General features: G+C 42.4%; 4 protein-coding genes and 1 long non-coding RNA gene across 9 annotated transcripts in view; 4 read left to right on the top strand and 1 right to left on the bottom strand.

Moving 5' to 3' along the window:
• The window catches only part of ALG14 (ALG14 UDP-N-acetylglucosaminyltransferase subunit), a 23,714-nt gene extending 15,065 nt beyond the window's left edge, over positions 1–8,649 (bottom strand). Inside the window, exons 1-3 of one of the 2 annotated variants that reach the window (XM_076337786.1) lie at positions 8,471–8,649; positions 5,825–5,976; positions 828–950 (exon numbers count right to left, since the gene is read on the bottom strand). In XM_076337786.1, coding sequence (XP_076193901.1) covers positions 828–950; positions 5,825–5,976; positions 8,471–8,600 — 405 coding nt within the window. In that variant the 5' untranslated portion in view covers positions 8,601–8,649. Of the gene's footprint in view, positions 1–823; positions 951–5,824; positions 5,977–8,470 lie in introns of both variants that reach the window. The other variant, XM_076337787.1, reaches the window with a different exon arrangement.
• Positions 8,650–26,047: 17,398 nt separating this feature from the next.
• Positions 26,048–55,881, top strand: TLCD4 (TLC domain containing 4). Of its 3 annotated transcripts, XM_076337791.1 has the most exons (8): positions 26,048–26,167; positions 26,984–27,047; positions 31,104–31,269; positions 35,978–36,067; positions 41,522–41,580; positions 43,449–43,543; positions 45,732–45,805; positions 49,257–55,881. In XM_076337791.1, the coding sequence occupies exons 3-8, from the start codon at positions 31,115–31,117 to the stop codon at positions 49,570–49,572; spliced, it is 789 nt and encodes a 262-aa protein (XP_076193906.1). In that variant the 5' UTR covers positions 26,048–26,167; positions 26,984–27,047; positions 31,104–31,114; the 3' UTR covers positions 49,573–55,881. The 3 variants fall into 3 exon arrangements, with proteins under 3 accessions (XP_076193906.1, XP_076193903.1, XP_076193904.1); XM_076337788.1 differs by lacking the exon at positions 26,984–27,047 and having other exon boundaries at positions 26,049–26,167; XM_076337789.1 differs by lacking the exon at positions 26,048–26,167 and having other exon boundaries at positions 27,028–27,089.
• A 3,561-nt stretch (positions 55,882–59,442) lies between these two features.
• On the top strand, positions 59,443–67,155 carry HCCS (holocytochrome c synthase). Of its 2 annotated transcripts, none has more exons than XM_076337793.1 (7): positions 59,443–59,505; positions 60,124–60,273; positions 61,017–61,165; positions 62,098–62,246; positions 63,398–63,517; positions 64,358–64,444; positions 64,700–67,155. In XM_076337793.1, exons 2-7 carry the CDS (start codon positions 60,159–60,161, stop codon positions 64,896–64,898), a joined length of 819 nt encoding a protein of 272 aa, XP_076193908.1. In that variant the 5' UTR covers positions 59,443–59,505; positions 60,124–60,158; the 3' UTR covers positions 64,899–67,155. The 2 variants fall into 2 exon arrangements, with proteins under 2 accessions (XP_076193908.1, XP_076193907.1); XM_076337792.1 differs by lacking the exon at positions 59,443–59,505 and adding an exon at positions 59,634–59,710.
• Positions 67,156–73,146: 5,991 nt separating this feature from the next.
• On the top strand, positions 73,147–81,499 carry RWDD3 (RWD domain containing 3). The gene is made up of 4 exons (XM_076337794.1): positions 73,147–73,254; positions 79,184–79,668; positions 80,386–80,501; positions 80,600–81,499. Exons 1-4 carry the CDS (start codon positions 73,170–73,172, stop codon positions 80,712–80,714), a joined length of 801 nt encoding a protein of 266 aa, XP_076193909.1. The 5' UTR covers positions 73,147–73,169; the 3' UTR covers positions 80,715–81,499.
• A 30,015-nt stretch (positions 81,500–111,514) lies between these two features.
• Positions 111,515–115,552, top strand: LOC143160531 (uncharacterized). Its single transcript, XR_012995395.1, has 2 exons — positions 111,515–111,601; positions 114,231–115,552. It is a non-coding gene; the product is annotated as an uncharacterized LOC143160531 (long non-coding RNA).
• Positions 115,553–143,094: the final 27,542 nt, after the last annotated feature.

Below are 143,094 nucleotides of genomic sequence, written 5' to 3' on the forward strand. Positions count from 1 at the left end.
CTAGCAAAACGCCAGCTTTAACCAAAATTTCTCTTAAAGAATTGGAGGACTTAAACCTGGGAGTCCCGTGCACTACCTTTGAGTCTTGCATTAACACAAAACTTTATTGATCGGATATCTCTATTTTAGTTCTATAATCTGACAACCCTGAATGCTTCTAACTTGATTAAGTGTGTGGAATATTTTTAAGTAAATGTTGTAATCAGCATGAGAGTGCAGTTTTGTGAACAGCTTGAAGAAGTTACTAAAGTGCCCAGGAGTTGCCACTTCAGCAGTGATGTTTTTTGTCATTAGATGAGATAATTAACGTCAGTCAGCCAAAGACTAAATAAATATGCATGTAACTGAAAAGCCCATGTAAGCACAAGAACTGAATCTGTATATATTTCTGCTGGTCTGAACCTGCCTGTTCCAGACTGGTCAAACCATTTCGGGAACAAGACCAGCCAAGAGGATAACCAGGCTTTCAGGCACAGTTCGTGCTTTGCAATCCTGAAGAGATATTATCAAGAACCTGCAACCTTGTTTGTGCTAGCTCTACCAGCGTTAACAAGGGAGTGACACACTCTATGATCTTCCCTGCAAGCTTTGAGAGGGAAAACTGGTATTTGCTACTCTAGTTCACCAGCAGTGCAACCCGTTCTCTCTTTCTTGGTGTTTTGCTGCTACAACTCTTTCAGCTTTAATTTTACATTCAAAAGTACTTTTCCTGTGAACCGTAAATCTAAGCATATGTATGAGATACAGTCTGCAATGTCTTGATATTCCAAATGCTTTTATGATGCAGATTAGCAAGTTCTCAATAAATTAAAATTTACTTTACCTACCAAATCTGGTTTCAGTTTGTAGGTCAAAGGAAGGGAGTAAAGTATGGAGTACAGGGTTGTTACCACAGAGGAGGTCCAAGATTGTCTAACCTCACGGCTTCTGGGAATGCGATCAAGGGTGAACTGGAAGAGAGCACGATAAGCTGAATTGTTATTTTTCTAAGAATGTTGTTGCTCCTTCTATAGCGTTATTAGATCTGTCAGTGCCAACTTTTTTTTTTTTTTTTTAATCTCGTTTGGAAACGTTTGGGTATGAAACCTTTTCTTAAACGCTTTATTCAGTGTCGTGCTTAGCGCTCCTGGCAGTAAAGTAAAAACGAAATACTAGAACTATATATCTATTTTTTAATCTCTTCTAATTTTAGTTTAAAACATTCCTAACTTAATAGCAGCCTCAACCACAGTATGTTAACGTAGTGCCCCACCTCGTGGTCACCGAGACACAAGTCTAGGTCTGATGAGATAGAATGCAAACACGATGACTCTTCTGTCTCTTGCCTGTTTAAATTCTTCGTGGATTTACACTGCAGAAAATGTGACAACTTTTCTCAGTTAATGTCCAGTGCATGCTATTAAAAATGTAACAGCAAATATCACTATCCTTTAAATGAGTACTCAATGAGTATTCAAAAGATATGCAAGATGCATATTCAAAATGCAAAATATTTGTATAAAGAAACAGAAAAGAACATCTTATCATTAAATAAAAAATAAGCTTAAGAAATAATTTTCTTTGTTCTTTCCCTAGGAAAAAGTAGGGGTTATTCACTGTGTGTAAAAGGTATCAAATTAATAAAACACGGATGTTTTCTGTTTGTCTCGGAACACTGCAAGCAGTTAACAGTAGTTAGGCTTCCTGCACTCATTGCAGATGGCTTTTACCTTGACGCAGAGGAACTACTCCTAAGAACTACGGCTACGTCAGAAGGCAGTCCTGATGCCAATGAAATTTTTGACCGTTTAAATGAAAGACAAACGTAATGGCCGCAGTGCGCTGTTCATTGGCGTTGACGTTGTTTAGATCTGGACAATGGTCACTATCTCGCTTCATATGGGACACCAGACCACTACCACACCGGCAGAACTCATACTGGGAGTGAGAGACTCTAAATATCGTTACAAATACTGAAAATTGCCCAGTTACTTCAGATATACCATTGCTAATTGGCATAGCTTAGCCCTGGTGATCTGTGACCAGGAAAGATTATGTTGCCAATAGCTGTACAGTAACTACAAACCAGTCTTGAATAGCAATAACTGGGGCTTTTTTAATATATAAGGTGGAAAGAATAAAAAACCCACCCCACTTATAAATGCAGAATATTAAGTTAATTTTCTTGACTGAAATTATCCTGTTTCATTGTGATAAGGTTCTTCACTTGCGGTGATGCTGGCAGGCATTAACAGACGTTACGAACTGGTTGTTTTATGTTTTATTTGCAGGTGTTGAAACTCCGATTGCATTAGTCTGACAACAGAATATGGAAAAATAAACATGCCCCCTGCTCCCCATTCAACAGGATTCTGGTTATCGCTACCTCTCTATTTCTTAAAGCTTTGGAAGAGATCAGGTGATAAAAAGAAATGCCATTAAGTGGAGTTTAGACCCTTGCACAGTATTCAGTCCTGCAAGAAATACGTGTACGATAAGGTTGTTTTAGGCAGATCAGGTTTCAGTGGAACTATTCGGGATTCTCCCTTCACTGTAAGAATGCTGTTAAACAATATCTGGCAAAAAAAAGTATGTGATTTTCTTCATCATAAAAACCTGATTTCAGCAAAACTTGGCAGGGACCCCAAACGGTATCAAAGTAGAAATTTACTTGTAGAATTCAAGTAAAGATCAAACTGATTTTATCTGTGCTCTTCAAAAAACAGGCTTGAAACTTTGCACATCAATGTCTATGTCATATGTTAGGACTTCAGCCCACATATCAGTCAACACTTAAATATTAAGCTGAGAAAGAAAACCGGATTTTTTTTGTTTGTTTGTTTAAAAGCCGCTGCCAGATGCTTCTGCAATCCCAGCCTCTCATCTGATGGAGTACTGTTCGTATTCCAGACAAAGGTACCTCCTGCATCTTTTGCTGGAAAACTGCACAGTATGTCTGACACCAGAAACAGACAAGTTGCTCCCCTATCTTCTACGGTGTCATATTGTTGCATTTATTTTCCCTTACGTCTTTAGTGGAGTCAGAAACCTTTTTGTTATTTGAAGATAAATGTTCCAAACTGGCAATTCTATAATGGTTGACTGGGTATTGTGATTTCAAAACCAGTGATGTAGTCCTTTACCTAGTTAATATTGTTGTTTTGCAAGCATGCAAGGAAAAGTAGGTGGAAAATTGCCACTCTTGTGTATTATTATAGTATGCTCAACTGAATATACTGCAATGCTTGCAAAGAAACTGGGTTTACGTAGTTCTTTTTCCTGCTGAGGAACAAGATTTCTTAGCATGATATCTCTCATGAAACATAAAATGGAAAAGAACGTGAGGTCAGATGAGTATTATCTAAAGGTTAATTAATCTGGTTGCGCATCTCGGACGTGACAAATGAGGGTATAAGATCCAGTGAAGAATTCATGTTCTTCAGTCAACAAATCTAAGCTGTCTTTCTCCCGCTTCAGTAGGTCAGCAGGAGCTGAAGCAGGTTCTCTGTGCTGAGCGCAGAAGGTTCCATGAGTAACAGCTCTGGGGGCATCCATGTAGAATAGTTGTGGTTACAGGCTGGGACCAGCAGAGAACAAAGAGGCAGGTGATAGCAGGACCAGAGACTTTTCATAGGAGGCATTTCGGATTTTTTTTTTTTTTTTTTCAGGAGACTTAGTGGGTAGAGGTGCAGCATTTTGCTTCTTGTAAGCAAGATGCTCGTTCTGGCTTCCTTTCCTTCTCCCCAAATACTATAGCTTTTAGAACTGGGCTAGACCACAGATCAAAAAGAGAAATTGGTTATATTTGTGGTTTTTTTACACTGGAATTTGTTAAATGTGTACACTGATTTTCTCTTAGGTCATTATTTTAATCTGTCTTCTGTCCAGTCCTTAGTTCTGGAAAAATTTACTTCCTTGACAAGATGAGGAAGGGAATGACCATGGGTTGAAGCATTCAGACTCTTCCCTTTAATTTATTCAGAGCTGCAAGAACCTACTAACACATGATTTTTAAATGCTTGATGATCTCCAGCATCCCCAGTGCCAAAACACGTACTACTTGAAAGCACACTCTGAAAGCTAGCAAATGTTATAGGCCCGTGACCTTTACTTTCCAAAATTTATCTTCCATTTTCACTCTAAATATTTTTGCTCAGTGGAAAAAGAATGGCCAAAGGAAAATGAGCATCTGTTATCCAGACAGCAAACTCGGATGCAGCCAAAAACGCTCCTCTGGCTTTCAATGTTGAAGGAAAATATAACTACATGATCTGTTAGCAGTTGGAGGGGGTATGAAAGGGAAGCTGCTAAGCAAAACTAAGTGAACTAGTGGAAAACTGCATAATCCTTTAATACTCAAAATATGTATTTTTAAGAAATTTAATAATTTAGGGTTGGACATTTTTTCAGATAAGTGAGTATGACTGCGCGAATGACTAATTACCAAACGATTTCTCTGAACAGGCAATACCTCCGGTCACCTTACTAAACTTCCATCCTTGGTGCACAATGAGAGAAGAGACTGCCACGCTCAATTTTAAACTAAGTCATCCCCACTTGATTCAGCAGCTTGTGGTAGGCAAGGAACCTTCGTCTGCCAAGGTGAAAGTGGGCTAAACAATCTTAAAAATGCCATTCCTAAGTGAGCCTGTCGCTCACCTTAGCAGCAGTTGCTTTACATTAAAAGGGTTTATTCTGAAAATCATTGGTACCGAGTTCTACAATCTTTTGTCCCAGTAGCACTGCTGAAGACAACAGAAATATCAGGAGTGCACCATATGAAATCAATAACACGTAAATAATTAATTTACTGTGTGTTGTACTACTCCCTCAAAAGGACTAAGATTTTTTGTAGTCAGAACATTCATTCTCATTGTACTTACTCCAATTTCTAAATAAAAATATAATCTTTCTACTAATTTCACCAGACATCAGATCATACTTTAAGTCACCAGAAAGTCATACTGCTGTCTGTTAATCATACAGCAAACTAGCTCAAAGCAAGCAAACATTTGATAAAAAGATAAACAGAATATTTTCATGATTTTTAAGAGTTCAGCATTTGCTCAGGTCATCAACCAGAAAACTATCTGACATTAAGAGGTATTGCATACTTTTAAAACGTGTTTAAATTTTAAAATCCCACCAACGCTTAATTTTAAAATCCCACCAAAACACTGTCTAGAAACACACAAAAATAATACAATATCAATTAAGGTTTTCTTAGGTAAAACATTTTTAGATATAACTTCTTTCAAAAAAATACATTATGTCACTGAGGGAAATGCCGAACTAAAAAATAAAAGAAAAAAACCCACCATATTTCTGCCCCAGTATTTTTATAGCTACAAATAACACTTCGATGGCTAGCTGGTTTACAAAATTAAGAGAGATTTATTTTCAGCATGCTTTTCTTGAGCAAGAGATAGACGCCTTTGTACGGTCACTTTCACTACAATTATGTTCCCTTATTGCTTTAAATGTATTAATATGTTAACAGGAGGTAAAGACCATTTTAAGCGAAAGTAAGGAAGGTGGTAGCAAAAACTGGTAGCAAGGATGGCATTTGCTATTTTTAGGTATATTTACTTTGTATTTTCAGTGTCTCTCTAGTCCAGCATTAATTAATAGTGTTTATTTAGTTCACTTTTAGAAATGTAAAAACCAGCATGTACAGAATGGCACCTTTAGCTGAACTTTAATGCAAGTGATTGTCAATACCTAGAAAATCAAAAGCACCTGCTGATCTTAAAAATATCCCTCTAAAGAATCACTTCCAAATTGCCTTGAAATAAATGTCATGTTAAGATCATTTTATCTTGCAAGAGCATATTTAACAAGTTACCTGTGAATTGGAGAATGTTTCAGACCTTTTTTGTTCAAAAGAACGTATTTTAGCTTCACTCATCTTATCTGAGTCTGCAAAAATATAATGTCTAGGAGAGTATGACTCTGACAAACAGCTAAGTAACCTCAGGATTTCTGTGGTGTGCCCACCTGTGAAAACAAAATAAACTGCAGTTAATATATGAAAAATTTTGTAACTTTCAATTTCTTGAGCTGAATCAGTCACTTTTCCTTTTAAAACTTATTAGTACTAATATTATCGGTGACACTCTTCTGAGAGTAGAGGATTCAATTAAAGGATGGTCGAGGCTGTTTAAGTAGAATCATAGAATCATTAAGGTTGGAAGAGACCTCTAAGATCATCGAGTCCAACCGTCGACCCAACACCACCAGGCCCACTAAACCATGTCCCTCAGCGCCTCATCTACACGTCTTTTAAATACTTCCAGGGATGGTGACTCAACCATAACACATAACCACCAGTATTTTGTTACCATACAAAACCATAACACTCAACCACCAGTAACATGAAGACAATTCAGCTCCCAGCGAAGCTGTATTGATGGAAGTTTTTCAGTTAAATGGGGTTGAACCAGGATCACACAGAAGTACGACATTTGTGTTTAGTGTCCCGTACACGATGCAAAAACAAGCGGGCAAACAGTTATACTGTAGTCCCTACTCAAAAGCCATACCGTGGTGCAACGGTCAGAACGAAGCTGGACGGCATCTGGCTCAGAGCCGCGCCATGGAAGCGTACCTCCCAGGGACCCTACCCAGTGTTCAGTCCTACGACCCGCAAGAGCAGCAGGGGCTGCACTCCCCCAGCTCGTAATACCGAAATCAAGCAGGCAGCAATTTCACTCTGCAGCTACGCCAGCGTAAAAGCTGAGCGCTTACAGAAGAAACAGTCCGGCTCCAGCCAAGCGCTTTAACCGCTGCCCTTGAACGGGTGTTGACGACCTTCTAACTGCAAGGTCGCTTTGTTCAGGTAGCTAAATTGGCACTAAACTGGAGAGAAGGGGAGGGTGTACTTATTGTGTTTTTTGACAGCAGGGTTAATTTTTTTTTTTTTTGTCAGTTGAGTTTCCTGAACCAGAGTTACAGGAATACCTGTAACAGTGGGAGAGGGAAGACTGTGTGCGTAGGTAAAGTGGAGCTGGCTCACTTTTTATCGGTTGGGCTGGATCGGCTTAACATCAAACTGCACCCGTAAGTACGTGCATAAGCATTTACTGGATGTGTTACTCTTCACTCTGCAGGAAGCTGCAGACCAAAATAGTAAACTAAATGTATTCCTACTACCTCCCGCTGCCCAGTGTCATCAGCCTCCTAAGAGATCTTTGCTGTAAAAGTCAAGCACTCTTAGCTGGCAAACAGCTGACAAGCAGCGAGAGCTATGCTGCTGCATTAGACACGAGAGTTTGCCGCCTCTCCATAGAATTTCATGCAGTATTTTTCAAACGCGTTTGGAGGGGTTTTCTCGTGAGCGATGGTTTGTTGAAGCTTTCACAAATTCTAATGCAATCATCTGAGTATTCACAGAAGAGCAGGAGATTCCTACTTCAAAAAAGTCTCGAAGAATAGGCTTTAACATTATATGAACCTTAACTGACTTACGAATTATGTCACCTGGTAAGCTTATGTATAGTGAATGTATTTTTTTAATATATACAAACTAGATTCCGAAGGACCGAAGGAAAACAAGCACATTTCCAGCCCTGGTGGAAGCAAAAATGACTTGAAAAATTATAAAACTGCCAGTCAAACTCAGATTGCAGAAAGATCATGGGATTATTACTCAATTAGTCGGTGCGCAAAACCCACAGGGATACTGAGGTGATGAAATCAAAGCTGGCCTGGATTTGTCAACTGCAAATTTTCAAGGCAGACTAATTTTTTTTGGCACACTAATTGCCCTGCAACTTTGGGGAGGTCACAAGGAGTAGCAGATGTGTGTGCGTCCCCTTGGTGTGGGGTGACATGCTTGGACAACAGTACTGCCTCTGACAGACCCACGTGAGGCTCTCGTAAGTAAACCACAGAAACGTGGTTTGGGTAAAATTAGTACAAAATGCATGTACGTAAGGGGCGTACCGATCTTTGGAAAGCTTTGTCCTGAATCGCCATCAATAATTTTCTGTGAGAAGACCAAGCAGCCGCACAGGTCTGTCCTGCATCAGTTTTAGTCGATATATTCGTTAACGGCTTCGATGAAACGCACGTGCCGTCTGAAGGAAAGGTTCAGAAACCGAACTGCCAGACATCGATACGGGCGAAAATGCCCCAAATAAAGACGAAGCTTAACAATTACCCAAATCAAGAAGTAAAAAACCCGAAGACAGGCGGCGGCCTCGAGGGCGCCCGACGCGGACCGGGTGGGGTCCGGGAACAGCCGTGGCGGGCACCCCGGCAGCGGCTCCTGACACACGGCCGCCGGCGGGCGGGCGGCCGGGCCTCCCCTCAGCGCGCTACCCTCGCGCCCGCTACCGCGACTACAACTCCCGGCGTGCACCAGGACACACCGGCGAACGCCGCGTCGGCCCCCCCGCTCCGCGCTGCATGCCGGGAGCTGTAGTTCCCGGTGCCCGCCGCGGGCGCTCTGCGGCGCGACCCGCTCCCGCTGGCGGCAACCCCTACTCACCGGAGCCCGCCACCACCAGGAGCCTGAGGGGAGGTGTCCGCCGCCCGCGGCGCCTCCTCGCCAGGAGCGCCAAGGGGACGAGCAGTAAGGGGAGGAGGAGGAGGAGGGCGGCAGGCAGCGGGAGCTCCATGGCGCGGCCGGAGCTGTCCCGCCGCCTTGCCTAGAAGCGGGCGGTAGCACCTCCCGGCGTACGGCAGCCGGCGTGGCTCAAACCTCCCCGCGTCTCTAGCCGGTGCCCAAGAGCTGTGGTGGCGCCCGGCGAGGGGCCCGCGGTGTAGCGGCTCGGGCCGGGCCAGCGGTGCGAGCGGCGGGCGCTGAGGGGCCGGCGGCGGCTGGGCCATGCCGGGGCAGCGGCGCTGGGTCCGGGGCTGGGCTGGGGCGGGGAGGCGGGGGGGGAACGCTGTCGCCTGTTCTCGGCGCGGGTGGGCGCAGGCCGCCGCCTGAGCGGGGCCGCGCGGTTGCCCTCGGGTGTGCGATGCCTGTTGGCGGTAATAAAGTGTGGGACGCTTCCTACGTGTAAAAAGGCTGGGTGTGCGCTCCCGGACGCCTTTGAGGAGGGCTGCCGCGCCTCCGTGGGAACGGCAGAAACCGGCCTCCAGCGCCCCAGCTACTCCTCGGCCCAGTCCCCGCGGCTCCGAAATACTCCCGCCTCGGAGCTTGACCGGAGGGTGAACAAGGACCGAAGCTTTCACAGCGCTGCGTGCTGAGCCAGTCCTCCGTGCCCCTAGCCTGCCTTTTCTGCAGGGCTTGCCGTCAGCTGACAGGGGATCTAACTGCTTTAATTAATTTGTAAATGGAGAAATACCCGCTGAAGAAGTAGCCGTGTGGCTCCACTGACACGTACAGATTCCTGCAGGGATGTGCAAGCATGCGCAGGCATAATCTTTGTCCAGGTGTGTATGCATATGTGGAACTATACTTTTACATAGCTACAATAACGCAGAAAATGTAGAATATTAATATTTCACTGCCTGTCACGACTCTTGTTTTTACTCATTCTGATACTTTAGCTTTTTATTCCAGTAAGAAGTGTGGAGCAACAGATCAGCACTCTTTTCATCGCTGTCAGCATCCGCTCTTTGTTGCGGAGATTGTGATGATTTAGCCATTGGACTAATCTCAGACGAGATGTGCATTTGCTACAAAGAGTGAGATATTACATTTTATGATTAGGAAACAGTAGAGTTTCTTCACCATTGTCCTTAAATTGTCTGCCAGGGAGCAAGGCCCTCCTCTTGGCCTACGAATGGGGATCAATGAACTCTAGAACTTTTTGGAGTGGGTTTGACACCGTTGCTTTATGGGGTGACTTGTCAAGCGTATGAAACATGACAGCTGCGCACTTGTACCTCAAGTGCACAAACACAATAGATCAAACACGCTGCAACTCTGCATCTGTCTGCCGTGGTTTCTCTGGCTGGTTTTTTCCCTCTTGTTCATTCTGAACAAATTGGACTTTCTATGTCCCTACCAGCCTTGGAAGCTGAACGTCCCTTTCTCGTTTTTAACAAAATCTTGTGCCGGTCATGGATTCCAGTGGCTATTGCATAATTTACAAGTAGAAGATACACTTTCTAGCTACCACTTGCCATCTTCGGATCTGAAGTGAATCTTTCTGATTCGTGTCTCGCAGTTCTACAGACTATCTTTTGTTTTTCTTCACATCAGCGCAACACACAATATTGCAGTTGTTTTAAGCAGAGGCTATTAAAAACAGTGTTACCATGGTAAGGTCTTCCACCCAAATGAGTAACCTCACAAAAAGTATCTCAGTGCTTAATCATTGTTGACACTTGGAAACAACAAGGTTTTAATTAGTAGTTCTGTTGGTGATGCACGAATTTCAAAAATTCATTTTGCTTTCCACTTAATTAGCTACGTAAGACTAATAAGTAGGGACAATAGAGATGCAAGTCTCTAAATTACAGAAGAAAGGAAGAAAGCACCACAGTCCTTTTTTGGAAAATAAACTGCTATGTTAAAACAAGACAGTAACTTCTATAGGCAATTTAAATACTAATTTTATCTGTGGTCATCTTTCCCCTCTTGTGCCTTCTTCAGTGAAAATGATGTCATTGGTGTAGAATGTATCCCAGGTTGCCACAGGGGGTGTAGCTAGCAATCGTTTTATTTAAGGATTTTTTTTTTCCAAGGCTTTTTTATATCTTCCCTTTGCTTTTATTTTTCCTACCATAAGAAGTGTTAAAGAACTGCTTTTTATTAGGCATTTTATTCAGAGAAACAATCCTGGAATCTCAGCAGCAGGGGGTGATATAAAAAACCTCAACTTATTTTCTCCTTTTCATGTTATTTCTTCTGTATGTACGTACTTCCCCTTCTTATATAGAATTCTTCTGTAAGGCTATTTGGTGAAATGAGAAATTGACCTAAAACCAGTGAAGTCGGAAGGGTGTTTTTTTGCTAGGCAGGTCGTTTAAAAACAAGAGGAAAAATAAGAGCGATGCATACAGGGAAATACCTGTTCTTTGGACTGGAAAACTGAGAATCTGACGGTTCCTTGGACGCAAAGCAAAGATCCTGACTGTCAAGGAGTCTAAAAAGCTAACCAGTGAGTTTGCCTCAAAAACTCCTAGAACAAGCGCTGGAAGTCTTCTTACTCATTGGGAATTCTGCTTGAATAAGGAATATAGCTTTCAAGTAGTATCCGCAGCAGATTGCAAGGCTTGAGGGAAGAGTCAGAGTTTGGTGAGACTGGTTAAAATAACTATTTAAAGATTGAAGCAACAGTCTGCAACCTAGTTGCCATAAAGTTTTACAGATTTTTTTTTTTTTCCTTTGTGAAAATTGAGTAGAGCCCGTGAAGATCCCATTTGCAGTATAACACTGCTTACTACGCCTTTTCTCAGTAGGACACAGGTCTGTGTGTTTTTTCATCGTGGCAACTCCCTGCTCACTTGGTACAGACAATGTTCTGGACCAGGGAGACTTCAGTCCAAGAACTGTAAGAGTCATGGAGCAAGCAGGTTGCTCTCTACTCATCCAACTGCGCTGCGTGCTTGGTGATCGATTCCCATCTGTCAGGTGCCTTGAGAATTCTCCGCCTCAGCATCAGACATGCACGTGAAAGTTAATGTGAAAAAGCAGTAACTCCCCCGAAGTTTAGCACATCGTGGTCACGTTAGCTAAATAATGCGAGGCAGGCGAAGTATAGGACTTCTGCGAGGAAGGCAATGGCTAGTGCTGGATCCTGTTCTCCAGTTTGTAAAATTAATAATACTGCAAGTGAACGTGTAACCTGTTTGTCTGGGAGGAAGCAGTGCACTTGGCCTGAAAAGTCATTTGGCAGAAAGTGATGCAAGTGCAGTAATTGCAAGGGCTGTCTCTGGTACCTCTGCTACTGATGTGGGAAGTTAGCTTTGAACTTCTTTACTGAAGGAGAAGTAAACCACGCTCGTCCTAAATAATTGATCGCTGTCGTCCAAAAGAAAACTCTGAAACTCTTGAATAGGAAAAAATAGGTTTTTATAAAATGGTATAGTATTTTTTCCATTTACTGCTTGTGAGACAATGTTCTGAAGAAAAACCTGCTGCTATCCTTTTTATATGTGAATATTCTCTGCGGAAGCTTACTAGTGCATCTGATGCATGTCTCCTTTGGCAGTTACACTGGTGAGTACTAAATTGAATTGAGGAAAGTTCACTCTCTTTGTGTTTCAGTTTCTTTTGTCTCCAGTAGGAAAGGCTGCAGTTGGAATATAAACAAAAGTATTTTTTTCCCTGAAATGAAATGTAGGCAGCTTTGGCTATCTGATGGTCATTCACTTTCTGACATTCTACTTTTAAGTGAAATAACTTTAACTGTTAGAGAGTCTTTCCATGCAGCTGCAATACACCTTATATTCATGACTTCTTAACTGGCATTTTGAATAATTTTTTTTTCTTCTAATGATGAATTCTAAAAGTAGACCTATGAACAAGAGTGATTGTACTGTTGTTTTCTTAAATTAGGTCATTTTGCCTTGCTTAGGCTTAAGAGTGCAGCTCCACAAACGGTTGTAGCAGCACAACTGAGGGCTAAACTAGCAAAATAGTTGGAGGAGTTGGGTGAGGAAAAGTGCAGGAACCTCTTACTCAGGCTTTGCTGCTGGAAGAATTGTAATGTGGAACCATTTATCATGTTAAACCTCAGTCATGTATTAAATGTATCTACATATTCTTCTTAGTTTCTGCATGATAATTTCATAAGAGAAGTGATTTGAAAAACAAGATATGCTGTATAAGTAAACTTGATTTTCTGCAGAAAACAAATATTTATTTTTATGTGCTTCCAGTGTTTTTAGAAACGTAAAGAACAGTGATACTACATTCTTTGATTAGAGAAAAACCTGAAGAATTCTGACTGGGTTTCTAATGATTCTTCTTTAATATTAGAAATGCAAGCTGCATCTGGAAGACTCTAGAACAGTAACAACATCGTAAGTGTTGTAAAAAGTTCTGCTGTTGGGAAGGAAAGGGATTTTTAATGAAATCAGTGGACTAGACCATTGGGGATCAACTGGGGACAAGCTGAAGCAGGCAGCTGATAAATATATGTTACTTGCTGATCCCACTTGATGGCAGAACTAGGATGTTATCAGAGCCAGCCTGTGGCAAAATTTGTCCCTTTTAGCAGCAGTTACTTTCAATTACTTTGGGCTAAGTGCAGTTTTACTTTCTTGTGAGTCATTACAATTATAGGAATGTAATCTTAGAAGTCCTGATTTGTATCTGTAATCAATAACATCTGTAATATTTATGTTAACATTACAGTTAGTGCTGTGCTTCCTGGTATAACGGCGCTTCTCATATATATTTAAGATGACTCTCATTTGTTTAGATACAAAGATACAGCATTTGCAAACACTTAAACACTGCTTGTCCTAAATAGCCAAAAAGCTGGAACCAAATCCCCCAAATAATGAGATTTATTCGCTATTAAAATTGAATTATTTCTCCCATTCATGTTTGCCATTCTTTACACTTTCATTTCCAGTGGTGTGCTGTGGTGTCTAACCCTACCACCAGTGACAGACAACAACGTGGTTGTGAGTTTACACCAACTCGGTAAATAAGGTCCCTTCCAACCCAAACCATTCCACGATTCTATGAGTAAGGTATCCTTCCCTCCCACTATTTAAAGATTTCCCTCCTTCTGGCAATGACAAGTTCTCTGTATATAGTCTTTGGAAGTGGGGGAGGAGGGAGGAGGTTGTTTTTAGAAATTTGTCTGGGTCTAAATACCGTGTACGGATTTAGAATCAGAGCAGCAATTTGCAGGGAAAATGTTTTTCTCTAACAGGCATGAGCCACATCGCTGGCAGATGTTTCTTTCACCTACTGCATCTGACAGCGTGGCTAGCGAGCTGGTGCGTGTAGCCTTGATGACACAAGGTTTGGTAACCATTTGGACGCATTCTGAGCGTGATTTTATGAAGCAGGAACTTTTGTAGTAGATGACACCAAAACTACATATTGCAACTTGCTCTAATTACTGGGTAGCATGTTTAGGGAGCAGTCCCTGTAACATAATGTAAACTAATGTTCTTCTATCTATTCAAAAAGCCTGGAGAAAGAGACTACTGTTTCACGGCTTAAAAGTACTGAGCGTCCTGGAGGTCACTGGGTGCCTCTGGCCACTCAGCCTGTAAAAATAGGGTCTTTTTTAAAAATGCTCCTAAAAATAGATTTGGAGTCTGATATTACCTTCCTGGAAATACATCTTCAAATCTGTTTATAATGTAAAATGAAATTTGCAGGGTACGTGGGGGTTAGGATGTAGGCTTCTCTACATACTCACTGCTCCTTTTTGACTGGGGTTTTCCTGAGCTTTCCATGGATCTGTAAGGAGGATGAGGAGAAATGCACATTTGTTTAGCCTTTCCTGGATTCCTGCTGTCAGAAAACTGGCCATTGCTTGTGCAGGGAGATAGCCTGGTCTCATCTATCAGCTTGTATCAGTGCATACCTCTTCCCCTCTCCGGCTGAAAATCAGGTAGTTGGGGGGGTGCTGCTGCCATCACAGGTCATCTTCTAGATTTCGGTACTCAGCCCTCAGCATTCTTAGGCTTGAGAAAAAGGCGCCTCACCCTTCTACGCTCACTCCATCCTCTCCTTATGAGCATGCAAAACGCATCAGAACTGATACCCTCCACTGTAAAGACAGGTTCCTGAGCTGGAAGTGAGGACAGTTTTCTCAGCCGTTTAGGTTTCTAAAGGTCTACATTGAATTAATGACATGCTGGAGTTGGAAAGAACTGGCCATATTAAAAGAGAAGAGATGATGTGTTCTGGTTTTGCTCTACACTGTCTTTCATTTTCTTTTCCTCCCGTTTTCCTTGTGTCTTTTCTTTATGCGGTTGTATTTAAAAATATGTCATTTATTGACTGTTGTTTTGGGGATGCTGCCAGGTATGGCTGTAGGTTTGGGGATTTGTCCAAATCCTATTAAAGTCAATTGAATGTAATGACTCCACTAGCTCTCAATGGAGATAAATTGAATTCTTTGTGGAGTTTGCGAGGGCTGGCCAAGTTATCTCAGCATTTTAATTTCTGTACGTTTGTGTATAATTCTTGCAAGACAAAATATTAAAATTTTGAAACCTGAAATTCCTTCTATTGCTTCTGTTTCGTTAAAAATACGTAAAATGTCAAGCACAGCAAACCATGTTAACAAAAAGCTGTCAAAGTTAAAAGTCCGGCTGTAGCCAATATAACTCGCCTCCTGCACTGCATTTTAACAGTCTTTAATTATGTGATAACATAAAATTTAAAACCAGGTACCCCTCGCTTACATTTTTTTCATCAACCACAGGTGATGTGTAACACTGTTCTCTCTATGCTTGACAGTACAAGAAGAGAATGTCCTTGCCTATATTACAGATTAAATGAATGTTAGGAAATTATACACCGTTTGCATTAGTTATTGTGAATTTAATGCATTGTTAAGGTGTCAAGAGAGTTGGTCGATTCCTGTTGTTGTGAATTAAACAGTGATTAAGAGCCCTCAGCATAAGAAAGACGCGGACCTGTTGGAGCGGGTCCAGAGGAGGGCCACGAAAACGATCAGGGGGATGGAACACCTCTGCTGTGAAGAAAGGCTGAGAGAGTTGGGGTTGTTCAGCCTGGAGAGGAGAAGGCTCCGGGGAGACCTTATTGCAGCCTGGCAGTACTTAAAGGGGGCTTATAAAAAAGATGGTGGCAGACTTTTTAGCAGGGCCTGTTGCGACAGGACAAGGGGGAATGGCTTTCAACTAAAGGGGGGTAGATTTAGACCAGATATAAGGAAGAAAATTTTTTATGCTGAGGGTGGTGAAGCACTGGCCCAGGTTGCCCAGAGAGGTGGTGGATGCCCCATCCCTGGAAACATTCCAGGTCAGGCTGGACGGGGCTCTGAGCAACCTGATCCAGTTGAAGATGTCCCTGCCCACGGCAGGGTGGTTGGACTAGATGACCTTTAGAGGTCCCGTCCAACCCAAACTATTCTATGATTTTGTGATTCTATGATAATGAGACAATTGCTTAGAGTTAAATTATGGTATTAGTTATTGAGCTGACTGATGATTAATATATTACTGAAAAGACAAAAATGTTATGCATGTGGAAACACTCATGAGTTTTCATGGCAGCTTCTGATTCACTAACGTTGACCAAAGACAAATAAATAATAGAAATAATTTCCAAATAGGGATCTTACAAGTGATTTCATATTCTTTTTAGAATACTTTGAAGACGAACTATGTTGTCTTTTTGATTGTACCTTTGTGTTTGAGGACTGGTAGAATTGTAAATACAAGCAATTCTTAAGTAGATAATAGTCAAGCCAAGAGCTTGTATAAGCCTCAACTATTACTATTATTTTTTAAAAGATCTAATTGAGAAACTGTTTGTAGGGTAGACTGCATTAACCTTTAAAGAGTACTGTACACACAAAGAAAAAAAAGGTTTGTTCAAAGTGAGACTGAAGAGTTGCTGCCCCGGACTTGTTACCTTCTCCCTTTGTTGTGTATTTTTGTAGTTAAGAATTGGATCACAAGAAGCCTTGATTCCTGTAACTTCCACAGTGGTGATGGGGGGGGTGGAGAACTGTGTTCTTGTCCAGATTATTTTTTTTATTGTTAAACATGCAGGAATTCTTTGGGACAGGCACTATGCAAAAGTCAGATGAAAAGCCTGTTCCTGTTTTAAGGAGATTTATTGAAATATGTATTGTTTTAAAGAAAGATTAATTACACAAGGTGTAGAGCATTACCTGCTCCAGCACCTCGCTTCGTGTATTTTTCCCAAGGATAACTTGACATATAAGAGTTTGTTCAGTGCCCAGGTGGCCTGTATACATGAGCATCAAATTTGTTGAATTCTGAACATCGTGGACTTGCTGCACGGTGTGTCCGGCACATCCAGTGAGTCAGAGATGTCCAGTCGAACACTCGGTGCATACGCGTAGAGTGCGGTATGTCCAGAACACATCTGACTTGTGCACTGCAGGACATGGCATTGGACTAGAACGTCTTGGTCTGCATGTGTGTGGGTACTGTTGCCCAAGAGATCTTGAATCTGAAAGTCCCCACTTTCAGTGGGAAGATTCCTGTTTCCACTGGGGCATAATTTCCATGTAGAAAAAGAGGACGTCACCAGAGGAACTCCAGATGTGCAATACCCATTATTCAGCAAATCATGAACAGGTGCTGAAATGTTGGCTCTTTAAGCAGTCCCAGTAGAATTATTACAGCAAAATGTGTAGGTGTACAACAAAATAAAAGTAAATGTGCAACACTAGGAAAAAAAACAACAAATGAAGATGACATAATTAGTGTATATTACAATACAGTTTTCCTGCAATTTATTCAATTACACAATGTATTTGGTGCAATTCACAAAGTGACTTTTCAAAGCTGTTTATAATGTTTGCATGATACATTTTTATGGTGAAACTCTTCCACCTTAGCATTTCTTCATATATGTCATCACATAGAAGTAGGATTACTTTTGTATTTTTCTTTATTTTTAATTATCCTTGGGTTTTATAGTCATTTTTTTCCCGCACATTTGTAGATACTTGAGCACGTCAATCAGAGTGAGAGTTGCTCATCAGCAAAAATGTATAAGGTGTTGAATAGTGTTATTGGAAGTGGAAACCTGAAAAAATGCCTCACTTGATCTGAAAGGCAAGCTTTAGTTCTGTGTTTTAGCACTGATGTATTTAAATGTACTGTTTCTCCTCTTTTTATATCTTTCTTACCAGAACTGCTGTCTTAGATCTTAGGTTTGGAAGTTACAGTACAGAGCATGATCTCCTTCACGTGACCAGAATTGCACAGAGGCAGAGAGACCTGCCTGTGTGAAGTAACATGCAGATCAAGGCTTTAGAGAGGGGAGAAATCACTAGGCCTAGGTAAGAAGGTAGGTAGAAACTCTAGGTAAGAAGCTAGAATAGTGCCAATACAAAATTTGCAAATAATTACAATATTAACAAGTAGTACTGCAAGAAGCAGGGTCTTTGCTAAAAGACATTATTAGCAATAAAATAAAAATGAATAGTACATGCTGGGGCTCCTAAACTGACAAAATTAGGACATAAAGTAGATTTCCTTTTGAAACAATGCATTGCACCACTTTAATGTCTACCCCAAAATACGAAATTAAAAAGCCGTACTATTTAAGAGATATCAATTTAAAAATCATGTTGTTTTCTGAAAAATATGTAATTATTACAAGTATTATTGAGTACTCTATTTGAGAACTATGTGAAAAACAATTCTTTGTTTTCTTATTCGGGGTTTTTTTGATGGATTTCAACAGCATTCAGACATATATAATGTGAGTGTGCACCAGGTTTCATTGTTTCCTTGTGCCGCTAAATCATTTTCCTTCCTCGTTTCCTCAAGGCTTTCACAGATCAACAGAGGATGGAAAAATCACTAAAAGCGACAGACAAATTTTTGCAAAATCTTAAAAACTGAGACACTCAGAGGAAACTATATCGTCTGAAGAAACTACTTAACCTTTTCAGGTGAATATATCTGCCATTAAAATACCTTACTAAACCATTCTTTCCGCACTGTGGTGCGTGCTGAAAGAGGCATAGATAAATGCTGTGCAGCTGCTACGGCATGTGCCGAAGTTTAGACTGATCTAAGCGAGGCTTAGAAGCTATCGTTAGCATACAGATGGGTGATACTATCCCAGGCGTGCGCTCGGTCTTTTTACCTGATGTGCTGCTCCTGAAAACCTGATGCTATCATGTAAAACAAAACACCTAGTGTCAACAAGCACTGTTTTGTTCTCTACTTGGATTATGCTGATTTTAATTAACAGTCTGAATATTAAAAAAAAGCGTTGCTTTCCGACCCTTTGCACGTTGAATCGTTGGGAAATAATTTGTTTGGTTTTAGCACTGCTTGGCACCAATTTCATGCTTTTCAATTGTATGCCATTACAAAGTACATCTTCTTTCATTTTCTGCTGTTCTGACATCATCAAATTCTAGTCACTACCCCATTCTACAGAGCTCTTGTTGCTAAGAGCCTTGACTCGCACAAGGCAAAACGAAATATGTGCATGTGAAGAAAAGAATCTGGTATTATTTCAAGCTTCCTCCTGCTGTTTCTGGCGCGCTCCAGCTCGGAGATTAGGGAACCGAGAAGTCATGTTAATCTTGGAGCTCTCTGGTTTAAGCCTTTGGGAATGGAATGCTTTCTAGACCCTCAGTTTGCTGATCCCAAAGATGCACCCAGGTGCAGCTTTGTTTACTAAATGGCCAAGGACACCTTTAACAAAGCTGCAGTACTGCCTCTGTTACAGTCCTTTGTGTGGGCACATCGGAGGACAGAAAATGCACGGAGGAGTGTGAGGTGGACAATGAAGGAAGCCTGGGGAGGAAGAAAATAAAGTGACAGGAAAGGAAAAGGTGATAAGAAAATAGAGGATAGAGTGGGAGGGGGAAAAAGAGGAGACAGAATGACCGGGAAAAGAAAAAAAGAGGTGGCGTTCCTGCGAGTTCTGTGGATCATATTCAGCACATCTGTCTTAATGCGGCTTGATGTTTTGTCATAGTGCTGACACGGTGCATCGGTGTAGCGGTTTGTAATGCAGCATAATAAACGCACAAGGTGCTGTTTTACAGGTCCTCAACAGCTTCTGGATGGTTATAATCAGGACAATAATACCAACAGAGAGGGTAGTGCTGCAGGTGAGGTGTAACTAGATGAAAGAGACAGCGTATGATGAGAGACAAATGGAGAAGAGAGAAAAACTGGAAGAAAGCTGAAGAAGGGAGGCTGAGATACAGGAGGAGGTTAGTGGCCAGACAGCTTTCCAGAAACAAGCCTTTGTTCCATTACCGAGAGTAAGTACTACTGGCAGAAATGCTATTTCAAATGGGGAGGTGACAGGAGCTAGGAAAGCTAAACGAACCGACCCAAGATGAAAAAGAGAGCGTGTGTTTAGAGGATGTAAACTAAAGCAGGGGAAAATGAAGGTATTGTTTAGTACACTGCCACCTGAAAATGTGACAGGATACGTTACAGTGACCTATGCTGGAAAGGTAAGGCTCACATTCTGTAGCGCTCAATCTGAGTAGGTATAACCCAATATGCATTGACACACAAAACGTGCCTGCTGTTTGGAAAATGGAGATAACACTTTTCCTTCAGGGAAGCATATAGCTCAGCAACTGTTAACTGCGTACATGCAGGGTGTTTAAAAAAAACCCCAAGCACGCAGATTCAGTCTGGTTTTATTATGGAAATTTTTTTTGGGGGGGAGGGAGGATTTTTTATAAATGGAATCTTTTTTTTTTCCTTTTCCATTCACCTTTTTCCTGCTATTTTTCAGCTTTTTTGGCTAAAACCAAATTCAGTTCCTTTCTTTTCAGTCTCCTCTTTCCAGTCTTGGGCTTTCTGAATTAAACGCTGCAATATTAGCGGCGTACAGTTACTGTGATTGGACTCCATGGGTGGCCTGAGCAATTTTCAGACAATGGAGCTGGTTCTTTTCTCACTCACACCAGTGTAACTCGTTGGCTTCAGCGGACTTACTCTTGATTCACAGTGTTGTGAAAGGAGAATTGTGCTTGCTCTTTCATGTGTTCTTTCATCTCCGTGATATTTTTGCTTACATGTATAATTGATTTTCTGGGAATATCTCCTGCTGCTGACAGGTAGACCTAGGAACTGCCTAAGATGGAAATAAATTTAAGCATTTTTTAGGTCACTGAGTTCAATCCACTGCTGCTGCAACACCATGTTATATAATTTGTTTCATAGACTGATCAGGCTTTAAACATTCATTAAGACTCTATTCTTACTACATTTGGTAAATTCAGACAGAAAGGTTAGTTACGTCCTGTGTAAGTTCGAAACCACAACTGAAACAATTTTCAAATGCTCTGGAAGTATTTTCCTTTCTCACATATGCCTCACTTTTCAGTACAGCGACCATGATAAAGGCTTCATTCTTGGCAGAGGTAGGCTCAGCTCTGAGAAAGCACGGTTCTGAAATTACAGACGTACTTAGGAAAGGGTACCGTGTGGTTTTCTATAAAAGGTCACATCCCTCTCACAGATTTTAGTGGGAATTACAAGCAGTCATCTGACAATGATTTTTTTACCGTACCTGAAGTGCCACCCTGAAAGTCAATTACAGAAGGAGAAGGGTATGGAACAGGTGGGTACAACTTGGCTGAGGATGGATTACTGCAGACTTCAACTTCCTTATGTTGGGCTACCTTCTCTTTACCACCCTGTCTCAGCAGACGCCCTCCATTTCAGCAGAATTTGTTCCTCATTTATGGAATTTCTGGGCCTAATTGGCATGAAGCTGAAAATCATCAATATAACCAAGAAGTTTAATTGTAATTGAAGCATGAATGGTGAATAGATGAATAGCATGAATAGATGAAAGGCAGAGCCCAGTTTTTCTATTACATAGTGTAAATAAGATGATTCAGCTGAAGCCAACAGAATTACGCTGTTACCTGCGCATGCTGCTGTGATACCTACATGTCCTCCCTACCTTCCCTATGGTCTTTCAGCATGTGTGCCCTCTATCGACATGGAATGTAATTTTATTCTTCACCTTGTGTTCCTAAATCTCTGTTCTACACCTCACCTTAGCAAGCCCATTGCCCGTACTTCTCTTCCCTGCTGAAGCTTAGCTTCAGAAGTTGCATTTGTCACTGCGGAACTTCTCGACAGTTACCATTTAGCGGTGGCAACTTTGGTTTGCAGCTGCTGGAAAATTGTGGCTGCACATCACAAGGGAGTGAGGAAGAGGTGTGTTAGTCGTGAAAGCCAAACTGTGCTCACTGTATAGCAACCACTTGGTTGTGATACTACTCTGGTGACTGTTTATCCCACCCTTTGGCTACTGTATTTCTGATGCAGAAATAGGTGCACAAGTTGCATCATGCAAGTACAGTAAGCCTCATACTTTTAGGACTTAACTGGAAATGCTCAGAGCAATTGTGTGGCAAGTTCATGCAACACTTTGTAGGAGTGGTAGAGTACTCTCTTGGTTTTGCTGGAATTGCTTTGTACGTCCTGTACGGGCCTAGCGTGTTTGCTCTGAGGATCTCTTTGGGATCCGTGGACATGGGACATCCAAGGTGAGGCTGCTGCACATATGCGGTATCACGCAACCTGATGAGATTATTAGATACCAACAATCCCAGATATACAGGCAGTTCTCAAAATCTTACTGGAGAACATTTCTGGTTGGAAAAGAGGACAGACGACCAAACTAAAGCAACCTGGACTTATGGTAGCCGTATCTAACCACGTCTACAGGCCTCCCTTCTACTGTAACGCCTTCATACCCCCATAGAAAGTTCTCTTTTATCTGCAAATTCTCTTTATCAAAAAGCTGAGAGAGATCCTGCCGTATGGTTACATGGAAAGCAGTTGCCAGCCAGGAATCCTCAGTGCATCACCATTCTCAGCTTTACAGTCAGCAGCGCTCAACCCAGCACGTGTTGTTGGGCTGTTGAAAGATGGCGTTGCCTCTGGTCATGATCTGCTGCGTGCTCAACAACATGCTGATCATGGGCCAAGGTGAGAGCAGTGAGGCAGGTCAAACTAGTTTCTTTCACCCACGCAGCACACTGGGCCGAAGGAATTGCTTGGTCGGCTGTGTGCTACACGGGCCTGACACAGAGGTTTGGGGAGAGTCTGGTTTGTCTTCTCCTAGGTGCTTCCTAACCTGTAAGTGCATAATGGTGATGGGTTATTTTGAGGCTTAGAGCTCTGATAGGTGGTCTCTGGCAGAGTTATCTGTTCAGTTTAAGCCATTACCACTCTCAACTGTCTGCTTTACCCTCCTGCTAGGTATTACCACACTCTTACGGTGGAGATCCAGGTCACAGGCTGGCATATTAAAAAACTACCAACTTTCATTGTTGTGCTCGAGCAGAATGATCATGACCTCAGGCGGTTGGGAGAAATAACACCTTAAAACAAGGCAGCGAAATCTGCCAGAGCATGTTGTTCAGAGCCTTTGGTTCTTAATCAGGAGTGGAAAGAGTCCTTGCCCGCGCCTGCAGGCCTGAGGCCAACCATTCCTGCCTTCACTGCCACTGCAGGTCCTCTGTCACCCCACAAGTCCCGTGGTTGTCCATATGGACTGTCGTCGTAGTTGTTACAACTTCAGAGGGCAAGGAGTATGTATAAAGAAACTTCAAAGTCAGTGATACTGGGTTAAGCAAAAAGTGAGGACTGTTCATTGGAAGACGAATTATTGAAGAAAAACTTATCTTAGAACTTTTCGAGTATATGTAATCTTGAAAGTGGTTTATGATCCCACCAGGCAGTTCTTAGGCTTTAGAGGCTGTTCTGTTTCACTAAAAACTGTAGACATAATAGAAAATAGGTTGAAATCTTCCTTTATATGAGGAATAAAATGATATGACATGAGAGTAAAAGGTGAGGTTTTTATCCCAATTTCACTAAGAAATTGTGTCGATATGCTATTGCTGTCTTTATTTGTCCATCTGTTTGTTTCTGGAAGGGAAGTGGATTGGAAGCAGGAATGGGATCTCCTCCTTCACTCAGCTGAGAACGTCACATGGAATTTTGCTAGCAAAAATTCAGTTTAAAAGCCGGTCAACCATAAGACACAAGTCCATAGGAAGTCAAACTTCAGTAGTTCTGATGTTTACACAAACGCTTACCCGGCAGTTGATCTATGTTCAGCAACGGATTAAGCCGGGATGGCTCGAAACAGTTACAGATGCTGGCGGCGCGCCCTGCCCACCTCCTACGGGTTACCATTTCTACAGCAGGGATGGCTCAATGCCTCATTAATCGGTACCCGAGTTTCTGCATTTCGCAGATCGGCGTATCAAGGGAAGCCATCATCAGTTTCTGTTCAGGCTTAAGCCATAGCATTCCTGCCGTGGGAGACGTCTTGCAAGAGAGATTAGCATGCACGGTTGGGGTAGACGATTTATCAGCCGCAGCTTAATCTTGTGCGAGATATATAAATACCTTCAACATTATGTTGAGAGAGGAGCAATTTTAAATTATTGATCTGAAAGATTAGGAATCCTTAACGGAAATGGAAAGTTGAGGTGGTTTAGGATATGCGTATGGTAGTAGAAGCATGCCAAGAGGAACGGAGTCCTGACTGTCACGCTTTCTAGTTGGTAAAAAACAAGTCCGTTCATCATAATCATATTTAATTTTGTCAACATAATTTTGCTTCTCTTTGATTTTTAGATACAACAGTTCAAAAATGTAAAATGAAAAATAATTTGACAAAAATCACAGCCTTTAATTTCACAAATAGCAAGCATCAGCAATACCTGTTCTCCGTGTGACGGGTGCGTTTACCTATGACCCTGTGCTGTACAGTGCTATCAAGGAACGCGTAAATGGATTCCTAGGGCAGGAACAGGAACATCAGCATTGTTCCCGTGAGGTATTTTAGGCAAGGGGGCTACATACATGAAAGGCGTAGCGACTAAGACGTTGTGGGAAGGCGAGATGCTGTACCGAATTCGTTGTTCCGAATTGTACCGAATGTTCGTGTCCAGAGAAGGGCAACGAGGCTGGTGAGGGGTCTGGAGAACAAGTCTGATGAGGAGCGGCTGAGGGAACTGGGACTGTTCAGCCTGGAGAAAAGGAGGCTGAGGGGAGACCTCATCGCTCTCTACAACTACCTGAAAGGAGGTTGTAGCGAGGTGGTGTCGGTCTCTTCTCCCAAGTAACAAGCGATAGTACGAGAGGAAATGGCCTCAAGTTGCGCCAGGGGAGGTTTAGATTGGATGTAAGGAAAAATTTCTTTACTGAAAGAGTGGTTAAACATTGGAACAGGCTGCCCAGGGAAGTGGTGGAGTCCCCATCCCTGGAGGTATTTAAAAGACGTGTAGATGAGGTGCTCAGGGACATGGTTTAGTGGGCATGGTGGTGTTGGGTTGACGGTTGGACTTGATGATCTTAGAGGTCTTTTCCAACCTCAGTGATTCTATGATTCTATGAACGGGAGTTTTTCCTCCCCCAACACGTAAGCCGTTCTCAGCCGTGTGCATTTAGCGGAATTTGGGGACCTAGGAGTCCATCGCGGTGTACGTGCACCGGCTCTGGCAGCTCGCAGAGGCGGCGAGCGGGCTCCGAGGCTCGTGATGGCAGCCGCGGTACCGGGGTGGCCGGCGGGACGTTGGCCGGCCGCCGGTTCCCTCCCGGCGGCGCCGCGGCGCTGCCCGCGCAGGCGGTCGCTTCTTTGCGCTGTTACCGCGGCTGCGTTTCGAGCCGCGCTGACGACAGGTTCGAGGACGGTCCCGGATGATTTAGTTAGTTTAGCGAACGCCACCGCTGCGCGGCCGTTTGCCCAGCCCGCGCTTTGGGTGCCGCGCCGGCTGCTGCCGCCAGCCCGCCGCTTCAGAGCCCCGTGCCTGCGCGGCCGGGCGGCACGGCGCGGGGGAGCCGCGCCCCGGAGCCCGCTGCCGAGGCCCGCGGCGGTGAGGGGCAGGGGGAGCTGCTGTGGAGAGGGGGGCGGCGGCCGCCAGCGCGGGGCGGGCGGGCGGGCGGGAGGGGCCGGGGGAAGCCGCCTTCCCCTCAGAGGCGGCCATCCGAGCCCGGCGGCAGGTGGCGGCGGCGGCGGCGGCTCGGCCCCTTTAAGGCTACGCCTGCCGTAACCCGAGCCCGCCGCCGCGGCCCGAGCCCCCGCCGCCACCGGCGGAGCATCCTGCGCCTGGAAAGGGCTGTCCCGTCCCCGCCGCCGCGGGGAGGCATGGCGGAGCGGGCCGCGCGGCCCCGGTAGGCCCGCTCCCAGGTGCGGCCGGCGGGCGGGCGGGGAGGAAAAGAGGGAGGGGGCCGCGGGTCCGGCGGGCCGCTGAGGGGCCGGGGCTGGCGGGGCGGTGCAGCCCCTTCCCCACGCCCCCGCGGGGCTGCGCGGAGCGGCCCCTTCCCTCCTTCCCTCAGCGACGGGCCGCCCCCCCCCCCCCCCGCGCGGCGCCGCCCCCCTCCCGGGGCCGCGGGCCGCAGCCGGCGGCGCTCGCCGCTCTGACAGCGCAAAGTACAGCGGCCGTCCCCCTCCTCCCGCCGCCCCGGCAGCGGCAGCGGGTGGCCGCGGCCGGAGCGAGCGCGGCGGGTGTGTGCGCCGGCTGCCTGCCTGCCTGCCAGCCAGCCAGCCAGCCGTCCGGGGCTACTGCCGCGGGCGGGCACGGTGGAAACGGCGGGCGCCTCGGCTGACGGGGAAAGCTAGGTAATGCCCGGCTCGGGGGGAGCGGTCAGCGGCTTCTCGTCAGCGCTGCGCTGCTCGGGAGTTAGCCTGTTAGGGTCCCTCCGCGCCCCTGCGGCTCGGTACCTCCTCCGAGTTCGGGGGGTTTTCCCCTCCCTGTTGCTTTCCGACTGCAAACTTCTTGCAGGCTTTGAGGAAATGGATGTTGTAGGTTGATGGTATAGAAGCGCACAGCTCACCCTGTTTACCCTGTCCTTATAAAAAGTGTGCCTAATCTTCTAGTTGCTGTGGTGTTTTAAGAGCAGAAAGCAAAGTGGGAGTTTGGGGTGTGAGTAGCCTTAGATAGAAAAGGGAACGGCTTAAGCTGTGAGTAGCTTGAATTTTGTTGTGTGTCTCCTTAATGATTTTGTTGTGTGTCTCAATAATGCTTGCTGAGCTAAGTAAGATATCAAATGCAGTACATCTAATCTAATTGGAGCAATACAAAGTACTATTCAGAACCAACAGCACAGCAAAACTCAAGCACTGCAGATGTTTTATTGCTAGGCTTATTATAAAATGTGCAAACAGTCAGTAGTCCCACGTTGCTCTTTGCAAATCAGCGTGGCAAGTTTTATGACGATTGGATTTGGCTTTCAGTTCTAAACAGATCAGGAGAGCATAGGGCTGAATGGCATGTCCTGGTATCGCTAGCAGCTTTAGGGTGTAATCTTGTTTGGAAATTGATCCAACTCATCTTGAAATCCGGCCTTGAAGAAAGTAAGGGCTGCGGGCCTTATACCTTCCTCTGCACCTCCTTACTATGTCTTGTGGCTATACAGTTGCATTTCTTATTTTTAGGATGTGAAAAATTCATGTGGAAACAGGGAAATGAGGAGAACATAAATGCTAAATGCCATCGAAGGTACAACGCTTGGTAACTCTTCTGCTCCTTTATCCTCCTTCAGTAAGAGCTGACTTGTTTTTATCAGAAGTTCGTAATGGTTTCATATTGGGGCTGCATGAATGTTGAGTCTTAATATTGTTGGGTTTTTTCTTCTAAATTTCAAGTAGAAGCAGAATTGCAGGAAAACCACAGCATGTTAATAGCAGATGAAGAAAGTGTATTTTCAGCTCTTACTGAGTATGATTGAAAAGTTGTGTTATTAGCTTTTTCAAAATTACTGGGGTCAATAGAGCAATTTGATACTGTGCTAGACGTGTGTAAGCAACACCTTGCTGAAAATTGTTAGTTTCAAGTGTTTGCTGATACTTATTTACCTAAAAACTCCATTGAAAAGCTGCAAGAGTGAAGTTCTGATCATTTGTAATTACTGTCTAACTGAATGGTTAAGACAGTAATTTTGGGTAAGCCAGGAAGAGACCACTGCTAAAAAACTAGTGGTGAAGAACCAACCTGGATATAGTACTTTTTCTCCTGAATTACAAAGTAGTTACACTAAACCTTCCTCCCCACCTAGGCTTCCATTAGCTCAAAAACCGTATCAGCTGACTGAATGGTAATCAATGACTATGCAGTTTAGGCGATAAAGTGTCTGCTCGTATATAATCCATGAAGTTCTGTATCTTGATCAGACTTTGCTGGACAGCTATGAGAAGATACTGGGGCAGAAAAACACAGTGTAGTTGAAGCTGCCTTTGATTTACTAACTTTGGCCATTGTCCTCAGGGCAAAGAAGTCATATGGGATCAGAAGCTTATTATGTTTCTTTTAAGCGATAAGCTTTGGTTCAACAACATGAATGATGTTTCTTCTAAATAAAAAGAAAATCTGGTAAACAACAGTTATTTTTCATGTTGAACAGGGTATAGTTGAAAACAACTTAGAGATATGAGAAAACATGTATAGCTGAACTGTTCTTCCATCTCACATGAAACACTGTGTTTGCACCTGGTCCTTGAATTGCATGAAAATACAGCACTTTTAATTCGCCTAAGTAAAACATGAAATTATTCCTGGATTTGTTACTTAATGCACTTAAACAGCATCTTGATAAGCATGTATGAAATCACCTTCTGAAATCAGTCTTGCAAAACTCTGTGAGACCAACCACAGAGGCCGGGTGACTAGTTTCTTCTCTGCTACCATCGTACCTTTCTCCTTCGCGGGCATCACGGTTCTGTACTTGCTGCTAAAACTTCTGAGAGATAATAGGTACTTAATACTTCTGAAAGTCAGATCATGCACTTTCCATGGAAGTACTCTTTCTTAAAACGAATTCCCTGTACAGGCGCCTTAGGGGAAAGATTAGCTCTTCTAATGCATTTCTTGCAAGGGATGGTTGGGAGGTTTTTGTTTAATTCCATAATCTCCTGTACTAAAATGAACACCTGTCACACGCTGAAACATTACTTATCTAATAAAATCTTCTGGTGCTAAGGAAACAAAACATGGATTTCTTTTGTCCAAGAGATTATGTCAGTGTCTTTGAAACTCAGAGGTACTAGTATAGTCATTGCAGATGAGTAGAATTGGTAGCATCATGAGAATTGCTATATTTTAGTCAAAAGGATGAAGTAGGTGTGATTGATGTTCAGTGGGTTTGCTATTTTTCTGAAGAGAATTGTCTTCAATGTGCATTTTGGCTTCCTTCGCTTTAGGAATTAAACCAACTGATTTTTTTTTCCTTACGTGGTCCACTTGAGGACTTGCTTACTACAAATGAGATGATGTAATAACGAAGTTTTGGCCCCGGGAGTAGAATCTGGAATGGACGCTGTACAGTGCTTATCAGTGGGTTTAAACTGGAAGATATAAAATTGAATTGATTGTTTTATTCCTTCAAATGGAAAAGTTGTAGAAAATCAAGCTTAACACCCATTGTCTCTAGTACTTTAAACTGCGTAAAAAGTGCATAAAATTTGACTTGTGTTTTGTATCTTCTTGGTCAGCGGAGGCAAATGGAGAAGTATGTGGAGGACAGTGTAAAAAAAGTACTTGAGAGAACACTGAATGTTCAGGATAGTATTTGAAATTGGAAGTTTTAATAGACTAACGTTAAAAAGCATGCGAGACCAGTATGCTGCTGAACTAGAACAGGTCATCAGCTAAACGACTGGAATGAACCAGAGTTTGTTGCAATGCACTGCAGCGTGCGTACATTAAAATTTTAGTTCGGCGTAAAAATGCACTTATGAACTGAATCTTCTGATCACCCCTACTTACGGGCCGTTGGTTTGTGTTGCACAGCTGTCCCAGAGCATGCAAGCTGGATTCCTTTTGGGTTAAACTGAGCAGGAAGATAGGCCCGAAGAGCACATCAAATACGATCTAACAGCTGCGGAGTCCCTAGGACAGGATTTAAGCTGGTCTGAAGTAAACACTTGAAACCCATGTGATATGGATGCAGGTTTCACTCAGCAAGTCTGCTCTTATTTGTCCTGCATTCTGCTTATATCGCTGTAGCTTTTACTGTGGGTACTAGTCAGAGAAAGTTTTCAGATAATTCACTTTCTCTTTTTACTCTTCAATTCTGGGGGGAAAAAAAAAAGGCAAATAAAGTGGAGGAACGAAAAAAGTTTGAGATCATTGAACCTTCTGCTTCTAAATCTTTGAAGACAAAAGTATTTTTTTCCTGATCTATATGTAATACACATTTTGTTAAAGTTCTAAGTTTAAACGCAACCCGTGTTTCAATATAATCACCATTTATACCACCAAGTGAGAATATTGTACTTAATTTTTTTAAAAGTTGTTATTTTGACTGGTGGACTTTTCTTTCTATTTTTTTCCCCTGAAGTTCAAGTTTCTTTCCATCTGCAATGCAGATACAATTTCAAAAATCTAAGGCATGTTCCCTCGTTCTATAATGCATGTGAACTAAAGGCGGACATAAGTGTGTTATATAATTGTATCAGCTTTTGCTGACCATGAGGTTGTTGTAGTAACATCAAATTATGCTAGCCTCCAAGTCTTCATTTTATTTTTAGGTATTTTCTTCAGTAAAACTAAAATAAGTGACAGCAGTTACTTAAATGGCTATTAAAATAATTATTTAAATATTTTAAATGAAGCCATTTGGCTTTTTTCCCCCTTTCTGTTCAACTTAATACAAACTGACTTTTTATGAGTTTGTAACCTTTGCCAGTCTTGGAATATAAAACACTTCACGACACCATCAAACCGGAGATGTATGTCAGAAGTTTGTGGCTTCTGGGAAAATATCATCGTGTCTTGCAAAATACTGGCAACTCGGGAGAAATGACTGAAGCATTTAGAGACTGACACTTATGTTTGGAATTGTTTAGCTATTTATTTAGACCTCATGAAATAGCTAAACGTCCAGCATCTGAAAAGTGGATTAGCTCTGATGATAGGAAGCTTTTCGGTGTGCTCGGAAATGGTGCGAAGTTTAGACTTTCACGTGAAGAAGAAAAAAAGCTCAAATACGATAGCCTACGCGCTATCACAAAGAGAAGCCCTCAACTGTGAACAAAGTGCAAATTAAGAACTACTGTCTCTGTAAAGTATACAAACGTAAAACTGCAGTGAGGCTATTACTTCCCGAGGCTGACCTGAAAATCTCTCTACTACGCTTACCTGATTTCATTGTTGCTTTTTAAAATCCCGTCGGCAGCAGCCAGTCTGGTAAGAATGAGATGAGTTTTAACTTCGGAGCTTCTCGGGACAGGAGCGGAGACTTCTGAGCTGGCGGTTGCACTGGTCAGTGGTCCTCCCTGCCCTTTCTGCGTAGATAAAATACAGGCGACTTTAGGCAACGAAAGTGTATGGTATGCAAATGTTAAAAAAACCCAAAACCAAAAAGCAACTTTTAACATATAAAAGTTTGGGGATACTTTTATACTGTTAAGGCTTCAGTGGAAATGTTGAACGGGATGAATGAGCAATATAGTGAGTAATGTTTCTGTTGATAAGTTAGCTGTCAAAAACATTTTCTGTGGCTGCTTAAAATAGTTAAATGGAGAATGGACTAAAATTACCTTTTGCTTCTCTTCACAGGCTGAAGAACAATGGCTTCCTTCAGCAACCTGACTATTGGCATTGCTGTTGCCAGTTTTACTGTATTTCAGCTCCTGTTCCACGTTTTAAGTTCTTGGGTGTCAACACGAATAACACCCGGTTTTAACAATCTCAGCCAAAAAAGGAAGATCGAATGGAATTCAAGGTAGAGTGTTCAAAACAAACTACAGCTAATGACCTACCCGAAATCGTCAACATCTGAACCACCTGTGTGTGTATATCTAAAACTGCAGAAAACATCATTAGTTAAACATCTGTAAAGATTAGAGGGACGGCTCTAGGTGCTTGACAAATTCTGAATGTAAAATGCTGAGGCCCCTTCTTGAACACACAGCATTACAAACGCTTGTACGTTAAACGCTTTGTTAGACAGTGATGCCCAAGTGAAAGTCGGTAAAAAAAAAAGAAAACAGCGACTGGTGAGAGCTAATAAGCTGAGGTGGATTAATTTTAAATGGCTTCTCTGTGAGGCTTCTAGTAAAGAGAAGAGGTACAAAATTCCCTTCCCCCAAACATACATGAAAATCCAAACTTGCAATTTATTCCATGATCTAAATGCTAGTGTATCTCTGGTCATGCTTTTGGGTGCAAAGCAAATTGCTCTCTGTTTTCCCGCTGCTACTACGCTACAACCTGTTTTATATGTTATGGTTTTCCAAGAAATTCGATGAATCTTTGGTGTAGTATCGGAGCGAGGCAGGGTTGGACAGGTACATCTGTGTGTTGGTGGGGAAGGAGCCTGCAAGAAGAGGAGGGGGAAGCTGTGACAGATGCAGGGTACACATTCAGGAAGGAGTTGTGGAAACTCAATCTAAAAACCTTCCTCGTTCCCTTTGTGTTTCTGCAGTTCCGTCCCTGGGACGGATCCACCTGCGTTACACTTGTCTCCTCAGACAGAGCGCTGTTAGAAACTTGTTCAACCCTGTGAATCTTTCCTGGGTGCTTTCCTCTCTTTTAAGCCATAAAGAAAGTACAGGGTAGTAATTGCAAATGGGATGATCACTGAGGTTTTATTTGCAATATACTACTCTGAAAGGGTATATGTAGTACACAAGCTTCTCCGGTTGAAGTGAATTGATACAGTATAACTTTATGCTTCAGTAGCCTATCGTAACTTTAAAATATTTTTCAAGTGTTTCTCAAACTTGAAGCTCAAAAATGTGTACTGTATGGCTGTCACTGCACTCAAAATGCATTAGTCGTATCACTGTTCCTCCTCAGTGCTGTTTAAAGGCAATATCAGGTGGATACTTTCAAAGTTGTTTCCATTGTTCTAGGCAGCATTAGCAACTCAAATAGTCTTGCCCTTCCATTTGGCAAATGTCCACCTGCGGTGTTCTTAAAGGCACCATCTTTATTAGAGTTCGATCTTTGAATAATTACCTGTCTGCCAGAACAACTTTGTAGGACGCCAGTTCATGACATCAGTGCAACTTAGGTTTATCTCTGTTACCATCGACAATAGAGGCAGACAGGGAAAGTAAACTAAAGTGTTATCATGTTGGAGCTGAACATTTGTCTTTAAGCCACGTCAAGTGACCCTTGAGTTGCACAATAGGCTTTCTGAGAACTTACCCCATGCCTGGTAGCACTATGCTAAGTTGTAGTGCTTTGCATAATAACATATGAATTGTTTCACACATCACAAATGTGCTGGAAATAAGCTGCTTTGTAATCTCTGGACTACTTTGTAGTAAGGTGTTTAACTACTCAAGTTGATACAGCACTCCAGGCTGTGTCCTTTTTTACTTTTTTCCATGTTTTTTCTCAGGGCTGATAGCAGGATGTAGATGTTAGCACACACATGAATCATGGTCCGGTGCTACATTCAGTTCTGGAGTTAGAAGGCATGAAACTTTCTGTTCATGGTTCATCAACAGGTTGTTGATGGTATACCTGAGGAGGGCATGAAGTGAGAGAAAGGCTAACTGTGCTTGTGTTTCTACGAAAGATTGACTGTTAACTCTGCTGACCAAACACAGTGTTTTGTCAAACTGCCTCATCACTCCAGTGTTTCACCAAAATGAAGAAACACCCCAAGGGGTATCTTACACGATCAGAGAATGTAGATGGACATATATGTACTCTGCAGGTAGCTGTGCAGGTAGAGAAAGTTACTATCTTCCAGTAAAATGAGTTGGGTTAACTTAACTGATTTAAAAATGGATGTTTGTTATTTTGTCCTGTATTGAACTGGTGTAGGGGGTGCTCACACAAATGGTTCTGTTGGCAGTCCTGAAGGAAACTGGCACAGAGGATGGTTATGCATTTTTATCAGCTCAGCTGGGTCTGGAAAGGGGAATCTGCCTGAAATGAGCTGTAGCATTGAAAATTATATATAGTTTGGAGGGTTTTGTAATCAAGCATTTGAGCTGCAGCTCTGGACTGTTTTCCATACTGTCAATTTGTTCGTTCTGACCTTCCAAGACTTAAGAACCAATAAAGTAATTGCTTTTGGAATCTTAAGTACGCAGATGCTCAAATTGAGTTAAAAACTATACTTTGACACAGATGTAGCGTAACTCTTTTAATTTGTTGTGCATAAATTCCTGTCACCTCTTCTACAATACATTTGTACTGCTATTAAGCAGTTGTGACAAAAAAAATATATTCAATAATAAAGGAACAAGTACGCAACTTATCAGTGCAACTTTTTTCTTTGCAGTTTACTGAGGAGTTAAAGGATGCAAGCTTTGACAGTAATAATTTCAAGGAAATATACTGAGCTTGATAGCTTGACCTAGATTCCATATTAAAATGGAGTGTTGCACTATTTTCCTTCTTCTGTCCCCTCTTCTATGGAGAAAGTCCAAAGTTAAGGAGGAAATCAGCTTTTTTTTTCTTTCTGTTTTTTTTTTTCTCCCCCTTCAAGTGCTGTGCTTGTGTATCGCTTGTATTGTGAACACTAAGGTTTGGATAAAGAGCCACTCCTGAGACAAATGCAACTGTAAACTAATGAGCTGTATTCTAGGACAAATTTTACTTCTTTCAGCATTATCCTCTCCTAAAGTTAAAAAATCCCAGGTATTTCTCAAACACTAATCTTATATGCCATGCTTTGTCTTAAAAAGGAAGCAAAGTTCCTAGCTCTCTATTAATTCTGTGTTGCAAGAGTAGACATTTTAATTAAACCATTAATTATCATTAAAATTCTGATAACTAAATTTTCTTTCTTTGTTTTAAAAAAAAAAAAAGGGGGGGGGGAGCAGCCTGTGCTATAATGATTAGTAAATGTTCTCATCCAGCTTGTTACATTTGGCTATTTATATTATATTAATCTCCATTCATTTTTCGGAACACTATTGAAAAAGCTGCTGAAAATAGCATGATGAGACTCTTTAAACAAATTGTAAATAGAGACTACTTTTATGAAAAGTCACAGAATCTTTTAATGCCAATAGACAATAATGTAACTTCTGGAGACAGACTAGGGATTATAACCTACTCTTCCTGTGGAAGATTTTGCAAAGGAAGTAAGATGTTTTCTTCAAATCTTGCATGGTAGAGTTTAGATTCCCGAGAGTGACTTACGCGCATTTAAAATATTAATAACTTCCAAATGCAGGTATTCGATATGTACAAAGACAAGACTAATAGCTAACAGCATCTATATGTTTGTGTGCATGTTGTTCATGCTATGAATATGGTGCAAAGGTGTTTCTGATCACCTAAGATCTTAGGTGATCTTAGACCTAAGCATCTAACTTAGGGTTCTCATCTTTCAAATGCTATCCATGATTCAGTAGAGTTATTTTGGCACGCAATTTTTTTTCTTCCTAGTCGCACTTAAAAAGTGGGAAGGCAGGCGGTAGCTACACAGTATTAGGTGCAGTTTATAGTGGTGTTAAACCCATGGCTAGAGGAACAAGGTTACGCATTTTTGGACCCGTGCTCATTGCATTGTTCTACCTTCCAAGAATAGGTGTGAACTCAAAAGGGCAGGAATGGCGCTGGCCTGCGTGCTGGCAGAAACCCTGTCCGGGCCTCTGTAAATAAGTAATTCTTAAGCGCTTGTTAACATGCAGAGTTTATCTACAGTGTGCATGCAGCCGGTGTACTCGAGACTGGTGTCTTTGGGGGGGGGGGGGGGGGGGGGGGAAGTGTTTAGTACCCAAGTATGGACAAGGCAACTCTGATTATTGTGACTTTATATAGGACAAGAGGAGTATAAAATAAAGCAAAGCTGCGAGCTGCTAGTTCATATGAACTATGTTTTTTATATATATATATCTATATACACTATATATATAGTTATATAACTATATGTTATACCTCAGATACTCAGCTACGACCTTTTGTTACGCAAGTTTTCTCTTTGAAAACCAAAATCTACTACTTTCTGAAACTTTCCTTTATAGGATTTTTCATTTAATGCCCCTCTTTCCAAAACCTGAACCTGGCAGATTTATTATGGGTCTTCCATTAATTTGGTGCCTGAAAGGAGAAACCTGCTGCTGCAGGACTCATGGGCCAATCTGAGTAGGAAATGCATATAGCTTTTCCAGCAAGTGGGCCAATTCAGTAAGTATTTATTAGAGAACTGAATGTCGTATTGTCTTTAAAGATTCATTAACATATGGGATAATTGGAGGAAAATGTAGATCTCCGTTACTTTAAGACCCTACTTTCTATTTAAACCCCTCCCCGCCCCAATCTAAGAGATTCCTCCTTTTTGACTGTTTTTCCCACCTGTCATTGTCCAAGTGGTTGGATGTAGTGTAAAGAAGAGATGATCGTCTTCCGCAGAGGTATCTGGATGCAGTTGCGAATGTCTTTGGAAACATCCTACCTCAAGCGCAGTGTATAAAGTCGTGAATGGCGGTACCTCCTTGTGACTGTGATCTCTTTTTCAGGACAGTGTCCACATTCCACGCCTTGGTGGTTGGTGGGTTTTGCCTATATATTTTGTTGTATGATGACGCTGTTAATGCTGACCGTCTCTGGTAAGGCATGTTACATATATGTTGTGTTTATACCATAAAGTAACATAATTGAGAAGGAAAAAAATAATCCTGCAGTGTATTAATTACTGAAGTAGTTGTTTCATTTCCCATTAAAATATGCAGTCGCGATGTCTGTTTTTATGTCCGTATTATTAGATAATTCCAAATTATTCTGTCAGCATTAATGTCTTAGCGCATTGTGTCTCTGTGAAGTGGAATAGATAAAATACAAGCAATTGATTTGAAATAGCATATTAAATTACTAAAGCATAGAACCAAGAGTGTAACTGGAAGTCAGCATGACTGAAACTATGCTATTTAGTATAATCATTCTAAAGTGAAATTGAAATGCTGTTGCAGGTCTGGAGGGCGGGGTGGGGGGGAGGAAAAAAAAGCTGGAGGGGCCTATTATATCTATGAAATATATATGTCTAAATTTATAAATTAAGATGTTTACATTTCCGCCTCCCAAAAGGCTTCTATCAATCTTTGTTTTAAAAAAAGTATGAAAATTTCAAGTGCTGTCTTCACAAGCAATAGGAGTATTTAATAAATGGACTTTAATATTTTCTCTAGTTAACAAAATATTCTATATTAAGTTTTTCTTTTCTTGATTTCTAGTTATATTGTTTTGTTTCACACTTTTTTGAGGGAGGAGGAACAAGATGCCTTTTAGTCAAGTTAATTATAGATTGCTATTGGTGTTTTGCCATTTCACTCGTCATCCTCTGGAACTCCTTCCCTATAGAAGGAGGTGGCCATATTTTTCCTGAAGACTACCTAACTACTTTAAGTTTAATTTCATATTTCTGTCATAGACTGTTGTTTTTAACCTTGTCAAAGGACCACACTGTGAGTCAGTTTAAACTTAGACAAATTTAACATCTGATGCTTGTTCTGCTCTTTTGATACTGTAAATTAATGACAGTGCAGCATGGACTAGACAGGATTGGGTGCTTGAAGCGCTCTGCCACTGACTTGTTATGTGGCTTTAATAAATGTAACACTAATTCGTAACACAAATTTAGGCAACATTGGCCTCTTCTGTATGTAGTGATACATGATTAAATTGTTGGCTGTTTTGGATTTTTTTCATTGCATTCTGGTATCTTTAGAGAGACCAAATACAGTCTGAATATCTTAGGAGATCTGTTAACCATGTTGAAAAGCAGCACGTTATTACAACTCTCACAGTGTGTGTTGTGGTAAGCTTTATCAGATAGAAGCTTTTATCGTGGTTTGTTTGAGTAGACCTTGTTCTCAACAGTTCAAAAGAAGTCATGAATGGCAGAAATAATAGCCTCTTGGTGATGATAAATAAATCGAGTCTTCACAGTAACTAAATTTTCCTGGTATAATTCCAGGAAAAATTCAAATTAAGCAGAAATCGAACCACTTTTTTGTTCTTAGTAAGTTTGAGAAAAGTTACGTTAGATATTTTTGTATACTGCATTGAAAACTTAATCTTGCTTATGGAGCCTTAGCATCCTAGATTATGTAAAAACATTAAATCTTAAAAGACAAAATCCATCTGCCTTTGGGAGAATTTTTTTCTGTATTTCTACTTTTGCTTCTAAATAGTTCCTTCTGTTTGGATACGTTTACAATGATTGCTATCAGTGGTTTTATTTACATTTGGTAGAGAAAGGAAAACTTTATGTATATATTTAAAAATCTAGTGGAAGTATATCTAATCTGTGTTTTAAATCAAAGCTTCAGGTTCATTTCATGGCAGTATTTCTGTAAATTGTTTCTCGGTAAAAGTTATCTTAGTGGTTTCAGGAATTTGTCAATTAAAAGTGCACAGAACACACTCTAGATGTGGAAATCAGTATTTTTAGTTATTAAACTAATAATTTTAAAATGTGTGAAGTATCACTTGATGTATTTAAAGCAGTCACAATGATTTGAATTCATGTTCGTGCAAGTGATTAATTGCAAAGGAAGACTGAACATAATATTGCCTGTGGCTTTACAAGTACTTGTATGCAGCCTGCGAGGAAAATACAACTTTGTGTTAGGCTTTCTTCTGCCAGTGAAGCTGGAATCATCGGGTGGTTTCCTCAGAATTTGCAGATGTACATTTTTCTTCTAAGGCTGACGTTTACATTACTCTTAAAAATGCGATGGCTAGCATTAGTCTGTGCATTCCCCCATACGTCATATTGGTTCCCGGTACACAGTAATTAAAGCCTTAACTGGCCATGTAGCGCTTTAACCATTTTTTTTTTTTTCCAGTCTGTTTTATGGCTCAGCTGTACATTAAGTCTTAAGTTGCTTATCATTTTTACATTGATTCGTAGCTGAATCCACATAGTCTTGATTTTAACTGAATGAGACTGAAGAGGAAAAACTAAATTATACGGGGAATGCCAGATGGACTGTTGCAAGGCTGCTCAGTCTGGAAATCTAATGCCCTTTTGAAATGCAGGCATAAGAGTGGGACTTGGTCATTTATAGATACGAAGGATGCATAAGCCTTTCTGTAGGAGTCTCTTATTAACAATACAAGAAACATTTGTGAGTCTAGTTTCAGTAGTTTGTAAGTAAATGTGCAGGAATCCTTCACGCAGCTTTCTTGCACTCTTCTAGCCCAGGTAGTCTGAAAACATTAGACAGATGCTCCAATTTTAGAGTACTGGGAAGGTTTTGATACAGACGGTCTTTCCCTCTAGTTATTGCCACCATCTTTGTGTAGTCATTGACTGTATGACAGTATCCAATCAGTTCTTTTCGGTGGAATTTAAAGATATCTATATCTATAATGGAAACTCACAAGTTCTGAGCCTCTGTGTATGTCAGCCTAACTTCTGGGTCCACGTGAAGCTTAAATGCATGGTAATGATGGTACTCATATGTCCTGAAAGGGACCAGGACTCCTGCTAAGGGTTTGGGTTCAATGGAGAGAGGATGTGGTATTACTGTCAGGTAATGCCTGAAACTAGATACAATAGATCCTAACAAAGGATAATAAGGACTGGAGCATTGATAAGTTACAGGGAAGCATCAGCATTGTGTACATACACCTTTTTTGATGGTCTAGGACTTCTCATAACACTTTGCCTTTTTTTCTATATGTAATACAGACTAGCTAACATAGACGATGTAGAAATTGTTTTTGAGGTGGTGAGAATAACACGGTAGAAAATGTGGAGGTGGTAAAGATCAGATAAGGAGAGGGAGAAGATGTAAATAAGTGGATTAAATTGTAGCTTCACAGAAGAGCAGGCTTTTTCATATGACTGTCCACTTTACAGTCGTTACACTTTTTGAAGTCTGATGTTTGATTAGCATTTTATTTTTATCTAGTATGACTCTGTATCTGCAAAGAAGTTTGAAGAAAGTCGGTCATGTGGACTTTTGTTTGTTATATCTGCCTGTGCATGTTCGTGTGTAATTCATTTGCTGCACATACCTCCTTAGCAATCACAGAAGAGATAGCTCTTCCCTTTTGCTTATTCAAGTCACTCCCTGTTTGTCACTCCTGGCTCTTGCTTGCGTCAAAACTAGGCTGCAAACATCAGGGCTCACAAGCTCCATTGCACTTCCCCTTCAAGGAGACAGATCAGGAAATCTAGAAGATTTTAGACTAAATTCTAAGTTTTCCATTAATTGATATTAACTTGGGATTCTAACATGGACTCTTCTTGAAGGGAGGTGACAGATGGGCAGTGCAGCCATATATGTTGTTGAAGTGTTGGTTTAGAAAGTCTAGAGAAGGTTTGTTGCAAGGTGACCATTCTCATGGAAAGAATGAAGGGAAGTGAATCATTCCCTGTCTCATCCAGCTAAGCCATGTTTACCAATATCAAGGAACCAATATCAATTTCATATACTCAGTCCTTTGCGTCTTCTCTGGAGAAAAATACGAAGGTTCTTGAGCGCAGGCTCAATCTTGGTGATGATGTGCTGAAGTGTGTTGGGAGCACTTACAAGTTTGGTTATGATGTTGCCGCTGCTGCAGCTGGGAGCTCTAACAGGAGGGCTGTAACTATTTAAAGAGTTTCTGCTAAAGTTGTGAGAACACATCTGTCTATGCTCTGTGTCTACTGTGGCTTTCAGAAGAGCTACACGTAAAGAAGGGACTCGGCCCACAACCTATGTGGCTGATGAAAACAGGTTTTGAAGCCATGGAAAAATGTTCCTGTCTCAAATTGTAGTTAAGAGAGCCTCTATGGCCAATCTTAAGAGATGGAGTGAGCTCCAGGCTCTCCTGATAATGGAGGTTTTTCCTCACCTAATGGCAGAATTCTGGGTTTGTGAGTCCTATTTTCCTGTAAGCTACCCTCTCACTCAGGGAAGCAGTTAGTTTTAGAGGCTAAGAAAGCCTTAAAATTTAGTGAACAGATTGTAATAATACAGGAAATCTCTTCCACCGCTTCATTCCAATAGGATTAAAAAATAAGAGCTAAGTAATAGCATTTTACTGCTTTCTAGCTGAGGTAGACTTTGTATTGGAGATGGCTGTAAGCAGAGTTATGTTCTTCTTTTCTTGAGAGGTTTCCAACAAAGATTGCTTTCACAGCTTGTCTTGAGCCGTCCACATTTTATAAATCTGTAGACCTGTCACTTGAAGCTCAATTAATACTTGCACAAAACGTATCTAGATTAGATGCACAACTTAGTTAAAAAAAAAAAAGTCATGATCTTTATGCCGAGGAAAAGAGATTTGCTTACCAAACTCCTCAAAGTAGGAATGCACAGAGGACAGTGGAGGAAAGAACAAATGTTACTTGCTGTAATGTGGATGCTTCCCTTTCTTGAGCTGTATTCACAAGTTTGGGTTTGGTGAACAACCTAGAGGCGCTGAGTTGTGTGTGTGCTACTAAGAGCTTTGCCTGCTGAATGTTTGGCATCAAAAGGGAAGGGACAGAAGGTGTGAAACTACTCTGAAAAGCTTTCCTCCTCGAAGGTTCCTTGGCTTCAAAGAACTGGCAAATAGTTCCTTTCATGTCTCCTTCTACTCTGTTTATCCCTATAAGCATCCATTTCTTACGAATATGAAAAGCACTGGCTGAGCGAGATATTTTTGTCATCCTTAACAAAGTTTTAACGCTGGCAGAAGAACAAAAATGGAGACGCAGAGTGTCAGTTAAAGTGCTAAGAGACGCTGCCTGGGCTGTTCTCTTTTATCCTCCGTTTCCAGAGAAGCCAGCTCAGAGTACTTGCTGGGTTTCAGTTCTAGTCTCTGGCAAGGCTCTTGGGGCAGCCTCTACCCCAAGGCAGGGGGTAATCCTGATTAGGGTAGTTAGAAGATGTTTTATATCTGGATGGAAAAGGAACCCATTTTCACGACTAGGACCTTTCTTAACCAAATCTCGTAACCTTTTACTGATGGGCAAAGAATAAGGTGGCCTGATGGACTGATGGACACTATGTGTTTGATATGTGTATGTCTTTTGCAAATTACCTTGTTATAAAGGCTGTAACTGTGTATTTTTGGTATGTTTACAGGGGTGACCCTTCAATTGTGAAACTGAATATTGCTATTACCACAGGCTACCTCATTTCTGGTAATTATGCAACATGTATATAACACACACAACCTGTATATTTATATTAAGTCACTATGCCTATATATTTATACTGAACCACTATGCTGGAGATGTGATATGTGCATACAATACAGTTTCTACTGTGGCTTTTAAAATTGCTAATGGAGTTGTGGGTTGTGGTGCAATCACAGGATCTTGCCAGCGGATGTGAAAGACGGAATGATATCTCCTCAAGCACTGAGGAAATGCCACTGTGTGGCTTTATGATGGTTTGATACACAACCACCAATTCCAGCTCAGTTTTGTCCTTCAGGCAGTTGAGAAGGTGTTAAAGCAGTGCCCTTCGCTCCCTTCAGGGTGTCTACAACTTGTAGCTCTTTTGTCATATGTTTCTTCCTGTGACCTCAGAATGCTGGCAGAAGAATTTTAGTAACCCTCAATACAAGCTGGGGCAAATGATGCCATAGGATCCTGCCCGCCCACCTTTTAGTCTCACTTTAAGCCAAAATTTAGTCATGTATAAAACATGGAAATTTTAAATTACTTTCTTGGTATGGCATTTACCCCTACGTATATTTTGTGTTCTTAATTATTTACTGTCAACTAAAACTGGCATGGGAATTTTGCTACAAAATGCTTTGGAGCTTTCTTTTATGGTGTGTGGGGATAGCGCTGACTTATCAAAGCAAAAACTTATTGTGACTTGGACTATTTTCAGGGAAAACTTCTCGTGTTAGGATGGAGTATCTGGTCAGAGACTGGGCCATGGACTTGATTATCTCTCAGACTAGATTTCTCACCCCAATGGAATTGATAATCTGGTGATCAGCACACCCTGTTAAATGTGGGTTAATTTAAGTCTCCGTTTTTTCCATAAGAACTTCAGCTCCCATGTTTAAATTCATTGGTATCTATTTTTGAATAATTATGCATTAGACTTTCATTATGAATTAATGAATGCCTTTGAACAGAGACCTGAACCTGGCCACTCATTCTCTCTCACTTCCTTATATAGTTTTATGTTTAATTATTAATAGGAAGTGGAGCGGCTGTGTCAGATGATAGAGAGTCCTGCCTGAGGATAGCTAATATAAAAGAGATCAAGGCACTCACTGGAGATACGAAAGGCACAGGGGTAAAGTTTTTGATTTGGAACCTTGGTCACTAATATTCCAGTCCAAAGTGCTCATTTGGAGGAAGTAGGGGAAGAAATTGCTTGTTCCAGTATAGAAAAGAAAATCTTCTGAAATCTCAGACCGTCATGGGACAAGAAAGAACTTTTCTGTCAAAGCTTTCCTTATAACATTAATTCAGGTCCACTATATCACTTTTGCAGCAATTGGAAAATTGTGATTAAATAAGCAAAAGTGCTTCTCATTCCAAGTGCCCCTTGCAAAATATTTTTGGTAAATGGTTCCCTGTTTGCTAATATAACTACTTTTTGATTCAGAAGTTCCCCATAATAGATCCCTGCATTTATTGCATGTATTTGTATATTGGCTATGCCCCCTGTAGCCCCCCCCCCCCTTTTTTTTTTTTTGGTCACTTGTTCCAAATTTTGGAGTTCGTAAGTGTGAAGTCATGTTATGACATTCTGGATCCACTTTTTCCTTCTAAAATATTTCAGCTAAAGCTATTGCCTCTGTACTTCCATTGATGTGGAAAGTAATAATTTATGGCAACTGTTGGACGAATACTGTTGCTTAATGCTTTGACTACAGTAAAGTCTTTAGGATAAGATGTTCTCTTCAGAAATAATTAATTCAGAGAGTTTCTACTGATTGCATATGTTGGCATTTATACCTCTAAAACTTAGAGAAACACTATTCTGAGGTCAATGGTAGTATAATAAATTGTTCTTTATCATTATTTCTTTTCTCTTGTAGATTTGTTGCTTATTATTTACTACTGGAAGGCAATTGGTGACAAATTTTTTGTAATACATCACTTGGCAGCTCTGTACGCTTACTATTTTGTACTGGTGAGTGCTGTATTTTCCAGTTACATAACAAGCAGATGAGATTGAAGACAATGCTTTTATAGACCTCATTTGCTTAATGCTTAAAAAAATTCTTCACTGGTTGGTGTATTAGCTTTGTGAAAGGCATATTTATGTTTTCAATCATCATTACTTTCTAAATGGTTTTATCAGTCATTTGTGGTAAGTGCATGCCTTTTCAACGTTACAGTCCTTCAGCAAAAATGTGTAACTTACTTAGCTGCTGAAATTAAAACTCTTCTTGGTTTTTGCTGTAGAGAGACTTTGACAGAGGGGCTTTTCACGTGATTATAGAAGAGAGTTTCAAATAAAACCACAAGTCTGAATATTTAGTTCAAAAATCAGAAGGAAATGGTTTCAAGTGGTTATGTTCTGCTTGTGATTGTATTTGCAAGGCCGTAGGTCAGTGATCCCTAACTCTGGTGAATGTACTGCAGTCAGCTAGGTGTGTTTTTTCTGGGGGTGGTTTTGTTGTTTTTCTTTTTCCATTTTTATTTTTCTAAAAAAAAAATCTGTTATGACACAAGCTGATCTTGTTTAAGGTTACTTTGGTGGGGAAACAATGGATGATTAACTGTATATATCTATAAATATCTGTGGTGTACATACATTGAAGGGAAAAGGGGAAGAAAAGGATACTGTTCTAGGATAAAGACTAACTTAGTTACTCTTTGCTGCTGCTGGAATTTCTCAAAGATGCCCATGTGACTTGGTAGAAATCCCACTGACCTCCAGAATAATGCTCCTGAATTGCTTCTGAAAAGCTCATTCAGTAAATAAAGAAATCTTATAAAATACAATTTACTTCATTTACCACATTTCTTTCCTTGCCTACTGTGTGAATCCCAGGCTTACAATATTAAAAGTGTCGAGGTGCCAGATTACTGTCAGATTTCCCATGTAACGGTTTAAAGGGGATGAAGTACACTGACAAGTAAATACTCTGTTTTGGGTTGAAGATAATTAGATCTACTAATATTATCACGGATGAAAGTGAATTAGAGCTGGATGTTAGAGAAATGAAAATACCACTACCGAGGCTAATCCCTGATGCAGAAAATTAATGAGTTGTTTCTGGAGTAAATAGAAAGCGTAGCGTTAGTGCGAACTCCTTTTAAAGCAGTTCTTGTTATTTGGATCTAGCTCTGCCCTTGGCTGTCTGTGTGTTACTCTCATTCTCTTATCTTCAGAGAAAGTTACTCATAAGTATCTTATTTCAAAAATTGCTCTTGGAGATTGATTAAGAGAGAGAATTTGATTAAGAACACAGATTTTCTGTTTGGTGTAGTGCGAACTGACATGAAATGCCTGAAGTAGTGGGTATTAGCACGCTCGGTGGGGGAAAGAGGAATGATGACACACACTCCGTCGGTCGTTCAGGAGACCTACTGAAATTAAAAAAAAAAAATCTTTTTATCTCTACATCTGCAAACTGCTGCTTACCCAGCCATTGTGTAATGGGATACTATTTCCAGCACAACCAGATGATAAGGCAGAGAATATGCTGTACTTTGTCACGTGGAGGAAAGTGCTCAGTTACAACGTGTATCAGCGTAAAGGTACCACGCAGTTGTCTGGATACCGGCACGGAGAAGATGTGCTCTTCTTCCAACCCGCAGGGCACAGCAGGGACCGCGACAGTGCTGGTGGAAAGGGTTTCCCCTGCGGTGGGGAGGAGAGAAGGGGCTTTATGTGCCTTTGCTGCTGCCAAATAAGAGCTGGGAATTCATCTTCACTTTGGCAAATTATGTTCCTAAAACAATGCAGGGACATTTTTCTTTAGCTTACAGTGTTTCCCTTTGGGCTTGTTTAAACATTGAGAAATCATTTGTAATTCTTTTAGACAGTAATTATATCATTATAACATATGACTACTTGTGCCAGTCTTCTCTAGCTAGCTTTCCATCGCCACTTAACTCTAAGTGTTTTAGAGATTTATTTTAAATAAGAAACTACTGATTCGAGATACCTGAAGGACAATTGCAGCTTTTGTAGTAAAACCTCATTTTGAAATTGTAAGGAAGTTGGCCACAGCTGGCAAACTCGCCTAGGATCAGTTTTAATAAAGAAGTTGAGACATTGTATCATTCTGTGTATACTTGAAGACTTTAATCAAGTTTTCACATCTACATTGTTGATTTTTGTATGTCTGTTTTGTTTTGCTAACCAGAGCAAAGGTCTGTTGGCTTATTTTGGAAACTTCCGTCTGCTTGCAGAGTTCTCCACTCCTTTTGTCAATCAGCGGTAAGTAGTTAGGGAATTTTTGCATAGTTCTTTTAAATTTGAATCTGTATTATTATTTCTGTCACTTAAAAAGTGTTTTTTTTTTTTGTTGAATGTCTGCTGAAAGGGAATTTATATATATATTGAACTAAGGATTACTATGTGGAAATCTTTTTTGCTGTGAAAACTTTTTGCTGCTATAGCTGCAACAGTATAACTGATGTACGCACCCCTGAGTTCCTTTCTAGAGTAGACCAGCCTTCATATGAAATGCCAAATTTTTTTGACACTACTGAACAAAAAAAGTTCACAAATATAATATTGTTTATTAGCCTTTGTACGTTCATTTAATTGTTATAATAAAGCCATCATTTTCAATAGGGATTTTTTTTTTTCAGACCAGGAAAAGCAGCAAGATAGCATTTTCATCAGAATCTTAGAATGGAATTGCATTGCGCTAGATAATTTGAAGTTTATTTTGCAATACTGCATGTATATATAAAAATATTAATATATGCATATGAATACATAGAATAATACACATACATATTCTTTATTTACTTTCAAAGATATTCTGGAAATTATTTTGAGCACTTAAATTAGAAAAACAGTAAAGCACCTACATATATCTGGAATGGTTAATCTTCACCCTTGTGGTCAGAGAAGAAAGTGGCAGAAGGCGCTTTTGCAGAGCTCAGTGACAGTCGAAGCCTGCCGTGGCTTCTGGTTATAGTGTTGCTACTAGAATTGCTGCTGTGAGCATCGGAAAAGGAGCGTGATAATACCACGTACCGCAGGTAGGGGAAAGCAGTCAATGGAGTTTCCCAGTGCTCTGGGGAGGGTGGCCTCGCTCCTCACTCCGCAGCCACCATGACCCAGCTGGGGACAGGGATTTGCCCCAGGAATACTTCACCTCAGGAGAGGGGCTTTGGTATAGGGCCGTGCTGCAGTCCTCCCCTCCTCCTCCATTTTTTTGCAATGTAGGATCAGATCTTTCAGTGTACCGGATGCCTATTCCTCACCCATACTTTTTGGGGTGTATTTCTACTTTACTGATCCTACATGTGTGGCATCTGTTTCCTTTTCCAGGTGTCTGGTAGAGAAAGGATGAGGTTTGTAAGGGAAAGAGGAACTGTAATCCTCCCGCAAACAGGGTATCTGAGTATTACCCATTACTGCATTGTGACTGTAAACCCTGAAATATTTTATGAGACTGTAGCATTCCTCAGATCTCCAAGAATAAAAAAGATTGTGCTGAGATCCCTTTTGAACATGAGCTTGGCAAATTCAACTTACAGGAGGACAGGGTGGGATAACGGCGCTCTCCGGAGGTTGCTTTCATTTGCCCAAGCGCAGTTGAGTAGGAGATTATAGTCTAATGTAGCCTGTGCTCCATGCACACAGAGAAACTGAGTACATAAACACTTCTTTAAACTTATTTTAGTAATACAAAGAAGAGGAGAGTAAGAAAATGAAAAAAGGTGGTATTACATTCTAGGTTCCTATATTGAAATTCACGTCCTAGTGAATGGCCGTTCTCCCAACTGACTTCTACCAAGATAGGAATTCATCCTGGGTTTAAGTAGTACCTATACAGGTGTTTACCTTTCAGACTGGCGTTAGGAAGTATCGCGATACATCTGGCTACTAAAAGTAATATATGTTACACTTTTAAAATGCCTATGGTGAGATCATGTGTCTTTGAATACCCACATTTACTGCTTCCTCAGAAAAAACCTGAAATCTCTGTAGGAGATAAAGTCCCTTGCACTAAGGAATGTCATCTCATTAGTCCATGAATGTTTTGGGTTTTTTCTTCATTAAATTTGAAGAGAACCAGACCTTTAAGACAGTAAATAGTGGATAATGATAATGACTTACATTATGTTTCTTGTTTGCATTCTTAGTATTACCAAAAGAGCTATTATTAAAATATAAAATGATACTCTAATCTCAGAATTGCAGTATTTTCTCTGTATTTCCTGTCTGTGTTGTTAGGGATATCTAATTGGAGGTCGTCTTCATGCCAAGCATTTAGATCTTTTAATGTTAGTATCAGCATTTAGGTAATTAATTATGAACTGTGGTGCGTAAAATTGTAATGATAACTATGATTTACTGACTTCTATTTTTTTGAATTTGCTGGGAGAGGGAAGTTGCTAAGCAGACGTCTAGTTACCCTTTTTTCTAACAGTTACCTATATTGACACATCGCAGTATATTTTAAAACCTTCTTTTTATATTACTTTTGGACTCTGCATCGTACATGTCAGTGAAAGTACAGGCTCTGATTGTTAGTCTGACCAAATATATCAGGTCTCTCTCTTCATCATCCCAGTAAGTGTGAGGTACCCTACTGCCAGGCTGGACTGCCACCTGGGGTGCCTGGATTTTAATTGTCTCAGTTGCACTCTTAATGAATTCCTGGAGTATTTCTGTTAGAGCCGGCTGTCTGGCAAATCTTTTTAGTATATCTGTAATTACCTAGGTAGTAATCTGTAGGTAATTAAGTTAAAAATTACTTTTAAAACCAATTTCAGAACTGTTATTTTGTTAAATAGTTTTACCCTCATATCTTCTTGAAAATAAACATTATTCCACTTCCCTCCCCGTCCCCCATCATGAATACAGTGATTTAAGTAATTTTCCTCCAGTCCTGTCTTTATCCCGCCATTGTTGCACAAAATTTCCTTGCATTTATTCTGGGTTAAGTGTGAATGATAAAGAATTAGAGTTTGTTGTTCCTTTTTCTAGGAATTCAACCCGCAGGTTCTGTGTGCTAGGCACTAGATAAGTTATGCCTGTCAACTAAGGAATTAATATGCAAGAATTTTTTTTTAAAGACCGCTTATGACCCCATAGTAGTAGTAGTGGGAGAGGGGGGTTTTTAGTTTTATCTTTTTCATTGCATAACATACCTAGCTGTGACATGATCCAGTGCCATTTACAATGTCTGGTTCTGAAGTTCTGGTTTAGGGCTGAACAGAAGCAGTCAGAAAATCCCAAATCTGAGAAACTGGAAATTAGAGCTCTATCTAGATTACCATATCCAAATACAATGCTAGAATTGCTTCCAGGGAAAAAATAGAATTTTAGTTGCCCATTGGTGCAAACTATAGTAACAAGTAATAAATTTGTATTTGTCATTTTAAAAGAGAATTTGAATTACAGTGTATTACACAATAATCACTGAAATGCACGCTGGTTGTTAACTGGTTTCCAGTTCAAATCAGGATTTTCTACATGTTATTCTGCAAGGTACTGGATGTCACAGACTGCTTAAGTGGGGAAAAAAAATGCAGCCAAGCAGAAGAATTTGCAACTAAGCCAAGACACAGTGCAATAATTTAGAAATGAGAAGAGTAGAAGCAATTAATAAATTAAATGATTAATTAAAAAAAAGTGACATGAAATCCTCTTTTAATGAGATGGCTTCAAGTCTGCCTGGTATCTGTGAACACTTCTTTTGCAGGTGGTTTTTTGAAGTACTGGGATATCCCAAATCTTCAAAGGCCAACATCACCAATGGTGTGCTGATGACAGTTGTGTTCTTCGTGGTGAGGATTGCCGTCATGCCTATATATTACAGCCATGTAATTTCTTCGTTTGGAACAGAGGCTTTCCAGAGACTAGGATTTGCAGCCCAGAGTGCCTGGATTATCTCAAGTGTTGTCTTGGATGTTATGAACGTGATGTGGATGGTCAAAATTGCAAAAGGATGCTACAAAGTCATTTGTCTTGTCGGACAGGAGGAAGCGAAAACTCATAGAAATGGAAAATCTGACTAGAAATCACATGCATAAAATGAAATTTCTGCTAGGAAAATAATTTGGGTTCACTGAAGCAGTGCACATTTCTGCCATGGAATGCTCCTCTTAAGGAAACAAGGTATTACCTCTGTACTGACCTTACTCTTCCCCTAGCCACACTGCCTGCACACCCAGGGCCACGCTTCACGGATCCTGTCCGGTGAGGAATAAAAGGAAAAGCTCATACAAATGAGTTCCACGTGTCTGTTCTAAGCAGTTACAAGCTACTGAAATTAGAAAGGAGCAGACTGGTTACTTGCTTGTTGTCCACCAGTGTGTTTGAAGTGTTTCACTCAGGTTTCTCAGATTAATGTTTTATAAATCCAGTGAATACTGACATCTCTCTTTTTTTAGAAAACAAAAAACCTCCCCAAACTCCTGATATGGTGCAATTTTCCTGGCACGTTTCTATGTTTTCTTCTAGGAATAGCAATCAAGATTTCATTCTTGACAACTTTTTAATTTTTGCAAGAAAAGCTAAAAAATTAGCTTTGATTCTGTGAAGTCTTTTACTGCTTTTTGTTCTGCCTTATATGAATGCAAACCATTTTGGGAAATTTATGAAATAATTTTATCTAAAATGCTGTATTATAAGACTACAGAATATCTTAAAAATTGTTAAAATTCTCTGATTTTGATGGGAAGGATTCACTTTTGCTGTGTTAGATGACACGCAATAGTACATCTTCTAAATTGCCCGTGGAATTTTTTTCATAAGTGTGTGGAAACAGCATAATTCTTACTGGAGTGCTTTTTCCTTTGCTGCTACTACCTTTGAGAAGTGCTGCAACTCAGAGTTTTTTTTAACCATTGGCTATTTGGATGCGAAGTTTAATTGTAAAGAGAGAAAATTCTTCTGTATATGTGATGTGTAACTTACAGTGATACTCTTTTTTTCTTTTATCACAGAAATGACCCATTTGATATGAAGTGTTGAGCTTTGTCACGTTTTCCTTCTTAATCACATCAGAAATCTGAGTTGTTGACTAAAAACGTTCTTGAATTAACTGTGCCAAACTTCTGTAAAGCTGTACAGTAATTCTGTAGAATGACAGTTCACTTCTGTGGGCACAACATTTTATTTTTTTTTAAACCAGGTATTTGTCGATAGGTACTCTGTTCCTTCTTCTCCAAACTTAAAGGTTTGGAGGCCATCAGAGGGGAATCTTACCATCTAGGAATAGTCTAGAACCTAATTTATAATACAGTTTGAGGAAATTCTGGTTTTTGTTTTATTTTTAAATGATTTTGAGAGCTGTCTTTGTGTGTAGTTTGGTTTTGTTTTGCTTACTTTAAACCATATCTGAATTGGGACTGATTAAATTTTGTTGTTGTTTGTTTGTTTGTTTGTTTGACATTACTTGTTATTTGTTATACCTTCTGGCAAGGTGTGCTAAAAGTAGCCATTTTCACTCAGTACTTCAGTGCACGTCCCAATTATTGTAGCAGACTGTTTAAGCAATTTATTTTAAACAAAAAGATAAAATATTTACCCCGTGTAGGATAATTAGTTTTCCTCTTGTCCTGTTCCCTCTAGCGAAGCTGGGTGACATGAACTCTCCCCTCTGTAGTCGGGGGCGCGAGCGCCCCGATGCTGTGCTCTCGGGTGAGGGACGCAGCGTTCCCGCCTTCCAGCAGTCGGATGTCTGTAAGACCCCGAGAGGGCCGCGTAGGCTGCAATGCCTTACAACCCAAGGTGGCTGCGGTGACTTTCGTTCCCCAGTTAAAATGATGTCAGGGAATACTGTTTGGGCTAGCGGAATACGCACTTTTGTAAGCCTAGTTCTGCTGTTGAACTGGGCAGGCATTTTTCCAAAACCGTTTCCCAACCCTACCTTGTTATGGGAGGTATCAAGGCTTGTTAATACTTCTGAGGTTTGTTTTTTTTTTTTTAGATTCTGTGCTTTTTAATAATTCACAGGCCTGCAGACGAAAGATCTGTTTATGCCTTGGGAAAGTTAGCAATTAATCTGTTTAGCTGTATGATTTGAGTGAGTGCAGTACCTTATTTGGGTACCGGTAAATCCGTAGTCTTTGTGAGTTGATCCTGTGACCTGCTTTGCTGAAAGAAGCAGACTCCCTTTTATACCAATTTGCAGAACCTGGTATCTTTTAAAATAGTGGTTTCAGTGTATCTAATGCAAAATCCAGGCTACGTACAAAGGCTCCGTGTTTGTATCTCCTTTATGATGTAAAGGTGTAAATGAAATACTTTTTTCTTATGCTTAAGTCACTAGATCAGGGAGTCATTTTGTAATAGCTTGTTCCTTTCTAAAACAAATTTCAAATTTGTAAATTCAAACATTTTGGAGAATATGTTTGAAAGTAGAAGTCTGCTTTTGTTATTTGGGAAGCAGGATTAAAAAAAACTGATAAGGAACATGATTTGGTGCAACTCAAGGTGATAACTCATGAAAACTTTTTGAAATTCATCCCTTCTTAGCATTAATCTTTAATATGTCAGTATGTATTTTTTTTTTCTTTTCAATGGAGAACAATTAAAATGGTCCGTTTCCTTCACTTCTAGACTTCTAGATAGACTTGTGTCTGATGGGGGGGGAAAAAAAAAGTCAAGCTATAATAAAATTAAGTTAAAACTAGATGACCCCCTCCCGCATAATACACATTGGGCAACAATCCAGAATGGAAGGGCAGTGGGATAATTATTTTAAAACACGTAATATTTTGAATTGCTGTACAAAATTAGTGTAATTAAAACAATATTTTTTCAGTGCATTAGGTTTCAATTTTCTAATTTGTTAATGTGTTACAGTTGTGTCCTGATGCATCTACTGTGTGACAGAAGACAACTTTCTAATGAAAAAAATTATTAACACTTGCGTATTTGGCAAGGACTGTAGTAAACAGTCTGCAAAGTTGTGATGTATGGAATACATTAGTATAGGGCACTTTTTACCTGCCATTAAAAGCTTATAATACAGCAAATTAGATAGCTGCGGCACCCATTTTTCAATTGCACTTTATTAATTTAAAAACTGTGGTGAAATATTGATGAAATTTAATGTTGCAAGCTTGTGTCTTTGCTTTTTTATGCAAAAAAGTAAATGCATGATAAGTAGCATCGCAATAAATGCTACCTTTAGAATGTAATATTATCTTATTAGTGGCTTAAAACTTCTATTTTTAGTAGATGCATTGTCTAGTATAAAAGCAGACCCCTGGTATGTCACCAGGTGTCTTTGCCATGGACATATCAAATGGAAGGAGTTAATCTTGTAAAAAATGCTCAGAAATCTTGGTTTTCTTTTCTTTTACATTCTTCAGTACCAGGTAACATAAAATCAGCACGATGATCATGGGAGAGTCTATTTGTACCGGTAAGGCTGTATGTAGGAATGCAAGTTTCCCTTTTTTATGGCTTTACTTTTTCATCAAAAGATGAGTAAATACCACTTTCAGAACTACTACAGGGGAATGGTAGGTCAAGTTTTGCTTTTATAATTGATTTGTGGATACGGTACTCGCAGAGAGGAAATGTACTTCAGATGCTCATTTTCTCGGTGAGCGTTCCCGTGGATTTCAATGCAGTCGAGAGCCTTACACTACAGAGATGCTTTATGGGTTATCTGTGCGCGTTCTTCAGTGGTAAGAATTACATCTCTGAAGCCTACTCTACCTCTATAAATACATGCTATCTTGAGTGAGCTCAATAATTTAATAACTTAATTGCTTAAAAAGTAAAATCTATTGAATAATGAAAAAAATCCTATGCACAGGAAAATGAGGGGAGCTGACTTTATATATACATTTTTAACAATTCCAAAGTTGTATTAAAATTTATTAAAAATTAATTACAGTGTCTGGAAGAGAATTACTTCCATCTTGACTTAGAAAATTATGGGAGAAGATTACTCATAGTGCAGAACTAATGTTAACCTAAGAGTAAAAGCTTACACAAGTGAGCAAATGTGTTCAAGCAGGTTTAAAGAGGAGAGGTGGAGGAGACTTTGAGAACACAAGTATAGAGATCCAGATGTCTTCCTGCTGCTGTGGTTGGGACTACAGCAGTGTGATACGTAGCAGAAAGGTTTAGGTATTTCTCTGTCTCTGTTCACAGTGGAAAATGAAACTTTATTCTTTAAAATTTTCAAGCTGTATAAAATGGGTTATTGGTTGTTGATTGCTGTACAAAGAGGACTTTTTCTCATGGACTTGTGTATAATTATAAGTGCATACAAGCTTTCCGTAAAAGATCATTTAATAGAGAAGTTTGTAAAATTGTTTTGTGATGCTTCTGCTGAGCCATTCAGAGGAAGATTAAGGGCTGCTTCACAACTACCCCAGCTTAGGATCTGGTGCAGTGTTGGCTGCTGGTGAAAGCCATCAATAAAGCAAAGAGAAAGGGACTAGAATTTTCAGATGAAAAAAACGCAAGTGTAGAAGACTTTGAAAAGTATGGGCAGCCCTCTTTCATATTTTTAATAGCCTACTGTACAACATCATTATCTGGCTACGAGGAACTTCACGAGGAAGGATTTGTTCCTGGTGGAGTGCCTCTATCTATGGAATATATCCGACAGCTGGAAAAAGAACAGTACTTCATTGCTGAGATCCTGACAGCAGTCAAATGGAAATAGTGATCAATATTTATGAACTTTAATGTTCATCCAAACCCGGGTAAAATCTCTTTGTTGGACAGGTGAAGGTCTTAGGATTTTCTGAAAGCAACTTCAAAGTTCTTTTTATGGTAGGGAAGATGAAAGATGAGCTGCTTGGGATCTTTAGAGATCGGGGATTAAGCATCGAATCGTACTTTTAGGTGGTAACACTTGGTAAGGTTTCTCATCCATTAGAAATCTCTACTAGCTACCTCCTTTGACATTCTTGCTCTATTTATAATAACCAAGCACTTTATAGCTCAGTAAAGAATGGAAGGTAGCTGTGAAGAATAAATTGTCGTGTTTGGTATAAGAAATATTTTGGCAAAATTTCTTCTGAGATCAGTTTCATTGTGTGATGTCCCGCACTGAGAGGGCATCTGATTATAACGTTGTATATAAATTTTTAATCTAGTTGTAATGTAAAGGAAATGTCTTCAAGAGAGTGAATTATGAAGAGTTCAGCATGATTTGGTATCAACCATATAATGATTCAGTGTGCTATTTATAACTCCCTACTTACTGAAATTGAAAATACAAAAGCAAATAAAATATTCTGTAGTGTATCTTTATTTTTAATCTATGCGTGGGATGTCAAACATTGTACTTGTCTTGTGGACAGGACATGCTTTTATGAGCCTATAAATATTTAAGTATATGAGAATCTGCACCCAAGTGGAACATGTTGCATGTAAATCGTCTTCTAAGTTTTTAAATTTCGGTATTTTTAAAAATTTGCTAGGTTTGAAAGCAGCATTTAAATATTAATACTAAGCTGTAATGCCGAACATAACATTTGGAATGCAATGCGGGATACATGGGTTTTGTTTATTGTAACCCTATTCCAGTTTCACAAGAGAAATCCATCATATGGTAGGGGGAAAGGAGGAAAAGGGCTAATCGTGAGCTCGGCTATATAATTTGCACACTTAATATGCACACATCCAAATATCCTGGATTTGTTTCTAGCATGCGTATACCAAACAGTGTTTTCTTTAATATCTACAGATGCCTATATACGTAGAACAATTTAACACGTAAGCACAGCTAACCTGATACAAAACCAAATTACAAAGACTGTTGGGAACAAACGAGTTACAAGTTAGGCATAAGTAACGGGGCCTGTAATTCAAAAATGTTTGTATAATCTTCTGTCTAAAAAGAAACTTGATAGATATATCTAACTTATGTGCAGAGCAAGGACGAAAACTGTAAACTCTGCTAGACTGATTTCTGGTAAATCTTGACAATCTGGTTTGCAGTAAATACTAATGCTGTCACAAAATGTCAGGATCGCGTTATTAGATTCAAATAGTAATGTGGCCTGATGGTAGCAGCAATCCTTATCACGGCACAAGAACTTAAAAATGCAATATAACAATTCCGCAGATCGGTGATAAAAGTAATCAGTAGTAGTGAGGCCAGTGATTAAGTATTATGGGTTCAAATTTACTTTTTATTATTAAAAAAAAATCTGAATTATTTGTTTGCCTTTCAGTGATACTGTAAAGCATTTCTATATTTTGTTTGAACAGTTTAGGAGCTTGCATAAAATGATATTGGCTGATTATTTTTTTTCCCTTTGATATATGCAATAATGTCAATAAGCAATAAATTGCATGTTGTATGCAAGGTATCGGTACTTCATAATAAAGCAAAGGAACACAGTTTCTTACTTTGTGAATTTTTCTTTCTTAATATGGTAATAGGTTATGTACCTATAATGAGTGCATCGTGAAAGAACAATTTTCTTTGGGTTCAGTTCAGAAACAACTGGCTTATATGGGATCTTGCAATTTCGTGCTGTATCTTTTTTTTTTTTACTTAAAAAAAGGTGGGGAGGGAGTATGAGGTCTGAGCCACGCTGTTGTTCAAGTGCCTGGACTTTTAAAGGGAGAAACTCCTTGCAGGACATCACTGGGGCCAGGAATGTAACATAAACCATAAATTTTGTGGTGTATTGGGGAAAAACTTAGATAGTATAATTATATTGCACTGTATTGTAATACCACGTTTCAGGACATAAGCTGGACAGTTGTCTGAGGCTCTAGGCATAAAGAGCTACCGTTGTCAGCGTACTATAAATGTGATGCACTACACAGTCCCTTACTAAGATGGGCAATTACGTTCCTTGATACGGCAATTGCTGGATTCCATATGTGCGGTGAACGTATGCCTAGGAACCATGAATCGTGTGGTAAAACTCACAGGTTTCTCGGAGGAAATTGCTGCTGTTTGTATCTTAACCGTTGGCTTCCAAACACAGGAATTGCTTGCGTTTCTTTGAGTTTTCTTTCGTGTTATGCAATGGTTAAACTGCTAGAAGAAAACACAAAGCATTCCAGTGTTTTTTACTTTTTTCCTCTCGTCTTTTAAGGGAAATTTAGTTTCATTTGTAAATGATATTCTTAGGGTACCAATTTTACACCGTTAGTGTAGAGAAAACCACTCGTTAACTCGTCGGTCTGTTTGGAAGTGACTGGCAATGTCTGGAAACGTTATTTGGGGTCAGGTGCTATATAGGTCAGATCTCCAACTGCTTGAGGAAGGACAGCGGGGGCTTGGTGGGAGGCTTTCCTGTTGGCACTGGGCAGCTTTTAACACTGAATGGTGGAAAGGAAGGACTAAGGTTGGCTGGGAACAAGGGATGCCTTTCAGTGAGCCGTTCTTAACCCGACAAATTCAACAAATCTTGCTCTCTGTCCTCTCCCCAAGATGTAGGATATTGAAAGTATTTTGTAGATCCACTTCTTTGTCATGTTCTGGTGCAAAGTTGCTCTTCATTTTCTCCCAAATTTAATTTTTTTTTTTAATTACTCTTTGTGTTCTTGCTGAAAACTTTGTTTTCTGTACTTGTATTGGTGTGATAATTCTGCACTAAGTTTTTTTTTTATTTTTTATTTAACCTTCACAGTGGATATCTGTCATTTTTTAGGTGGTGGACTACCGCTGTGAGTATCTTTTTATTTTGCTCTGCTTTTCTGGAGCTCACAGTGTAATATACCTCAGGGTAGATTGTGTGCTTCGTTGAGATTGTGACCTTGGTGTTCCTTGCAATGCTTCACACTGAGGAAAAAGCCAAGTATTTGCTACTTGGCTTATCTTACAAAGGGTGAAAGCTATGAACTATACAATGACTAATAAGTAGTGCAGTTGTTGCTTCTGGTGGAGTGCGATGGTGGAAAGCAGGGAGACAGCATACTGACATCAACAACGTAATGTACTTTGAGAGGAGGGTGTAGCACCAATTCCCCATTGGAGAACATCAGAGACAGAAAATGTGTTTTACCTTAAGAGTCGTTCTGCCACCGACGTGAAATACGGGGAAGCAGAGATGTCAGTTGGTCTACAGGAGGCTCTTCTTATTAAACTGCGTTGTCAAGTGCAGCGAGTGAAGACTAAAATGATTGTATCTTGTTTAGTGCCGCTTACACAGCTGTTACTGGGAATGCGGTCTCAGAGATTCCAGCAAAGCCAAAAATGCCTAAAACTTGGGCAACGATGGAGGCAATCATAATGTTTTCTAAGGCATGTAGTAGGGACTCAATTACTGACATGGTGCCCCTTTCCTAACTGCAGGTTCTCAATATGCTGTGCCAATAATTCCTGCAGGCAGAAAGGGTAGGGAACGGTTTCCTCTTACATAATAAAGACTATAAAACGGCAAAAATGAGTGAAAGGATGCGTATTTGATGTTGCTTTATATGTGTATTTTTATTTCGTGTTCACATTGAATGGCAATGTCCTCGTTAATAAGCAAGATCCTATTTTGAAAGATGGTATGTGAACATGTTCTTAAAAGCACTCGTGAGAGGAATGTATAAAATAAGTCTTCTAATTCAGGTAGTTACATAATTTGAAATAGCGCTTGTTAGAACTGCTTCAGTGTGGTTTAGAATTTGTCTTTATTAATCTTTCCAATCTTTTTTGAAAGAAAGGGAGAGAATCCCTCATTTCTTTCTTTACACCAAAGTACATACAGAGGGTGCGAGAGACCCCTCTTCCAGATTGGAATTTGGATTTTCTTCATCCCAAGTTAATGTAATAACTGGGCCACTTGAAGTTTAAATTCCTTCCTACTTTATTTTTAATTGCTCCAATGAAATGGCACGTTTCAAAAAACTAATTTGTGTTTTTTCATCAGTTCTAATTGTTATGTATTTATATTGACTGTTCGTCTTGTGTCTCCCCACCTGCCTTTTGCACTTGACAGCCTGTCGAGAGCCCGCGTTGCGGGATGAACCTTGAAGTGGTCCTGCAGGGCTTGTACTCACAGCTGTTACTGCGTGGCTAGATCTTACCATCCCTTAGTCAAAAAGGGGTGGGATGAAAGTAGTCTTCCTTGCCCTGATGCAGAAGGAGCTGCCTTTTCTGAATCGCCGAGCTGCAGCGTCGCGCACGGTAGTCCGCGCGTATCCTTAAACTGCACCTTCTGGCAGTGAAATAGGGCGGTACTCTTAGTACACCTTCCAGGGCTGTGATGCTTTTCTTGACTAGTTGATGTTTAACAACCGCCTTAAGGAACCTTAGCATCTCCCTAAGTTTAGTGCTGGAAGGGGATACACCTTTACCAGACTGATTCACGCTGCTACTACCTTCAGTGGTTTTTCTATACTTTCTTTAAAAAAAAAAAAGAATTATTTGCCGTTGTAAGGGGCCATGACTTCACAAACAAAACCACAGCGTGACTTAAGATCACACGTAGCCCATGCTAACGTAGCTGTACGGGGATTAAACGTGGGCCTCGGTACATAAAATTCACTGTTGTTGGCAAATTTTGAGACAACTTTTGTACTCTTAAACGCGCCATAAACAAAAGCCAGCAGCCCCCATTCCCGGTTCTGGGGGTTCATCAGCCGCCTGCAGAAAAAGGGGCATCCCCCCTTCAGCCGCAGCCCGGCGGTGCCCCGCCCTTGGAGGGGGCGGCGAGGCGGCCCCAGCAGCCGTCCTTCGCCGCCGGGCCGGGCCGGGCCGGGCCGGGCCGGTGAACGCCGCCGCCCGCAGGCGGCTCCACGCCCTCCTGGCGGAACAGCGCCTGCCTGCGGCCTTCCGCCCGCCGGCCCCGCCGCCCCCTGCCCGCCCCGGACCCGAGGCGAGGCCCGGCGGGGCGGAGGCCGGGCTGCCGCAGCCCTGGGCCCGCCCCTCCCGGCGGCGGCGGCGGCGGCGGCGGGTGGTGCCCCGACAGCGGGCGCAGGCGCGGAGCGAGCCGGCGGCGCCGCGTTCTCGCGAGGCGGGGCGCGTGGCGTCGTCCTGGCGCTCGGGGGCCGGCCGCGGGGGCGCGGGCCGGGCTGAGGTGAGGGGAGGACGAGGAGGAGGCGGCGGCGGCGGCGGCGGCTCCTCTTGAGGACGCGGCGGCGGGAGGCGGGCGCTGAGGGAGGGCGCACGCACCGCTGGGCCGGGCCGAGCCGGGCCGGCTGGGCACAGGGGGCGGGCCTGACCTTGCCCGCCGGCGGCGGCTGCGGGGTCGGTCACGGTGTGTGTAACGGTGCGGCGGCACGGTGCGTTACGTGAGGCGCTTCCTGCGGTGGGGGTGGGTGGGTGGGTGTTGCTGCCCTGTGCGGGCCTGACGGGGCTGCGGCGGGTTTCGGGGTGCGGGCAGAGTTCCCCCTCGTCCCCTCCGCCCGGCCTTCCCCCGCCGGCAGCGGGCGTGAGGAGAGGGGCTGAGCGGGGGCGAGGCGGCTGTAAGCGTGGATGTTACCTGTAGGGAGCCCGCGCACCTCGTCCCACGCGAGCTCATTCGCGGTCACCCCTGGTAGACGCTGTGGATTTTTATTTGGGCTGGATGTTTATTCCTTAAACCGATCTTTTATTTATTTTTTCAATTTGTGATGCAGCAACATACCCGTGCTTGCATTCAAATAACCAGTGTGGTTTTGTATTACGGGTCTTTGCTTTTTTCTTTTCCCTTTAGAAACTTGATCCGAAAAGACCCGGTGCGCGGAAGCCATGGGTTTGTCTGCGTCCTCCCCGGCTGCTGCAGGTCAGTCGCCGAATGCATCCAGGCAACATCAGACGGCCTCTCCACCTTCAGAATGTCCTATGCATCAGGAAAAAACGAGCGGTAATTGTTCTTGAAACTTAAATGAAATAAACTCTTTACGTGGAAAACAGATGGAAAAATATTTGGGGAAAAAAAAGGAAAATGATTCTACAAATAAAAACTTGAGTTTTTCCTTTAGCAAAAATAGCTGTCAAGTAACTTTTCATGGAAAGGAGTCAGTTGTTCACCAGAACAGCGTGCAAGCTGTTTTGTCTGTAGAGACAGTAGGTGCTTGCTGTAGAACCTGTGGGTTGCTCCCGATTGTCGCGGTTCACAGGGGTCCTGCAGATCTGTTCCCGTTGAGCGGTACACCCACAAAGGGTCAGGGAGGTGCAGGGGCTCCTGCAGAGGCGGTAACTGGGGGCGGGTGGTTGTCGCTAGAGAACATGCATCCGGAAAAGGGCAGCAGAAGGGTGGAATAAGGTGAATGTCTGGAGAAAGAGGACTTCAACTCTTCCGTTGACACAATCAACACATGTTGGATTAACATTGCCGTGGAAATCTGAAGTACAGCAAAGCAGAGGGGCGAGCATGGGGTGGGGAATGAGCATTCAAGGACTACGTAAGAAGCTTAGATCTTACCAAGGTGCTGGGTCCTAAAATGCAGGAAAGAAAACAGTTAAAACTGTTGCAAAGCTCGGAAAAAAGCGCGAAATACCAGTTTGTATTAACATGAGCATTCAATGAACTGTTTTCCACTTCCTGTCATGTTTTAGAGTTTTCGTTTTGTAGCAAAACGTATACTGTTTTTTCCTGTATTTCAGGCTGTCCAGTGCACATGAAGACTCCTGATCATAAAACTGAGAACACAGACGATGTTCCTGCACATCAAAAAAGAGCGTATGAATTTGTAGCATGTCCAGTGAAGTCTGGTGCCTCTCAAGTGAAAGATGACATAGATCCTAGCAATATGGTAACTTTTGCTTATTTCAGATGTTTTCTTCAGTCTTGTTTCTTCTGAAATACTATCCCCAAAATGTAAATAGTGATACTGTCTAAGGTGGAAACTCTGGCAAATAATGTTATTTTTTAATTTTTAACAGTGCTTTTTCTCGCAAAGATTTGTATAAAAACAAATTGCATCTTATTTAATGTCCTTTTACATCTTTTTTGATAAAAGGTGGTTTTCCAGTTTGTAAATATCTTTTGCTGTCTGTTTCTATTTGTTTTGTAGCAAAACATATACTAAAAACTAATAAACTCTTTACATGGAAAACAGATGGAAAAATATTTGGGGAAAAAAAAGGAAAATGATTCTACAAATAAAAGCTTGAGTTTTTCCTTTAGCAAAAATAGCTCTCAAGTAACTTTTCATGGAAAGGAGTCAGTTGTTCACCAGAACAGCGTGCAAGCTGTTTTGTCTGTAGAGACAGTAGGTGCTTGCTGTAGAACCTGTGGGTCGCTCCCGATTGTCGCGGTTCACAGGGGTCCTGCAGATCTGCAGGACCATGCATGAAAACCATGCGTGGTTTTTTACGCTACATTAGTGGGTTTTAGGTTCTGTGTAATAGCAGTATGGGTAAGTTCTGATTCATGTCTCTCCAAGATTTCCTCTGATTTACAAAAAGCACTGCTCTTTTGAAAGTTGAAGTTTAGGCAAAAGGGTTCCTTTAGTCTTCAGATGACAAACTTGTGCAAAGAGTTCTACTGCAAAAGAGAGAGATAATTTTGGTGGACTTAAATAGAGGCTGAACTTCTTGATCTTTGTAGCAGCTGATTGATTATGCTTTGATTTTTCTCAAACACCGTAACATAAAAAAATGTTCATACTCTAGTTTGTTGTTGAGTCTCCTTGTTTTCTAGATGCCTCCTCCTAATCAGCAGGTGATTCTCCTTGTTTTCTAGATGCCTCCTCCTAATCAGCAGCCATCTCCAGATCAGCCATTTCCATTGTCAACTGTTAGAGAAGAATCTTCCATTCCTAGAGCACATTCTGACAAGAAATGGGTCTACCCTTCAGAGCAAATGTTCTGGAATGCTATGCTAAGAAAAGGGTAAATACACTGAATTATCAGATGGAGTCTGTGAGCCTGAAATTCATGAAGTAATATCATTAGTTATTGTTCATCGATATTATTTAAGGGTTTGTGGACTCTAAGCAGTTAATAATTAACTAGCTCTTTTAAAAATTACTATTTTTATGAACAGCTTTATTTTAAAGGGTGAGCTGGTCTCAAAAGCCATGTCTCCTCTAGTGATGAGCAAGATCGTAGGGAATGTCGGGCAACTGCCGCTAGCTGAGAAAATATTCTTAAAAGTCAGTGCATGGACATAGACAAACTTTGCAGGATTGCCAGCTTTCAAAACTAATCGGCTTCATGCTAATCCTATAAACTGATAGTAAAAGTTCTGTGATTGTGAGAACATCCAACTTGACTTTGCAGAATTGCTAAAAATGTGAAAAATTGTTTGACAAGTAGATGTTTTCAGTCTTTACAAAAATTCGGTGTAGGCAAGATCTAACTGAATGATAAATGTCTCCCGTGGCCTAAAAAGCCTTCTGTGCTGCTGTTTCCTCATTCTTTTGTAATTTTTTGTCATTCTCAAAGAGATCAATTGTAAAGGCGGTTACTATTAAAACAATAGCAATTCTTTGTTCTACGTATCAATATTGTTCTGAAGACAATATGTCATAAGCAGTCTATATTGAACACACAGGTTTTGATCCTGTAAACACTTAAATGTGTTCAGTGTTACGCCTGTTGGAAAGGAAGCGCGCGTGCAGTCACAGCGCAGGGACAGAGAGGTGAAAGGCATTTCTAAGTGTATGCAAAATCTATCGAATACGGGACTTCTGTGCGTTAGGAATGCAGATGGGGTTTTTCCTAAGCATTTTTACGAATACCGTGGATGTGCTGATGTTTGCACGCTCTGATAACTTTCTGATCCAGTTAAGCTGTTAATTTAGCTAACGAGAATTTGTGGATCTCTGTGATGATAACTTCGGTAACTACACTTTTTACACACAGAAAATGAAATGGTTCTCAAGATGCTTAAGCAGATGAGCCAGAAGTTTCCATACTTGCTTTGTGTCTTTGCATAAAACCTTAAATCTCTTGATTCAAAAGCCTATCAGATAAACTGAGGAAGCTGGAGGAATTATGCTGTAATGCTTGTGAACTGTTTTCAAATTCTTATTTTTTAGGTGGAGGTGGAAAGATGACGATATAACAGGTGAAGACATGACCAACATTATTAAGATTCACAACCAAAATAATGAGCAAGCTTGGAAGGAGATTTTGAAGTGGGAAGCTCTTCATGCTGTGTACGTACATACGAAATGAAAAGCAGATCCTTTGGTTTAGCTCTTGCTTTTGTAATTCTTTAAGAGTAGAATGTCTCTTCAGTTCTCGTAGGAATATTCTGGTGCTGATACGTCCCAAAAGTTACGGTCTTGTAGGAGCCAGCATTTTGATTAACGTGGAGGAAGATTACCCAGAAGAGCTTCATTAGAACTGAATAATTACTGTGTTGTTAAAACTGATGAGTATTTTGGTGGTGTGTGTATAATGTGGATTTGGAGAAGTTAACTTCTTATTGTATCTATTTGGGAGTTATTTTTGAAATCTTTATGTTACGAAAAAGATACGAGATACAAACTTAGATTAGAAGTGACTGGTATAAAACAAACTGTCATTTTTTAGGTCAGTATAGTCCCTGTTCCTAGAAGAGACAGACTAGTTAAGCGTTCTGTATGTAGAAATGGTTCTCTGAAATTCCATGATCTTTGTTACACAGTAGTTTGGATTACGGTTTTCTGTTCTTTAACGGTTTTCTGTTCTTTAATCTGTTAAATCTATGGATTAGATAATGCTGAGAACTGCTCTGTTGATAAGTTAGAACAATGGTGTGGAGCATATCAAAGGTACTTTATCATATCATACCAGCAGTAAGTGCTGTCAGAAACTGGGGGACTTTTCAAACCTTTTTTTAAAAAAAAAAAAAAAAAAAGCTGGTTTAGATCACTTGTAATTCATTTTTTACTGTTGCTTTTTCTCCTATTCGTTTTTTCTGTTACTAAAACAAATTACCATATGGTTTAAACACTTAAAATAAGACTGCTTTAAAAGGTAAAAACTATTTTCTTTTTCAATTCTGTGCACAGGGAATGTCCGTGTGGACCATCACTGATGCGGTTTGGAGGCAAAGCAAAGGAGTATTCACCAAGAGCCAGAATACGTTCATGGATGGGGTACGTGGGCCGGAAAGAAGGTCTTCCAGTGAGGTGGGAGGGTCGGGAGACGTGTCTGAAAACATGGTGCGGAATTAATTTTAAGACGTTTCAGAGCTGGAATTGCAAGTTATAATTACCAAAAGATAGAAGTACTAGTGGGGATCTTATGCCGGTATCTGGATAAATAAATCTTCTTAGATAGGGCTTCCGCTCCCTCTGCCAGGTTCATAATACCCATTAAAATATCTACGTGGTCTATTACTGTCTTTCCAGATACGAACTTCCCTTTGACAGACATGATTGGATTGTTGACCGATGTGGAAAAGAAGTGCGATACGTTATTGATTACTACGATGGTGGAGCAGTAGATAAGAACTACCAGTTCACTATCCTGGATGTTCGCCCTGCGTTTGACTCTCTCTCGGCTGTGTGGGACAGAATTAAGGTAGCTTGGTGGCGGTGGACTTCATAACTACTCCTGTGGTGTGTAGTCGAAAAGTGAACCACTTTCCTCCTAGGCGAAGGATAAGCGAATACTAGGACTTGAAATAGAAGTTCGCTGCAACTGTCGTTATTTTCATCATCACCACTGTTCTTTGGGGATGGGAAGGGAGGATGGGGAAATCCGTTGTTAAGTACACCAATGCTTTATGGTGTTGCGAATGAAATAATAAAGTTACAGTAGCAAAAACATGTATCTTAATTTTCCTAAGAGCTGGGAAATCTTTTCTTACTTTGTCACAGATTCTGCGTAAGCTTGCCGCCTTTTCATTTCGTGACTCCAGTGCTGCACCAAATACGTTAGGTTTCTGATTCTGGCTGGAGTTTTGAGTATTACTGAAGTAGTGAAAACTGGAAATTTCATAAACGATTTCACATAGTTACAATATTTGGGTACTTAGATGATGAATAAAGGGTAAAAGATCTGGACTGTTTCAAACGGCATGTTTTATTAACTATATAAACCCCTGTATTTGTTTTCACATGGGCACTTTACCTGTTCAAATACATGCTTCCTCAGAAAACTTTAGTCAAGTTTATTCTGTTAAAGGAAGTATAGCATAGTATGAATATTTTTAAAGTTATGTTAAGTTGAAAAGGAGAATATACTCGTGCCTTCATCTGCAATTTATCTTTGAACAGAAGAACATCTGTTAGAAGCAGGAAATGAGTGTCAGTTACTTTTAAAACAACCTTTCTAAAAGGAGAGAAAATTGATATTGAATGGCTATTTATTTGAGTATTTAAAAGGTTTGTTTTCTGATGTAAGAAAACTGTATTCTTCTAGTATTTTCATGTCTTTAATGTGTGTCTCCTGTAATGCATTCAGGACAGAATTAAGCCGTATTTAAAGAAACTGTCATGCAGTGCATCTGTATTTTGCATCTTGGCTTTATCAGCTGTAGCATAGCGTGGTTTTTGATATAATACAGAATCGCACAAGGGTGTATGACTACACAGTCATACACGTTTCTGCATAGTGATTATAGTGCGGTGTATTACAGATGTGTATATAACATGGCTAAAAGGGTATCAAAAGTGCCAAGAAATAAGGTTGATTTGAGCGTTTCCTAAGAGTGATGCATGTTCATGCTGTGTGGCTTAAAGATTTGATTAACGGTTGTGCTTAATAAGGAAAACTAACTTTTTTTTTTTTTTTTAAGTCTTCCACTGTAATAGCTTTAAATTTGCATGGCTTGGTAAATTTCAGGTGCCGCCTACCCCTAAATTTAAATTATTCCTCCCTTTCAGCGTATATTACTCTTGAGAATGAGTGTTCCATGCAAAACACTTGGGAATGGAAGGAGTAAGAGAGTATCACATTGTAGCTTCTCAAATGGGAGACGCTTCCTTCATGAAACTTCACAACCTCAACTAGGAACTAGCTGTACATTCATTTTCTGAACGTGGTTATTTTTAACTGACATGGGAAGCTTTTTTTTTGCCTTTTTTTTTTTTTTTTTTCCTTGAGGGGAAAGCCCCTCAATGTTTCAGGCAAGTAACTTCCCATTTAGGAAAAAATTACTCAGGGAAGCTTCCATACTTTAAGGTACTAATGGGGATGAACGGTTCCCACTTCAGAGGCAACTGTCCTGCATGGTAGGAATAAATATTACTCAGAAGTCCAGAATCGTAAGAGAAAACCACGCTCTTACCCCTATCCACTTCCCTCGTTCCTTTTTCACCCTTTCAATGATTCATATATATATATAAATGAAAAATAGTTTGGGGCAAAAAAGAAAAACCTCCATCTGAGTAGGCAATGTATATATGAGAAGTGTGTGAGTTGTATGAAGCATATCTGATAATGGAAGAGCTGCTCCTCTCTGTTCTAACAGTAAAGACTGAGGGTTACAGCTTTTTGGGGTGGGTTTTTTTTTTTGTTTGGTTGGTTTATGTATACATTTGGTAACTTATATACGCAGAATTCTGTATTTCTCACGACTAAATATGGAAAAGGTACAGCAACGTAGGGAGTGCTTCAGAAGCTTCAAAAGAACGCGTTTGCGTTGTTGATTTCGGAAGCGTGATGTTGAGTGCATTGCGGAAATTGTCGTTGCTGCTAAATCCGGTGAAAGGTGTCACATGCCACTTCATGCGTTTACCGTCTTCTGTTATGTTCCATCTCCCATAGATTCAAAATTGTTCTTTTCTGTGCTACTGTTAACAAAATGTACTACTTTGATTCTCCTTTTTGATGACAAATAAATATAGTTTTCTTAACTTTAGTATTTGGTGATCATATTTTTAGCTGTAAGAATTATTAAGATGAGCTCTTGCATGTGTCATATGAGATTATGGTCTGTTGCAACTAATCACATCTTTTAATATATACTACTCATTTATTTAGGTTAATACAGAACCAAAAACCAAGGACTAAATTCAAGTGTTTGCCAACCAGACCAGCAGCGCTCAGAATAAGAGCATATGACAACAAATATATTCATCCTGAGTCTGGCTAACTTCTGAAGAGATGAACGCAAGGAATTTTTTTTTTTTTTAAATAATCCTTGAAGTGTAAATAAAAATAATTCGTTTCTACAAGCAGTAAGACTTAAGGAAGTAAACATGGATTTTTCTCTTTTAGGTTTGGGTTACTTTATGCGTGATGTTGGCAGTTCACTATTTCTCAGAAGATGCGTGTCAGTAATTAGAATGCTAATGTACACTTGAAAAACAGTGATTTAAATTGATGATTTTTACCCTTCGGGAGGATGGTTTAACTGCAAAACTATTGTTTAGGCTGGCTTAAAGGTAATGTCTGTGTGTATATGCATAAAGAAATACATTTATATCCTTTCTTTGTAAGTGTAGAAAGGTATGGAGAGTTCATGAAGCTCAAAAACGTGAAGAAGTATCCTGATCAGGGCCTTTCAGGGAATTCTGCAGCAGCATCAGGTTCCTGGTCCCAGTCAGGCTGAAACAGAAGTTGGGAACTCAGCATCTCAAACCAGGTTAACCTTGTGCACATGCAAAAGGGAAAACGTGGACACTGTCACTAAAGCAGGGCCACTTTTTAAATCAGTTGTGTATTTAGGTATCTGTAAAGTTCACCTATGTTCTGCTTTACCGTGTCGAAGCCCTGCTTGACCTATTGTGTTTGACTCTTCCAGTTAAAACCAGTTAGGAGAGCTCTCCTGGTCTGCAGCTGAAGATGCGTCCTTCAAGGATACTGCAGTGCTCAGAAACTGCAGTCTCTGTGACTGACTGACGGAAAGGGACTCTGGCATAGCACTCCAACTGTGATCAGTTCTTGGGTCATACACAGGTAGTCAGGAGTGGTACTGATCTTTAGTACCTGGAGCAGGAGACCGTTCTGCATTCAAATACCTGGTTTTGGCCTCCTGCCGTTGCGTCGCTTCAGGCAGCCAGTGAGTACCCTGCAGTTGGGGTGCCTGGCACCATGCTGCCAGTCTAGAGGGGCACTGCATGTGTGGTTGCTGTGCCTACGACACCCTCCCTACTCGGTAATGTTGGCCCAGCTCTCCGCTCTTACCCAGTATGTCCTATTAGTATCTGGCCAACGTGAGTGCCCTGTAATTAGGGAGTAACTCACAGGCTTGTCCTTCCGGGATGCCTGGAGCTCCTGGCGGTGTTGAGTCATCCTGTGACATTTTGCCCTTGTGTTGTACTAGCAGGCAGTTTAGAAAGGGGAGCTGTAGCTCTTCTGTCACCCTTTATTTATTTATTTATTTATTTCCCTCTCCCCTAGAAACAACTTTGCTCCTCCCTTTCGTATTATGCCAGTGGTGCTCGCTTCAGTCTCTTTAAGAATTTTTCAGCTAAGCCCTAGAATTTCTGCCCTACTTTGCTGTAGAAGAAGGAGGCTGTGTTGCTGGTAAGAAGGTATTTGTGTCCGTTGTTGATTATTGCTATTTTTTACTGCCAAAGCAAAGTGTTCTGGATTACCATTTTTGAATTACGATGTGAAAGAGGTATGCTAGTTTAGTGTGAAATGGGACAACGATGCTGTCTAATGTTTACATAATGTATTTACTATCAGGACCTTAATGTGCTCTGCAAATAATTATTTAAAGTCTGAAATACGATGATGAATATTGTTCTGCCTCCGAAAGGTGTGAGAGTGGCAAAGGATCTCTCAGTGCTCTGAAAATGATCATAAATCGTCTGTCATCTTACGCGCTCCCATTTTGTTCATTCAACTTTTGTGTCAAAGTGTGGGGGAATAATAGCTAATGTGCCAGAGTTTGAAAGATGGAGGCACGGATACTAAGGTGGCTGTAATGCAGCAGCTAAAAATGAAGGGAACTGGTAAACTAAGGAGCGCTGCCTAATTTTTGGACTCTTACTAATGTTGTGTTTTTTATAGAGGGTAGAAACGCCCCTTTCAAAAACACCAGTCCTTCACTTTTTAAAGAGATCTGTCCCCAACATTTACTAAATTAAGTGACACTTTAATCCTTTGTCTCCCTTTGCTTAGACCCGGAGGAACATCTATGTAGTGAGGTTCCACAAGTAGATGTACTTGATGTGGAAGCTGAACTTATTTTGAGGATAGAATATACTACTCGTAATGCTAGCTGTGCTTATGTCTTCAGTATCACACCCTTCCCTACCCACAAGTATCTTTACATACGTTCTTTTTAAAAATACACAGCATTGGTAGTTTTCTACGAATTTTTAGTAGGCGACTTCATTTTTACTCTCACTGAAAGAAAATGTGTTCTATTCATTATTCTGTCTTACTTTATACAAGGTAAATTGCAGGCAAGGATCTACATGCAGTGAATTGAGTAAGTATGGATTCTCTCGGCAATGTTAGTAATTGTAGGAACCCATGGTCATACTAGGTATGTCATTTTGTAAAAAGCATCCTTTTAAGTTTGCATTAGCTGGTTAATCACTTTTATGTCCATCTTCAAGAAAAAATGGCTTGCCAAACTCCTAGAGAAAGAGTCTTAAATTCTTTTATGAATGTGACAGTTGTATCTCTTTGTAGTTGTATCTCTCTTGTACGTCAAATTGTAGAGAAACTTGTGGGCAGAGTACTAGTCTTGACTCCAAACCTAAACGTGTGGCTTTAAGCATGTCTGAAATGATGCGTTATTTACCAGCGAACCACTGATTCCAATGGCAGCTCCTCACAAGACATGTCTGCGTATTTGCAGCATGGGTACGTATTTTTATGACTGGAGTCTGAATCTGATTTTCAAAGGATAATGTAAATTTATTGGAAGTATTGGGATTGTTATTAGGCCTTATTTAGAAAAAAAATTAAAAGGATAGTTTCCTTTGACGTTCAGTTTGGACCACGGCCTCTCTTATAAAATAGAAACCATCACATTTGTTTTCAACATATTATGGCAAAAAAAACCCCATTAAAGACTAAGTCATGATTTTGGTTTTCCGATGTTTTGCCAATTTTGTGGTAACTACAGAAAGGTTGAGCTATTTTTCTAACATGCTGCTGCTCTTGCCTCCAGCTTCTGAAGACTATGACCCCATAAACCTCCTGTCTATAGAGATAGCTAATGCTTTAATTGATCATTAGTAGACTTTCAAAATGAGTTTCCATCTGCCAAAAGATTAAGTGTCTTAGGGAATTGACTTGGAGCAGTTTGATGCATGGAGGATAAATGCAAGTGCCTTTAAAAAGCACTGCTAGACCACAAATCCTTGAAAAACTTGCTTCTAAAATACTTAAAAGGAAAAGTAGTAGAAAAGATTTTTCCTGTTTTGTTTTTTCTCAAATTAGGCTTTTTTTACATATCAGTGAGAGTTCATTAGCTCATTTTCAAAATCAAAGAGCAAAACCTCATGAAAATGTTGAATTTAACCTTAGAACAAACCATGCAAATTTTGGCGGCTTTAATTTGCAATGTAAATGTTTTGTTAAATGAATTTATTCCAACTTTAAAATTTAAACACATGCTTTGGGCCAAAAAAATGATGCAAACTTTTCTACTAGCTGTACTTGAGAATACTGAGGAAAAACATCTCCATGTTTTACCAAAATTTTTCACAATTACAGGGTTTGCTTCTCCCTTTGAACTTGCCTTTTAGCTTGCTTGGGGTGATTTTTACAGGTTTTCATGTTGCTTTCTCTCTGCCATTTTTGTACAAGCCACTTTTGGGAAAACTTCTACCATTGCGATAACACTTACAGTTGTTACTACAGAAATAATGGCTTCTTTCTTAGGTATCTGAAAAATCAGTGCTATTTAACTCCCGTTAAAAACGGTTCTAGCTGGTAAGACTACTGTTCTGGCTGCATTGGGGCTGTCAACGTTGTTGTAGCAGAGAATACAGGAACGGCAGCTGTCCTACAGCAGTGCCGAAAGATGGGTGTGATTTGTGTTGCGTCAGTTAGCCATCACACTTAGCTGTAGTTACGGCTTCCTCGTTAGTGTTTGTCTTGTGACCCCAAAATGGGCAACTGCAGTGATTTTTAGACTCTCCTAGTCATCCTTTAATGCCTTCTAGAGTACCTGCTTTTAGGACCGCTTACAGTTGCAGTAGCCGGGACGGCATGGTGGCTGGCATGGAAATGGCGGTAAAAAGATGTAGATGGATGTTCCAAATTGACATTTTTTTTTTTCCAAATGCCTGTCTACTCCTCCTCTCTTATTCACCACTCAGGTTAGGGGAAAACGGGTCTAAACGCACAGTTTTATGTATAATCACTAGTGGTTGTAGGCTCAACACCTAATTGATGGGGGCGCTAATTATAGTGAGTGGAAAGCAAAGGATGCCACTTTTGCAAATAACACTGGGAAGATTAATCTTACCTGCGTATGAAAGGTTGCTTTCGGTTTGCCTTGTCAGGCAAAGTGGAAAATACCGGTATTGTCAGTGGCATATCGATTTATGACAGGATGCCGGACCTGGTTTAATATAGGCTGACTAAAAAGCAGGATTTTTTTTTTTTTTGAACTTTATTTGCCACATGTTCATGGGAGAGCATCCATTTAGAGAAATGAATATGCCTAATGTTATTCTATCAAACACTGCAATGTTTGAAGAAATCATTAAAAAAAAAAAGAGGGAAAATAAGATCTTGACTTCCAATTTAATAATAATGGAATATGAAGGCCAGATTGTAACTGTAGAAGTTCATTTCAAATTTAAATATTTAGCATTTTCAGTAGTCTGCGAATACAAGAAAATTTATTACATTAAGATGGAATTTAGATTTTTGACATGAAGCTGGTATTTTCATAGTGTGAAAAATATCAAGCTGACATTATACTGTCTCATTTGATGACTTCCAAATGTCAGAGTGCAGTAACTTATTCACGGGGACCTCAATGTCTTGTGATAGTGTCAATTTAAAAGACATTTACATCGACTTTTTTATTTAAACATGTAAAATGGAATATGCAAAGCGGGTGAGGAGACGGGGGGAAAGACCAGGGGCAAGAAAGTTCTTAGTAATAGAATGAGGCACTTAGAAGGCTTCGGTGGAAATTGGCCTTAAGACAGCTGCATGGACTACTACCTGGCGGTATGTGTGACAGCTCCCGTCTTCTTTCCCTTCACGTTATCTCCCTCATTCCCAGCTCGGCACTCTCACGTTTCTTGTTATTTCAACAGAATTTAGGGGATGGAAAAATAGCATGATATACTTTCCTGGAAAAGTAAACCACCCGTCCCTTGCTTTTAAAAGTGATTTTGTAATAACGGAAAATACGGAACATTTCTTTTGAGATGATTATACCTGGGAGTTGATGATACCATTGGCTGTGGAAGACCTCAGTCAGATGGCTGCTAACAGGACTATGGAGCCACAGTAGTTGAATACAAGAAGCATAAATTTATATTCTAGTAAAACTTTCTGTCTGAGTGTGTGTGCCTGCGCTTCAGTTGATTGTCTTACACCCTGAGAGCGGTCAGGTTGTTCCTTTCTGCGGGTCAGAGATGGTCAGGCGAAGTTGTACGCCCAGGAACAGGGAAGCGGGCAGAGCGGGCCGCGCCGGGTGCCGCCGCTGCAGAGGGCGGCCATTTTGTTCGGCGCCGGGGGGGAAGAGAGGCTTCCGCCACCGCCTCTGGTGCGGCTCGCTGCCTCGGAGGCTGCCGCGCTGCTCGTCACCGCGCCTGCCTGAACCGAGGGGCAGAGCCGGGCGAGGCCGTCGCAGGGCTGGGAGGGCCCCGCCAGCAGCCGCTGCCTCACTGAGGCGCGGGCCGGGGTGGCGGCGGCGCGCCCCTGCCGGCGGCGGGGCCCCGGCCCCGCCGCCGGCAGGGGGCGCCGCCGCCACCCCGGCCCGCGCCTTCAGCCGCCGCCATGTCGGAGCTGGCGCTGGAGGAGCTCTCGGCTCTCGCCGCCATCTACTGCGAGCCGGACGCCTGCGAGGTGCTGGCGGTCTCAGGTGAAGGCGGCCGCGCTCCTCTGCCCGAGAGCCGCGGGTCGCTCCGTTCGGCGGGGTCTCGCCGCGCCGCCCAAGCCAGACCCGGCGCGGCGGCGGCGCCGCCGCCGCTTCAGCCGGGCGTCCTTCCGCTGCCCCGTACCGGCGGCCGAGCCCTGCCCCGGCCGCGCTACCCTCGGCCCGGCCCCGAGAGGAGGCGCTCCGGGGCCGCTGACGGGGGGGGGGGTGGCTCTGCCCAGCGGGGCAGCACCGGGCGGCAGCGGCTTAATCGCTCGCTATTAGCGGCAGCGCCAAAGCTGGGTGCCTTCCCGCCTGTCCCTGGCCTGCCGTGTGTCTTTGCTGCCGGCCTCTTTGTAGGGGACAAATCCTAGCGGGTCCTACTCGTTTGTAATTAGCGACCTTCTTAATTCCAGCTGTTTGCAGCGCGCGCAGAAACTTCCAGTAGGCAAAGGGCGGCGGTGGGAATGGGCTGGCTGCTGTTTAGGTAAATAAGCAGTCGTGTCTCATACGTGTAACAAGACCAGGTATTTATCCTGTAATATTTAATAGAGGTGCAGCTGTTGCCATGCATGAGAAGCCTTGGGTCATCTCTCTTTTTCTGGGGGTAAGGTAATAATCTGGGCCTTATGATGTGCCGAATGTTCTCCAGATTCAGCAATACGTGTACAGCTGTAGGTGTTACAGGGTACTAAGGCTAATTTTCATGTTTGCTGTGGGTGGGAAGGTGAGAAGATTTGTAGTGCTTGCTCCCATCAGCTGCTGGACGCTGTAGGCTAGGAACGCAGTAACCGTAGACACCTTTACTCCACGTTTTCTGCACCAGCCATGGTGGCCGTTGATCAGAACATAATTTTAAGAGATGACTTTTATCAGTCTGTGCCGTCACAGTGCTGTGAAGATGCCCCTTCAGCAAGGGAGAATAAATCTCAGTAGTTCCAGTGTACAACAGCAGTTACTATCAGGCTTAAAGAAAGTGTCAGGTGGGATATGCAAGTGTTGCATGTCTGTTCAGATCCAGAGCATAAGTAAATTTTGCTTAGCGCCTACCACAGGTGTGACAATTCTCCTATACATTTGTTGGAGCTATGCATATACACACACACACACGCACAGACAATATGCATATATTCAGTATCGCTTACTGTTCCCTGGTGTCCTGGGAGCTATTGCAGCATGCTGCCCAGCTCCCCAGCAGAGCGACGGACAGCAAGCAGCTTTCTGCTGGTTGGACTGCCGTAAAGTCCCGGAGAATGCTGTTAAAAATGGATCCAGTGGCCTGCTGTCAGATTTTGTCTGTGTGTGTATTCAGCCCAAAAGAACTGGGATTGATAAGGAAACGCTTTTTTACTGTGAGGGTGGCCGAGCACTGGCACAGGTTGGTCAGAGAGGCTGTGGAGTCTCCATCCTTGGAGATACTCAGAAGCCATCTGGACGTTGCCCTGGGCAGCCTGCTGTGGGTGGCCCTGCTTGAGCGGGGAGGTTGGACAAAGTGACCTCCAGAGGTCCCCGCCACCCTCAACCATTCTGAGATTCTGTGAAAGTAACTTCATGCTGCATTGGTGTGAAATTAAATGTGGCTGCTCTTGAGTGACTTGCTTTAACTAAAAAGTTGCTAAGAAACTCATTGAATAAACCTCAAACTTTTATTTGAAAATAGTTGTTGAGATAGATTTGCACAGAACAGCAAGTGGTTATTTGAAAAGAGGACTTTGGGTGTAGACAGCCTCAGAGGGATGAAGGCATAGTGTCTGCATGGAGCACAATTAACTGGGCAGGTTAAAAATAAAAGCAGAATTGTTTTGTGTCTAGATCTGCATGACCCGCCTCTTGCTCCAGCATAGGCAGGTAATTCTGCCATTTTATTTGTTTGATTGGTATTTAGAGTTGTATTTTTAAAATACAATTCATGAAATGTTTTGACTGAGTTTTATTTTCTTGAAGTCAAAAAGTTCAGGAATGTTATTTCAGGCATAGTTTGAAAATGCAGTATCTAGGCTTAACAGATGTTTATTTTAAAAAATGTGAACGTATCTGAACATTGCATATGCACGTCTGTTCTTCCAAATCTGTTAGAGAAATATACGCACATCCTTCTCTGTGCTTCATATACAGAAAAATGATTTTGTGCTTATAAGTTACCGGGATGTAAAAGGCTCAGAAACCTTCCTGGAGCATAACGTGAAGTGCCGCAAGTGCGCAACGGGAAGAGGCTGTTATATTTATATTGATGTTATGTGACCTTGCAGGGCCTTTAGCCAGGCTGTGTTCGTGATATGTTAGGATCGTGCATATCTGGTTGATTTCCATCGTTTTCTGCTGGAATTGAAAAGATTATTTGCAGCAATGATTATTGGTGGTTTTCTTACTTTGGGAATTTACTTCTCTTTTACGTTGGAGCTACAGACTCCTTTAGTTTGTATACAATTAACTTTTGCTGTATTCATTAGCTTACGTTTGCTTTATCTCTTCAAACCATATAAATCTTCACCGTTGACAAACGGTGCACAGAAGTAACTTCCAGTAAGACACTTATGTTATGCTATCTCTAGTACATTAAGAGTAACTTGCGTGTAGGTCCACAGGATCAAAAAGGAGGCCATTGGGGATTTATGGTTTTGAGGAATGTAAGAAAATGCTTTTGCAGGTCTCTTGGTATGCTAAAAACTTTGGCTTTCTGGAATTTAACAATGAAGTATTCAGAATGTAAAATATGTTTTTATCAAACCCGATGTATTGATGAATTTAAATAAACTAATACAGCATATCTTTTTTACCTTACATATCTATCTACAAAGATTAGCGTTACAGATAGAAATCCATAATTTACTTGTTAATCTGTTCTCTTCTGGTTTGCTCACCAACCTTGCTATAAAAATATATTTATATATTCTAGGCTTGTACGTTAGTAGGTGCCATTTTCTGAATTTAAAAATAGACTGCATGTGTTGCATAAAATGCCTTTGGGCAGGAGAGGAGGGGGATATCTGTCTGGTTGACATGGAACGTAAGAAAAAATCTGAAGTATGCTAGAGCTAAATGTACTGATAAGCATGCAGCTATTGGGGAAAATGAGTTAAAATATATTGTTTAGTCTTATTAGCACACTAAATGCCAGCAGAACGGTCATACCCAACCTTTTGTTTCAGAAATAATCACCATTTTGCTGTGAAGACAACTCAGACCTTGTAGCGTGTGCAAACAAAGGAAATACTTCTTCAGAGCCTTGTTACGCAGGGCGACGGTGGTTTGCTCTTTGTTCTGCCAGCCGTCTGCAGCGCTGGTGCAGAAAATGGACGCTGGAATGTTTAAATAAACTTTAGATGCTGTAGCCCCATAAATGTTTTGAACCGATTCTTCTTTTTAAAAGTAAGTCTGAAGCAGATGTAAATGAGCACAGCTGGGCTTTTCGCCATGGCTCAGGGTGACACACCTTGGGATGCGAGGCTGTGCTGCTTCCTTCGGATTAGTTCATCATCACAGGGAAAGGTGTGAGATTGTTGCAGGCTTAAGAACATGATCACTGCAGCAGGAGGCCCTTGCCGAAGGAGCAAGGTTGGCCTGTCTGTTTATACCTCAGTTACTTCTGGGTTGGTGAGATCTGTTATGACAAGCTAGTGGAAAAATCCTAGGAGGATTATCAGAAAGGTAACATGTTTTTCTGTCAGTGTAATTAAGCTGGCAATAGAGTAGTATTCTTCAACTCACTTATAGGCTGTGCATTTTAAAATTTCTTGGGAACATCGTTTAAAATAAAGTGATTCACGGGCACAAATATAATAATGTTAATACCGTTCAGCCAAATGCAGCTTGCTTTCAGCTGGCCCCGTACCTGGCGGGGCTGCCCTGTGTAATGGGCGGCTGGAAGGAGGTGGGTCGGCAGGCGCTGTCTGTGTGCGGTGCGATGCTCAGGTGTGTGCGGAGACCCTCCATGGGGGCCAAGAGGGTGCTGGGGGGCCCAGGAGGTGCAGTGCAGGCTTTTCTTCTTGTGTGGGTGGTTGTGTGTACCGAGTCTAGCATAATGGCAGAGGAGCTGTCGTTGCTGGTGCCTGGTAAGAAACGTTTGTCAGGGCGGCAGAAGACAGAGATTGGAATGGGAAAGCTTGAGGTCCTCCTGCGTAGCTACTGCCTGTGAGTGAGGGCCACATGCTACCAGATGGACACTGTGGAGACTGGAGTCTCTTCCAAGGCTGGTGCGTTTCTGAGGAATAAACTTGCCTTAAAAATAGTCTGGAACCTTTCATAGGACCTTAGAAGACTGGAGACCAACTCTTGTTGGCAGGGAACGAGGCTTTGACACATAGTGCCTGTAGGTGTGGGCACGGTTGGGTGTAATTTCATTTAATTCACTGGATTTGCATCTGCTACTTTCAGCACCGGATTTGACTCTGTTTTGGTAGCGATGGTTTGTAGATGTTTGGAGACTTCTTTATAGTAATGCTGGAGTTTGATTATTGGGTTTGGAGGGTTTGCTTATTTTATTTTGGGACTGCTCTGACATAGAGAGTTTTTCCGTATGACCCAGGAAGGAGGTTTGGAAACAAGCCCTTGGCTAAACTCTAAAGTGCTTCTGTCTGTCCAAATCACTTTTAGGTTCTTTCACTTATTTAGTAGGGTTCAAATATAAAATCAGAGAGAGCACTGAGGTTGGTTAGCGGCGTCAGCAATACCAATCAACCATAATTCAACTGACTGTCATGTAAAGGAAGGTAAGATAAGGTAGGGGGAGAAGGCGGCAAGTCACTTCAAAAGAGCTCCTCTGAAACTCGGCTCCGCTCTAATATGCCTTTCAAATCTGGCTTCTCCTGTCCTCATAGACTGAATCAACCTGACATTTTAGCAATTTTTTAAAGAAAAGGGGTGAAGTGTTTAGAATGCATCAAAGAGGTGAAGCAGAGAACATCTGAAGAAGATCATCTTTTATCTGATACCCTCTTTCTTCATGGCAGAGGAGCAAAAGTAGGTTAGGTCTTTGTCCCCGCTTTTCACTTTATGAAGTTTTGTATTGTTTTTCTGTGAAACACGTTTTAGTCAAGAGGGTTTTATTGTAGGACTTACTGTACATAACTTTCATATTCAGCATCTTTGATTATGTGATTTATCAGGAGGATGTGGTCTTTTGTCCTTCCTGCTACATACTGTATGTATCCTTTTCACTCTGAAAAGAATTCTATTCTAAAGTAGACCAACAACAGGTTTTGAGTAGATAAGCAGATATATGCACATGCATTTATATAAGTATATGCATATATATATGTATGTATGTATGTAGTATCTAGGGTCAGATGTACAACAGAGATGTTTTCATTATGTCAATCCAACTGTTGTAAACGTAGAGAAGTTGGCAGAAAAGAATTAAGCATATTTTCTCTGAAAGTTGTAGGGGACAAAGAATCTGACTTTTTCTCTTTCCAAGTCTCTCTTTAATGTGGAACTGCTTTTGAATGGTTGTCTTAAAAAATACTCGGTACAAGTCTGTTTGCCTTGCGCTGGTATTGGTGTTAGAAGTCTTACAGATTTCTCTAGGAGCAAAGTTAGGGCAGTGCTGAGTCCATCCAGAAAAGTCTCTATTTTCGGTGGTCCTTGCTGCTGCTGTTGAGCTGTAGAAGCTGATTTACGTGTTTCTAAGAGAGACAATTCTTTATTACTGGCTTGTCTAGACTTTGAAAGAGCCAAAAGGTGTGAATGCTTTTTAGAATGTGTTAATAACTTTCCTTCTAGCATGGTATGAAGTGTTTCATTTCAGGATTCCCTGCAAGTGTAGCTTGAGCCATTGGTTGCAACCCCCCACCCTGCAAAAGAACCCACACCCCTTATTTTATATAGAATGGCAGTCATTTGAGTTGAACTGTTAAAGAAGATAACGTGAATTAATAATATATATGTATTTCAACTTCAAGCAAACTATTAACGTTTATTTTTTGATACTTTCCAGAGACGCATGGAATCACATTTAGAATTCAAATCAGTGTGAAAGAACTGCTGGATACAGATGTACTTTTAAAGCTGTTATTTCATTTACCAGTCAATTACCCATCAACTCTACCAGATATTTCTGTTAACTCAGACCAGCTTACAAGGGCCCAATGTATGGACGTGAAAGATAAATTACTTGAACAAGCAAAGAAGCATCTTTCTGAACCCATGGTACACGATCTGATTCTTTGGATACAGCAGCATCTTAAATATGTCATTAAGCAATCAGCAACAGTTTGCAATGAAAAAACTACTTTGTCAAAAGGAACAAGTGCAGAGGATGGTATCTGGATGCTCCTTTTGCATTTAGATCACATGAGAGCAAAGGCAAAATACGTCAAAACTGTGGAAAAATGGGCTTCGGATCTAAGGCTGACTGGAAGACTGATGTTCATGGGCAAGATAATATTGATTCTTCTTCAGGGTGACAGGAGCAACATTAAGGTGCAGGAACAATGAATGTTGACTAGTTCTATCGATTTACCACTGAAACCTATGTGTCTGAATATTTCGTGTGTGTTTTTCTAAGATTAACAATTTTGGAAGCAGATTGATCATTAGGAGAGTAGGAAGGCCCAACAGCTTTATTCTGTATTTAAGAAAACAAAGGTATTCTATGAGAAAGAAACCAGTGGTATGTGTAGACCTGTGGCCTGTATTACTTTGCTTCCCACTGTAATTATATCCCTGTATTCCCTGTGTTTCCTGACTGTGTAATACGCCTAGGTTCAGTCTCCTGTATTTCCCAAATGCCCCAGAAAACAGAAAATTTGTGATGAGAAGTTAGTAACAGACATATTTCTAGCTCATTGCTCACTGTCGCTTTCCTTGGCTTAGGCCACATGGTGCTCCTAGCGCCCGCCTGGGCTTTGAACTTCTTGTCTGTACTTGCGAACTCCCGCTGCATTAGGCAGGTTTTTGTGGTGATACTGGAGGAGAATGTTCTAGCTTTCCAAACTCACGTTCTCTAGATCACTTAAGACTCTGCTTAACTTCAAGCTGATTAATAGAAAGAGTCATGCATTTTTGGGGATGGGCACTTTCGAATTTTGATTGCTATGTTCTGAAAAAATTCTGTATGTTTCGTATAGATTTTTGCATTTTACTGAACTTCAGAGATACTAGATGACATTTAATATTTTGTTCTTTTTTGTCATTTAGGAGTACTTGATTCTTCAGAAAACTTCTAAGGTAGATGTGGACTCAAGCGGAAAGAAATGCAAAGAGAAAATGATTAGCGTACTGTGTGAGACAAAAGTACAGTCACAGCATAAAAGGTATAATTTAGTACTGTTGTGGATAGAAAAGTAACAGAATCGATAATTACATTCTGACAAATCCAGGCATATTCATGAGTTTCCCTTTTACAATGTAGGTTTCAGACGTTTGAAGTCAAAGAATATTCAACGCTGGATGAGCTACAAAAGGAATTTGAAACTGCAGGACTTATAACTCTTTTCTCTGAGTTTGTGCCTCCTCTCTTAAAGTAAGACTAAAAGAAAACACTGGACTCTTTGACCAAAGCGGTATTGACTGCAGATGCTGATGGAAGATAAAAGGACTAATTTGGCAAACAACGTTAAAGCTTTTCTGCAAAAAATGCCAGAAGTAGCTGTCCTCTTGCAAGAAAGAGAAGGCAATTCATAGATTAAGAATGGATAATTTTTTGACATTTATGTATTGATAACTTTTTCCAAGGAATGTGGAGTTAATTGTGGTAATTGCATGGCAAGCATGAGAGATTGGGAAGAAATCATGTTAAAATAATAGTCTTCTAGGTAGACTGTGTTTTGCAATCCCTGTTTTTCAATGTTTTGGGTTTTATCTCTCATGGTAGTGGTTTTTCATAATGGCCTGCTAGAAAGCATGATTAATTTTGCTTTGAAAGCTTATGTGAAGGTATTTGTGTAAAAAGCATAGCAAACACAGATTTGAATATGTGAGGACGGCATGTATTTAATATCCCTTAGGTGTTCATCTGCTAACTTTTCCTTCTCCATTTATTTGACTATAAATGCTAGACTGTTAATTTAAAGAAAAAGTTCACGTCACTTTGGGCCTGAAAAAACTTAGAAGTGTCCTTTTGAATGTTAGTTTTTACTCTAAAGTGTATAAAAACACCCAAGTGGAGAATGTAAATTGATTACAAAGCTAAGGTAGAGCCAGTTGTAATATTTTCTTTGATAGTTTACAGATTCCTTTTTGCACTTTATCTGGTTTTACTGTCTGTGCATCTTTGGATATCTTGATTCAATTAAACTGTCAGAGCACTACATATACAGACTTCAGTCTTCTGTCTCTCAAGACTTCTGTCAAGTCTTCTGTCATTTTAGAAGCTGGTAAGTTATAACTCCCTATTAAAATTTCCCTACCTTTAGCATTGCTTTTTTGAGTGGTCTGTGGCCTTGGCCAGCATTGCTTTTTTGAGTGGTCTGTGGCCTTGGCCAGCTTACTAACTTTTTTTGTCACTAGTCTGTGTTTTACTTCAGTATAATGTTACAAATTATATACATCATTTTTACAAATTCAGTTGTGCAAGTTCTGTTTGCCTAGGGAGAATTGGATACTTATTTCTTGTAATTATGAATGTCCTTTGGTTTCTATTTCACCTGATAACTATGCTCTAGCAAGACTAGATAAGTTGTCCAGTAGTAAAAATTCTGAAGTCATGAGTTTCTCGGTAACGAGCAATGCCATTTCAGTTGGTTTTAGCATGTAGCTAAACATGTGCTTTGCTGCCCTCTAAAACTCACTCCCAGCAGCCGAATGTCTCATGTATTCTTTGTTAACTGTGAATAGGTTTGATCAATTCAGTGTAAATTAAATTCTCTCCGTTGTACTGGGGGAAGACTGGTACAATTTGGTTAGTTCTCGTAGTGTGGTTTGGCAAATCATTACGTAAGACATTCTGATTTCCAGTGTCTTACTCAGACCATGAGATCATACCTCTTTCTTTATGTATACTAGAAAAGCAACTAAAGCAAACTACTAAGATTTTTAAATTTTACTATTTGAGATATCAAACGCACAGAGGATTGTAGACTATTTTGAGAGTTTCTGAAGTTTTGAAGGAGTTTGGTAATTTTCCTAATATGGAGTGTCCTCAAATACATATGTTGCATGTTATTTTATGCACCGAGGCTTATTTAACGAGACAGTAGCAAAAGCTCTTCTTAATGAGCCTTTCATGTGTAGCACATATAGTACTTCAGGCACAGTAGAAAACAGGCTGGGTTAAACAGGTTTTACAAACCTGTTCTGTATTATTTTGAAATGGCTTCCTGAGGGAAAGGAAATCTGATTTTCGACCATTTTAAGTGTATGCGGAGATGAATTTTTACTTTTGTAAAGAAGAATAAAACACAAGTATCTTTAAAATATTAAAATAACATGTATTTTAAATTACAGTTTTCAGAACTGAGCTATTCCCAGTTAAAATATCCGTGTTGAAAAATTGTCAGTGGAGTATAAAAAGATGCAGAGGCTCTCTCCTTATACTATGCGATAGATCTGACGAGTATCAAAACCAAGAAAAGGCCTGTGCATGTACAGCATAAGAAAACGTGATCAGTATCTCTCTGCAAATCTAAATGTTGTAAGGTTTTGCCATATGGATTTTATGTCCTCAGCCAGATCTTTACTTTAAAATGCTTCACTTTTCTGGAAAGAGAACAGTAAGGTACTTCAGCACAACCTGTATCACAATCTTAGCCGTTAGTGTGTAGCCGGGGCCTTATCCAACATGCATATAAATCAGTTATATATTCTTTCTGTTGATTTTGGGAATTGGGTTGAATAGCGTTCTTAATCACGTGATCTCAAATTGCATGTGACTGCAAAAATAATTGAGGCATACAGTCGTTGTGGTCATCTTCCGTGCAAGATTAGATACAGACTCTCCAACTTTTTCCTCCCTACTATAAAAGCTACTGTAATTAGCTGCATAAGAGAAGCCATTTGTAGGGCCAGTGGTTGCCAGTTGCGCTTGGATATAAACTCATGTATTTTCTTGAATGTTGTTGCCTGATGCCTTCTTGGTTAACTATTAGAGCCAGCATTCTGGAACAGCCAATTTTAAAAAGCAAAAAAGTTAAAGAACAAATGACAATTGGGTAAGTTGCAGCTCTCTTCTGATCTGCGCTAGTCTTCTTGCCAGATGAAGTTGTTGCAAGGAGCTAGATGATTTCTGTATTTCAGGAGTTGTAAAAAGCAGTTTATACGATGGATTTTTATCATAGTTGAATTTGTTACTCGCTAACTTACATTGGACAAATCAACAAGTGCGGTGTAGGAACGGACTCTGTTTTTTTTGCTTGGCTTGATGTGCTTCAGAAGAATTACAAATCGCATCAGCTTGATACTGTTCAGACAGCAGAGAACATGAAAACTGGTGTCAGTCTGATTCTGTCAAAGCGAATGCTTTTGCCTATCCATCAATCAGTCGCTTATTTTGAAGGGTAGGAGGATGTCTTGTGTTCAGACAAGTAAACAATATTTTTAGAGGTTGTTCTTTTGGAAGGATGTTGCAGCCGTCTGTTAACTGATGGCTTGTTTGCATTTATTGTAAAAAGAGATGGGCAAGCCTGTGAGCCCCTGGGGCACAAAAGTCATCGAAATGCATACTGTGGTGCATGTTCCGCCCTCCAAGGGAACTGAAGCAGACACAGAAGAGCAAAACGCAGGGAAACGAAGTCAAAACTCCTGAGAATCGTTACAGAATGCCTATCAGTGTCTAAAAAGCCAGTGAAGTGTATGTAGCTATCAGAGTCAGACAATTCAATTGCAAGGAAAAAGAAATCCACAAAGAAAAAAATGGTTTAACAAATAAGAAGCTAGCTTTCTTGTGGATATTGTATTATAAGTAGTTCTTCGAACAGCATGGTTAGTAAAGCCTCATTTCGTGTGGACTTTCTTGTTCTAAAAAAAATTGCACACATGAAGCCTTTCTTGCAGAAGAGACATTCATGATGGTGCCCTCCCAGGTGGGTTCCCCGATGCCCGATACTGATTGTGCTCTCTGCGTTAATCATTGAAGTATCAATAGCATTTTTCTCTGCTACCTGTTTGCATCAAAGTGGTAGGAACTTGGTTTCTCTCAGGCTGTTAACCTCTCATTTTAATTGAAATGAGTTGAATTTGAAAGTTCTGGAAGAATTGTGTAGTATAAATACACGCGCTTCCGTACGGACAGCCCAGTCGCATAACTGTAGTTTCCTTTGAAAATCAGGCTAAAATGAAAGCTGTTGCAATAGGAGCGACTACTTGAAGAAGCGAGTTTGTAGGACAAAACTGAGGTTTGATTGGTCTTTTTGAATCCCTTGGCTTATTAAGTGTGAAGAAAACAAAAAATGGATTAAGAAAGAAAGATACGTAGAAATAGGAGCAAAACCCCAAACCCAACATCAGCCCTGTTTGCACCGTTGTTTCCGCATGAATGCATCGCATCCAAAGCGCCCGTTCTCATCCTGAAGAGGCGTGCTCGGTCCGCAGAAGGGTGTGCGAAACCGCAGCTGAATGAATGCCTTGGGCGGGCACCCGCCACTCTCTGGAATCATAGAATCATAGAATCATTAAGGTTGGAAGAGACCTCTAAGATCATTGAGTCCAACCATCGACCCAACACCACCATGCCCACTAAACCATGTCACTAAGCGCCTCATCTACACGTCTTTTAAATACTTCCAGGGATGGTGACTCCACCACTTCCCTGGGCAGCCTGTTCCAATGTTTAACCACTCTTTCAGTAAAGACATTTTTCCTCCCATCCAATCTAAACCTCCCCTGGCGCAACTTGAGGCCATTTCCTCTCGTCCTATCGCTTGTTACTTGGGAGAAGAGACCGACCCCCACCTCGCTACAACCTCCTTTCAGGGAGTTGTAGAGAGCGATGAGGTCTCCCCTCAGCCTCCTTTTCTCCAGGCTGAACAACCCCAGTTCCCTCAGCCGCTCCTCATCAGACTTGTTCTCCAGACCCTTCACCAGCCTCGTTGCCCTTCTCTGGACACGCAGAGAGAAGAGGCGGCACTGGCTGTGTCGGGCAGGTTTGCTGGCGAACAGCACGCGTTCACTTTTTCTGCTCCTTTCATATGATTCACGAGTGTTGTATGTCTGCGTTTTCTGTGGTACGAGAAGAAGGCTGGTCTGGTTGTCTGAGGAGCACTTCTCTCTCGTTGCCCTTTGTGCAGCAAGCGTAAATTGAAGTAACCAAAAGGGCAACATGAGATCCAGATAATTTTTGCTATTACATGTAACATCAGGTCTTGCTATATAATTATGCTACTACTGTGGCAGAGTAGTGATGTCTGTGGAAACAAGGACATTAGAGCGCTAACAAGTTAAATTACTCAGTTCTGCAAGAAATCAATCTTTCTACAGTTTTGTTTTTTAGAATCGTTACTGACCGCCGTTGTGACCAAAGTCTGTAGAGAAAACCATCTCTGTCTCGGTAGAGGGAGGAATAAAACTCCCTTCTTCTCTGTATTAATCTTCCAAGGCATTATTTATAGCATTAATATGTACTATTTAAGGGTTTTTATTATCATCTCTTGGAAAGAAACCTTTGCGAGCAGCACATACTGTGAAGTAGCCTACCGTTCAGGAGAACAGCACGACTTCAGCGGAAGTAATGCGAAGTTCCGGAGGAGGGGAATACTTTTAATGGGGGACATCGTCAGTATTGGGAATTCATCGGCTTTTTTTACTTAGTCTTAAGGTTGTAATCCCTGCACCAGCCCCCCCCCCCTTTGTTATTTGCTGTTACAGGGAGGACGAGATACTGTGAGAACTCGGAGATGAAAAGCCTTGACATAATCGGTTAAAAAAACCATTGAAAGTAGTTTTGATTGTTTTGTGAATAAGGCTGATTTTTGTGTTTTTGTAGTTCTATCTCATTTTCCTGTAATAAGACTATTTGTCTCTTATTTCTGTGTGAATGACCCACAAAACCCACCGAGATCAGTGTGAATTATACGCAGAAGTGCTGTAATGAGCCCAAAGAAACTTCATAGTGGAAAAATATTTTGTTTACGTTGTTTCCTTTAAAAATAGTTTAATAAACCCCACATACGGATGATTTAAGACCTGGCATCCCTTGATTTGTTCAGCTTTATCTGTGAAAATACAAACATAATAATGTTATAGTTCATTTGAAATAAGATGATGAAATGTTGCACGCACTGTATTTCTGCCAGAGTTTGAAACTGAAATTGCTTATATTATGAAATAGTGCAATTGCTGGAATCAGCTTTCATATATCTTATAGTAGTATGAAGCATTATCATCCTTCTCTTTGTGCATAACACACGCAACACCGGCAGCCCTCTGTTCTGGTTTTGTATTCTATATGTATACTTAATTTTATGTTATCTTATGCCAGAGTTATGATTGTTTATATGCTTAATTATAGACATAAATGGAACTTGAAATGTAAATGCGCTAATAGCATTTTGCAGTTATTGTGCTGTGCTATTTTCATATAGTGGCTTTTATATCAATATTAGTTCGTGTTTTCTAACCTCCACGTATTAACCTGCAGTGAAGAGAACTCGTCAGTGACAGAAAAATTTGCCTAAAAGGCACATTAATTTAAGGAATTCTTTGGACTCTGAAAATTAATCCCTTAATATTTTCAGTTAATTATGCATTCAGGTGCTTTAATTTTATGCTAATAAGGTAACAACCATTACGCTTTTGGTTTTCTTTGTGTTTCTCAACGTAATACAAGTAATCCGTTGGCATCCTGCATTAGAACATAGCTGATCGTGGAATTGGGGTCAGTATTTTATTAGTATTTCCCATTATAAATATCTCTGATTCATTACGTGTATGCATTGTTACCTATTATAACTTGAATGCAAAGAGTCATTTTAGGATGAAACTTGATACAAAAGATCTCGGCATGAGAGCAGTAACTCTGCTTCGTGCTGCTTTTCCTATTGTCACCTTTTACATTCCCGTGAATAAGAAATGAAGGCTGATTTATATGGGAGGTAGTCAAACGATCACGGTTTTCTTAAGCTGAGCTTAGCAGGCCAACTCACCGTGTTACAGCAGAACTTGGTAACTGCTGGGTGGAGGCGGGGTACTCCCTGCGCCTTTATGGGACCACTTTTGGCAACAGCTCACGGCTCCACTGAAGGAATTAGCTGGATATTTCTTGAACTTATTGAGGGAGCTAATTTCACTTATGCAGAAAAGGAATGGTTGACTGCCGCTTGATCCGAGCTTTACATCAGGAGAGCAGCTTGGTCCTCCTTTTATGTCAGTGCCACGGGGGCTAATAACCTAAGGCTTACACTTGCGCTAGTCACAGAGGACGCTGCAGAGCAAAATCGGTGCCACGATTTTAAGACTGAAGGTGCTAAAATCAATGTACCTTTGCTGTTCTTGGGATGCACTTAGGAAAAAATCAACACAAAATGATTTTGTTGGTCTCTGATCGATCACTAAACTGTAGTAGGATGCAGAGGCAGGGTACCTTTTTATGGGAGTTGACGCTATGAGTACCTTTCAGTCAAGACAATATAAAAAGCAGTTCTTTTTTAAAGTAAAATAACCGAGTTACTTGTGAGAACACTGTCCACGTGAGATGCTGAACAGAAGCTGAGCTGTATGGATAGAGCCGTGCCAGAGGCTGATTTTTATTTGGTAGAAGTGGAGGTGTTAGAAAGGAACAGACGGCAATAAAAACACTGGTGATGTGGCTCTCAGAGAAGCCAAAAGAAAGTTTTTTTTGGATTGATTACTCTTTGGAAAGAGGTTTGGGAGTATGAGCACAGAAATTGCTACTGCATCCAAGCTTCAAGTAGAAATGCCTGAAATAAATATGCAGCTTCATTGTCATTTTCTCTTTTTAGCAGAAACGGCACGTAGAACTGAGAACAAGTAATGGAAGTTTTCACGGGTATAGAGATGACTAGCCTCACTCAATAGCTGTAGGCTGTCCGCAACGGAATTAGAGCGATTCTTTAGAAATTTTCCGCAAATGACCCAGGGATGACGGAGGCTTTGTTGAGGCAACAACCTCCCAAAGTCTCGTAAGACTGGGAAACCAGGCCATCGTACCTCTGGGTGGTTGGGAAGACTGATGGAAGAGGTGACCAGCAGCTTTCAGGAGCAGATTATCTGCAAAATAGGGTGTTCTGGAAAGCCAGGACTAAGAGGGTTGACAAATCACTTTTGGGGGAAAAAAAAAAAGTCCACTTATGTGTGGAATCAGAGAACACAGGTAAGTGTTTAATTTTTACGAGACCTTTTTCTGCGTTGATACTACAGAGACCTGGCTTGGAGATGTTAGATGGTCCTCGCTCAAATAGTGCGTAATGTCTTGGGAGGCTTATGTATTTCAGTTCCACTTCAATTACAAAGGTCGTTTTGGATGATAACGGTGGTCAGTGGCATTACAAGATTTCAGATTTAAGTGCTGCAAACCTGTTCTGGGTCAAGGATTTGCTATGGGACAAAGAGCCACCCTTTAAATACGGGTTAGAGAAGACAGATCTAATAAGAGCAAGAATGGGAGGGAAAGGAAATACTCCACTGGAATGGCTACAAGAGTTCCAGAAAATCGTGTTTCTGAGGTACCGGTATGGCAGAGGAGGACTTCAGGGTTACCTTTGCATTGACAAGGAGCCAAATGCTGGAAACTCCGCTGGGTGTGAGGGTGTCAGTCAGAGTTTCTGGGCTGTACGGTACCTGGCGAGTGCCTGGAGCTTGGCACAGAGCGTGTGTCTCTCCTGCCAGCCACGCACCAGATTTCTGTCTTGTCTTTTTTCTTTATTTATTTAAAGGCAGCTGCAGAAAGGGAGCTGGAAGCTGCTTGCTATGAATTCTGTCATTTACTTCCTACAATACTAATTATTAAAAGATGCTACAGGTTTCCCTCAGACTAATTTTGAAGAATCGGGGGAATGCTTTTTTAAACAAAGAAAGGAACCGTGATAACGCCTCAGGAGAAGCTGATCATTTACATATTGGTGCTGTGAAAAAAAATTATCATAACAAGACAGACAATCACAAAGCAGAGCAGGAATAAAGACATGTCCCCAAACCGGTCCAGAGTTGCCACCTCTCCGAGCTCCCGGCAGAAGCTGATGTTAGTGCTCAGCAGAGGAGGACAGGTACCCGTGCAGTAGCGCCTGTTGCTGGCACTAAAGAGCTCTTTTGGGGGTGGGGGGGAGCTGGGGACAGCTAAAGGCAAAGGCAAAGCTTGGAAGTACAGGCAGCACGCTGACGATTTTTAAGCTCTCAGCTTTTAAACAGCCGTGGAAGCTGGGCTATGTGATGCGTAACAGTGTTTGTAATACCCACGGGAGCACTGGTACCGGCTCAGAAATATTTATTTAAGTGATCAAATCTATCGGAAAAGGTAACTGAATTGAAACCCTGTCATCAGTTCCAAAGGAAGAGGGTCACTGTAGGAGGCGAAGCTGTTCGGTACTGGGGAGCGCTGGTTTTGAAAGCTGGGCAGTTGGAATGTTCTCGGTAGCTGGGACAACGAAAAGCTAATCACGGGGATTTTTTGCGTAGTTATTAGTAATAGCTACGTAAAAAAGGGAAATAATTGATTCTTACTCATGTCGTTTATGGATTTTTTCTATAAATTCATTGCTAAGTTGAAACAAATGAGTTGTGGATAATTGTTTAGCAGCAAGAAATGAGAAGTTTTCCTGCCTTTAGGTAGAATGTGAGATTGAAAGTCCTAAGAGAAATTTTAGCTGTTAGGTTTCCTGTGGATCCGAAGTAGGAATGGGTTACAGCTCACTGAAAATCTCTTATTAACAGCGAATCATTAAAAACGGAGCAACAAATGTTACGAAATTTCAGCTGCTGTGGAATAAACTACCACAGAGAAAGATGTGAGCGCACGTAATTCCCGTTACTCAGTATTTTGCAGGGACTCAGGAGTAGCGGCAAGGGGGTCTAAGATTTTTCTGGATAGAAATAAGGATTTTTTTTTTTTTTCTCTGAGCCAGCAGCAAGAGGTTCTATTTATGCCATTTTCCAATAGCAGAAAGGAAAGGGAGGTACTTCTGGAAGCATGCCATGAAGGGGTAACAGAACTTTTAACAAATCTGTAGGTCTCATTCATAACTTAAAAAAAAACAAAACAAAACACAAACAAAACCCAAAACACACACACGTGGAAATATTAAAGTCTTTCCAAAGGATTCTGGTTCTTTCTCCTGAACAAAAGATTTTTTTTCCTTGGGTAAGAGACTTATTTTTGTAGCGGCCAGTAGCAGGCAGGAGAGGAAGCAGAGGTCTGGGAAAAGATTATTTTCATGGCAAAACACAAGCTTGTGGCAATCTGAAGTGACAGGTTTTAGGTTGTGCACGGACGTATTTGAGAGACTACTGTCTGCACAGGTAAGGGGTGGGGTGTGGGTTTGTTCTGGTTTGGGTTTTTTTCCTATTAAAGCCAGAGGGGATGCCGGAACGTGCTAAAACCTTTGAACAAGAACTAGTATGTGAACAAATAACCTGCAGTAAACCTCAGGTCGGCACTCAAGGTCGAATACGGTGTGAGTTGTTCCAAAAGGTAGTCATTTCCCTTTGGATACGAAGTAAAAAGGGTGGACTTCTCAGTGAGGAGCAGAAAACTGAGGCTCCGCAGAAGTAGGAAGCTTTGGCAGTTCCGGAAAATCATTGCACAGTGTGGTAAAGATCAGAAATGCACGGTGGTTCGCAGACTGCTCTTCGTTTGGTCCGTTTCGTTTCACGACCCCTTTTGTACCGAACCTAGAGAGGAGGGCAACTAAAAGGGCTTGTGGGGTGATTGGCTTATGACGGCAGCATCCTAAGGTTTTCAGCGACCGGGTGTCGTTTCCCTGGAAAACGATAGCTGGCGGTGGTAAAGCCACGGCTTCCTACGGAGGATGCTTGTGGTCAAGACGGACCGGGCGTCACTTCAAGATGCTGCATTTGCCAATACTGACCTGAAGAGGAGAGCAAAGGTTTGCTTGTTCGAGGAACGGGTTTGTGCTGGAAGCAGTGGCCTTCCTCGCTTTCTCTTACGCTTTGCGTTAAGTGCCTCTGAGGACACCTGACTGTCACCCCACGTACATTATATGCCGCATTATCCCATTAACTCTCCACGTTGTTACACGGGTTGGTTTTATATATGGGCAGTTCTAGCCCTGACACTAGGGATCGTCTTGCCGTCGTGAGGATGGGAAGACCTTAATTCCAGCGCTTCTGTGCTACAAAACACCATCCTGTCGTGTTTTTAGCCTGAAATGTCTTCCCATTTGTGAAGTGTAAGAAAATGACCAAACAGTGAAAGTCAACTACCGACAGCATGGGATGCGGACTGTCAGTCTGTGAGAATCCACCCACTGTCGCTTATATAAATGGAACAATAATTGTTTGTTCCTCTTCAGAAGTGTAGTTTATGCAGTCTATATAAAGGCAAATTATTTAGTGCAGTGCAAGGAAAATTCTTTTTTTTCCTATCTGAAACCAATTTAATATTAACTGCTGAAACCATTAGAAGATACCGAGCCCAATACGAATCCCTTCGGTGGAATACACGGTGTGGAGGAGTGGCTTATCTCACAAAAAGCCTGCCTCCATTTTGGAGGTAATGGGGTTTTTATTTTTTCGCTTTCTATAATAGAGGAAGAGAGAGGGATAGATCTGCTAGAATACTCTTCTTATCGTCTTTCCAGCCTATGCTCTCGTGGAGAGGAGTAGCTGAGAGTTGAAAGGGGAAAAATCCTGACTATTGTGCTTTCCCTGAGATAAGGAATATTTGAGAATCCCTTGTCTCATGCATGAAACCTGGTAAAAGGGAGTTATATTAACATATGGAAGAGTTTTGGGGAAAAACGGATCTTAGCCTCAGGAGTCTGCTTTTGACTCTTGGTTTATCTGGGTGTTTTATATGTCTTTGAAAACGAATGCTAAAAGGGGGACTATGAGCCACACGGGCTGAGGTTGCTGCAGTGACCTCAAGAGGTGAAAGCACAGCTGAAAAGGTCTATTTTAAATGTTTAAGGAATTAATAATTGCTGGAAAGTGCAGATTACTAGAAGAACAAGCATCTTATATGCCGAGTTACAGACAGATCCGGCACTCATGGGAGGCATTTGTGACAACAGTCTTTCAGTGGGTGACATTTATGTACACGATAAAGAGACAAGACCTCTTTATGTAAAATTTACAATGAGCTTTCTAATGTCATCAGTTTTTTTAGGCTTAAAAAATTCCTTCTCTCATAAAATTAACTCCTTGTGTTCGGCGATCAGCTTTTGGGGGTTGCGGAGGACGGCCCCGCAGGCGTGCGTGGCAGCGGATGCGCCGGCTGCTGCTGTTGGACCGAGCGTGGCAAAAGAGGTGGAGGGGAAAAAGCATCGTTACCCTTGTTTTTTCTGAACGTGTATTTGGGAGGTGGGAAGGAGCTTTTATATCATTTTTAATGGTATAGGGCCAGCAAAGAATTACAAAGTAGAGAAGAAATAGAGTGAAATAGGAATACTGAAGGAGGGAGAAGGAAAAAGACGTTGGGCTGGAAACTGGTGCTAAAACCGGTGTGAGGGAACGGAGCAGAGAGTGCCAGACAGAGCGCAACGTGTGAAAGCAGAAAGCGTGGATGGAGACCACCGGCTGCAGCGAGGCTTTGCGTGGGTGCCGGGGCCCCCCGCCTGCCCCGTGCCTGGGGGCTGCGGGGCGTCTCGCCTGCCTCCCACCTGCCCTGTGGGTAGCAGCCCCGCTTGCCGGCCGGCTGCCGGCGAGCTGGCCGGTCCCGGTGGTCGCAGGGTGCCCGGGGGTTCAGCGGCAGGTTGCCCCTCCGGCTCCCTGCCCTGTGCCGGGAGGAGAAGCAGAGGATGAGGGTCACGGCTGTTCCCAGCCCTGCGCCTTGTGTTTCCAACCAGAGACATCTTCTGCACAGGGAGCTTCCCCTGGCGCTGCTCAGCTCTGCACGCATCCTGACGTCTTCCCGTGGCCTCCTCTCTGAACAACGTCGCTTTGCCTGAACCTGCCACTTGGTCCCCCAACCTTTGTAAACCCCTGGTGTAGCCACTGGCTTCTTGGATCCCTTGTTGGAGCAGGTGGCTTCTACGTGATGGAGATCAAGAGGAAGCAGTATGTATTGACTTTAATTAAACTGGGAGTTTCCGCTTGCGGCGAGAACCCTAGTGAGAGATTTGTGGCATTATTCACCCATAATACTTTCAGATTTACAATGTAGGAATTGATAATAACTCTTAGGAGAAGGCCATAAACAATGTGTCTCTTGAAAGCAGCAAGGTTCTTCAGTCCCTCAAAACCTTTCAATAGACTAAACTCAGCAATAACTAGAGGTGTCCGATCTGAATTATTTTTAGTAAGAGAAACTCTATATGCTAGAGTTTTCGTTGGGTGGTAAGTGGACAAGGCTTTGAATTCAGCCATCACCTTACGTTCTTACCTTTAAAAAGAAATATTTTGGTTTAGGGTATTGTAAAGCGGCACCTGTGTGGGGGTTTGAAGGACAAATCCTGACACACTGTCTCTATAGGATGCATGTTTTTGTCCAGCTTTTCTGTATGGAGAAGAGGATGTGTACAGGGAGGCTACAGTTTGCCGAGCAAAGCTGTGAAAAGACGGCTTTGCGCATGGGCTTGAGAGATCCATGGAGGTGAGTGGATGGCTCTGGGGAAGCGGTGGCCCCACGGGGTCTCTGACCACACGCTTCGGCTGGCCGTGGTCCCTCTGGACCCCCTTTATCCTATTTAATACGGCAGTAGTAGGTAGAAGAGAAGCTTTACGGTGAGGGCATATATTCCCCCTGCTCTCCCAAAACATTGCCTTCTCGCTGAGCCTGCTGTGCCCCTGATTTAATCCAGAATAAGCTGCATTTTGCTAAGAAGTGCTCTAACCCTTTCAGACGCTGTCTTAGATCTGGCAGGCTGCAGCGCATCAGAGTATTTTGATAAGCATCATGTCTCCTTGGAAACTACTACTTAGCAGTAACTTGACGCCACATTTGGAGTGTTATGATTAATTTAAGCCTTGCTTCTGCAAAGACACATGGTATGGGCCTCTTCCTACAGAAGTGAGGAGTCTTGTTGAGCTTATCAGAACAGCTCGCGTGTTCGAAAGTGTCCCTGTGGGGTTTAGGAGTTCTTCTCTGCATCTCTTCAGGCTCTGCTTTAAGCTCGTTGGTTATAAATCTCACTTGTTATCCTTAGGTATATTTTTAGGAGTCTGTTGTCTAATTCGATATTTTAAAAACATTTCTGAAAAGTCTACCTCTACAGTTATGAATAAATATAAAGCTCCTTCTGAGGCCATTAAATACTATTTTAATTAGGCTGGCAAAATTGCTTTTGACTTGTCTTTAAAGTCTTTAGTATCTTATTTCTATTAACAAAATGGTAATCAACGTTAAATTCTAAAATGTAACCAAAGTAGGTCATATTTTTATTAACTGGAGATAGATAATGAATGTGCCCTATATAAAGATTTGGATTAAATCTTCTGAGATGCTGAGGATAGTGTTTTAATTAAGGTAATCCTTATTTGCATCTAGCAAACACTATTGCTGCTTAGAAATTTAAGACCTTAGTGATGCATATTAGTGCATTACCTCAACGAAGCTAATAGAGATTTAATACTTGTATTTGAAGTAGCAATCTGTCATAAATTAGGAGCATTTGCATAATAAATTTAAACCATGTTATTCTTTGCAGAGTTTTATATAATTAAGGAACACAGTCGACATTAAAACTCTGTAGTTTTTATAGCGCTGGCAAGGTGTACTTTGTTGTTGCTGTTAAACTAGTCCTTGTTTTCGTCTGCTTGTAATATAGAGAAGTCCAGCTATTGCAGCAGCGTTACATATGTGTGCTAAGTTTCTCCCTAACCCCCGTCCCGGTTTCGGCAGGGATAGAGTTAATTTCCTTCCTAGTAGCTGGTACAGTGCTGTGTTTTGGATTTAGGACAAGAACAATGTTGATAACACACCGATGTTTTAGTTGTTGCTGAGCAGTGCTGACACTAGTCAAGGACTTTTCAGCTCCCCATGCTCTACCGGCTGAGCAGGCTGGAGGGGCACAAGAAGCTGGGAGGGGGCACAGCCAGGACAGCTGACCCCAACTGGCCAAAGGGACATTCCATACCATGGGACGTCATGCTCAGTACATAAACTGGGGAAAGCTGGCCGGGGGGGCCGCTGCTCGGGGACTGGCTGGGCATCGGTCGGCGGGTGGTGAGCAACTGCATTGTGCATCGCTTATTTTGTATATTCTTTTATCATTATTATTATTATTATTATTTTCCCTTCCTTTTCTGTCCTATTAACCTGTCTTTATCTCAACCCATGAATTTTACTTTTTTTTCCCCGATTCTTTCCCCCATCCCACTGAGGGGGGAAGCGAGCGAAGGGCTGTGTGGTGTTTAGCTGCCTGCCAGGTTAAACCACAACAGTCCTTTTGGCACCCAACGCGGGGCACGAAGGGTTGAGATAACGACAGATCTGACCAGAGCGTGTTAAGGCAAATTTGTTATAAGCATGCATTATATTGGTTTAATAGTCGCTGGTCACAACGTTGGTTTATTTGCTCTCACAGTTGTCGTGCTTGCTCTCAGAGCTGTGTTCTGTAACACCTTACTTGCTGCGTGTGTTCCCTGTTGTGCTGTTTGTCGCCGCTGGGAGCCGGATCAAGGATATCATTTTGCTGCACTGTGTAACACTACTGGTTTATGATATAATTATTGGTTGTGAGACTAATCTGGTATTTGTACTCAGCATTGCCGTCACCTCCGTACCTCGGGAGCCACCTCTCGGAAACTGTTAATAATTACACCTTTTACCTTTTCTCCTCGAGGAACCAATCTATTGGGAAGACGGGGCCGGGGGGGGCCTTTCCTCCACTCCCTCACCTTCCCTTTCTCCTCCAGGCTAGTTACAACAGCTCTTGAGAATTTTGAATATCCTTGGGATGTTCAAACCAGCATGTTCCTATTGCTCTGTCTCCTGAACGTGGTTCAGGTCTTGTTTAAGGAGAAACCATTATTTAAGAATACCACCCGGAGATCTACCCCCACGACAGGCACCGCGGCTACTCCAACCCCGGCGACAGGGACTGTGGCTGCTCAAATCTATATTCTTTTATCATCATCATCGTTATTATTATGGTGTTTAGCTGCCTGCCGGGTTAAACCACAACACCCCCCAAGGATTTTGGGACACTGGGCATAAAGAATGGGACTGTGTATACCGTCCGACTGAACTCTGAAGTGGGGTTTACAAATAATGCTTTAAAAACTCGATAGAAGAGTTATTAATTTGCATCGTAAGATGTTGCGAGTCCAATGTTTGAAGTAGAGATTTGGCCTGGGACACTGGCAGAAGGACTGTACTTGATACAAGAGATGACAGTCTATCAGTGGAGATGTGTACACAAAGGCGGTACTCAGCTGATTTCAATGAGAATGAACATAGAGGTGTAAGTCATTTTTATGTATTAAATAACGTAACCAGAGGCTTTTACATTACATATATTCCGAGCATCCTTTGTCCATGAAGACCTTATCATTCCTTAGATTTCTAGGTTGCGTTACCTAATTTTTGAGCTCTGCCACTGTACTAATCCGTGGGAGCAACAACTGCAAAGCGAAGCAGACAGACACCTTCTCGTGCACCGCTTTGCTCTCGGTGCGCGCTGTGACGGCAGGGTTAGCTGGAGTTTGGGTAAGAGTTCTTGTAATACCCCTCACTGAGTTATGAGGAATGCTAAGTTTTGAACTCGGCAAAAGCTTAAACTGAGAAATACCATTCGGGGTGCACAGGGATCCCGTCTGCCTCAGCACTCGGTCCCTCAAAGCAGCCGATGGGATGCTTGTGGACCGAGGATAGGGAATGGGCAACATCTGCAGAGGGGCTCTTCCCTGGTCTACAACCTTTTGACTTCTACTTGCACCGGCTCCTCCCGAGGAGACCACATGTCACTTAAAATAGGTGATGTACAGGGACTTTCTGGCCATGTGTCCTGGTTTCAGCAGGGATAGAGTTAATTTCCTTCCTAGTAGCTGGTACAGTGCTGTGTTTTGGATTTAGGGTGAGAACAATGTTGATAACACACCGATGTTTTAGTTGTTGCTAGGTAGTGTTTACACTAGTCAAGGACTTTTCAGCTTCCCATGCTCTACTGACTGAACAGGCTGGAGGTGCTCAAGAAGCTGGGAGGGGGCACAGCCAGGACAGCTGACCCCAACTGGCCAAAGGGACATTCCATACCATGGGACGTCATGCTCAGTATATAAAGCTGGGGGAAGAAGAAGGAAGGGGGGGACGTTTGGAGTGATGGCGTTTGTCTTCCCAAGTAACCGTTACGCGTGATGGAGCCCTGCTTTCCTGGAGATGGCTGAACACCTGCCTGCCCATGGGAAGGAGTGAAGGAATTCCTTGTTCTGCTTTGCTTGCGTGTGTGGCTTCTGCTTTACCTATTAAACTGCCTTTATCTCAACCCACGAGTTTTCTCACTTTTACCCTTCCGATTCTCTCCCCCATCCCACCGGGGGGGAGTGAGCGAGCGGCTGCGTGGGGCTTAGTTCCCGGCTGAGGTTAAACCACGACACCATGCTTGCTGAACCTCTGCAGAGCCCCGCTCCCCACAGGGAGGGAAGGATGTGACAGCAAATCTGCTGTCTTCTTCCATTAAAAGCGCTCTCTATGCTGGTGTTACTCTTGTTGTGCCAGATCTTTCCACTTCACGTGGTGGGATGCACAGAACAGAGTCAAAGCAGCTTTGGGTGTGCTTTGTCGAGCTCCTATATGGGTAGGGATTTCCCTACCTCTTTTAATTCTGCTCTTCCCCGTGGGGAAAAACCGTACTGATATTCAAACTTTAATTTTTGTTTGCATAATTGAACCCTGCTGCTCCACTGGGAACCGTGCTGCACACTTCTTGTCTCTTGGGTATTTATGGCCATCAGAAACAGTATCTTTCTTGCTCACAGACAAAAAGCAAATCAATGGGAAGATGATAAAGATTGTTAGCTTCCTCCCAGCATAACCCCGTAACCATAAACCAAGGTTGTCCTGTAAATTAACATAAAAGAATGCTCCTATTAGGAGTTTCATGTTATATGCAGTCAAGTAATATTAAATATTTTATTTATGTCAAAGTCGCTGAATAGGATGTATTCTTGCTATCTGTAGATGACAACTATTACAGTAGTCACAGATGAATCTCTCTTTTGGGATGGACGACTTTGCTATCCTATCTCTGCTTGATATTCTGTTTTGTGGTTTAGTGGAGAATATAAAGGGAAACCAGGACTACGTAGCACAACAGACCAGTCTGGTTCAGGCTCTTCACTAAATGTTGGTGTTCACTATTTGTTATAAATGTTGTCCTTTAAATTGGTAATCGATACCTAAAATTTACACCCATTTACACTGTTTGCTTTTGGCATCATTAGTTGGCAAGTTACGATCTTTCCTATGTCTGTTCTCCTTTGGACGCTGGTTGCAGTGATTCTGCCTCTCTTCTCTCTTTATTTTAACATTCCTTAGACTGATGTTGAAAATTACATGTTATTTTTTCTTCCTTCGTAAACCCATGTCGCAGCAGTAGAAAGACCTCAGCTATTGAGATCAAAGGTTGCTAAACCTTGCTGGATAGCATGGCATAAAGTTCGGCCGTGATGAATGGTGCTAGGACTTGAAATAAGAGTAGCACGTCTAAGAGCATGAGTCACTGTACTAGGTCTTCATGTCTGCAGAAAATTTGTGTGAACTGCTGGCTGAAAGCATTGACAATTTTCCATTAGTAATGAATTACAGTAGTAATTTCATTAATTTCTTCACCTCAGTCAGGATATGTTAGTGTAAGTTGCTTAACCAAGCATCAGAGGAGCCATTGCAGTTAACCTTTAGTCCTTTGCTGTGTAACCAGGACCAGTTAAGAAGTAAATTAGCGTAACATCCCTTTTAAAAAAAAAATACTTTAGATAAGCAGTGGACATAATTTTTGACTGTTTTTAATTTAATAGCAGGTTTATGGTTTTATGCAAACGCATTCACATTACATCTGACCCTCTGGGAGCTGTTTTTTTTTTCGTCTGTGTAATTTGGTGGCTTTAATAATCTGCTGTCTGTTAAATCCAGCACAGGCTTGATTAATGAATTGTGATGAACCAATGCATTAATTTACAGGTTTGGTCTAATACCCTAAAAGGCTACATCAGTGCTTCCAGTTATTAATGCTAATAAACTTGAGAGAAAAAACAACGTGAGGAGGGGTAAGGGAAGGTAATATGTGACAAGTCTTGTCTTTATTCAAGCATTTACGTCTGCAGCTACTTTTCTTACAAGAGAACTGCAAAAGCCCTTGACAACGCACAACAGCAAATCAAGAACAGCTTAGCAGTGTTTAAAAATATTGTAAAAGTCCTTGAGCTGTCTGTCTGTGTTCCGTAGTCAAATCCTTTTTCACTGCTGAAAGTCCTTAGTCAATATAGCTTTTCATGCTGTACTTTTAAATACCGCGTAACATAGTTTTGAAGTCCTTTGCTGTTAAATCTGTGGCTGAAACACAGTCTTGAATATGACTTTCTCTGAAAAGTCGCTCCAGAAGCCTGGCAGGTGATAGGTAGGTATGCATGCAAGGAGGCACATACATGAGAATGGTGGGTATTTGGCATTGACAAAATTTGCTACGACGAGCAACTCATTCCTAAGATGATATTGAGGCTTTTAAGATGCTCCTTTTGAAGAGTTTAAATAAATCTACGCGCAAAATCGCAAAGTTTTATTTTATTTAATTTTTTTTTAAACCCTTCATGTGCCTATCGCATGTAATGATTCGGAAGAGTAGAGTGTATTCTGTTAAGTCTCAAAAGAGCTGGTACATTGAGGAAAGGGAATAGTAATTGATTTATTTACTTTTTATTGAGAAAGTAGGGTTTGGGAATGGGATAGTAATATGGTGTGAAGATTTTAGGTTGATGTAAAAAAAGTATGAAATTTTGCCTTTGATGCTGAGCCTTTAGATCTTGAAAACATCTTAAAACACCACAGAAGTTCAAAGAAGGGGCTGTGTGTCCTCTCTCCTTGGGTATTAGCTCACAGTACTGGAGCTCAGACTTCTTCAAATTACAATTCCAGCCTTGCCTTGTTCTGATAAATATAATCTAAGAATTATTATTTTAGACATTGATGTATCCATCTTTCTGTCTATTAAAATATAGCATGACGTTTAAAGCCCATTTTAGCAATCATGCCTCAGGCATTTTCTTTCTAGTGGGGCACAGGAATTTTCACTTGTCCTTGAGATAAATGACACTGGTATAGAATTGGCATCTCTAAGTCTTGCCTCAGCATCTATGGCACCAAAGCGTCGCTGGAAACCTTGGAACGGGACAGAGAAATTGACACTGTTTAGGCTGAGCAAAATAATTTCCCCCTGTTTCTGTTGCTTCTTTCACTTCCTTACTGCTGGGGAGAGAATAATCTCTGCTACATCTTGGCTATTTTAATAGGATTCAGAACACATGATCACATTAGATACCATACCTGAGGCAATCTGTGTTTAGGCTGGTGATAATTACATGCAAAAGTCATTCAACAATGAGGCAATTAATGCTGATGAACTTTAATAAAGTCAGCTGTCAGCAATAGATATTGCTGGCAAGTTTCCTAATCCTATATTTATAATACTTTGGAATTCCCTTATGTTCTAGTCTATAATGCATTTCTGTTTAATGGGTTAAAAACACCCCAAGAAGTTTACCACCAGGAAATATTGCCAGCAACGTGTTTATATATGACACGACTATGAACAAAGAGGTCAGAAGTCAGCCTACTTACCAGATTTACTCCAGTGATTGGTGTTTACCAAAGATGATAGACAGAACAAGGCAAATCCTCTAACTCTCTCAGCAGAGGAGAGGGAAAGCGTTAGATAAGGAACGCAGGGCTTACACTTTCCTTCGCTGTTGATTAACAAGCATTAAATTACGCTTAATGTCAGATGTAGGCAGGTCATTGTAATGTGGTGTCAGTGTAAATTAGAAGATCAAGCCAGTCAGTGTCTGGGATTTGCAAAATTCTGGAATCTGGGTGCTTTGCTGCAGAGACATGCTTTTGTATTATATATATATAATATAACCTAATTGGTTATATGGCCAGATTAAGTTTCTCATTGGAAAATTCCATTATAAAGCCATTATTCTTCAGAACAGAAAGCAGACAGTGACTCCCAAGCTTTTTTGCCTTTCCACAGGCAGCTCTGGAGTTGCAAGGGGTGGGCTGATGGGAGGAATAGTGTCCTCCTCATTAAACTTTATTGAACCTTACAAAGGCAATGCAGAGCTGTGCACCTTTTCCCGTGGATCAGCCGCTGTGACTTGGTGGACTACAGCTCAGGAGCCACTGCTCTGACGCAAGGGAGATGGACAATATGGAAGAAACCAGTACAGGGCACAGACGTAACAAAAGAGCGCGTGTCCTTCTGTGAAATGATATATAAAGTCTACTAAATGTGGGAAGAGTTTTAAAATGGCGGAAATAACATTTATCTCTTTGCTAATCCGGTATAATACCTCTAAATCATGTGTCGTTATAGAGCTGTTATGCGTTAGGTTTAGGGCAAGAGCTTGCTCTGGATCCCTGGAAGAGCTGTGCTGGCAGGAGCGCTGAAAACCATCAGTTCGGGGAAGGATTCCTTTTGTCAGAAGCTTTCTCTTTTCTTTTAAGAATGCAATGGGAAACACCAGTGAGGTATTTTTCTTCTTTGTATGTTTTCTCCTTAAATACAAAGGCATTATTTTTAAGGCCAGAGATGGCCAGAGGGAAAAATCCCTGTAGGCGTATGTGTTCTCCTTCTTTTCCCTGTTGGCGGTGGTTAGAGCCCTGGCCTGGGTGCACCGGTGGTCTAAGCCAACGTGACTCTTCTCACGCTCTTCTGTTACTTGCCTGTAGCAAAAGCAGCGTTGGCAGTCCCCCAGGGTGGTGAGCAGCCGTTAAATACAGGTTCAGTAGCTGAAACGACGTGGTATTTTCTATTTTAGCTGTTGTACTATGTTAATCACTAAAAAACATGCACAGCCGAGGAAAATCTGGTTATGACAGTTGAAAGTGTGTTGTGGTGAGTGTTAAGGTTACGAACGATGGTTCATGTGTACAAGCCTTGGTTTCGGTTAGAAAAACTACGGTATTTGGGATGAGGTTAAGTTTCTAGGGTGAGGCTGGAGACGAATCACAGCTGGATTTTAGCTTTTGGCTTTAACGTCTACTAATCTTTTTCCAGCAGCTGACAGAAAGATCATATTGAACTAGATAAGCTAGATAAGCTGTACAAAATTCCTGCTGTTTTAACCTGAAATCATACGGTAGAAAGGTTGGGAGTTGGAAATGAAAAATGTAATGGAAAATGTTCCTCATGAAGCGTTGGAGGCAACCTGCAGCAGAGACCCAGCGGGAGACAGGCGAGGGTCAGGAGAGGCTCACCTGGGTCTCTCTGACCACTGAAAAGGTCTGTTTTGGCCTCTCTGGCTTCGGCTGCTTGTGTCCTTCAGGAGTGGAAGGAGAGGGGAGAGGGGAAACTGAAACAGGGACCTTAGGGACAGTGGGGAGGTGGGGGCCTTGACACAGGGAGACGGAAAGGCGAAGGCAATGGGGGCTCAGGGGAGAGGCAGTGATGAAGAAAGACGTTAATGCTGTGAAAGAAAAATGGGGGGCGGTCACCTCTTTCCCCGTCTGCACTGAAGCGGGTGACAGCAACTTGGTGTGGCTTTTACTTGCTAGTTAGATCTGTAAAGTATTTAAACATCTGTTACACTATGTAATACCTCCTTAAATTGCTCGGGCACTTGCGGTATGAGGCAACGCTGCAAACTGCGTAAACAGGCTCGTCTCTGAACTCAAATGTAGGACATTCCTGTGGTTTTCTTATTTCTCCGCTCTTTCCTGGGAGAAACGATCTTTTCCATGAGATCAGTGACCGGTTGCTTCTTCTGCCTATTGAGCAGGTTCGTACGCTGACATTCATTTCTGTGTTACATCAGTACGGGAGAAAAAGCTTTTAAAAAGGAGGAGGCTAACAAGTGTCCAAATTAGGACGTTAAGGCCTGGATGGATGGATGGATGGATGGATGGATGGATGGTTGGATGGATGACTAGGTGGATACCATCCCAGCTGGGTGATGGGTCTCAGAGGGTTGTGGCTGATGGGTCGCGCTCTGCATGTCGCAAGTGGAGTACCAGGGGTTCTATCCTGGGACCTGGCCTGTTGGACATCCCTGTCAGTGACCTGGGGAGGTGGTGGAGTGCACTCTCATCTAGTTTGCAGGTGTCACCAAACTGGGGGAGTGATGCCAATCAACACTCTCGAGGGCTGGGCTGCTCTTCAGAGAGCCCTAGCCAGGACGGAGGAGTGGGCTGCCAGGGACCTCATGAAATTCAGTAGGGACAAATGCAAAGTCCTGCTGTGGGGAAGGAGGAACCCCTGGGGTTCCCTTGGGATGGACTGGCTGGGGGCAGCTCTGTGGAAAAGTGCCTGGGGTCTGGCGAACGGCTCGCTGAACGTGAGCGAGCAGTGTGCCCCAGCAGTAACGAAGGCCAACAGCATCCTGGGCTTTGTTAACAGGAGCAAAGCCCAGAAGTTGAGGGAAGTGATTACCCCCTTCTTCTCAGGACTTGCTAGACCACATCTAGATACTGCATCAAGTTGGGACCTCTGATACAGGAGAGACATCCTTAAAGTGGAGTGAGTTCAGCGAAGGGCCACCAAGAGGGTCAGGGGCTGGAGCCCTGTGAGGAGAGGCTGAGGGAAGGGGGCTTGCTCGGCCTGGGGAGGGATGGCTTCGGGGGCACCCACCAGCAACCTGCCAGTGCCTGCGAGGAGGTTATGGAGGAGATGGAGCCAGGCCCTTCCCGCTGGTGTGTGGCGGGAGGGCGAGAGGCAGCGGTGGTACACTGAGACAAGAGAGGCTCTGGCTGACACTAGGAGGGGCTTTCCCCATGAGGGTGGTCCAGCAGTGCAGTGGGGGCCCAGGGAGGTTGTGCAGTCTCCATCCTTGGAGGTTTTCAAGACCAAACTGGGCAAAGCCTTGAGTAACCTGGTCTGGTCTCGTGGCTGACCCTGTCCTGAGCAGAGGTGGGACAGGATGGGCTCCCAGGGTCCCTTCCAACCTGAATTATCTGAGGGACCTATGAAATAGGGGGGGAAAAGAAGAGTTGATCAAAATACATTGCTCAAAACCACAATGGTGGACACCCGAATGCTGAGGCTCTTAAACGTTTAGGTTTCAGATTTTCTGTGGACTCCCTAGACCAGGAAGCTGTTTGCCCAGTGCAGTCTTTTTGGATTATATTTAACCATTTGTATTTGTTCTGGTTGGCTAATTCCTGAAAATAACACTGTGGGCTACTTTAGGTGCTTTTACTCTGGAGAGCCCAGTCCTGCTCACTTCTCCTAGTGCTGGAGTGACCCTGGAGAGAATCATAACTTGAGATCGGGATTTCAAAGGTGAGTCTCTTTTTCTTTATTTATTTTGGGGTTTTATTTTTAGTATTTTTAAAAAAAGATTGATTTTGCCCACTTATTTTTGAAAAATTGTTAGTCTAAGCTGGGGTGCATCTTAAATAGTATGCAGCTACAGTGAAATAGTAGACTTCAAGAATACTCTGCAAAATGCAGGGCCACACTTTTTTTATAGGGAGAAGAAAACAAAGCTGGGAAGACGGTTGTAAAATTCAGCTGCTGGTGCCACCTGAGCTCCATGAATGAGCAAAAGCAACTCCTTTCCTAGGTGCAAGAATGAGTCATGCATTGTGCTAGGGTTCGTGATTTGGGCAGACGTGCTTCGCCTCACATTTTCAGCCGGTACGGCAGCTCCCGCAATCAGTTCCTGCGGCTCAGCGGCAGCACACGAGCTGCTCGTGCTGTCCTAACCCAGTGATGTGTCCAAGCACTTAGAAACAGCATCCAGCTCGCTCTGTAAAAAGGAGGCAGGACGAGGAGAGAAGATGGTGTGTGGTGGTTTGGCGTGTCCTCATGAGGAGGTTATTGCAAGATACGTAGATCCAAGGGGGTCGCTGTGAGGTGGCCTGAGCTCCTGAGCTGCCCGCCGTGCTTGCACACCCACCCGGCACTGCGCAGCAGCTCCCGTACTTCGTGCTCAGTGTGTCCACACCTCTGTGTTTTGGGGATTACAAGGACGTAGGAAAGAGCACGTAGAGATACCTCGTGCGGGCGCCTGATGACCCCTTGGCTGGGGTTTAGCACGAACCCCCTCGAGTCTCTGTACAGCAGCCCAGTGCCTGCGAGGGCTTTGTCCCCCAGGGCTTTCCTGGTGCCTTTTGATATCAGGTAAGTAGCAATTATTAATCATTAGTTAGGGCTGAGTTTATTCACACTGTTTGCTTTCCTCACACTCATTCCTCCCGTTCTTCTTCAAATAAAGTAACATTTAGTAGAAGCTTACAAAGGAGCTTTTTATCCCCCTTTCAGTGGTTTATGTGATTTCGCTGCTCTCTCTAAATCATAATCAAACTGATTTTTGTAAGCAGAAACTCTCTGATCCAACCACTTCCATTTTCCTGTGTACTGGAAGAACAGTTCAGGCTTGCGGACCGCAACGGCCTTTGTCAGGACTGAATTTGGGCCCAGGCTTGCGGAGCGCCCAGCCGCAGCTTTCCTGCTGGGTGGGCACGTCCCGCTGCGGGAGTGGGGCAGCCCCGAAGGGGCCGGCAGCGGTTCTTCCCCGGGGTTGGGGGCAGCTAGCCACTTGCACGGGCGTTTCACCCCTCCCCGTGAAGCATGGCACTTCGGGGCTTCTCCTGGTGTCTTCGTTAAACGAGAGTTTCATCGCCTGAGAAAGGCCGTGTTGCACCCCAAATATCGTGGACGGCCTTCGCAAACACGGCAAGGGCCACGATTTGAGGAAGTTTTGAAGAGGAAGTTTTTATCAGGGTTCCCGCTTCGGGGACGGCGGCTTCTCTGTTAAATCTTCGTTTTAGAGAGAACGACGTTTTAACGAGACGAATCGACGTTTTTGAACATTCCCCGTTTATCCCCCCCCCCCCCCGAATGCCAGAAGGAGAAAAATTGGGTGGGAGTACAAAGAGAGGCCGGTCGGCACCGGACTCCCAGGGGGGCTGCTCCGAAGAACGGGCTGAGCGGAGCCGACGAGGGCAGTTTCCACCTGCGGCGTGCACGTACCTAGAGCGAAAAACCCCCAAAAACCCCCCAAACCGCCCCAAAAAACCCGGCGAGGCCCATACCGCCGGCTGTTGGGCGGCGGGGGCCGCCCTTTTGCCGGGAAACGGGGGGTAGGGAGGGGGGGCGGAATTTAAGCGCCACCTTCCCGGGGTTCCGCTAGGGGCTGCTCGTGGACCGCGGCGGCGGCCGGGCTCCCCCCGCCGCCCCCCCCGCGCCGCCCGGGCCCCGTGGGGCGCTTCCCCCGCCGGCCCCCCTCGCCTCCCCCCGCCGGCAAGCCTAACCCGGGCTTTAATTAATTCCCCATGCCGCTCGGGATGATTTATTTTATATTTATTTATTTATTTATTTATTTATTTATTTATTTATTTATTTATTTATTTATTTATTTTTCGCTCCGAGACGTTACCGCGGTGATGGAAACTTTGGGTCCAAACCCGCTGGTTTGTCGGAAAGGCTCGACTGCCGTTCAAGCCTTAGCGACCACCCAAGGGGAACGCGTTTGCAGGGGATCGCTAACGCGTCTCCCTTTCTGAAGGCGGTTATCAGTGAGATTTTTTTTGTCTTGGCTATATGCTAAAGACAGCGTTGTGGCGCCTGATTATTCCCCTTCCCACGCTCTAGGATTGTTGCCTTCTTTCTGCTTGTTTCCTGCAAAATAACGACTTGAAAATGTACTGCTTTAACGATGAAATTCTTCTAAAACGCCCTAAAAACGCCTTTAGCGATGCCACCCTTCGGAAGGTTGAGCCGTGACAGAGACCAGCATTAGCGGCAGGCTTTGATTCGCTGCAGAGATGCGTAAGGTAACATGGCATTGAGTGGTGCCATTTTTGTTTTCACAAGGCTAATACCCCGCTTGTAATAGTTGATGAGTTAACACCAGCGGTACACTAGATTGGAATAAGTTAATGAGTTAACTCCAGCGGTACAGTAGATTGGAATGAGCAAAAGGCAAGGCTATGCGGATTTCGGTGGCATTTATACAGGAAAATCTGGTGTCAAGCAAAAAACTCCATTTCATGTTTTGTGAAAGTGAAGTCACGGCGGTTTCAATGTTTTGATAAAATGTTTCGCCTACATAATTGGTGTCGTTGCAGGTTTATTCTGTTTCTGTCGCTCCTCAAGGCTTTTCTTTTGTCTCCCCAAACTTTTACAATAGCTGCAGTGGGAAGAGCGCACCCACGGAGTTTTGGGGAACAGGAGTTTGTTTGTCCCGGTTTTATTTTAGTTCTGAGTAGGCTTCGGGAGGTTTGTTAGTAACCGTGCTGAAAGCATGTTTGTAACTGTGTAATAGTTGTGTGCTCTGTTGTCAAAAACCTCAACAAACCTTTAAGTGAGTCTAATTAAGGCAGCCTTTGATAATGGCAATAATAAAGGATTACTTCAATTTACACTGTAATGAAAGGATTGTGCCATTAAACGTTACAGGAAATTGTGGAACTACTTTTCCAGAGCAGATAGAAATTGCACGCTGTGCTTTTACGATCTCGGTGAAGTCCAAGTGATCCTCTTTCACGCCATCAGCAAGAACTTCAGAAACGAGGTAGTTCCTCCCTCTTCTGAGAAAGAGACGTGTGTGGTCCAGTTATCCCGTTCGGTGTTCCCAGCGTGCGTTTCTTCTGCAAAGAAAGATCACGCATACGCCCCAAAAGCCGATCGTTTTAACGCAGATTCAGCCCGACAGGTTTTGTGGTGTCTGAAGGCCAAGCTTTGGGCTGGAAACATTATGGGGTCGGTTCGTTTGTTTAGTTGGTTTTTTCCCCCCCTTGGAGTTTCTTTTGCTGTACTTTGTTTCTTGGTGTCTTGTCCATTAAGCCAGGATTGTTCCAGAGACACGGAATGACGCCTGCTTTTTCGGAGCACGATTCTAGATACCGATAGGATTGCCCTTCTCAAGGAAACAGGTTGCCAGCCCGTGAAGAATGACGTGCTATGATAGACGTGTCAGCAGGACGCATGGCTTTACGCTGCAGGTTAATCTCTCAGCAGAGAGCCTCGCGTCACTCCTCCGCTTTCCTGCTGCAGGTTCTGGTTTCGTTTTCATAGTTTACTGAATTTTGTATTTATTTTCATGGGACCCTGGATGAAGCCTGAGTTTTATGTTTTTGAGAGGGGAACCCGAAAAAGATCAGCAACATCCCCCACGTTATTTCCGAAGGTAAATTAGAGCCTTGAAGTTAAGTTATATTTCATTTTCTAAGCTTCCAGTGTTCCAGTGAATGAACGTATGAAGTGGCTGAAATATGACTAATTCACACATTGTAATACTCTTTAAATGATAAGCTGTTAGAAGGACTAAACCCACGTATGTTTAAATATTCAGAAACAAGAATGAGATGAGAATCAGCAACCTTAGAGCGGAGTATAAAATGCTGCTGCTGCAGCTGGGACTCATGCCGATTCTGGATATTGTAAAGAAAACACCGTAATAACAATAATAAAAAAAAAAAGATAAGCAACTAAACCGTGGATTCCAGGTTCACTTTTCAATTCTACCTAACTCTTCGTAACTTTACAATGAAAGATTCAGAAATTGGAGCCAATTACCATAATATGTGGTGGTTTGGTGGGAGCATGTTCTACATCAGACAGTTAAAAGGTTTTATTGCTATTAGGAGCTTGTTAATGCCCTTGATAATGTCTCTAGTTGCTTTGTAATGTCTCTTGTTGAAGTATAGAATTCTTTTATCTTCTTATTACATTATGCAGAAACTTGAATTGAAACGATATTTGCAGGAACATTTAAAGTAGTGCATCAATCAGTTTCAAAGAAGAGAAAATGTTCTCGGAATAGCTTATAAAAGGATAACTGTCAGTTTTATTTTGGATTAACAAAGAAACCGATGTAAAAAGCACTTTATTGTAAAAGCACACTGTGCAATTCAATAAATATTCCATATAAATATAAAGGAAAAGAAAGTTCCTAATTATCTGATGACTTGAATGTAATTTAAGTAATACTTCCAGAATATAGCAAGCAGCGAAGCACCTTCTTCTTTCCCGTGTGTTCCTACCCCCAGATCAAGTCCTCAGTAGGAGATAGCTTAAATCATCTTGTTAATGATTTGAATGGATAAAGTATGGTTATAATTTAACATTATCTTCCAGGAATGTAAAGCTCCTCGCAAACCACCTCATTGCATTAGAAAAATAGCAGCAGCACCTTCCCTCCCTCTCCTTGGTGGGTTTGGTTTTTTTTTTTTCCTTCCCCAAACGTGATTTCTTGTTATTTGTTTTCCCTCTAGCATTTCTTACCTGCTTTAGCACAAGGTCATTTGAGTATTTATACATTTGGATTATAAACCTTCTATATGACTCGGGTATAAAACACTTGCACGTGGTGCTATTACCCGGGAAAACAGTTGCAAATAGCATGCTCCCTGAACCAGTAGTAGCTTGCTAGACCACACAAAATATGGCATGTTGCAAATCCCGTCTTGTAGCCTGTAAACCAGAAGCGGCTCTCCCCCCTTCTTTATTTTCTAAAAAAAGGGGAAAAAAAAAAAAAGAAAAAGAAAAAGAAAATTCCGAAGACTGCACATAGAGAGCTGTAAATGCTCTGCTCACGCAGCAAACGCTTCCCAGGGAAATTTGAGTGTGTTTTGCCCTTTGGATCTGTTGTCTTTTCAGAATCCAGTGTTCACCCCTCGACTTCAACAGAGCAGATTTCTAGCTTAATAATTGTATGTTTATTTCTGGAGAGTTTACTAAGGCAAAGAAGTAACTGACTGTGAATGCACTGATTATTTTATTTTATTTTATTCTGGTAACTAAATTCTACGCACAAAGGATTTCTAACGTGGGGTGGGTTTTTTTTTGTAATTCTGAAAGGGTATACAGCGTACACCGGCATGATTAAACCGTTTATTTTTCACTTCTAAAACTTCTAAAAGAGCATTTATTTTTATTTAATAATCATCGCAAAATAAACCCACCTTGTTCCTGCCTTGTCCTCAGTTCTCAGCTTCAACCTAGGTACGTTTTTAAACTTGCAGGTGGTTTTTAAAATTACATGCTATGAAAAAAAAAAAACCCCGTGGGTTTCAAGGATTTACTTACACTAGTGGCTCCAGTGAAACCTGCTATAATCGATCAATCAATTCGCAATATTCCCAGTGTATTTAAGCTGAAATTGTTTTTCCGTGATACATGTTTCTACATGGGACGTCCCTCCTTTAACTGCGTCCCTTTGCTCCCGTGGCCATGCAGGAGCTCCGAAGGACGGGGTGCCTAACGGCCTTTGCCCCCCAGCGCACCCCACCATCCCGCCCCCCGCGCTCCCCTTCTCTCTCGGGGCAGACACCTGCCTTTCTTGGCACAGGTGTAATTACAATAATACCCCCCCCCCAAAAAAAAAAAAGAGTTTATTTAATGCCACTTCAAGCAACTTCTGGAAAGGAGCCTTCGTAAGTTATCGACGCCCCGAGAAAGCGATGATTTACAACGAGCAGGTTGGTGGGTTGCACGCATCTGTGTACGCTGCCTGGGAAGAGGAAGGCGGTTCCCATGGCAACCGCCACATGCTATGTATGTAACATACGTTGCCGGCGAGGCTGGGGCTTCGCGCGAGGCGAGCCCTCCTCGGCCCCCCGCGCCGCAGGGTCCGTCCCTTCTGCTGCAGCCCGGGCCGGCTGGCGTCCCCGGCTCCAGCCCTGCCTCGCTCCTGCGCTGCCCGTCCCGACGAGCACGGTCTCTCCCTTAAAACATGCAAAAATCGCCCCTGCGCCAGGAACCCCAACCACCCAAGGTAAACGCGCATCACGGCTTCAAAAAAAACCGCACAGAAATTGCAGCCGAGCCCACGATGATCTTGGGATCTCCTTACCAGAAGGCACTGCTCTTCCAGACCGTTGGCTCTTTCCTCGTTTGGGAAACTGTATTTATTTGCCTCAAATTTAATTGTCTTTTAACCTTGGTTATTAATGAAGCAGACTTTGCTGGCCTGAGGGGAGTGCGAAGGGAGCGCGGGGGAACCGCGGTGCTTTCTCCAGGAGCGTACGTCTGAAACCTGACGAGAAATACCTCAAAAACACGCTGTAAAAGCAGCTTACACTTTATCTAGCATGACCCGTTCCAAAATGTAGGTTACGATGACAAGCGTGATGTCGGCTGCTTTCATTTTGCAGGGGGGTACCTGGTAAGCGGACTCGATGCCATTTCGAAGCAGGACTTCGGTTCGGGATGTCGCCGAGCTCTGCTTTCCAGCTAAAGACGCAAGAGAGGTAAAACACAGACCGGCCTCGGGGAGACGCTGGTCAGGGGTTTCTAATCCAGTACGGTTTAAACAGAAGAGACCTGTGGCTTGTGAGGAATTGTACAAACATATCTAAAATTGTTGCTGGTTGAGCTGGCATGCCTCTTGTAACATGTCAGGCTCTGAATAACTCTGAAAAGAAGAAAGGAGGAGGAATCTGGCTTTACTCGATAGGAGCATTTTCAGGTGTAGGCTGGGAGGAGTAGAAGAAGTTGTGAATAGATATGACAAAGGCAACAACGAGACAGACATTTGCATGAAGCGCAGAAAGTTGACCTATAGGAGGAAACACCGTGGCTCGGGTCCCAACAGCGTGAACCATCAAGAACCTTAAAACTGAAAGGTGTTTCTTGTTTTACTATGACATGACCAAAAAAAAAAAAAAAAAAAAAAAGAAAAAAAGAAAGATGTGTGTAGCAGCAGCACCCACGACACCCAGCCAAGAACGAGAGACGTGAGAGGCTTCCCCAGCGTAACAATTTCTAAATCAAAATGGAGGGGGAGGCTTGAGAAGGGAAACAACTAGACTGAGGAGCCTTGCCCGGTGTTTACGCTGGCTGCTAATAACGCTCCTACAGGTGTGACCCGACTTCAGGTACAAAAACCTCTGGCCAGGGTACCGAGCGTCGCATCGCTGTGACAGAACGGGGCTCCGTTCAGTTTGCAGCAGAGGAGAAGCGATGCCTTAGCAGAAGAATTGAGTGGGAAGTGGCAGCTCTTGCTGTAAAAAAAAGTGGAGAGTGTATAAGAGTTAAAATAGGTTTTTCTCTGAAATGCCCATGTACCTTCAATAGCTCCACGGGAGTTTTAGGATTTCAAATAACAGCAAAATTTGTGCCATTCTGCATAATTGTATTCTCTACAAAGAAAGTTTCCTACATCTCTTAGCAAAGATGGTACTTTCATTAGAAGGAAAATAATTTCAAAATGACATCTCTTTGTGCCAAGAATTAAAAAGGTCTAACAAGGAGTTCTAAAAAAATAATGAAGCATTTACATTGACTCCTTTGGTTTTACAGGTAGAATAATGACACAAAAATAAAAGACAATTTTAATTGGTGAAGGGAAGGGGAAACATCTTAGTTCCTGACTTGTCACTGTGTTCATCCTCTCTCGTAGCTCCCACCATTGTCACTGGCAATATACAGCACTTTATTTGTCTTTACTGAGGTTCGGCTCTGTTAAAAACAACCCAGTTTTCTCTCTCTGCTAGCGTAAGATTTCAGCTTTCCTTAACGGGGGTCTCCGATAGACAAGAATGAACCCAGAATGTCTTGGTTTGGCAGTGGTTCAATCCCCTGTAATTTTACTAATTTAAATTTAGTCGCAGGCAGCACACTTAGGAAATGCCATCTCTTTTTGCCCCATCGCAGCCCAGAAACTCTCCATGATCACTCAGTCGTCGTAGCTGGAGAGCACGAACCCTCTGTGCTCAGCGTACAGTTCCGACTGCCATGTATGGACATTTCTAATTACTTTGGAGGCGCTCCATTTTGTAGTGCATGCATAATTAGTTAGTTATTTACATTTTATTTTAGCATCTTTTCTAGCCGGTGCGCTAATGAAATCCCGGTGTGACATCAGAACCTTCCTGTTGAAGTGGGTCTTCCCTTCAGGGATCAGCCACCCTTTTAAATTAATGAGCCACTTTACAGAAACCGCTTCATAATTTTATGTGCAGCGTCTGCGAGGAAATTTATAAATGGCTCGACTCTTTTCTTAGCGTCCGATCCAAAATCTCTTGAAATTAAAAGAAAATCCCCCATTAGTGTTGTGTGCTTTGGGTCGTCTCTTACGTGGATTTTTTTATTTCACGCGCTTACAATAACTCAGTAAGGGCAAAGGGTCCTTCAACCTTCACACACGTGAGCTGAAGTACGTGTGGGAAAGAAAGGATGGACGTAAGAAAGCTGATTAGCGCTGGAGCCCCCAAAAGTATAGGGTGGGCTGTAGGTAAGAATTAGTAACATCATATTATTAACAAACAAACTTGTGTTTCATTTGAAGACTGAGGAGAATATGGGAAATACAGTTGCACAGAGATTAGTCTCCCATAGAAGCGAGCTGCTTTTGAGGCGCTATTTTGGTTAAAAACTTGAAAATTTCACAGCTTAACTTTTTTTGTTAGAGTATCTGTGGTAGCATTAGCAAAACTTTAAGCAACATCTCTCGCTGCTCACATCCAGCACATCCTGGATTTTTTAAGTGTAATTGAACCAAAAAAAAAAAAGGGGGGGGGGGAGAAAGAGAGAGAAAAGGTGTTGCTTAGCAACAGCCTCATTCAAATGTTCAGAAATTGGTATACTTGCTGGAATTTGGGAGACATCTCAGGGAGCTTGCCAGGTACACGGGCTAAGGAGAGAAAGGAGCCGATGTCCAAAATGGAGAAGGAAACCTCTACTGCGATCGGTTTAAACGTGTGCACTTGATCCAACTTGGTTTGAAATACACCTCTAGTTGCCTAGGTTAAGCACATTTGGGCTTCGTTGTGTGCCCTTGATCGTCGTTTCAGTAATGGAGGACTTGTTTTGTGGCAGGTAAATGTGGCTAGCTTCTTTGTGATGTTTGTAAATGTGTTTATTTTCCTTTGTTTTTAGGTATGCTTATCTTCTCTCTCCTCAGCCTGGTTTACTCCACAAGCAAGCTTGTCCTGAAGACAGCACTTGCCCTTTGGCAGAGCGGGAGGACCTGCTGGGTGATGTGTTTGCAGCACCAACTTCTGCCTGACGTTTTCTTGCCCAAATTCCCCTTTGAGAGGCCAACTCACTGCGGAAAAGGAGCAAAACCTTAAAGCGTGTACGCGTGTCAGTCTGGGTGGAGGAGTATGTGGAAAGGAATGGGGGCGAGGAGGGCTTGAGAGTGATTATTCCTGGGTGAAGTCCTGTGCATGCCATTTTCCCTTTCTCCTAGGAGAGGCAGCCCTTGTGCTGGAGGCCTGGGAGACCAGCCTTGGTGCTGGGTAGGATGTCCACAAAGCACAGTGGAAGGCTGTCTGATGGTGTTTTGGCCACGAGCTACAGCCTTAGGTGGTTTTTTTTTTGTCTCCACATAATGCTGTCACTGCTTTGTGCGCTGGTAGGTCGACCACCTCCCTTTTGGGCTGCCGGGTGGTTGTTGTTTTGTGACTTGGATTTTTTTTTTTTTAACCTTTTGAGATTCCCTCCCTTTCTTTCCATGGTGTATGAGGAAGGAGGGAGAAGTGTCTCAGTAGTTCCTCTCCACGTACTCTTGATTTGCCGTTCAGCAGCCTGGGGAGGGATCTCCAGCCTCCGCATGTCCTTGGGTCAGGCAGGATGAAGAGAACATCTGGGATCGGCACTCCAGACACCTGGACTTCAGGAAAAGCACCCATGAGGGTGTGCATTGTCCTGGTGTCATGGGCTAATTAAACCTCTTCTGGTTTCCCCAGTATTACTAGGGATTTCTTTAATATCAACGTAGAAAGTATTTGTAAGACTGGTTGTCCTTCTGTCTGGAACCCGATGGGTGGATTTCTGTGTGCTGCAAGAGCTGGAGCACGTTGCCTCTTTGTGGCAGCATCGCCTTAAGTATATTCACTCTCTTGTACGATACAAGGAAGGAACTGCAGGATTCTGAATGAAACACCACCTCTGTTCTGAAATGGACCGTCGCTTTATTCCTGCCAGTCTTGTTCCTTTTGGCAATGGCTGCCTTTTCCACACACCTCCAAGTAAGAAGACACGCAAAGGAAAAATCAGTAATTTTTCCCTCACACATCATGAGGGAAGAGCTCCGAGAGAGGAAAAGTGACCAGGGCTCACAGGCACTAAGAAGGGAACTTAAAATCCTGTTAAAATTCTGAAGCTCGTTCCCTTTGCAGGGGGAGAATCCCCTCCCGGTGTGGATTGACTTGCCAATTCATTTGTAGAAACAATTATAAAATGCAAATATTTAAGAATCACTGTATAGGTTGTAATCTTATTTCGAAAACAAACATTGCTTTGTACTGTGGCTCCTGAGTGCTGTGAGTCAAGAGATTTTTCAGCGTTTATCCCATTTCGAGCAATAGGCTGCAGGGAATAAATGCTGCTAGTCAGACCGAGGGGTGACGCAGGGACTCCTGGAGCATCATGTGCTCCCGGCAAGTTGTTGCCTCCGTTCAACAAGTGTTTGTAAAGATACTCAAATTAGAGTTAAAATTGGGGTGGTTTTTTTTGGTATTTAATTGTTATTTAGGCACAGGTCGTAGCCAAGTAGGTGGTAGCATTCACGTTAAACGCGGCTTGTAAGCCCTGGTCGGGGTCTCTGCGCAGGCTGCTCGCTGTCCGCAGGAGCCTCCCTGCCCGTGGCCGCCGGTGTGGCTTTCGGTGCGGTTGGGTGCGGACTGCAGGGCGCGAGGCACGCGAGGCGTCTCTGCGGCGTGCTGAGATAGCTCGAGATACAGATAGCCGGGAGGGGAAGGGAAGATGGGAAGAAGACTGAGGGGACTGTGGAGGTTTAGGACTGCGGCTCCCGTGCGGCGAGCCCCCGCTGGCTGCCCAGCACAGGGCCGTGCCGTGCCGGGACGGGGAAGGGGAGAGCTTTGCGTGCTAGGTGTTTTTAGGAAGGACTTGTAGTCAGGGCGCGCTGGATCCCTGCTACCTGGGTGTTCGTGCCGGGAGTGCCCTGCGTGAGACGGTGCCCGGCTCCGCGGCGCCGGTGGCAGGGCAAGCCCCTGCGCCTCCACCACTGCCCCCTCGCACCCCTCCCTGGCAGAACAGGGACCCTACGTGGGGGCTCTCCCCGTTTTACTGGGTGTATTGGAAAACCGTGTGAGGAAAAAAACAAGTTGTACCGATCTTGAGAGCAAGCAACTCGTGACGCAATATATTGGCAACTGGCAGGAAATAAAGTTGCTGCCATAAAGTTACACAATGAATATCGCTTTGCAGGATGAATTCTGGTGCCTTGTCTTGATTCTATTTCTCCCTGTGAGAGAAAATATTGAGGCTTTTTAAAGGGTAGCCTGGCTGCAAGGAGCTGCTTTATTTCTGCAGCAGTTGGTAATGCGGTTGTGTACAAATACTAACGGTTTGCGTGAAGCCTGAGTATTTCAGGAGCTGGGTTAGTTACGAAGATTGAGACCGGGCCTGATAGACAGGTACAATGTCCTTTATCAAAATACACCACCATAATAAGAGAGAGTAAATCAAAGTATATGGAGGAAATGGATTCTTTCATTGTGGAAGATTTCTCAAGCATTAGTCGCTAACTTCCTTTTGCTGGATAGATGCAAACATGACAAAGGAGGTTATTTCCTCCCAAATTACGGTGCACAGCGGTTTTTAAAAGCAAAATTCATCCCTGTGCAGAAGGCCACCACGGTAGGTGCTGGCCTCTGAGCTGAAGATTATGATGCACTTCTTTATTTGTCTCTATTTATAATTAAGCTCATCACACAGAGTTTGAATAAATCAAGGTGTAAATGCATTATTAGAATGAAGTTATGTAATATGCATGTGCCTCTAATACTAACACGTTATATATGCCTGCTCTATACAGCTGCACGACACAGTGTATTTATTGAAATCTAGCATTTGTATAGTCCTATAATGGCAGATCTTTTCTCAACTGCTTGTGAGCCTGAGGGTATGCAACATCCATTCATCGTTGTACTCTGACAAAACACTGATAAAAATGAAAATGCTGCAAGGAAACGTGGACCTACAGTAATACGGGAAGCTACAATTTCAGGGGCTAATACACTTCTGTATCTCATAAATTGACTTAGGCCTTTGCTTATTTTCAAAGAGCTCCTCTGTAAAATAGCAAAGAATATGTAGTCTCTGTATGCGCAGTAAGGCAGAGATAACACAAATAGCAAAAAAAAAAAAAAGAAGTCATGCAAATTGAATGTAATATGATGTATTTAAGATGGAAGGAAATAATTTGAAGAAAAAAAACCCTGTTTGATAACATACCTACTCAGCTTGTATCCAATGCTTTGCCATATTCTTAAAAAAATGGTGTTTACTTAATTATAAAATCATAGGGGCGAAAAACAGGGAAGTCTGGTAACGTCTTTGGCAGAAGAGGTTTCGATCTCTTCCCTCTGTAGTCCCGAGGGTACTCACTTGGTGTTCAGATGGAGCGCTTGGAGACAGAGTAGCAGAGACTGAAAACCCCTCACTTTCTTTAAAAGCTCCGAAAATCCTGTGGCTCGGGCTGGGTGGGGGAGAGTTCTGCCGTTCCCGTTTGAAATCACTGTGCGGACCAAGCGTGACTCAAAGCGTGCCGTCGCCCGGCACCTCCCGTTGCAAGAGGCTCCGCAAACATCTGCGTGCCGAGCGCGTCTTGGGTTGCTCACCCCGTCTCACGTCGGTGCCCGGCGCTGTGCGGCGTTGGACCCTACGTCGGTGAGCGTTGTGCCTGGAGGGCTCTGGCGGCCTCTCTTGCTTTTTAGGCTGGTTTTGGCTGCTCTTGTTAATGCCCCGAATAAATAAAAGTTTGGACGGTAAAATCCAGCCGTTGTCAGAAAAGATGACAAGGGGCAACAAATTGTTGAAAGTCAGAGCTTTTCAAACCTTTTTTTCTTTTTTTTTGGGAGGCGATAGAGAGCTCTTTTTGGTTTTGGAAAAAATGGTAAAAACCCGCTTGACAAAATAAAATGTCTACTGAAGGATCATGAAATGGACTGCAAAGACTTTCTTTGTTTTATTGGATTATATTTCTAACATTTTAGCTTTTGGGAAAAAGCCTAAACACAATAAAGTTGTTGCTGTTGCTGTTTTGAGCAGTCTTATAGCAAATAGGTAAACAGAAGAAAGCAACTATCTCCCACATTGCAATCATCGTTGTATTTCTTGGAACGTAGGAAATGCAATGAGGAGAAGTTTTGCTTATGAGTTATTGGAAGGAACGATCCACATGCAAAACAGAACATGCATGTGCTTTCTGAAACATGATGGCTGAAACATGATTTGCTTGCCGAGAAGGTGATTTATCGTCAAATACTGTAGGATCCCTTCGATTTTATCAGGTCTGACAACTTCACAGGTGTGGGTACAAAGACAGACCTAAAAACGGTCGGTTACATAATACGGAAAATAGAACAATTTCTGTGACACAGTCCAAAATCTTTTTCTTCAGCTGTCATGCGGTGTCTCTTTTCTTCTTCTTTTTTTTTTTTTCCCTTTTTTTTTTTTTTTTCCTTAAGCCAGACTGCTGAATGATGAGAGCTGGGTTTGTGCTTCATCATTTTCTCTCACAGGAGCAGGGAAGCACAATACGTTTTATTTCATGTTATTAGCCGGGCTATCGCTGGCTTGCTTCGTGATTGCAGGTCTTTTCCTCTTGCCTCATCGTTTTCTGTCATAATGGAAAAAGAACGGTGGTGATGAAGGAAGCAACCAGCCATCAGGGTGGGATGTAAAGGCAGTAAATTACGGTAGGGCTGGAGGATCCGTAAAGATCTCTTGCTCCCCTTTGCAGATATCTCTATTATTCTACCGGTCCTCGGGGGTGACGTGAGAAGGGAGTGAAATTTTAAATAGAAAGGACTGTTGGTGATTGCAGCACATTATTGCACGTGCATGCATGAGCGAGAATGCTCTCTTCATAGCAATATTCAGTGTCGTATATCATCCTGTCTTGCAAGCTCTTACGTACCTGTGCAGGAATACTGGCGTAGGCTGAACCTGCTGCAAGGAACAAAGATTTCCAAGAACTGCTGTGGTGGTCCACACGCTGTCAAAGGGACAGCTTGGAGTAAGCTTTGTTTGAAAATGCATAGTCCTAGCAAAAAATCTAGAAAGTCTTAAAATCAGGGGTGTAATAACGAATGAAATGGGAGATTCACCTCCTTCGTATGCGTGAGATGTGAGTACATTGCACAGCCAAAAGCAGAAGCAGGTGAAGTCCTTCTATCAGTATTTGCCCCCATTACCCCACAGTTGGCAATATTTTGTAATGACTACCGGGCTTGTATTCTGCATTCAAAAATGGAAAGGCAAAAATATAGATTGTCCAGTCCTTCATAAGGCTGCTGATTTATGAAAACTGCCCGAATATTGCTTACGTTCAGGTAGCATCTAAGCAAGTGCTTATTTTGAACTTGTCCGTGATTGCTTTTCTGAACAGAGATGCTTCCCTGAAATGGGCCAAGGCAGTGCGGAATTGGTCACAAAGACAACTATACAGTGGTTTGCTCTTTGTATTTTTTTTAACTTAAAATACTTTATGCAGCTAAAACTTTTCTAAGAAGTTTCCTGTTTAAAACAGCCAATGTGTATCTTTTCGGGACTTAGACTGCCTGAGTAGGTAACTGTTTTAAAAGCTAATTTTTTACACGACCTTGCAGAACGGGAATAATAGACTCAAAATTATTGTGTTGTGTAGCTGCAATTAAATAATAGTGCCTGGCCTGTGCTGTTATCTGTCTAGAGGTGGGCATAGTGCGTCGGGGTGGAAGAGAAATCCTAACCGATAGTAGAGAAATACAAATATTCTGGTCCAGAGAAACGTGTCTATAAACAAATATTTCCTAATGGAGTTCATAAAACAATTGGTTCTGAACTGGTGAAGGGTAAAATTGAGCCTTTATGCTTAGTTTTCCTGGAAGTAATTGTCACAGCAGCTAAGAACCGAAATGAAGTATTGGTAGCTACACGGTTTGTAAAACCCCTCACTGGGACCCAACACCTATTGTTTGCATGGGAGTGTAATTATGCTGTATGTAGCTGGACGTATTGGCCTGTAGCACCGTCAGTAAGAGGTGATGCTCTGTTGACTTTTGGGAAGTTAGCAACCTTCAGGGACAAAGTACAGGGATGGAAAAGTATGTAAAGAGAAAAGGCCCAGCATAGACTTCGGTGACAACCCATTGACTCAAGGCAAGAGAGTGGAAGGTCAAACCCTCTGACAGGGCTTCAAAAAATAATACTCAAGGACAATACCAAAGGGTAGTACTGCTGTCCTGTGTTTAATGTGACAATTGGAAGATAAGTTGTTTGAAGGCTGAGCATCCAAGAAACATGAAATCAAGAGGGAAAGAATGGGTCCAGGACAGCAGAACATGATGAGCCATGGTACGAAAGAAACAAGAGCCAGTTTTAAATGAGCACCAACAGCCAGAACTGCCGTTCCAAAAACATAGTGTTGAAACTGTTTGCTGGCAGCACCGCATTCACTTTTCCAGCATTGTGCAAGCCTTTAAAGAACAATACAGTGCTCTGGATCATAGGCTAAACTAATTTCTTTATTGTTTCCTCTGGTGCTAGCCTCTTTTGTGCTTGACTTTTGAAACTCCTGCAAGTAGCTTCTCAGGTTAATCTTTTGTCCTCTGAATCGCTGAAGTGGACATCCCGTCCAACCAAAATGTTATTTAATTAATTATATTCCCTAGGTTTTCCATTAATTCCCTAAAGAACACCAGAAGAAACTTTCGTATTACCTCCGTATTTCTCTGGACTCAGTAGACTATAGTAAAGAACTGGCTGTTGCAACCAACCCCCACGCTAATCACTCTGTGTGTGGATGGGCAGCCTTTAGGTAGGTTTTTAATTTTTGGATTTTGTACCTGTCCTGCACTGGCTAGGGCATCTTCTGGGGAGGTTATGGACTTTCTCCTCATTAAACCACTCCATAGCCTGCATATCTCTGCGTATCCTAATTGCCATTAATATCTGAGCAGCGACCCTGTTCTAAAATAATATACCGTCTTAAATTTCCCTGCGTTCTTTTAAATAGCAACAGCTCTATTTGCACATAACGTGGAAACTTGGACTCAATTATTTAAGAGGTTGGGATCGGGCTGAAGAAGGAAGCAGGACACTGGTGTTTTAGGAGTGTTGAAAAGCCAAATCATGATTTCCACCTTGTGGTGGAAGTGCCTTATATGTAAGGAGACCATGACTCCTACAGAGGATGAGATTTGCACCAACAGGTTTATGGATAGGCTGCCAGAAGGGAAAAGAAGAAATACGTCTGAAAAAACAGTGCCTGAGCATGCCTTAACAAATTAATCACTTACACTAAAGAGGTATAAGCCCCATTTAAGTATGGTTTTCTTCTGAAAAGCAGGTGTCGTCTCCCAACAGCTTTCTAACAGATGACCAGAACATAATAACCGTTCAATTTTATTTTTACTTTTTTTTCTGAATGATGCAAAATCTACCAGTCATCCACCAGTGGGCTGTTTTGTCAGTGACGTGGAGGAGGGTTGCTCCCCATGCTAATGCACCACTCGTGCAATTTTCTTGCAACCAATGCTTTTAGGAAGTGCCAAAGATTTGAGTCTTAATTTTGTAGATGCCATTTCAGTCACCTTTGTGCTTTTCCTACTGTCATTCAGGAGCTCTTTCGTGCTAGCTGTTAAGCACTTCATACATGTGGTTGTGGATTGAAGGATTTTGATGCTTGAGCTCTCTCTATATTCTTCTTTGTTTATGGTCAAAGGCAAAAGCATTCCTAGATTAAAAAAGGGAGAGGAAAGGAGAGAGGCTGGGCCAGTGAGGAGCTGGGGAAATAGGAAATACAGTGATCTTGTAACACTACAGCCTTTTCTGCTTCCAAATGGAAATCCATTTCCTAATGCAATGAGCATTGTGGTTTCCCGGTTTGGGCGTGCACCCGTCCTTGCCGTGCGCCTGGACCCTGCCCTGGTGCAGGGTGCGATGGCTGGGAGGAGGCGGGGGTGGCTCTGCCACATCGGTCCCCGGTGAGGAGGCCGAGGCCAGCCCCGCTCGCCTCCGCTGCCGAGGTCTCTACCGCGGCGCCTGGCGTTTCCCCCGGTGTTTCGGCTTAAACGCGCTCAGCCAGGCAATAAAACTGGGATGGTAAGTGGAGTGTTTGTGATGGATACTGGATGCATGAAATGTTTCCTTGTGGGATGGGAGCCTGTGTGTCTGCAAGAACAGCGCTTTGAAGAAGCAAGGAAAACTCATACTGATATTTCTCTCTTAATATATTAAAAGTTGTGTAATAAGTACAACTCAAAAGAAGTTTTTAATGGCCTTAGAGAATGTAGACTAAGGAAGAAGACTAACAGAGACATAAACTACCCACACAGCTGTAAATCTTGCTTTTTTTCTGATCGGCACTACCCATGTACTGTAATGTCTGGCAGATCCAATCTTTTCATTTAGCTGACCGATAGAAACATGCGTCACCATAAGCCATTTAGACTGAAATAAAAAAAACCCCAAACCCCACCACCCTTTTGAGTTAAAATCGTTCTTCAAAGTACAATTTTAAGAATTATGTATAGCCTCAAGCAAGTCTCATTGCTCGCTCAGACGCAGCGAAGAGTGGCTGGGAAGTTTGCCTGGCCCAGAAATGGAAAACGACGCTGTGAGTGTTCAGTGTCTGTCTCCAGCAAAAGGGGGACAGAATTCTGAAGGCATAAGAGTTTTGCTACCTCCATAAATAATTATGCTTATTCTGAGGGTGAGAATTAAGAAAGTAGGTGTTATCCTTCCCCCCCCCCCCCAAAGGGTGAGGAGGCTGTTTGAAGAAGCCGAGGCTTTAGGTGTGACAGTACAGTCAGTTACGCTAGGAATACTGAGGATTGATTTTATAAAAGTTAATTCTTCTTCCTTTCAAGGACTGAAGGTTGTATACAAGGGCACGAGAATATATTGACTGGCTGGGAATGAATGCAGGGTTTAAGGAGTCTGAGGTGCTTTGTGACACATGTCATTTCTGGAAAAATGAGCCATCCAGAGAAACAGTTTGTCTGCCCTGATGTGCCAAGGAACTTTATGTGTTGGCAACAGTGATGGAGTGAGAGCGCAGCAAAAGCTAAGCGTTGCAAAAGACCTGAATTTTCGTGAGGGACATAAGCAAAAGACAGTCAGCACTGTCTGAAATACAGACCATCGAAACTGTGCTGATTTAGTGAGTCTAAGCAGCATGCTGGGGTGCGTACTCTAACACAGGCGTACCGACAACCAAGTCAAGACCGGTTAAAACCCACTCACTTACATAAATGACCAAAAAGGAAGCTTAGGAAGATACAGAAGGTTGTTGGTTGTTCCCCTCCTTCTTTTTTTTTTCTTTTTTGTAACTAGTAGTTTACTATCAAAAGATGTTTTCCTCTGGAAAGATTAGAGTTTTAGCTGCCTGAGGTCCTATCTCTTAGAAGGGGGCTTTTGAAACTAATCTTTTTAGGTCTGTTATCCACAGGTTTGGGAACCATTTCCACCTGATGGTGACTTGGGTTGCCTCCTTCTTAAGGTTGCAAATCTTCCCTGTCTCCTCAGCACTTTAAACGTTTAAGGAGAAAGTGGGTTTTGCTGGTCTCTACCTGCTCTGCAAACAGTTCTCTTCGATATGTTCAGACTATCTTTGATCTCATGCCCTGGAACTGGTCTTTCTTTCCTGCTCAGGAGTAGAACAACACATACTTAAGCTCAGCCTCAGACTGGAAGGTGGCCAATGGCTCTATTTGTTTGGACAGCTTTTAAAATATCTGCTCGCAAAGGTAATTTTGCTGAAATTTCTTCTTCTGGCTTACAGACATAAATCTGCTACTCTTGCCTTCATTCTGGCAGGGCGGAGGGATGGAGGCGGGTGTGGTAGTAATGGATGTAATTTTTGCAGTTGTGTATTATTTTGGTGAGGGAAAGGTACGCATTCGTTGAAGCGGAGAGAAGAACACAGAGAAAGAGAATACTGCAGGGGTTGAAGTAAAGCACAGAAAAAACCATAAATGCAAAAAACCCCCAGACCCTAGCATCAGAGAACCTCCAAGTTATGGCTCTAGTTTTCAGCACAGTTTCGTAGACCTTTTCTTATGTGATGTTTCATTGTAATCTATCAGGTCTCTCTTAATTTCCACACGGACTGACTGAATGCAGCAGTTATCATGATCAGTGCTTTTGAGGCTTTTAGTTGGACTCCCTTCCTTTGTGCCTCTGCTAGTGCAGTTTTTTTGCATCTGACTTAAACAATAGGAAATCTGATCTCTGGTATTTTTTTTTTTTCCTTGTTGAGCAAAGGCTTCTTGCTTTGAATCATGTACATCCCGTTAAAAGAAAAAGAAAAAAAAAGATGGGTGGTAGCATCTCCCCCGCTGTGATACATACGGAATAGCACTGGACATCGTAACAGGGTGCACGTCCCCTTCTGTACTGGTACTGTAGGACTAGTGGGAAATTTGGGAGCCACGATGGATGAAAACCTGATATTAAAGGTTAAATCTCTAAATGTTTATTCTCCATTTCATACTACAGTATAAAAAATTTACCTCCGCTCAGGAAGCACAACATGCACGCAAAGTTGGAATCTCAAAGTTAATGTTTTTGGCATTATTTTCCTAATACAGGAGCCAATAGTACTTTTATTAAATATGCACAGTGGCTACGCTTTTTTTATTTCTTGAAGAACAACACATTACTTTTCTGAATACAGGGGTAATCAAAATTCAGTCAAGTGGGATGACTCTGTGAGTTCTGACATCAAAGGGCAATACGTTTGATTGATATCAGTCAGATGGCAATATTGTTTGAAGAAACGTGGTCGGAAGACTGGCAATTTAAAGGCTGTAAAAAGTTAGGGGAGATGCGAGTGCAGTGTTCCATACTGATTTCCAGTGTGCAAGGCTGTGTATTAGAGAATTGGCAGTAACATGGCAATCTTGTCTCTCAGACACACGCGTTGTTTGAAAGGACGGAGAGGAAGAAAATCAAGCTTTCAGGCAAGACAGTCAGCGGGGCATTAAAGATACAGTAGCAAATAATTCTTTCGTTGTTGCCTTCCTTGCTGCATGAGACCGGGGTTTGCGTTTTGCTTGAAATATGTAGAGCACGTAATATTACGGAACATTAATAAGCAACGAACAACTTTTTCTTCTTTGTCATGGGTTTATTTGTAGAATAGTATTGACTCCATTGTCTGCATGCAGAGAACAACTCTGTTACGCCTTTCTGACAAATACCAAACATTAGCTGTATAGATACCGTTGGTTTTACCCTATTTCCCTGTCTTGTTTTTTGTCTTTGTTTCTTAATATAAGTAATGGAACAATGTCCTTTTACTGTAAATGGTTCTTTTGCTGAATATGTCACACAGCCATTACTCCCTGCAGGGTTAAAAACAATGCAGAAAGCTACCTATGAGATTAGAACATTGCCAGCAAAGCAAAGTGAAAAGAAATCATTGCAAGTACTAGAAAACATTTTCCACTGCTGGCAAAAGGTACCAAAATTGCACCAAAATGATTATTAAAAATAAGTTAGTTGCACAATAAAACATTATGATAAAAAGTTGTCAGAATAGCCATAGAATATTGCAAGAATTCAATGTCGAGGTAAAAAGACTAAAGGCTAGCAAATAAAGGCTCGATACCATTTGATGTGTAAATGCCAAACTAGTCATTAACACTAACTTGAAATATACTGGTCTGGGAGGCAGAAGCAAAGATATTATTGAAGAATTTCACATATCAGGGTTGTTCTTAGAATAAAGTAACTATTACTGCTAGTGGAGCTATGCCTAGAAATCCTGGCTTTCAACTTGGACCTCACTGCACCAGGCATTGTTCGAATACGAGGTAAAGAGGTGACCTAATTCCAAAACAAAATTTAAAATATGAAAGATGGATGTCGTTGAGCCAGCACAGGTTCAGCATGGTCTCAGCATGGGTGGTTTCTTTCTTTTTTCTTTTTGAAGGAAGTAAATCAAAGCAGTTTTAAGGAAAGGTAGCTAGGGATATTTATGGGCTGCTGCCACTTGAGCGTGAGGAACAGTTAGAAGGAAGCAGTATATCTTTGGAAATGTAACAAATGGAAGACAGGGAGTCTTAAAAAATACCCCAGTTCCATATTTTTACTTATCAGCTTGCTTTATCAATATTTTTTTGTATCATGAAAGGTGAACTCGGGCTCGGTGTCAAAACGGCGCTAATTTACAGAATCACCAAATCGCAGAGCGGTTGAGATGGGAAGGGACATCTGGAGACCATCCAGTCCAACCCCCTGCTCAGAGCAGGGTCAGCCGCAGCAGGTTGCTCCAGGCTGGGGCCAGCCGGGTTTTGAATATCTCCAGGGATGGAGAGTCCACGACCTCTCTGGTCAGCCTGTTCCTATGTTTCATCACTCCCACTGGAAAAATATTTTTTTTCTTATGTTTAAGTGAAGTTCCTTGTGTTTCAGCTTGAGCTTGTTGCTTCTCATCCTTCCTCTGGGCACCACCGAGAAGAGGCTGGCTCTGTTGTCTTTGCTGCCTCCCATCCGTCATTATACGCAGTACCTTTGGGCCTGATCCTGTGAGAACTGAAGGGTAAGGGCCAGTCATCTTTATTTTCAGAGAATTTCGTTAATGTTGAAAACTGTGGAAAACTCAGGAGCGTTGTTCCTGTTGCCATCTTCTTCCTCACTGGGGGAGAGGAAGGAGGAAAGGCTGTGCAGGGGAAAGCTGCAAACCGACAGCGGTTTCCATTCCTCTTTCTATGTCACTTTATCCCCATTTCCTCAGCTCAGGTCTGGGGGGGGGCTGTTATTTTGAATATCAGCACCTCCCAAGTAACAAGCGATAGGACGAGAGGAAATGGCCTCAAGTTGCGCCAGGGGAGGTTCAGATTGGACATGAGGAAAAACTTCTTTACTGAAAGAGTGGTGAAACATTGGAACAGGCTGCCCAGGGAAGTGGTGGAGTCCCCATCCCTGGAGGTATTTAAAAGACGAGTAGATGAGGCACTTAGGGACATGGTTTAGTGGGCATGGTGGTGTTGGGTCGATGGTTGGACTTGATGATCTTAGAGGTCTTTTCCAACCTCAATGATTCTATGATTCTATGATTTGCCACTGAGGACAGCGGCTCTTTAGAAGCTCAGGCCTGACATGGTTTGAGCCTGGACAGGAGAGAAGGCTCTGGATGCAGCCTAGACGCCGCAGCGTTTTCGGAGACGGCTGGAGGGGGGGGGGCCTTGGCAGGTGACCGGTGCTGGATTTCTTTTGGACGCTGCTGCCACTCGGGGTGAGATTTGGTGGCACGAGGGGAGCGGGATCCCTTGCAGGCTGGGAGCCAGCCAGGCTGGCGGTCCTGGGCTGAGAGGCTGGCACTGACGTTCGCGGCACCCCATCGTCGCTGGCCGACTCCAAACACAGAAGGGATGGGAACAACTCTCTGTAGCTCCGTGGTTCCGGGGCCAGGCACTAATCCACTCCCACCGAGCAATTCAGGTCTTTACACTCTTAAGTACGTGTCACTTTGTATAAAAGGCTCGTTGCACCAAAGCTGTCAGTGGAACAGAAATAACAATCATACACAACTTCTGAGGCTGGTTAGGGGTCATACAGTATTTTGTTGCTATTCAAGAAAAGATAATCTCTCTTGGAGCTAGCTTTACCATTTCTGGCTCTCGAATATTAAGCTGTGCAATCTCGCCGCTCGTGTAATTTAGGGATATTTTCTTCATAAGTGAATGGAAACGTCAGCTTGGATTTTCAGTCAGGCAAAATGAGTGGCATCACTGCGAAAAGAGATTTGTTAGGATGTAAAAACCAGAAACGTATGAGGACTGTAACGCTGTATACCTGATTAGTGTTCTGTCCTTCAATTCCAATTAAGTGCCAGTAAACCTGTTAACCTAAAGTTTTTGTTGTCTCCGCCTATTTCTTTTCTTTAAAAGAAAAAAAAAAGAAAAGGAGTTTGGAAACTCCTTTGGATATCTCAGCATAGTTTTGTTGCCAACAAGCTGGGGGATGTAGGCTGACATGCATCCTGTTTCTAATAGCACACACACTGTTTCTTTATTTAGAGCCTCTTTACCAGTATCAATTAAACCCCAGTTAAATTTGACACATCTTAACCTTGCGTTGGATCCAATTCATTGCTACAGCAGAACCCATATGGCACCGAGACAGTTGCAGGCATCAATTCATTGCTTATGTAGAGTTACTGGCTAAATGCCAAGCAGTAATCACTGCTTTTTGTTAATAGACATGTTTGCTTTTGCAGTCGTTTCTATACACAGTGCTCTAGATTAATTAGAACAAAATCTGTCATCCATCTAAGAAACAACCAGAACTTGGGTTTTTTTTTTTGCCTCAGATTTAAAGAGAAATGAGTACTGGCAACCAAAGGTGGTGGTGGGGGAGAGTTACTTTATTTATTCTAGAATAACCTATTTTGTTTATTGAACACACATGTATCTGCTATTTTACTTAAATTAAAGAGAATGGGGGAAAATTGCTGGTAATCTGAAATACACATACAACTTGAGGCAGCAATCGCAGAAAGACGAATCTTTTTTTTTTTTTAACCTCAATTTTTAGTAAAAGCAAGACAATTACTGTTAAAGAAGTCACAATTATATCTGTTTTTCTGCAATTAAGTGACACTTTTAACCTAAGGAGACATTCAAATTACGGAAGCGCACATGGAGGTGGGCTTGCAGAATCATGTAAATATCTCTGAGATTTGGGTTATCGAGGCTTCCTTTTACCGCTGCCTGCTTACAGTTTGAAACATCGGCTCTAGTAGGCAGGTACGTAAAAAAGAAAAATATTTCTTGCATTACTCGTGTTGCATTTTAGGGAAATTTCAACTTTGTCCTCCCACCCCCGGCTTGACGCCTGGATAATTAACACAGCGGGGGGAACTAGTGGAAGTGGAAGTCTTCTGGTTAAATCATTAGCATTTTAAGGTCATGTTACGTTATATCCGGGTCTGTTGTGGTGGTGGATCCACACACGGTCACCCACGCTAAGCTTGGAATGCACTCAAGGGTATTTTACAGCGGTGAAATGGTGGAACACTTTCAAGCTGCCGCATTACGCGGTAGAAATATCATAAACTTTCTCACTACAGATTCTTATATTGGTGCCTACCGGCATCAAAGCAGTGTAAGAGACCGTTTTGGGCAATGTTATCTAATCAGTTGTGTAGATTTATAATATCTCCATAAAAGCATTTTTGTGGTGTTTTCTTCAGGTTAACTATTTTTGTTTGCATGCATTAACAGAAACTGTTCCGGTTAACCTGATTTAAAAGTAAAGCTCTCTGGTCCCCAGTTCTTCCATTCACACGTGTCACATAGGACCAGATTAAAAATCCGCCAGGGCTTTCTATTTGATTCATTAGGATTTGGACGGTGTCCGCTGTCCCGATTAAAGACCTCAGACTACTGATTGTCAAACTACTGCTCGCTTGGCTGTTACGTGCTAACACTGTGCAACGACCCCATGTTATGAGACGTGAGCACATTCAGTAGCTAACGATTAATGGTAATCTCCAGTTTTCGTTTAAAGTAGCAATGCTATTTATAAGCTTTGAGGTATTTCTGTTTAAGTGATTTAATGTGATTTATACCTTAGCAGAGGATCCTGTTAACAGACACCCTTACCTCTTCCTCAGTATTCCTGATTTATGCTCGGTATATGTTACAGAAGAAAATGTATGTGTGTAGATACACACATATATATGCAGACTATAATTGCACTTTGCGTGGAAGAACAGTAAAAATACCTCTATTTTCTGGAAGTTATAATCTCTTTCAAAACTTTTTCCTAGTGTTGAGCTAATGTTTTAGTATTCCAGTGCTGTTGGTCCATTGTTCGGAAGTACAGCTTTATCAGCAGAATGTGTGGCAGATGGTTTACATTTGCATTAGCCTTCTGGAAAAGGAATCAGCTCCCACCAACATAAGCTTCAGCTTTTCTTTTCAAAATTTACAACAAATTCGTCAGAATGGCATTTTTAGAAGAAAAAAAACCCCCAATCCGACTGTCTTTGCGTTCCCTTTTTGAAGAGGAAAAATGAGTCCTGTTCTAATGCCCTCATCTGCACATATATCTTCCCTCCCCTCCCCCCGTGTTTGTTAAAATGATTTAAGTATTTCATTATGCAAAATGACTTTTATAAAAAGACCTTCCTTTTTGCCCCACAGTCATTCTTAATTTCGTTTGTCACTTGTTATAGAGTGGAGTTATGTGAAGCTAGGATATATTATTTGTCCTAGTCTGTATTGGATAATTTATTACATTAAGAAACCAATAATTTTCAAATATAATCAGATTTAAGTTTTTAATAAGATTCATCCTCCCATTCACACTTGCTTAATTTAAGGATATTAAATCTGCTCAGGAATGAGCTGCCTCTCAAAGCCTCATGTGCCTATTAAAGGATTTTATTCCTGATGTGTTAATAGGATTTAATTATATTAGCCCCATAGTCCAGAGACACACCACAATTGTTAAACTTGATAAACCAGACAAATACATGCTAAAAGAGTGACGGCCAGCTCCTTAAAAAAATCAAATAAATTACAAGGTGTTAATATTTTAATATCTCTGCTATGTAACTATAGGTTTGCATAATGCTGAAATTTTAAATCTTGACCCTTTAACAGACTGTAAATACTTTTTTCTCGCAAAAAATCAAGGCTAAGGAGGAAATTAATAAGGCTTTTTTTAATGAGTGTTTATCTTTGTTTCTTATTTCTGATTCGCAGAGATTAATTTAGACAAACTTTCACTTCTTCTCATGGCATCCTCTTGTTGCGTACAGACAAAAGCTGCAGCAAGTCATTCTGGAAATTCGGCATGTTAAACACTGTCTCGATTTCTTTGTTTCCTGTGGCTAATGAGGTTAATGGCACAGCGACAGAAGCAGAAAACAATGGCTTGGGACGTTTTGCAGAGACGTGGTTAGGGAGAGGGAGAGAAAAGAAAGGCGCAAACTCCTGTAAATCCTGTAAATCTCATCAAGATCTCCTTCGGCAGCACTGGCATCGATCAGAAGTGCTGGCTCTTGTCAAGCTCGCCCGAATGCTAAATGTACAGGCGTCAGCGTTGCTGATGGCTGCAGACATGGAGAGATGGCGGGAATGACAGGGTTTGCAGAGAATTGCAGGGAAGGAGGAAAAATTAGCAATACGCCATCCGGTTGGACATTTTGCTTCCAAAATTAGATTGACACGTGTTATGGCACGTTTCCACTGGTAATCACAGACACTCAACATGTATTTCAAGAAGATTTAGGCCCTGAGTTTTTCTCTCACTCGCGCAGAGCTAGACTTTGGGCCTCTCAAAACATGGTGTAGGCTGCGTTTGTTTGGAGAAGCTAAACATGTAAAGTAGGCTTTCGTTTTTAAACAAGTAACTTTCTGGCACTTTTCCTTGCCATGATAGCCTTGGAAATGTAAACTGATATAAACTGTTTCCCTGGGTTAGAAAGGAAGTAGAAGCAGAGTTCTACTTTGCCCAGCGAGCGGGTGGTGAAGGAAGCCGTAAGGCGTCATGCTGGCTTTCCACCGGTCCCCCAGCCTGCCCGAGCCACCTAGCCGAAGCCACAGGCTGGAGAGCCGACGCTCTGCCCCGAGAACGGGAAGGTGAGGGACAGCCTTGCTCCGGGGTGGAGCTGCAGGAAGAGGCACGAGAGAGAGTCTACACATAAGATAACCCCATTCTCCCCAGTCTTGTGGCTGTAAATAAATGAGCTTTTTGAAAATAGGTCAGTCAGTCTCACCTCTGTGCCTGGGAAGATCATTGAACAGATCCTCCTGGAAGCTATGCTAAGGCACATGGAGGACAGGGAGGCGATTCGAGACAGCCAGCATGGCTTCACCAAGGGCAAGTCCTGCCTGACCAACCTAATGGCCTTCTATGATGGGGTGACTACGTCAGTGGACACGGGAAGGGCTACGGATGTCGTCTGTCTGGACCTCTGTAAGGCCTTTGACATGGTCCCCCACAACATCCTTCTCTCTAAACTGGAGCGGTATGGATTCCATGGGTGGACTGCCCAGTGGGTGAGGAATTGGTTAGATGGTCACATCCAGAGGGTAGTGGTCAACAGCTCAATGTCCAGATGGAGGTTGGTGATGGGTGGTGTCCCACAGGGGTCCATATTGGGACCGGTCCTATTTAATGTCTTCATCAATGACATAGACAGCGGGATCGAGTGCACCCTCAGCAAGTTGGCAGATGACACCAAGCTGAGTGGTGCGGTCGACACGCCAGAGGGACGGGATGCCATCCAGAGGGACCTGGACAAGCTGGAGAAGGGGGCCTGTGTGAACCTCATGAGGTTTAACAAGGCCAAGTGCAGGGTCCTGCACCTGGGTCGGGGCAACCCCCGGTATCAATACAGGCTGTGGGATGAAAGGATTGAGAGCAGCCCTGCCCAGAAGGACTTGGGGGTACTGGTGGATGAAAAGCTGGACATGAGCCAGCAATGTGCGCTCGCAGCCCAGAAGGCCAATTGTATCCTGGGCTGCATCCAAAGCAGCGTGGCCAGCAGGTCGAGGGAGGGGATTCTGCCCCTCTGCTCTGCTCTGGTGAGACCCCACCTGCAGTACTGCGTCCAGCTCTGGAGCTCTCAGCATAAGAAAGTTGCGGACCTGTTGGAGCGGGTCCAGAGGAGGGTCACGAAAATGATCAGGGGGATGGAACCCCTCTCCTGTGAAGGAAGGCTGAGAGAGTGGGGGTTGGTCAGCCTGGAGAAGAGAAGGCTTCGGGGAGACCTTATTGCAGCCTGGCAGTACTTAAAGGGGGCTTCTAAAAAAGATGGGAGCAAACTGTTTAGCAGGGCCTGTTGCGACAGGACAAGGGGGAATGGCTTTCAACTAAAGGGGGGTAGATTTAGCCTAGAGATAAGGAAGGAATTTTTTATGCTGAGGGTGGTGAAGCACTGGCCCAGGTTGCCCAGAGAGGTGGTGGATGCCCCATCCCTGGAAACATTCCAGGTCAGGTTGGACGGGGCTCTGAGCAACCTGATCCAGTTGAAGATGTCCCTGCCCACGGCAGGGGGGTTGGACTAGGTGACCTTTAGAGGTCCCGTCCAACCCAAACTATTCTGTGATTCTATGATTCTATGATTCTAAAATCTTATGATTCTGGGGACTCCAGCTTGTGATTGAAAATACCAAGACTGGCCGTGGTGGGAGAGGGATGGGCTGAGCACCAGCTGAGGTCAGGTCTTGTTAAGACCCCAAGCCAGGCTGTCTTTGAACCACCTACTTCAGACTTTGGTGCCAGCTGATGTAGGAACCGACCGTGAGGCCTGCGTCCAAACCTACAGTGAAGAACTGAGACGAGCTATAACCCAAGGCTGACAGACCTTGGTTTCCTGCAGACAGTACAGACAAATAAGCACCTATAACAGATAGTCTGAATAACAGGTGAATAATTGTGGTGGTCTTTTAATACCTAAGGTGGGTTCTGCTTTTTTGTACATTTGTAATGCCTTGGTTAGCCATGTCATTCCTAATTTATACTGGCTATGAGTAGCTTTTTAAGCCAACATTGTGGCTTTCATGTTTATAGGTTGATAAACTCCTGATAAAATTACTCATTCAGTCTTGCTATCTACTGTTTGAGCAGTATTATTGATCGCTTTGTATGTCTGCATTGACATATATAAAAAGCTGTGTATATTTATTAAAGACAAAAGGTATCCTGCTCAAAGACGAGCGGCTGCAAACATGCAGCTTGTCACCCTTTATACATATATTCACTTTTTTCTTTGCCTGCAGTACTGTGTGAGGTCTTTCCTAGTTTAACTTGGGATTTATGGCTCCATAGTGCTTTTTTCCAGTTAGGCGCCCATATTTCTTTTCACATGAATCTCCCAGGCATTTAAAGGGGTGTTAGCTGCCTTGTGTTGCCACTAGAACCAGAAGCTGAAACGGTAGCTGCCAGCGGGGATTAGCCGAGTGTGCTTTTGTTGTATCAGATACCAGGAGCGGGAACACAGCCGCCTGCCAGGTCTGGCGGGGTAATCACCCTGCTCTGCCCCCCCAGCGCTCCCCGGGTTTCGTTGCTCTGTTTATAAATTATAAGAGCTGAAATGACATAGGAATTGTGTTCCTGTGAAAAATACTGAGATTTTTGACATTCACCTCCGTTCCTCCCCCGAAGTTTCAAGCCTTTCCACCGAAGCAGGAAGGATGGTCACCCAGCGGAGACCACTGCGCCCAGGGGTCACGGGGCTTGTCTGGGACATTGGGGACATGCCAGAGAAATGCTCACATCGCAGAAGGGTCTGAAATCACACATCAGGGCTGTAAGCAATGCCAAGGAATTCAAACGTAAAAGTTTGATTGCAAAGAAAAACAGGAGAGGTGAGAGTAGGAGGATGTATTTCACACGGATTCCCAAAGGAGAACTGATTTACAGCTTGAAAAATAATAGCAGGGCTGAAAAAAATCAATGTTCTTGGGCAGATACAATGATAAAAATTAGGAGGCACTCTCAATAGAGACAAGGATTAGACTATTTTATGGGCAGAAATAGGTCACTGTGCACGCTGAAGTACAAAAGTGAGATCAGTTTCACAGCACGAAGTGCAGGGACCTCTGGTGAAGGCCTGATGGCGAGACGAGAGGAGAAACCTTTGTCTGGGGGCATTTGCGATGAGAGATTATAGCCCAGGAGGAAAGATACCTGCAGCTTAGAGGGGATAAAAAAAAAAGGTACCACCCCCCCCCCAAGGAAACCTTCTATCTTTGCAAAGTGTAGTATGGCTTGGGAAAACCCAACAACTCGACGTGCACTGCTGGTGGAGACTGTTGGCAAGCACTGCAGTCTTTAATACAGTTTTGAATTTACTCTGCATATCCTTTTTATATGCACCGATGCTCCTCTGTAATTCCTCATACGTGTGGTTTGGTGGGGAGAAGTATGTATTTGCGCTTGAGATGCCATTGTTATTCTCATGATCTGTATCACGCACACTTTACCTCTCGTATTATGCTGTCAAGATCATTTTACCTGTCTCTCATCCTTTCAGTGCTTCCTTTTAATTTGCTTGTCAGGCTCCTGCATGTCTTTGGCTCTTTCTAAGTCTCTTCATCCTGACTTATGAGTAGGACATTACTGGAGTACAGCAGGAAATTCGCATTTCAACTGTTCTTCTCTACATCTCTCCTTGCCCTTCCCTGCACCCATCCGACCTGCCTGGCATGTTTCCTAGACGGTGCCCTCCTCCGTAACGCAGTCATTTTTTATTTTTTTTTTTCCCCTGAGTAACTTCAGCTGCTGTTTGGGGTCCTTTCCACCTTTTTCTTCAAAGCGGAAACCATCTGGCGCCCTGTTTGGCGTGTTTCCCACAGGATTTGGGCAGGAGCAGGCACAGTGACGGCACCCCGCGTCCAGCCCCCTCCCCGGGTGCCTGGTGGGGGCTGAGCAGCGGTTGCCGTTTCTTCCTTCTCCTCACCCCGTGTTTGTCACTGGCGAGTCTCGGCGTCTCTTGCAGTTGCTCGTGAATTCTCATCCTTCCTTCTCCTCTTCTTGCAGACTTAAATTGGGGCTGAGGAAAAGGTCACATTAATAACAAAAGTATTAATTTCTGTGCGACCAGAATAGTTTGCTTCAGTGCTACCAGGCACTGTTTCGTCTTGCTTGTGTGGTTCATGAACTACATGCTAATTTTCTTTATATTTAATTACCTTTGAATGTCTCCTGTGCTTCAGGGTACAAGCCATCTTCTGACTAATTAGGGCTTTTTCTCTGAGCAGGCTATTCCCTATAAGTCTACGAAGGGTTTCTTGTACTTTCCTTTGAAGCGTGTGGTAACCGGCCGCTGCCAGCAGTAAATGGATTGCTGGACGCTCTGCTCCCAAAGTTCCTCTGTTATTAAATCCACAAATTTACACAAAGCAAAGTTAATAAGTGCGGCTGATTGAGCGGGCTTGGATGAAATCTTTGGCATGCAGATGTAATGGAGTGCATATTGGGTGAGCTATTGTGTCTAAAAGAAAATAAATATATCTTCTATTAAGACAATTACTCATTCTTTTGTGATAAGTGTGCGCTATGTGTTAAGTCCTCCCAATCCAGGCTTCGTCAGACAAGCCTCCTTTGTTGTTATGTAAAAACTGTGCAGGCATCAGGTTTTCATCCTCAGCACTGCTTGGTCAGTGATTAAATCAGTGCATGCTGCATGCGAAAAGCACCACGGCAATGCTAAATATTATTATTGATTATGTATATAGCAGTCAATACAAACACACTGTGTTTCAACTGCAAAAATGATCATCTTAATTAGCTAATGATTTTTAGCCTGATTTCTCAACAAAATGAGACATTATGCGATTGCTCTTTCTGTCTGACTGTCCTCCCTCTCCCCCCTCCCTGTCACTTCTGGACCTGTCGGGTTCAGTCAATGTCGGTCTGGTTTGACTGAGGGTGGAGATTTCAAAGGCATCAAGTCCGTACGTGTTTAAATAGGGCATCTGAAAATCCTCTTGCTACACCAGTGAGGGCAGCGCTGTGTTAAACCAGATTAGACACCGGGGCCGCCTGCAGGCACTCACCTTGGGAAGAGATGTGCGTAGGAGCGAGGTTTCACTGACGCTGTTACTCACTGAACAATTTAGAGGATTTTTATCAAAACCTTCAGCTTTTGATTTAGGAAGAGATGCTGCGTCCTCTGCTCTCCCTTAAGGATCTGAAATGTCGAGATCATGCGAAGAGCTGAGTCATGGTTACCACTTGCTCAAAAGCTAAACTTCGTATTTTTTTCTTTCCTTTGTAGATCAGGTTATCCGTTTCAATAAACAGAACCAGACACTTATACTAGGCTGCTAGAGTCACTCTTTCAAAAAGAATAAGAGGCATTTAATGCAGCAAACGGTTTATAGTCTAAATGACAGAAAGCCGCCTCCCCACGCAGGACTCCCCTTCAGGACAGATAATGCCGGGCTTCCTCAGCCGGCGGTCGCTTTCTACCGGGAACTACGTCTCCAAAGCCTTTGTGCAGAGGCACAACCAACTCATTTTCCGAAGTTGGGTCATGTCCAAGCATATGAGATTCTTCAAGCATGAAATTCCACTTGACCCTATTAAGGCTTTCTCAGCATCAGATATGTACACCGCAGAGTGGATAATGTTCATAACTCATTTCACATTACCCCTGGGTAGTGCCAGTGGAGAAATCCTGTCTAGTCTAATGCAATCAAAGCCGTGAATACGAGGAAATTGAAACATCTGGCCAGGTTTCTCTGCTGTGCCCCAGGGGGTGCGACACGAGAGATTCAGGTCAGAAAGAGGGGGGACAAAGGCACCTCTCCAGGGATGTGTGTGCTGCAGAGGACAGATGTCCCAGCAACGTCGCCAGCAGCACCAGGGTGCATTGGCTGGGCAGGTCACCTCAGCTAATTTCTTATGCCTGCACTGAAGTTCAAAGGTGCAACTGCAGTTCACGTAAACTCGTCTAAGCTAACCCGAGAGGAGGGCACCTGAGCCCAAATAACCGTGATGCTGTAGGCTGGTGGAGCTCCATCTGGGCTAGCTGCATGAATATTTGAATTCACTCAAATGGTATGGTGGTACGGAGGGGGAAAGCGCATGCGTTGGGGTGGGTGCTGCATGCCGAGGTAGACCCAAAGGTAGGGGCTTGCTCTCTGCCTCCTGCGTTTGCCAGGGGTGTGGGTAGGATCACAGCCATGCAGAGCCTGCGCAGCCAGTGACTCTACAGGACCCAGCTCCTCTTGCAGCTTAATGTATGCACGTGCAGGGATGTCTGTCCAGGCATTCATTCGCAGTAGAGACAAAAAAAGCCATTGCCTTGGGCAGCTGTTTTCCTTCCGTGGCAAAACAGCTGTGGCCTTGTCCCTCCTTTGCCTGTGCCAAGGGGTGGCTGAGAGTGGCAGCTGTGGGCAGGGACGTCCTGGTGACTGTCCCCAAGCCCTTTCATCACTCTGTGCTGCGAGAGCAGTGAGCCCGCTTTCCAAGGCCGTTCCCTCCATCTCCAGTCCTCTCCTTCCCTCTTCCCACGGCAGGCACAGCCAGATCCCCGCTCCGCAGCCACAGGGCATAAAATAGGATTTTGTGTGCACACAGTGTGCCTTGAGCCAGCACAGGCCTGTCCAAGGGGACTCCAGTCTTGCCTGTCATGGTGCCTCGGATCAGGAGAACCCCCCCCCAACTGTACGTCCCTTAGAAGCTGCTGAGATTTATAATTTAATTTTCTCCACGTTTCACATTTTTCTCCATCTTAAGGTCGGCTTAAGAGAGAGACAATTTTTCTGGTTATTATTGTTTTGAGGACAGAGGTATTACCTCCAGTGGATATCTGGGGAATTTATTCTTTCAAAGTTTTAGGTACTTTTAAGGGCTAAGGGTACAAAATAGCTTTAATGGGAGTTACCTACAAAAATTTCCCAGTATTGAATGGAGAAGGCAGTTTGTATGTCTCTGTCACAAAGCCAGCTACTAAAGAAGTATAATTAATGTAAGTATAATTAATTTAAACATAAAAATTAGAATTAAGAAGGTACATGTGTGTAAACAGAAGTCAGCCATGAAATCCAGGGCTTTGTTGAATGCATCTCTGAAAGAAATGAAAGAAGGCACACGTCTTCTTTCCTCCTTGACCCTCTTTGCAGGCTACTTGAATTCAGAATTAACCTTCTGGTCAGGACCATCATATGCATATAATGTCGTATCTCCTCTATAGTCTTGGAATGAGTCTAGAGGCCGCTGGGCTGATGTACTCCTCACGCTCCAGCACTCTGCTGGTGCTGGGAAGAAGACACCGTGAAGGCATGTTTAAACCCTTCCGGAAACTGTTTTCATTACACTTAAAAATGTCTCATGCTTTTATTTAATGCCCAAACTCTAAGCTTGGTCTTGGCCCCTCAGCTTTGCAGTGCTGGGGCCCACCGCAGGCGAGAGGGTCACCGGGCTGGTTTCTCACTGAAGGAAACAGTTATTTTGTTTGCAGTGGTGTTTTTGTCTATGCTGGACAATTCTGCTCATGCTTTTGTGGGTTTTGTCCTTTATGTTCATAAATATTTTCAGATCCTTCAATTAAAATTGCCGTATACAAGATGCAGAGTATTAGTCTTCCATTGTTGTTTTTCTTAAAACACGAGGCATTGCTCTCTGCCTGCAAACACCAAAACCTAGAGCACTGTTGTTTCCTTCTCCATAATTAGCTATTTTGCCAGAGTTTCAGCTGTTGTGATAGAAGCAGTTCCTTCTGAAACCATTGAAACTTACTGTACGCCTCGAAAAGGAGGGGAGAGAGAGGAGAGAATGGTGATATCAGACTTCAGCTTTTAAAACCAATAACATTTTTATCGGGTGTCTTCTAAAGTGATGCTCTAGCAGGGATTGATGACTGGATGTTTCTAGTCTTACATTTTCTAGCTCAGTGAGTTTCAGTAGGGAAGAGACCACAAACTTGGTCTCGCACAAGAGTCATGATGGACAGACTAGAAAATAAAGAGTTTGTAAGACTCTCCCTCCCCCAAGTTTCGGGGAATAATACTTTTACCATTATTCTTCAGCAGAAGTGACATTAGCTTAGCTGGATGTGATGGCTTAGCTGTATTGCCTTAATTGAAGCAGTTAAAATGTTTATTCACCAAGTGCCAGCGTGTCTGGGATATGTGTTTGGAAAGAAGAAAAACCGGCTTTGCATAGAGGATGCTTTTTTTGAAGGATGTTTATAGCCCGCTCCCCAGGTATACTTTCTTTCTGAACACATCCAATTTTTTCAGTTATCACTGACCGTTCGCCACGATGATTGATAACAGCGCAAAAACAAATAGTTATTTAACCATTAAAAAAAAAAAAAAAAAGCCTTTCAAAACAAGCCTTGAGGAATGGCTCACTTGGTATGAATAGGGATGTCTGGACCAGAATTAACCTGCTTCCTCCTGCGTCAGGGAGGACATAACGGATGGCTCTCGGGGCTGGGAGGTTACTCCTGCCTGTCCGCCCGAAGTTACTCCTTCGAATCCGGGCCAAGCTGACATAACTTGAAAGTTACCCTCAGGCAACATTCAGGACCATATTTGATGATTTTTGGGCTCAGTCCTACTCTCTCTGGGCATATGTTCACACAACAAAAATATGCTCCCCTTCCCTGACTTGACGCTAATTGCTCAGCCAAGAAGTGAAGGATTCTGACTCTGATTTAAGCACGTACTTGAAGCCATCATTCTTAAGCACGAAAATCGGCGGCAGGTAACATATACTTAGCTACACTTTAAGTGCAGAAGTATACTTTGAACATGTGCTGAGGTGCTGTCCCGAGAAAGGATACTTTCTGGGCCCAGGCTGCGACCTGTCACTTCTTACTTCTCGAAAATGATGAGACAACACGTGGGAACATCCACGGCATCCACGACTTTTCCATGGCATCGGGAACAATGAGAAATCCAGGGTCATCAGTGAGGCGCTTTCTGGAACAAGTAACATTCCCTTTTATCCTCTCTGCACCTCCTGGGGGATTTCTCTTGTTTCCCCTCCCCTTAAGTTAGCTAGGTGGAGCCCTGGGGCCTCCACATAATGTCTGGAAATGTTTTTTCTGTGTTTTTATTTAAAGCCTCCAAAATTTACAAACAGAAAACTAACTCTGCAAAGACAACTAGTCAGCCCCATGCTGTATGATCACTGGCGCCAACTCGAAGAGGGGTAAGCACAGGAACCCATGCCTGGAGAAATGGGTTTCAAGTATTATTTTTTTTTTAAATTAATGTTTTAACTTTGACTTTCACTCTTTGTTTTTAGACTGTCTGTGGTTTTTGACGTGTACGTTTGGCCGTCCTGAAATGCATGTGACTTCTTGAGTGGTCTGTGTGAGGGATGTGTTTTTGTTACTGACCACCTCCCTAACCTTCTGCTCCACAGCCTTCTTCAGCGGGGATTCTCTATTTTCTTTCGCGTCCCTGGGAGAAATGCCAGCAGCATAGGTCCAAGAGGCAAATCCTTGGGGTCCTCCCTACAAGTACACCTGCTTTGTGATGATTTTTCAGCTACAATTAGTTACTTCAAATTACTAAGCTGAAACCTGACCGCCTGTTTTTAATACATTAAGCGTTTACCGTGTAGATCTTGTATCATTTGATCTCCTTTATCAGGACTACCAAGTCAAATACCTTACAAGAAGGCTAAGTATATTACCCTTCTCACTGAAACTTGTATTTTTCTTAAGAAAGGTAACAACTGCTTGAAATGATCTGGTTTTTTGCATAAAAAGTGTGTTGTTTGACATCACACCACCTTTAATCACTTTTTTTAGCCTCATCCTGTATCAGCTGCTTCATTATTTTCCCCTGGTTTCACGTCGGGCTGAGAAGTCTATAATTATCCGGGTGATCTCATTTATCCCTGTTAAATATTGACGCTAAATATTTAATATTAAATATTGATACTAATGGGTGAAACGTAGAACTGATGACTGTACCAGATTCCTGGCCCTAAAGCAGGCCAGGCAGGCTCGCAGCCCTCGCTGGGGGGTTCCTGGCAAAGAGCTGGGGACCCGCGGGGCTGAAGAAGACACGGGCTTGAAAGGGGACGTGCCTCCAGTGTACAAAACCCCTCTGTCGCTGTTAACCATTCCAATCGCATGCTTGTTTTTTGTTTTGACAGGGTCTGAAAACTATTTAGGAGTCCTAACAACGGCATCAGTACTCCCAGGTGAGACCGTGGTTGTCTGCGGCGTTTCGTGGTTTCAGGCACTTTTACTGAAATCTGGAGCGCAAGGCAGACTCCCTTCTGATCAGTGTCCCTGGGTGATAAATGTAGGGCTATTCATCAACGGCGTTGGGAGACACCTTGCAAGAGAAGCAGCTGTAGTTACATCTATTTGGAAAGTGAAATCAGATCCCATAGGTCCTATATGTGGATGAAAAATAGACAAGGGGTTTGTTCTAAGGTTTCCTCCTTTTGTATTTCCAACGGCGTGTGTGTGAAGTGTCCAGCATCACCAAACAGGTGCTCTTTACTTCCTTGCCCTGTTTCTATTCCTACATTTTTACTCTGATTGCTCTTTCAGGGTCTATCCTACTTGTTAGCCGAATTAAAGCAGTCCTGAGTCGGAAGGTCCGCTATCACCAGGTTGACCTATATCAGCCAGTTGGATTACTTTAATTTCTTCACATGACCTCTTGCTCTTGCATGACAGGCTCCTAGTACGTGGATGTTTTGTAGTGGAAAGGTGCTGAGAGAGGAAGAAAAAAATTGCCACTCACCTAGAATGTGAATCATGAAAAGCTTTCCCAGAGCTGTCCATTCTTAATTTCCTGTGTTTGGTCTGTTAGCAGTGTTGCCGGTGAAAAGCCAATATGATCTGTGGTGGTGTTTCAAAACAAATGCCTCTTTATCCAGTAAGGTTATGTGTTCTTCCAGCTTTCCAGACAATTCTACCAGGAAAGAAAAGAAAATCAAATGGCATCCTTCTCGTCTTTTTTTGCTTTCATATTATTTTCCTCACTGTTGGAAGTAGAAATGCTTAAAAAAGTACTTAACACTTACAAAATAATAATAGTAGTAGTATTATATAGAGATATCTTGCCTGTAAATCAGTGGTGACAGTCAACCTGGAGTCCAAGCAAAAAAATGTGCAAATGGCTTTATTGAAAATCAATGTGCATTTGTAAGCGAGGATTGTTTTTTAAATCCTTTGTGTTCATTGCTGGTTTTATAGTGATGGCACTTGCAGTGATGCTACAGCTTTGTTTCCAAGAGTCGGTCTTAAAGTGCTGGAGCAGGCAACCGAGTTTCCCCCCACCATTTTCTTTTTCCACCTGCCCAAACTGGCATCGTGCTCGAGTAAAAAAGGAAG

Source organism: Aptenodytes patagonicus, chromosome 5 (genome assembly GCF_965638725.1).
Source record: "Aptenodytes patagonicus chromosome 5, bAptPat1.pri.cur, whole genome shotgun sequence".
Taxonomy (NCBI): domain Eukaryota; kingdom Metazoa; phylum Chordata; class Aves; order Sphenisciformes; family Spheniscidae; genus Aptenodytes; species Aptenodytes patagonicus.

Coding starts and splice junctions, on each gene's coding strand:
- RWDD3 (XM_076337794.1), top strand. CDS start 73,170: ATGTCGGAGCTGGCGCTGGAGGAGCTCTCGGCTCTCGCCGCCATCTAC. Junction 73,255..79,183: donor CGAGGTGCTGGCGGTCTCAG/GTGAAGGCGGCC, acceptor GATACTTTCCAG/AGACGCATGGAATCACATTT. Junction 80,502..80,599: donor GTACAGTCACAGCATAAAAG/GTATAATTTAGT, acceptor TTTACAATGTAG/GTTTCAGACGTTTGAAGTCA.
- HCCS (XM_076337793.1), top strand. CDS start 60,159: ATGGGTTTGTCTGCGTCCTCCCCGGCTGCTGCAGGTCAGTCGCCGAAT. Junction 60,274..61,016: donor GCATCAGGAAAAAACGAGCG/GTAATTGTTCTT, acceptor CCTGTATTTCAG/GCTGTCCAGTGCACATGAAG. Junction 61,166..62,097: donor ACATAGATCCTAGCAATATG/GTAACTTTTGCT, acceptor CTTGTTTTCTAG/ATGCCTCCTCCTAATCAGCA.
- TLCD4 (XM_076337791.1), top strand. CDS start 31,115: ATGGCTTCCTTCAGCAACCTGACTATTGGCATTGCTGTTGCCAGTTTT. Junction 36,068..41,521: donor GTTAATGCTGACCGTCTCTG/GTAAGGCATGTT, acceptor GTATGTTTACAG/GGGTGACCCTTCAATTGTGA. Junction 41,581..43,448: donor CACAGGCTACCTCATTTCTG/GTAATTATGCAA, acceptor TTTCTCTTGTAG/ATTTGTTGCTTATTATTTAC.